The sequence below is a fragment of the Pieris napi genome, chromosome 4, assembly GCF_905475465.1.
Source record: "Pieris napi chromosome 4, ilPieNapi1.2, whole genome shotgun sequence".
Taxonomy (NCBI): domain Eukaryota; kingdom Metazoa; phylum Arthropoda; class Insecta; order Lepidoptera; family Pieridae; genus Pieris; species Pieris napi.
This window is the reverse complement of record NC_062237.1, coordinates 12,088,430-12,210,325: the sequence shown is the minus strand read 5'-3', so window position 1 is coordinate 12,210,325 and position 121,896 is coordinate 12,088,430. Positions and strand designations below refer to the sequence as shown.

The window sequence follows — 121,896 nt, the reverse complement described above, 5'->3', positions numbered from 1 at the left end:
AATCCTTGTTAAATACTATAAAATAGCAGCTGAAAAGAATACCTCGAGTTTTGCTATAAATTTATGTTAGAAGTTTAATTTAGATAAAAGACATAAGTTTTCAAACCCAAAACATTGTAAACACATTTTAAAAGACGATTTGATTAAAATTAAAATAACATAACGTAACGCCATTTTCGAATAAAAAATAGTAAATATTTTGGTTTAACGGGTTCGGTATTGCTTTTCGTTTATATGAATTTGTTAATGATTTTATGATACGTTATGATAAAATGTCAGCTGGTACAGGAATTGACTGAAAAATCAAATATATGTATGTATATTTAAAGCAAAAAAGAATTGTACAAAATAATAAGCATAAAGGTTTTTATTTTTTTATAAAGATTTGAAATCAGATGAATTTTGTTATAAGCGATCCTCTAGGATTTCCGAGATAAAAAATGTAGGTACTGAGTTAAATCACAAAAACTGAAATTAATATGAATCAAGACTTACGCTATATAAGAATGAGGAATCTAAACTCATATATATTAAAAAGAGAAAATTGTGTGTTTTTATATGTTTACTGTCAAATCGAAATTCACTGGTATGATTTAAAAAAAAATCCATTAGAATGCTATTATTCCGAATAAACAATGGTTACGGTTTAAGATATTTATTTGTACGTAATAACATTTCCTTACATAAGAAATTATAATAATAGATAGTAAAAAACAACACCAAGAAACAGAACACTAGTAGATAAAAATACAGCCATTACATTTTTTTAACAGTTACTCAACAAAAAAGAATACAAGTAAACAACAACAATGAATAATAAATAGAAGTAATATATTATTCATTAAAATATGCAACCGAGCGAAAACAGGCTAATAACAAAGAAAATTCGTATAGACCTTAAATTAAAACACTTATGTTACCGGTTAACAATTTTTATATCAATATAGTAGTATATCAGTGTAGTAGTGGGCGTAGCTGTGTAAACAACCCCATACAATCATACATTCTCGCATCCCGGGACTCCGAGCAATTCGGCACCATTCATTCTTACGTTAGTTTTGCTGAGAATTGCAAGCCAGGCGCTCGTTCCGCGCGAGCAGTATTCATATAATTCTATTAATATATAAACACGTGAATTATGCTATTAATAATATTAATTTTAGACTTAATGTTAATATTATAGTATATTCTGTTTGAAGTGTTGTTCTTTGTCTTCACACGCCTATTGGATTGTAAGGTAAGTTTTATTATTAAGACTAATCTTAACTTTACGACTTAATGACAGTAATTTTATCAGTTCTCAGAGTCACTAATACTATAGTAATGTATTAAAGATGTTGACAAGTCTGATTAGGAGCTAAAAAGCTTTTTTCCTTACCAGTAACTAAATCTCGTAGGTCATTGCACCGATTTCATTATTATTACTATAATAGAGATCGTAGGTATGTTTTCATAAAAATCCAGGTACGTTACCTGTACTGAGTACTGTTTTAACTCATTATTTCCGTCAGTAATATTATACGTATAGCTGAAGTGTCACATCTCACGAATTTGGCGGGGATTAATCTCTTTGTCAATTTCCGTGAAAGAAATTCAATTTAATGTAATATGTGTGCCGTATAACAAATTAAAAACGATTCTTCTTTTACAAATTCGTTTAAATTGAATAAGACTGATCTTGCTTTTGAGAATTCGTAAAAAATAGCTTTGGCCCGGGCTACTTACAGCCTCGCATATGCGCGCATGGTATTTGAAAATTGTTTCGTTGTAGTTATATTGTATATATGGTTATCTTATAACTTTGTTACACAGAAATATTAAGGTACCTATAATTATTCTCTTTGCATAGACTATTATCAGTTTTACAACACAAAAAAGTAAACAACATAAATGAATACAAAGAAACAACAACAATGAATAAATAGAAGTATTTAACAAATAACACACAAGCCTATAATTAATTGTCAGTCACAAAGCACCCCACACTATGATATTTAATAAGTTATTTATTGCAATTACATGATAAATTTTCATAAGAAACCATAAGAAGTTCTGTCCATAATTAAATACTTGTTGAATTACATAAATATGCTTATTAAAATTTGGAAATATTGAATTAATTTAGAATCAATTGGTTTATAATACAAAATGTTATATTTAACTTGAAAAGATTGACGTATGTTATCGTGGTCTTTTTACGAATTTTGTAACTTAAATCATTTACACAGCGCAAACGTAGCTCTTAAAAAAGTTTTTTCGTTTATGCATTATCTTTCATTCGTCCTGTTATACAGCCTTCGTCGATATACTATCTATATAATTATATAGTAGACTAGGGCGTTGAAAAAAACCCATAAATTCTTAATTGTGTCATAGTAGCAGTCTGTAATTTCTCTCTTCAGTTGGTATCTCATGTCTGAGGGTCGTGGTCAGCAATGAATTATTTGGAGTGGGCTATCTGTTTCCACCGGTTTCTAACCACGACAAGACAGAGGTCCAGCACCTTTTATTACAGCATACAGTATCCAGGACGATAAGTCTTTCACTTGATTGGTCAATCTGGTTGGTGAACGGCATCTTGACTTCCGATATACAAACCACGATCAGTTTCTCCAAGTTCTCAGCTATTTATTTCCCGTTCTTCTCTTCCGTTCTACGCCCTTGGCTTGAGAACTGGCAGTAAATGTAAAATTAGAAGTATTTCATGTATATTTCTTTTTTGACGTTCATAAGTGTACCTATATGAATAAATGATTTTTGACTTTTTGACTCATCTCTGCGCATTGGATGGCGGAATGATAAGATAATTAATAAGCAGTCTGTTATAAAACTATTTAAATAATTTGCGTTGTAACTCCGAAGAAATTAACAGTAATTATTAAAACGTACAGTCAAAGAACGCACTAATTTAGTTATTCTTTTGTGGGATAATGTTCAGCGTACGTTTAGTGAAATTATTATTATCCTTTATTTTGATTATATACCGTTTGTAAAAACTCAACACCGGTCCTATTTTACTCTTGGGTCTGTTCGAGTACGTGATCAATAATATATTATTCAAGTCTTGAAATTGGGTATAAATACTTTAACAAAAGATTCTTTTTTCGTTTACAAAGAAAAACACTGAAAATTATCAAGGTGTTTGTACTGTCACATTGTTGTTTTTCGTAAAGGGTTACAAGCTTTCAAAACTCCGAAAGAACACATACAAATTTTATGAAACTTTTGGCAATTTCTCAATGTACTCTTGTGAAATGTTTCAGAAAGTAAAAAGCTATTAATATTTTTTTAAGTCTTCTTTTATACAAAGGAGTTTGTTTACTGAATATTTTATGTCAATATTTCTTAGATCCTAATAGTACATACAAACATACTGGGCTTTAATCCGTCTCTCTTGCCTAAGCCGTGTTCGTCAGGCTTTTACTTATTTTTTGCTGCTAAAGTTACTAAACTAAAGTTCTTAACTATATAAATGTATATACCTATATACCCATAGCAAAGATTTATTGTTCTGTAACAATTAGCAAGAAAGATAAATCAATAATTAATAGAATAAAAAAATAAACTTTCTTTATTTATTTTCTATTAATTTTTAATTATTATTATTATGTAGGTTAAGAAAATTATAAATACTTTATTCATAGAATATTTGAGCAGTGTTGGCCTAGTGGATTAAGCGTGCGACTCTCAACCCTGAGTTCGTAGGTTCGATCCTCGGCTGTGCACCAATGTACTTTCTGTCTATGTGCGCATTTAGTATTCACTCGATTCGGTGAAGGAAACATCGCTAGGAAAACGACTTGCCCTAGACCCAATAATCCACGGCGTGTCAGACACAGGAGGCTGATCATCTACTTGCCTATTAGATTGACAATTGATCACGAAACAGATAAAGAAATCTGAGGCCACTGATTTATATATTTTTTATAGAATAATAACAATAATTGTGTTGAAAGAAAAAGTGTTATTTGGACCTTGACGAAGTTCGTGCTGGCTTTTCAGATCAAATCGACTATCATTTTTTACGTACATACGAAAACAAGTACAATTAAGATGCTTTATAGTTTATACTATTAAGTATTTATTCTTAATATAATCTCGTATACTTACATGATATGTGATATATGATATAAGGAGGAATGATTTGTATGTCTTTCAAGAAATTCATACGCTAACCGTTATCAAAAAAATTTCACCATCATCCCTGAATTTTTTTAAAATTTATTCAGAAGATTCACAGCACAATACAGAAATAGATGTATATGTATATATATATCTAATATATAAAATTCTCGTGTCACTGTTTTCGTTGCTATACTCCTCCGAAACGGCTCGACCGATTCTCATGAAATTTTGTGTGCTTATTGGGTATGTCTGAGAATCGGACAACATCTATTTTTCATCCCCCTAAATGTTAAGGATAGTCCACCCCTAAATATTTTGTTTTTATTTTTTTATGATACAACATTAAAAAATACATACAACCCCTAATTTTCACCCCTCTACGATCAACCCCTTTTTTTATTATAAAATATGATATACATGGCAAAACGACGTTTGCCCGGTCAGCTAGTATATATATATAAAATTATGGGCCAATTACAAATCTTCACATATAGTTTTTTTAATATAAAACAAGAAGGTAAACATGCCAAATATTTTTAGTGTAAAAGAAAAAACAGAATTTAATTAGTTGACAATGAAAGGTTATCAATGCATATCAATGTCAATCTATGAGGCCTTATATTTTTGATCCAGCCGGGAGTTATGTAGTAGTAGTTAAGTTGCATATATCTTTCTATATATATATATAATGAAAATGGTCTTCGTTTGAGGCTCAATCACGCCTAAACCACTGATCGTATCGACATGAAACTACCACCATTCGATGCGAAATTTTTCCTAGATGGTTTATGGCTATTTAGTTATTAAATTCCAACGTTCCTTCCTTTTTTTTATTGCTGTTTTACTTTTATGAAAATTTATCCATACGGACTTCACCGCGGAAACATTCGGGGAGGCTTCCTAGAACCTCTAAACGTCAACATCTGTTAAAAACTCGATTTTCGAAATATTTCAATTTTCTTAGCGGGAAGTTAAAAAGAAGAATAATAAAAATATGAAAAAAAATAAAATAATGAAACATAAAATTTATTTTAATTCGTCCAGCAAAGCGCGCGAAACGGCTAGTAATATATATATTAGTTAATAATTAGAAGCGCAAATCAAATGTTCGCAATCAACTTACACTTGGAGCCAATAGATAGTAATACGTCAGTTTAGTAAGAAATGTGCCCTTTAGTTTTTCCCACACTCATAAATTCTCGTTTCCGATACTGTCCAATGGGTCGACTACGCTTATATTGAAATGTCACTGAGATTTAAGAACCCTTAAATAAGTCAAGTTAGTTTTTTGTTAGCGTCGCAACCCTAATTTTATGTTAGTTAGTGGTAGTAAGCTCATATTTTAAACAAAACCAGCTGACACCTAGCTTCGAACAATGTGTTCCATTTATTTAAGTTATACTTCTTTAGGCGCGTTATGAAAAATTGATGAGAGTGAAATTTTACGATGCGCGCGCACCGTGACATAAAATTAACAGAATGAAGTTGCCCACTAACGAATTCTTTTTAAACCAGCCGGGCGCCGAGCGTGCGCGAGCGAGATGGGAATAAGACAATCTACAAGTAAAAAGAAATAGAATATGCGTGAAGTTTTTGAATGACCATAATGACCTTTGTTGTGTACCTTTTAAACAAATAAAGGAGATTTAATTATTTTTTCAAAGAAATTTAGCAATGCTTTTTCACAAAAACCTATTGTTACTTAGTTAAAAGGTTATGAAACATACCTAGTTATTAATTTGAATGAATAATATAATAAAATAATTAGTAATAATAATTATTATTAATTAATAATTGAATAATATACTAAATATTAAATATTATTAAATTATTACCGTTAAATATTTATTATTAATTATTTAATATTTAAAAAAAATAAAGAAAGCCAAAGAAGTAGAACTTCTTACGCGCGTACATAAGTACACGCACCCTTTTTTTGAACATTCCTCCAACCCCCACCGAACTTAGCTAGGGTCATAGCTAATAATAATAATCAAACTTATAAAAACAAATCCCTTGTTGATTAATGTAGATAATAACTCTTTGTCATTTCGCTTAAGGCACATAGCCTGTCATAGCTATCGAACACATGATAACCGCGACTATGATCAAGGTGAAAATCCACATTTTTTCACTGAACATCAATTCTTCAGACAATCTATCTCCAAGTGTAATCCTTTGAGCCATTGTAGCGTCGCTCTCGCATTTAATATATAAAATTAATTTCCCAAATAGCCCTAGGCAACTCGTAACATTAATAACAAAACATTTTTTCTGTTTCAAGTCATATTGAAATTTTAATCAATGTTTAAGCGTTTTTGTTGCTGATTGAAAACAGGTATTGTTTTCATTGATGTTCTATTTTCCTGGCGTTTGATAAACATCGGACTCATTTCCGTTCGAATTAGTATCGGACGAAAAATTATTTCGTCCATTTTGAAAGTGCATTGATTGAATTTGATTTTTTTTTCTAGTTTCATTTGTAATATATTTGCTTTATGGTTGCATATCACGGTCTAAAGGAACATACTTTTTTGTAAAATATGATGACCGACATACTATGTTACTCTTAATAAGAAGAATATAAAATAAAAAACAGTGGTACAGCGATATATGTAATTAGCAACAACAAGTGTAGGTAGTGTGAAATCAATATTTACCGTTGGTGCGCTAACACATGTGTGTGTTAGAATGGCATTATCAATTCAAGATAAAAACCTACAAATATTTTACGCAAACCACTCTAAGGGCACGCAGGGGTCGGCTTTTATTTTATGTTTTTTTGGCCTCTGACATATGTTTTTGACCCGACAAAGTACCTTCTAGAACAATTCGCTATGGAAGCGGATTAACCATGCAGTCCGGGTATTCGAAACGCATTGGAGGATTATTATGCAATACGAGGCAACGGTCAGTAGGCTCATCTGATGTTAAGTGATATCGCCGCCCATGGACACAGTGCCAGTATGCTCGCAAGTGCGTTGCCGGCCTTTTAAGAATTGAAGGACCCTAAGTCGAATTGGTTCGAAAATGCTTCAGTGGGCAGCTGGTTCCACATAGTGGTGGTGCGCGGCAATAACTTCCTTTAGAAACGCTCAGTTATGGAACGACCGACGGCGAGGTGATACGGATGATTGTCTTGACGATCGATCATGAAACTCAGCTGCAGGTATTAGCGCGAACAACTCCCTTGAATACTTTCCGTGGTAAATGCGGTAGAAGATGCACTACGACCGGGAATTGATTTTTACAAAACCGCTTGGCTACTTGTCCCTCTGGTAGTCTATGAAATTAATAGATAACGTCTTTATACAAGTTGTCAGTTAAAATAATTCTATAGGACTTCACGGATAATTATACAAAAATATACGCTCAGTCGGCGAAAGCTCGCCATAAAATTCCGAGTCTAGTGTTTTTATAATATCTTCAAGCATCTAAAGTTACTTTTAAGTTCACATAAAATTTAATGTTACGTAAATATTACAGAATTGTTCTCAACTATACGAAATCAAGTATTACGATTCGACGTTCATTAATTTAACAGTAAAAATAAAATAAAAGTAAAACATAAAATAAACACATTGGACATATCCACAAAAAGTTTCACTGATAAAAATACAATACAAAGTAAAACAATACAAAACATGACATCACAAAACTTATAAATTAGAAGAACGACAAACAAACTTGCAGCTATAAAAAAAAACAAGGAAGATACAAGGCTTAAAACATTAAGAGGTTTAACTTATTCTTAAATGAAGCAGTAGAGGAGTGCGAAAAAGGGTCAATGTTACTATTTAGTGCTACGTTCATTGTTGTTCGACGTTAATAATAATAATAATAGACTGATTATTGTAGATAATAAGTGTTAAATCAAACTTTTGGCTTAATTAAACTAACAATTCTAGATTGTTTTTTTCTTTGTTCTTGCTATCTATATGGTAACATTGATAGGCTGCACAAATTTTGTTATTAACGTTGAAATTTCTCTCAAAATCAGGATCATTTTCTTCAAAAACTTTCATGGGTTTCTCCAAATATGCACGAGACAAGTGAATTCTCCTATGACGGAAATCGAAACAAATGACGTATGCTTGAGGAATAGTGTCAAAACATTGTTCGACGTAACTTAAAACGACGTAAGTCGAGGACTGCCTGTACATCAAATGTAAACGACCCATTTAGACAACCATTGCGGGCAAAACGGTTGTATAGATTTCAAAGTGATAATTTTATGAACCGTCAATCAATTGTAACTGTGTGAAGTCGAAGGTGGCGGCACGCACGTTCGGATCGATTATATTTGGTCCATAGCGTCGTTGCAATAATATATACGCGTCACGCTCCATCCTTCCGGTTGACCAATTACATTCGAGCGAGAGGCGCGGTCGTTTCGTTTTACATTATTCAGAATTCAAAATTTCTAAATTGTTTATTTTATACCATACTAGCTAACCCGGCAAACGTTTGTTTTGCCATGTATATTATTTCTATTTAAAAATAACTATATACAAGAATAAAAAATAGGGGTTGATCGTAGAGAGGTATTTTTGTATGCTGTATCAAAAAAAATAAAAACAAAAATTCTAAAAAAAATTTTTTTTTTGTTATGGAGACTATTTATCACTTAGGGGTTTGAAAAATAGTAGCCGTTTCTCAAACTTACAGAATATGCTTACAAAATTTAATAAGAATCAGTCGAGCCATTTTGGAGGAGTATAGGAACGAACATTGTGACACGCGAATTTTATATATTAGATAGTAACAAAAAGTTATTAATACGGGTATTTTGTAGATGTGTGCGTTGAGCGTGTGTGTGTGTTTGTGTGTGATAACTCTATAACACGCCGGATTTGATTCTTATTTGATATGCGCATTTACAAAGAAGGATCATTGAAAATGCATTGCATTATTAAGAAAGACTGATTAAATTTTACAAGTCCCACGAGGAGGTTGTAAGGATTTCATTTTTTTTATAAAACATTTATTCTTATTAAAATACAGATGAAGTATTACACGATAATGTTATGCAATCACCTAAAAAATACAATGATAAAGATAAAGAAAGATAATTGAAAATGTAACACAAATACATTGGGTATTTCTGATATTGCGTTACCAAAATAATTTCAATAAACGGAACTTATGAAAATTAATGTGGCATAGTGTCGAATCAATGAAGCCTATATTTCGTTGCTCTGAAATTTCCTGTTACAAACGATATTTGTAGGTTGTTAAATTGGGCGTACTGTCCAATTGCCAACGAATTCCAAATTGTTCCGAAATGTTATGTAAATACAATTTGAATTTATAATTAAACCAAATTTCAATATTATACAGTGTTTTGAGAGCTTAAAGTAAGTACGCTAAATATAACTTTTAATTAGCAACAAAACTGTTATTAGTTTTGATAATGCGTAAACGTCTGAAATTATTGCTTAATATACGTAAACTAAATGTACAGAAAACCACCAAATAGCAGCTATGGTGTATAAGTTTTAGTGTCTGAAGGACTACACAGTATAAATTTCATTAAATTCCTTTAAACTAAAGAGTTAAAAATACAATTGATACAAATATATATAATCAGTTGTTTAATTTTAAAATGAAAGAGTATACTATGGCGCGTTTCGCTTGATTGTGATTCGTCGAGCGACACGGCGGTGACACCGACACGGGTGGTATCGTGTGGATTAAACTATAGACGTCATAAACAAACGAAACCATCGTTCGTTTTATTTGTTTAACAGTTTATCGGTACAAGAGCAGTTTCTTAAGATATATATACAAAATTTTAAATTAAAAACATAGCCAAACGCATTACACCATATACGAACTTAACTAACCAAGACAACTTACTAATAATTTATTGATTGAGATGTGTGTGCGATGTGTAATGTGTAAGTGTGTGTGTTTTAAATCTTAAAAAGCAACTCGATTTGCTTATCTCCTTCGAAAAGTGAGTGGCGGAAAGTTTCTTGCCAGTTCTTTATACCCGCTCTACGCCCTGGTAGTAAATGTAAATTTACAATTAATTTAACTTCTTTCTGACAATTCATAAGTGTACTTGTTTACCTACATGAATAAAGATATTTTGAGTTTGAGTTTGAAAAGAATATTTGGAGATAATATGGATATAAATATTTATATTAATTTACCTTTAGCGGTGAGAATGTAGAAGCACCACCCGTTCCCTTTTTTGTGATTGGTCAACAACAAGCCCAGGGGCTAGAGACAAAATTAGTTTGCGACACACTAACGACTGTTATCCTCAAACCTTAGCGGTAGTGTGGGCCAGTCGTAAAGAGATTTTGAAATCCCAGTACTCATTGATACGCGAAGATGCCTGTTCGTCCAGTCACAATCAATAGCTCGGATTCGTCTTTCGTCTGTCGTTTTCCCACCCTTATGCCTTTTTGGAGTCAATAGAATCTTCTGTAAAACGTATTTGATAGTGAAATTTCGATTAAAAAATCATTGAATATTTAATTTTTATTTAAAAGTTTTTTTTTGTTAGATTTTCTATCAGACTGTTGATAGAAAATCTGGTAAGTATACAAAGTTTAAGCGTCGACATAAATGCTTCATTTGAAAATATAAATGCGAATTATATCGGCAGTTAGGTTCGTATCTTTGTTTACTATTGAATAGGTATAGTACGGTTCAGGCTTAGTTTTAATTTAATAAAACTGAGGTTATAATGTTGTTGTGTGAAGGTAGTAATACCTGTATAGACACATTTCTGGGTCTGTTTTCGAGAATGTAAGTGCGTGCTCCTATTTCATTATGCCTCCTACTGATAGACGACAAATCTTTGTTTTTAATTTATTTCATTATTATTTATTACTTAAGATGTCATATGGAACATGGTGTAATGGTTGCAGCTCCTTACAAACGTTGTGTAAAACAAAAAACTTGGCGATTAAAAAGAGTAGCGGAGAGATTATTGCCAGTTCTTCTCTTCCATTCTACGCCCTTGATTTGAGAACTGGCAGTAAATGTGAAATTAGAAGCATTTCATATTTGCTTTTTTTTGACGTTCATAAGTGTACATTGTGTTACCTATATAAATAAAATGATTTTGACTTTGACGAAATGTTAAACTATTAAATTATAGGACGAAAATCGAAACCATTAAAATTGGCCTGTACCTTCTTCATCCGAAAGTTGTTGTTAATTCTAAGCAAGCAAATATTTTAGCTAGTCCAAGAATATATTGATAGGTATTACGCATTCTCGAAATTGATCAAATAGTCACTATTTCCGGTATCTGCCTTCCCTTGACTCCTGGAAACGTTAGATCATAAATGTTTAATGCGCCATAAATTTTCCTCTGAGTTCTTATTAATATTTTAGTTAGAAATGGTCTACTGCAGCTGCGCTGTCAGTTTCATGCTATTAACGTAATTACTCTTGAAAATATGGTATTTAATTAATGCTTAATTATCATTGAATAAATTTTATCGGACGTCGAAGGGGGTTTTTCGTAAATAGGATCTTGGAGAGATTGAGAAATTTGATATTCCCTTAAACTGATTACAGTTCACGCGCATTTGTTTCAGAAAAGTACAATTTCTAATTTATTTAGCAATTCGTTCTATAATTATAATATTTTAACGATACAATCTTAGCGAGTTTTTCAGGATCTTTTTATTTCACATATAAATAATATAAAACATATTGTAAAATGCAGGGCGAAACTAGATATAGACATACAAATGATTACTGACGCAACAAAAGTAAAGAAAAAAAATAAAAAAATGTTTTTTTAAGGAATAAGATACATTTTAAGTGTGTAATGTGTGTTTTGTGGTTGTATCTGGCCCTGGCTCAGCATTATGCTGAGGAGCAGACGTACCACAGTGCTGGTCTTCTGCCAGAGACTACAATAGCTAGTGTAAGCCTCGGACGCAAAAACAGAAAAATAATGTAATAATAATAGTAGAAAACATAATAATAATAAAAGTTAACAGAGTAAGTAAAGATGTCTGTGAAGATTTGTGTGTAAAAGTATATGGTAAAAAAATTGAAAATAATAAGAAAATAAAATAAGTTAAGAAATAGATAAATAAATATTTTTGGACGGATTAAAAACTAGTTACTACGGATTATATTAGATATTTTGAAGTCGCTTACGGAATTTCATAAAGGTGTTCTATTTAACTGCTAATATCTAAAAATTGTTTTAGAACCCTCACGTTTTTATGGGCCATTAGGGTTCTCAGCATTCTACATTTGATATATTACTTGTTGTTCTATAAGTCTGACTCAATAGTATTTCACGGCAATTCAATTGCTAAACTCCGTCCGTGAATGTCTAGTCCTACTGGCGCAGATCAAAATATTTTTCCGATCAGGAATCGAACCCGATCCAGGCATTGCGGTCCCTTGGCATTGCCGCTTAAATATATTTTATACATTGTAAATAAAAGGGGATTAATGCTTGTTGCATTTGCAACCAAGCTCGGGTCGGAAAGCCAATTACTCGACGCTAATTAGTGTAAAAATGTAACTTGGTACTGTTATTATTTTAACTATGAGTTGGTTTATTATTATTGTCTTATACAAATGCGTGCGTACAAAGTACAAATATCAGAAGTGAAACTTCTTTGGCAAACTAATTTTTAACTCTTGTTCATATTTATACATATCTAAAACTTTAGATTTCCGAGACGAGGGAGGGATGCTAGGAACACACATATGCTAGGAATTTAATAGTAGAAAATTTATACAAATTAAAAATTTAATTTTTTAAATCTATTTCTTCGATAGTAAAAACACGTAGCATTTTAATTTACGATTCGTCATTTGAGATTTCTTAAAATTATTTTGCATAAAAAATAAAATATAAAATACTAATATTTCATAAATTCTCTTGACGAAATTTTAATTTTAAAAATAGAATTTCTATAAGGTAATTCTCCCTTCTCACTCTCTCTCAATCGGTCTCAATCGCTCTCTCCCTTTTCTTCGAAAAAACGCGGCATATTTTTGTGCAATTGGGTGACCCTGTACCTGACACACGCCGCCTCGTATTTAAGTCGAGGCGGTTTCCTCACGATCCTTTCCTTCACCGTTCGAGCGAATGTTAAATACGCACATAGAACGACAATCCACAGCTCAGGATCGGACCTACGATCTCAGGGATGAGCCACTAGGCCAACACTGCTCATCGTGTCACTAAAATTAAATAAATATAAAATTAAAACAAATTTTAAGGCCCTGTGGCAGTGTACCTTTAATGCTGGAAGCCGTAATTTCCTCAAAAAGTATTTATAGAAGAAAGAAATTATTTCTTATTAGATAATATATCAAATACTCATATGCTTAAAAGTTTCCTTTGAGTAAAATCTTGATCCAATACGTAAAAATAATAGAAACAAACCCTTAGAATAAAATTAAAAAAATAACGGCCCACTGCCCGGGTATAAACCTCGCCCGGGGGTAGGCTATTAGGTAAAAACATCTCCATTATTTTGAAATAACTCCCGGTTGTTTTCTTTCTATCTATCTAACTGGCCTTAGGCCTAATTAGCACAGAGGGCTGATCACCTGCTTTAAAAAAACAATTATCAAGCAACCGATACACAAATCTAAGAGACGAAGAGTTATAGCGCTACAGGTTTTTTTCAAGTAAGTGTACAGATTTAGATGAAACTAGTCAAGATTAAACCATAAGGATACGTTGACCAGTCGATTCTATGCGATTTCCTTCACCTGTAAGTAATCCGCCCGCTTTATATAACACAACTTGCGCCATGATGAAGCTACGTAATTTTTTTTAATTAAACCATCTCTGACTTCGAGGAACAGATGTATGTTTTTAACGTGATTTAAACTAAAACAGAATAAAATATTGTTTTCGCTTTATTATATTTATAAGTAATTTTACAGCTACACATATGCAAAAAACACTTAGACAATATACAAAGCCAAAACAGATTTTATTGATAAATAAAATATATGAACAGAAAACACAAGTTGATACATTAATAGATAAAGAAAACTGAAATTACAACAAACATTATTAAAACAAATGACAACTTAATGTTTTAAAGAAAAATCTAAAATATGGCTACTTTTGTTTTAATTTTATTTTTATTATTACTATGTAGGTTAAGGAAATGGTAAATACTATATAGTCTAGTCGACAAGTTGAAAATGGAACAAAATAGAGATACTTCTCTTAAAATTATGTGCGATAGCTCATTCATATTGTTTATTAACTTACCAAGTTGTTATAAATTACAACCATATATAACAAAGTATAGAAAAAATTTTTTTGTAAATTTTTTGATTATCATGAATATTACTTTTATTTAAAATTAAAAATTTTTTTTGGAGTTCCGGGAGTAAGGAGTTTTTTATAGGAAATTTCCTTCTCTTTCAGAATCTTTATTTGAAATTTCTTAAATATTAATAGTTTATTAAATATTGGCAAAAAACTAAATGCCATTTTTTTTCATCTTTAATTGTCTATAACTTTTGCAATTTTTTATGTGCTAATACACGCTTTTAGCACATTTTTCTAGACGTCATTCCGGATCCAATGAGCTATCGTACATAATTTTAGGAGCAGTATCTCTATTTTGTTCCATTTTCAACTTGTCGACTAGACTAATATATTTACATACATGAATAAAATTTTATTAATGGAATATAAAAAAACATAAATAATCAGAAATACTGCTAAATAAAGTCATAGTCTTCCCGCCTCCCAAAATATTTCCTCACACCCTCTTTGGTAAGGTGGAAATGTAAACATCTTCATAATTTGTGTTGTAGTTAGCTAAAGCTTTAATTGCTTTTTAACCAATTTGTTAGAAAACATATTTTTATTTTCATAAATTTTGATGAATGATCTATAATTTTTTAACTCGGCCGATCTTTTTTGGATGGACTTGCTAGTTTCGTTCGGGCGCTATACGCATTTCAAGTTTATTAGAAATAAGTCGCATATGATAATACTGATTATGTAGGAGTCTCGGGGGACCTTGATTGGAACCCCTCCAAATAATTTTGCCGGGATTGCACCTAATTATAAAAAAAAGAAATATAATTTTCCGACCCTTCCAAAAGGTAGTTTCATATGGAGAATAATGGACACGAAACTCCGTGCTTACTCTTTTAAAATAGTTTTTACAATATTTTGTATACATTTGATAATTATATATAAAAACCATGACCAAGATTAAAAAAACTACTATACTAAAATAAAATAGGCGCATGGTGTTATAAAAAACAATGCAGCAGATAACTAAATTATTGTTTAAATACATTGTCACTCACAAATTAATAACACATATAACAAATATTGCATCTATAGATTTTACATTATTCTTTATAAAACAAGAAATAATTAAAATACAGTCAAACAAAAAAAATAAAGATAAAAGTAAATATAAACCTATATGACTAGGCAACCAGTTGATTTTGTCTAGTTTGATTGTCCTTTTTTTATGTTTTGATTTTTTTTTGGAGCAGTACCAGCATCTTTCCAAGCATCTTGAATATAATCCTCTACTTGAGATGCTTGTCTACAAAGTGTATTTTTAATTTTTATTTTGTTTACCTTTTTGCCTATAATATTTATTTAGTTCCCAATTGTATATTTTTTAGTGAGTGTTTATCCGTATTGTAAACTATTGTACGGGCAAAATATTAGTAGTAAAATATTATTATCTAACCTTACCTCTGCTATTGTTCCCAAACTAATTTTCTCCACATCCCTTCGACTGACAATACCTTTCATGTAAGTATATATGGATTGAATACTCAGGGCTTATCATTTTAATTTATTATTCTGTATCAATGGACACGGAACCGTTCTTTGTGGTACACTATTCAAAAGGCTGATAATTCGTCATGGAGTTTTTCCTTTATCCTTCATATTCGTTCTTATAAATAGTTTTGTAAGCCGATGAATTCAGAAATATTTCATATAAGTACGCTCTGAAATTTGATCCGCATTTTTTATATTCGAAGCTGCTCTTAGAAATTAATATTATTTCTGGTTATGTAAAAAATAAATAAGTGATATAACACCTCATTTACAAACAAATAATCAGTGTAATTGCACAATTTTAGAATTCATCTCTTTTCTTCACAGCGTGAATATAATTTGAAACTAAGAGACGGAGTTATAATAGTATAATTAGATAAAAGAATTATTTATTTTGTTTAAAGATTTAAGGATTCGTTGTCACATATTATGATACGTATGGGATACGTACCTATTGCAGGGACAAGTTATCCGAATCAATTCGACTAAGGAAGAAAAGAGCGTACCAAATCATAAGAGGCCGTCAACGCACTTGCGAGCCTTCTGGTAATGTAAGTGTCCATGTGCGGCAGTATCACTTAATACCAGATGACCATCCTGCCCGTTTGCCTCCTGTTATATAATAACAATATAAATGATTGACCAAATTACGTTTTAGACATCATATCCTGTATAAATTCATCACATTTTCATGAATGGCCTCATAGTTTTCCAGACTTACCGAATATTATTGTGCAAGAATCGTTTAGGGTAAGTCTCTAGAATGACTTTATGAACTGGGCAGATCTTTTCGACGGCGTCTGATTTGGCATTAGAATTAACTCAGAGTCGTGATTTAGCGTTAAGTGTACTCCTGTATATAATAGGTCATACACATACTATCCCTAGACTGAATATATCAAGTCTATGTACAATAAGGGGCTAAGAAAAATAATGAATGAATTTAATTGATTTACTATATACAATAGAAAGAAAGATAGCAATACTTTAAGCAAGTACTGAATAAAAGATTTAAGTATTTGTAGCTTCAATATATATTTTTTATAAATAATCGTTTTTAAATTAATTTTTCTACTGCTAAATACCGGTACTAGATAATCGGTTGGAATAGATTTGGAATGTGTTCGAAACGAGCGCAATTAGTAAAAGATGTCAAATGGTTGTAACTTCTGGCTGCGAACTTGAAGAATTTCCAATTAGAAGAGAACTTGCTTGGCTTATTTTTAATACTTACAACTTCGGCGAAAATTGAGTGTGTTAAAAAAGTATTCATTCTTTATATAGCTTTAAGTAGGCGTCAAAATTTAATTTCACTTTTCAGATGTTTGTTGAAAAGATGGGAGCTTGTAGTTTATTGTTTATCAGAATGCAAAATCTTAAAATGACTGCTTCACGACAGATTTGAGAGCGACCGCCGATGCGAAAACCGCTGTGTGAGTTCGAAAAGTGAGTTACAGAATCGCAAGGCTGTACAAAATGTCCTAGTACTGGTTGGAGGCTGCGAACTGGATGGTTTGTGTATAAACAAAAATCAAACCCAATAACATTATTTTACATGCAATTTCAACGAAATTGTTGGATTGTAAAAACAATCTTGGATATGATAAATATAGAGGCAAGGGCAGCAGAAACTTCTCAGCCTGTGTTGAAAATTTGTAAAACCGCCACTGTATTTTACGGTAATGTATGTCAATTAGTTAAAAAATAAGTCAACCGTTAAACACATTTCTGGCTACTTCGACCGAATGCCCACACTTCGATATGTTTTTCTGCATATAAATTATGCTGCAAATAATAAATAAAGGGAAACGCTTTTGCGTAACGTAGTAATCATACATTTAATATGAATAATATAGTTTTACACAAATAAGACACACATTTTAACACATAAAATAAATAAATAAATCAGTGGCGCTACAAACTTTTTAGGTCTGTGCCTCAGATTTCTGTATCTGTTTCATGATCATTTGTCTTATAGGCAAGTAGGTAATCAGCCTCCTGTGCGTGACACACGTCGACGTTTTGAGTCTAAGACATGTCGGTTTCCTCACGATATTTTCCTTTATCATTCAAGCGTATGTTAAATGCGCGCATAGAAAGAAAGTCCATTGGTGCACAGCCGGTGATCGAACCTACGACCTCAGGGATGAGAGTCGCACTCCGAAGCCTAGGCCAATACTCCTCTCACATTTAAACACATACAGTTAAAATCAAAATGAATTTGTTTACCTAAAAGGCATTTTAAAGCGCGCATTATGTAAAATTGTTTTACTTTGATTCTTGACAAACTCATAGTAAAACTACTTTGTAACAAATATAACTCTTCGTATTGTCTCAATAAGTCACGGTGTGTTTACTTTCTCTAACAAACCTTATATGTTTCTAAAGTGCATCAGAAGTCGTATTTGAAAATGAGATTACTTTGCGCTGCATCCGACCTAACATAAGCTGTATGTACAAATACATCAAACACTTGTTTTTGTTAAATATTAAAATTTCTATGAGGATAATATAGGTGAGGTTTATGTAGTGATAGACTAGGTAAATCTACTACTTTTTGAAGTTATACTTCTTTAGGCGCGTTATGAAAAATTGATGAGAGTGAAATTTTACGATGCGCGATACCGTGACACAAAATTGTCAGAATGAAGTTGCCCACTAACGAATTCTTTTTAAACCAGCCGGGCGCCGAGCGTGCGCGAGCGAGATGGGAATAAGACAATCTACAAGTAAAAAGAAATAGAATATTCGTGAAGTTAGCAGCTACGCCAAGAAGTTTTAATTATTTTTTCAAAGAAATTTAGCAATGCTTTTTCACAAAGACCTATTGTTACTTAGTTAAAAGGTTATGAAACATACCTAGTTATTAAATTGAATGATTAATATAATAAAATGATAAATAATAATAATTATTAATATTAATTAATAATTGAATAATATACTAAATATTAAATATTATTATATTATTAACGTTAAATATTTATTATTAATTATTTAATGTTAAAAAAAAATAAAGAAAGCCAAAGAAGTATAACTTCTTACGCGCGTACATAAGTACACGCACCCTTTTTTAATTGATTTAAACGAGAGCCTAGAAGAGAAAGAGTTAGCCTAGATCATAGATGTGATATCCGAAAGTCGACCCTGAATTAGGTTGGATTACTTTTTCAAATTTTACATTGGTACACCGCTGAGAATATCAGTGTTTAAAGTTGAGCGTGTTAATACTAACTTTGATAACAGCTAGACAAATAAACCATTAATTGGTAAGAAGCCGGTTGGGGATCGAATTTTCCTTCTTCAATTAAAATCACGTTGAATTAAATTTTTCGTATTTTTACTCGATATTATGTAACTGCTTTTATGGTTTTTTAAATGTATTATTTTAACAAATACATATTTAATTTATACATTTTTACATTTAATAATAAAACCTAAATATAACAATCAAATATACAGTATTTACTATTTTCTTAACCTACATAGTAATAAATATAAAAAAAAAAATTAAAACAAATTTAATAAGTTTGGTCCCTTTGGCAGTGTACCTTTAACGCTGGCAGCATTTCCTCGCTGTATTGCGATGCTTATTCGTAGAGCGAGGAAAGCACCAGCTCTGGGGTCACCGGTACTATCTACCTATAAATCTTTAATTAGGGCTTGTGCACTTCAAAGCCACGGCCCAAGAATCGCTCTACTCCAAAGTCTTTGCTTTTAATTTATACTACATTATAAATAAAGCATTTCTTCACGGTTTTACTGACGCAACGTATTTCGTCAACACTAAGCAGTGTGCTACCTTTGACTTAAAATGTAATGTAATTTTTTTTTTACATATTAGATTGTAAATTATTATTTTTTAATCCAGGAATTAAATATTACTTTCTCCGTACACATTGTCGGCTCGGGGTGTGTACTAAATCGAGTAAAGAATATAAAACAAAATGTTACATAAAATATATCTATTCCGTTAGTCTTTGCATTTTTGCGTACAGAGTTTCCGGTTCCAATGGTTATTCAATCCTTATTTACCAAGGGTTGGAATAAAGCTAGTGCAATTTGCGCTACGGTCTTTGTTTCTTGTTTGATAACATATACTATGCGGTGATCATAAAAAATTATGTATTAAAATCATATGGGCAAATTTCAACAAAAAACCTTAATATTTTCTAAGTACATTTTAAAATCCCCCCCAAATAATACCCCCAAACCCCTGCGAGAGTGAGAGGATTGGAAGCTTGTTGACGCTGGACTGTACGAGTCCAATAGCAGAGAAATTATATTTCCGGCAGCGCTGATAATTTTCCGGAACGTACAGTCTCATAATCACTCCCAGCAAGTATGCGCTTTCAGTTAGGTTATTCATTATGCTTAAACCAACTTTGATCAAAGCTAAATCCATACAAAGTTCTAGTGATTCCCATGAAGAACTTCGTAGGGTAAAGGTAAGGAAAGAAGGAACTTCTTTTGTGCCCTTTAAATTTGTAATATAAGACGCACTCATACTTAGAGTGTTACATTTTATTTATAATCAAGTGCCTTCATGTATATGGCCAATAACTTGTGATCAAATCGTTATATAGTCACATTATTCACCGTTACAGGCGCTGGTATATCTTTGTTTTGGTGACGCATAATGGAGGCACACACTAGGTACAAAACAGAAATTTATGACAGATGGGTCGGTCAGATGGCATTCGTAGCAATGATGCCAACTTGACCAAATTTTGGAGGAAGCAAGATGTCCTGGGGGATGTTTTTAGAAGGATTAAATAAATGTACCGCCTAAATATAAGTATGAGTATAAAATATATATAAAAAACGCACGATTTTATACACTGTTAACAAACTAAACCAAATATAAACTCCAAGTATAGCTATAACTGAATATCAAAAAGATATAATACTCAGAGATCTATCTAGATCTATTTTATACTATTAGCATACGAATTGAATGTTTTTGTTGCTTATAAAGCTATCAAACCGAATGAACAACATAAATTTTAGTTAGGTTTTAAATCGATATTTAGGGGTATTTGAAGTTGGTTCTAGAGGGAATGTCTGCAGGAGTTGGCATCACTGATTCATAGTGCGTAATGCTTTTTAGTCTAGTCGACAAGTTGAAAATGGAACAAAATAGAGATACTACTCTTAAAATTATGTGCGATAGCTCATTGGATCCGGAATGACGTCTAGAAAAATGTGCTAAAAGCATGTATTAGCACATAAAAAATTGCAAAAGTTATAGACCATTAAAGATGAAAAAATAATGGCATTTAGTTTTTTGCCAATATTTAATAAACTATTAATATTTAAGAAATTTCAAATAAAGATTCTGAAAGAGGAGGAAATTTCTAATAAAAAACTCCAGACTCCCAGAACTCTATCACCATTATTTATAATGTTAATTTAACGCTGAAAATAGGTCTGCGGTTGACATTTTTAGGATTCGCGCGTGGCGTCAAAAGCGACTACGGCACATTAATTAATTTATTTAAGGTATTGAATATTATTTTTTAAATTTGAAAAAATTATGGTGTGTTCTGAACACTATAATTAATTTATTCCCGTTGAAAATTTTACTTAAAGTTAATTTTTCAACAAGTTAAATAATTGTTAACTAACGAAATTTTCTCGAACGACCGTCTTAATTGTAAGTGAAAAAAAATGTTTAAATAATGGTCGTAAAAATATTTCGCTTCGTAGAGCCTTTCTTACATACATACTTAACAAGATCGTGCCATAAAAGTTAAAAAAATATTTATACTTTGTTTATAACAATTTTTTTACTTAAACAAAAACTTAAAAATCCATGTAATGATGTTAAAAAAAATTTTTTTTTCTAAATCATCATATAATCGTTTTTTTATTAATACAAGATATTTATTGATTTGCAAAAAAAAAAATTCCCGCCATTTGTTGATAAATTTTTTTTAAACAAAATGATTAAATCAATATTTTTTTAAAAAAAATTAACACAACTTTATTACATTAAAAATTTTATGATTTTTAAAAAAAAATTTTTTCCTTAATAACAATTTTTAATTGTTTATAATCGTTTTTTTTAATTTTCTGTTGTTTAAATAATTAGTTAAGAATTTTGTTTTTTCCTAAAAATCATAATTGACAGTCTTCTATAAAGTAACCGAAAAAAAATTTTTTTTAATCAACAATTCTATTGTTTATTAACTTATCAATTTGTTATAAACAAATATTCAACTTTTGTTTATTTTTTTTCTAAAACTGCTAAAATTAACAAAAACAACCATATATAACAAAGTATTTTAGACGGTTAAGACGGTCGTTCGAGAAAATTTCGTTAGTTAACAATTATTTAACTTGTTGAAAAATTAACTTTAAGTAAAATTTTCAACGGGAATAAATTAATTATAGTGTTCAGAACACACCATAATTTTTTCAAATTTAAAAAATAATATTCAATACCTTAAATAAATTAATTAATGTGCCGTAGTCGCTTTTGACGCCACGCGCGAATCCTAAAAATGTCAACCGCAGACCTATTTTCAGCGTTAAATTAACATTATAAATAATGGTGATAGAGTTCTGGGAGTCCGGAGTTTTTTATTAGAAATTTCCTCCTCTTTCAGAATCTTTATTTGAAATTTCTTAAATATTAATAGTTTATTAAATATTGGCAAAAAACTAAATGCCATTATTTTTTCATCTTTAATGGTCTATAACTTTTGCAATTTTTTATGTGCTAATACATGCTTTTAGCACATTTTTCTAGACGTCATTCCGGATCCAATGAGCTATCGCACATAATTTTAAGAGTAGTATCTCTATTTTGTTCCATTTTCAACTTGTCGACTAGACTATTTTACAATTTACAAAAAGTATTAAATAGACAATTTACGTCAAACTCAAATTGGATTCTTTATTTTTATTTAATTATTTATTTACACGTCGTTGCAAATAAAAAAAACGCAATACATAAAAGTTATAAGGGATGCAACGGGCGGCCTTATCGCTAATAGGCGATCTCTTCCAGGCAACCCTAGTTAAAGGGAAAACCTAAAAAAAAAGAAACATGATGCGTGCGACAAGTGCAGAAACAAATGTTAAATAAAAAAATATATATATAGAACCTTAATCTAAAGTAATACAAAAAAAATTAATAACAACCTCAAAACTTAAAAGCTAATCTTACATATTCATGAACAGCTAATAGTGATGCAATGCAAAAGAAAAGGAAACATAAGAATTACACAAGTCACGATTGATCAGGATAGGATAAGGTTAAGAAATGTTTATACAGAAGAGTTTTAAAAGATGACAAAGAGTTAGCCAATCGTATGGAGTCGGGCAGCGTATTCCACAACTTAATGGCGGAGATCGTAAATGAATTGCCTAAGAAGGATGAAGTGTGGGATGGAATTTCCAATAAACATCTATTAGAAGAGCGTAACATATAGTTAGAAGGACCTAAGAATTTGAAGTGGTTTTTGAGATAATAAAATAAGAAGGGGTTTTCGGATTGAAAAGAATTGAGTATAGAAGTTGAAGAAGATGAGCGTGACGTCTGAATCGAATAGGTAGCCACCCCAGCTGCCTTTATTCTTTATTCGCATATATATCTTTATTTCATGAAATATATCTTTCGTATTACATATTATATCTCCTTACATGTCCTTATTCATCACTCGTCCTGCTAGGTTTTGGGAGTTCAAACATATGTCGAGAACGTGAGAGAACTACGAATTTATTACAGGTATTTTAAACGACATTTTTGGAATTCTATAATTAACGATCGAAGTCTTCAATTTGAATTTGGAATGTCTCGACACTTTGTCGTTTTAAGTGTCATTAGCGTAGTAACATTTGTTAGAAATACTTTGAATCGTTTATAACTTTTCTTATGAATACTAAAATATATTTTTACGGAAAAGTCCAAACTAATATAACGAGTAAGTGACTTTATTTGTTACGCCTTCACTTTATTTCGTATTGAGATAGATGTCTTGGATAATAATGTCTTAGCGAATACAAATATTAAGGTGATTTTGCAACGAACTTATATTTTTTTTTTACAGCTTATGTATGGCCGCATTTTAAATAAGAATATTATAAAACTATTAAACGATTAAGGGAGCGTTCAAGTATTACGTAACGAATTTTGGAGGGGGGTTATGTAAAACGTTACGATGCGGGGCGGGGATTGAATTACGCGTTATTGTTAATATTATTTTCGACTTTCCAGTACTTTACACCACATAATGGTAACTTTTAGGCATAAAGAGTCACTAGGTCGTCACAAAACGTTTTACTATACTTGGTTTACAGTACTGTACTTGGGTACAGGAAAACGTTACGGCACGTTACACGGGGGGGGGGGGTCCAATAATCTCCAAAAATTGCGTGACGTAATACTTGAACGCTCCCTAAGTGATGAAAATGGGCAGACGTTCGTAAAAGATAAAACACGGTTTGATGAGATTTTTGAAGAGATATAAGGATATCTTATTCAATATTCATACAAACAAATTTAGTAATCCCTACTATTATTATATCCTTACTATATTTAAATACGCAATCGTCTCTTTCTGTCAAACTGTGTTGACGCTGTGATAAAAAGAGACGTAGTTGTGTAGTCAACATGTCTATCTCATAACCCCTTGAGGATAACGGAATATGATAATATAATATAGATTTCAAGAAATGCCGTAAATAGAAACCAGTTATTATTTATTCACATATTCATTTGTACCGAACGGTGTTGCCATGGTAACCATTCTTATACGTAAACTGTCTTGCACATAAATGCTTACATTGCCATTTTCGGATGAAGCGCGCAACTATGCATTTTTCTTTATATTGCACAGGTAACTCTTGCTGGTACGGTCAAAATTCAATACCATTTATTCATTTAGGTAACATATTGTACACTTATGAACGTCGATAAAGAAATACATATTAAATGCTTCCAATTTTACATTTATTACCAGTTCTCAAATCATGGGCGTAGAACGGACGACAATAACCGGCAATAAACTCTCCGCCACTCTTTTTCGGTTAAGGTCATCGTGAAGATAGATAAATTTTATACCATCCTTACATATTAAATTTCTCTGTCTTTCTTTACGCCATCAACAAAAACTACTAAACGCATTTAGATACGGTTTTTTCATATATAAATAAGCGGCGGTTAAATAGGCATCTCCTGGACAGGCGTGCACTCCAATAGGCCGCATCTCATTTAACATTAGGAGGGATTGTGGAAACGTGGACCAGTACTTAAAAAAAAGATTTCTGAGGAAGATTAAGCTGCAATATGGTTTCATGTAAATTGACTGAAAAATAAACTCTGTGTGTTTTCGTAAATAATTGTTACTACGTATTGACTGTATAATAAAATTGCGATTGTGTCAACTGCACAACTAACCGTGTGATTTATTGATGTGTGAATGAAACCTAGATACCGGAATATTTTGTGCAATCGCCGGACAAGTATTTTTTTTAAATAAATTCCTCTGCACAACGACACAATTTAACCTTACGATGTAGCCTAACTTAAGACTTATCTAATATTAGGTCCTTACATATGAAATTGGCGTTTTGTATGGGAGGAACAAAAAGTCGAATATTTTTAAATATAATATATTTAATTAATCAAAGTATGAACCATTGATTTCTATGCACTTTTGCCATCTCATAGGTAGTTCATTGATCCCTTTACTAAAAAAAAACAGTCGGACGGGAATCAATAAAATCTGTGAAGGCGATTTGGACTGCTCCATCAGAGTTAAATTTTTTCCCTTGGAAGAAGTTGTCCAAATTTCGAAAAAAATGGTAATCTGTAATGTTTATACTGCCAAGAAAGCATGAATGAGATGTATTTCTGCACTGTTTCATTGGGCATTTATCTAGTTAATCAGATAGTGTTCAAAATAACTCATAGAATTCTTGTTTCGCCGAGATTGGAACCCAGATATTCTTACGATCCAGATATATATTATATATTTACGCATATATATATATTACAAACACATGATAGAAATACTGGGGTAATACCCGAAAATTGACAATATAAAAATTAATGCATTGTATATTGTTATTGTATGTATCTTGAAATAATAAGTAAAAAATCTTTCTAATAAATATATAACGCTCAAAATAGTTAAACTACATGTTACAATTTAGGTCGATTTAATTAGAACAATATGTCTTCAGGCTGTTTCCGTAATTTCGTGTTGGTGCCGAGTTATGGTCTCCATTATGTTGGCTAAACACCCGCCCATTTCATATTAACTAGTATATGGAATTCAAACTGGAACGTGTCGAAAAATGTCTATGGTTTATTAAAAAATGTTGCTGATGTGGCAAATTTTGTTGCACCTTTGAAAGATTCAAACACATTTTTAGTTCTAAAAGAACACGCGATTGTTATTAAACTTATGACTATGCTTTAAAACCGGTAGATTATGCTATAAAACCGGTATATTATGCTATAAAACCTGTAAATTATGCTATAAAACCGGTATATTATGCTATAAAACATCAAAATTATGCTATAAAACCGGTATATCATTCTTTAAAACCTATAAATTATGCTATAAAACCTATAAATTATGCTATAAAACTGGTAGATTATGCTATAAAACCTGTAAATTATGCTATAAAACCTATAAATTATGCTATAAAACCTGTAGATTATGCTATAAAACCTGTAAGTTATGCTATAAAACCTGTAAATTATGCTATAAAACCTGTAAATTATGCTATAAAACCTGTAAATTATGCTATAAAACCTATAAATTATGCTATAAAACCTGTAAATTATGCTACAAAACCTGTAAATTATGCTATAAAACCTATAAATTATGCTATAAAACCTGTAAATTATGCTATAAAACCTATAAATTATGCTATAAAACCTGTAAATTATGCTATAAAACCTATAAATTATGCTATAAAACCTGTAAATTATGATATAAAACCTGTTAGCTATGATATAAAACCGGTAGATTATGCTATAAAACCTGTAAATTATGCTATAAAACCTGTAAATTATGCTATAAAACCTGTAAATTATGCTATAAAACCTGTATATTATGCTATAAAACCTATAAATTATGCTATAAAACCTGTAAGTTATGCTATAAAACCTGTAAATTATGCTATAAAACCCGTAAATTAAGCATAATTAATATATAGCAATATAACATATAAATTATACTATAAAACCTGTAAATTATGCTATAAAACCTGTAATTATGCTATAAAACCTGTAAATTATGCTATAAAACCTGTAAATTATGCTATAAAACCTGTAAATTATGCTATAAAACCCGTAAATTAAGCATAATTAATATATAGCAATATAACATATAAATTATTCTATAAAACCTGTAAATTATGCTATAAAACCTGTAAATTATGCTATAAAGCGCCGATTATTCTATAAAACCGGTAGATTATCTTTAAATTAATGTTTAATAATTTGACTAAGTCTAAACAAATGTTCTAAATAAATGTTCGTGTAAATCTGCTAAAACAGTTCTGTGTATCTGAAAAGGCCAACACAGTGCGAGTTGATTCCCGTTGTCGAGTCGAGTCGTTTGATTCTGAAGAGCTTTATACAGACATCCGACACGTTTCATATTTCGTTTGACCAGTCACAATCGAGCGAGGCGCGTCATTTCGATTTTTAATTTAATTTTTCCTCCTCTTGGTCTGTGTTTTCAAATAAAGCCACGTCAAGTGAAATTTTGATTGCTGCGTAGACAAACAAATTTATTCTATTACACTTTTCTTATAGTCCATACTTAATATTACAAATGATCATATAATACACTTGGTTACACACGTTACATTTAGGCTATGTTCAGATGGCAAAAATTTTACGCGCGTTTTCAAATCGCGCGACTAGACATCGTGGTATTTTCATACAACTGTTCTACACAAAGTCTCTAGACGCAGGTGATCGCGCGTTGACGCGCGCTTTGATATTTAATGTAATGTCCGTATGCTATTCAGTTGAGCGCGCGCTTTCATCGCGATCGCATGTAATTTTGTTAATTTTCGTAATTATATTTATAACAAACTGGGTCTATTTTTCAAAATTGGATGAACCCAATGTGTACGTTTTCTTTTTCTATATTTTTCTTTATAATATAACCACAAAATAATAGCCTCTTCCACGTCCATTTTCTACGTCCTACCGAACTAGACTGACGAGTACTCTCGCAACGCGCATTAGCGCTCATCATCTGAACTCTCTTCAAATTTGATCGCGCGTTGACGCGCGTTACCGCGCGTTACATGTGAACATAGCATTATAGAAAAACAAATAACATAAGGGATGCAACGGGCGGCCCTATTGCTAACAAGCGATCTCTTCCAGGCAGCCCTAGAAAGGGAACCTTAATCTAAAGAAATACAAAAAAACTTATAAAATAAACTAAAAAGCCAATCTCACGGATTCATGAATTGCGATGCAATACAAAAGAATACGAAATACATTTGGTAGTAGTAGAAGAGTTTAAAAAATATAATTTGTTATGTTAATTGATACGGCAAAAATATTAAATCAATGTATGTCACACCATATTTTTTTGTATTTAAATCAATAAATAAAAACTATTACATATGACGGAGTGAGTAGGTAAATTAATTAAAGAGTAAAGAGTCATAGGAACGAGGGCAGCACTTAAATAATGGTGCAGGAAGATAAAGCATTACGTGGAGAAAGGAAGTTAGAAAGTCAGAGATAATAATGGACGATGAACGATAGGAGTATTGTCGTCTAGCGACAAGAAGGCAGAGACAGGGATCGAATTGACAAAGCAATAAACGAGAACCTGAACAATTACTACGAAATAGAAATACAATTTTAACAAAAACAGGAACGTTTGTTGGCCATTTAATTTCGATATTAGAGTCTACGTTTCACTTATTCGAACCGAGGGCCGCACCAACCAGTACCTGTATATATAGCAACCCGAATTTGTGATAAACGACGTGACATTTCGTGTGTTCAGCAGTCGTAGGAACGAGTGCCAAAGATTACTTTAATAGTTATTGATGGTATATATGTTAACGTAAAATTGTAAACACCGTTAGATTGTAATCTATCTCGCGAGATTATAAACTGTCGAAAGATTGTGAAACTCAGCTTACTGCTTACAATTTACACATCTGCCATGTGTACTTTGTACGCACGCACTTTTTTTCTATAAACATAATATGTTTTATATTGAAATTGTTATTAAAAGAATGTGTTCACTTCTCAACGCAAATTTTGTTGGTAATATCCTGTTTTAGCACTACAGTTATTCAAAAGGCCCATGGCGTCAGGGAACTAAATAGCACGAATTTTACATGGTTATAGATCCATTGTTCAGCGATATTATTACTGGCGACGACCTCTATATTAAGATTTAGAAGGTCGCCATAACGAGCATACCAGGACTTTTATTTGCAAACCGCCTGCAAATGGCGGTTTCAATTCTTTATATAAATATATATTGTGCAAAAGGGACAGGATATCTTTGTCTTAAATTTCCAAGGAAATTGTTAAGTACAAAAGCCTTTGAAAATTGGCCTGCGTCAAATTAGGATAATGAAGTATATAAACCTCTCCAACTCATGTAACAACTAAAAAAGGTGATATTGTTGAAGTATACAAAGTTTGTATAGTATTAACTAAGTCAATATTAAATTAACATTGCTAGAATATAATATTGAACAAAATTCAAAGCTTATACAAATTTCATTTCGTTTAACTAGTTTACATAACCATTCGATTATGGACGGCTACAACCCTTAGTACTTTTTAAAGAGAGCTCATTTTACCTTCAAAGGCCAACAACCCACTAAAATAGGTGTCGATGGGCTGTGGTGGGCCTATGGCTGTCCTGTGCATGACGCATGGCCAGCCACCGGTCCCGGCCATATTTTAGGGAGAGAGACACGTGAGTTCGTTTGACCTATATTATAAAAAAACGTGCGCCAAAAGAGCGTTAAAATTGTTTGGGTTTCGACAAAATGAATGGGCCGTACACAGCGGTCGGCGCTTGTTACTGAGAATTGGTTGGCGGGTGTGCAGGGAGCGAGCGGCGGGTTACAAAAAATATTCAGATACACAACATATTAAAAGGAAATTTAAGTTTGAATTTTATTTTAAAACATTGAGAGCAGTGTTGGCCTCGTGGCTTCAGCGTACTACTCTCATACCTGAGGTCGTACGTTCGATACCCGGCTGTGCACCAATGGTCATTCTTTCTATGTGCGCATTCACCATTTCCTCGAACGGTGAAGGAAAACATCGAGAGGAAACCGTCATGTCTTAGACCCAAAAAATCGACGGCGTGTGTCAGGCATTGGAGGCTGATAACCTACTTGCCTATTAGATTTAAAAATTATATGAAACAGATTCGCCACAGATTTTTTATTTTAATTTCAAAACAATACTGTAGACAACCGTATTTTTAGTTTTAAAAGCTACTATTTTTTCTTCCATATTTAATGATAATACCTCCCTAATTTGTCGAATAACGGTTACACCTTAAAACCGCTCCAATTTTTTTTCTATCGTTCTTTACAACTTGTATGTAGTAAAGTAATATCAAGTAGGGGCTTGGCTTTGAACCCCATAAAAAAATTCAAAAACTGATAGTACATGATGTAATGATATGGAGCATAATTCAGAAATTTGGGCTCCATATGAAATTAAGTATAAGGTGATGTTGAGGCGGGTACAAAACAATTTTTTGAAGCACATCTATCTTAAGGGGTGTACCCTTTTTACCCACTCATGTATCCGACCTTATTTATTCTTGGTTCTGTGGGCTACAACGAGCTAAGAGTACGCCGAGAATTCGCGCTTGTGATGTACTTAATAAAATTATTACATGGCAAGGGCAATTCGGCAGTAGGGAGCGTGGGGCTTGTTGTAACAGGGGTAAATAGTAACAGACCTTTTTCAATAGGAATTTGAATTTTATTCACGTTTTTTTTGACCTAATCTTAAACTTATAACGTGCCACGCCACTTTACCACAGCCAGGATCCCGCCAGGCGGCTCAGTGAGTGGGTGTGTGCAAACGCTTTATTGTTGACAGGTAACCTATAATTTTACTAACGTAAATTTTTATTTAGTTTCACTATTTTCGTAGCTTTGAAGTTTTATGTATTTTATTTTATGCTAAAATATAACTATTTATGATGTTGTATAACAGTTTTCAAGATTACTAAGTTGATTTAATAGTTATCGTGATAAATATTAAGAACTATATCAAGGGGCTAGTTGTAACAAAAACTCGGGGTTTGTTGTAACATGTTACAATTTTCTCCCAGATTGCTGTAAGTTACTGACGGTCGATGTTCATTTTTCCCCGGCTTAAATACTAATGTTCATTCGCGGTGGACCTCAAGATTGCATTGGAGCTGGTAATTCTTCAGGGTGGATGACTGATAAAGAATGTTTGATTTTTGTAGATCATTTTAACAAAGACGCGAAACCTACCAAGAAAGAGACAGTTCTGTTACTGCTTGATAACCATGGCTCACATGTGAATATTGCAGTTGTCGAAAAAGCCAAAGAAAACAATGTTGTCGTGTTATAGTTTCCCTCCAATTGCTCCCACAATTTGCAACCTGTAGGAGATGTAGGAGTCTACGGCCTTTTAAAAACTACGTGAACAGAGCACAGACTGCATGGATGTATAATAAGTGCCATGTTGACATGATATAAGTACCTTATATACTTAATGACGTGATATAAGTACCTTATAAACTTCATGACATGATTAAGTACCTTATATATATATTATACTTCAGTACAGAATAAGAAAGATAGTTAAAATCTTAAATCTTTAATTTGTTGATTAAATTTTTTTTCCAGTTAAATATTTCATAAAAAACACATTATAGAAATACCTAGTTAGTATTTGTTATATGCAAAGCAAAATGATCCAAGATGTGAAAAAATTAAACAATTGAAGGTGTCATTTTTGTTGTTACTACTTGCTCCAGCAGATGTTACAACTAACCCCAACCACGGGGTAAGTTGTAACACTTCCCTTTTTTCAAAAAAATAATAATTGTGAGAAAGTTGCCTGTAGATTTGATAATATTTCGATTAGACTTCATAGATAAATAGTTAGAGTATCGATCAAAATTTATTTAGTAGTAATTTAGCCAATACACTTCATGATATTCAATTATTTGTTAAAATTGTTACAACTAGCCCCACGCTCCCCAACTTCAGTACATTAGCTTCATGTAACGGCTGACGATGTCACTTTCTCACGTACCCAGAGAAAGCGACATCGTCAGCCGTTACATCATGTGCCCACAGCTAGGACTAACCTTCTGAAAAAGGCTTAGATGATTCGGTGTATTAATTTAGTTAACGAATTACATAGGTTAACGGACCTTTTTCATTGTCCGTTGAGTGAACTGGCAAAAGTTCTATTATTTATTAGTGCCTATAGTATTTAGTTAATTTCTTGTATTTTTATTACGTAATTTTGTTTTTCCTAATTACTTTTGTATGTTTTCTTTTTTTGTTTCGTGTGTAACTGTTATTCACTTATTGTTCACTCTTGTCAATTAAGGGTCGCCTATTAGGGCAGGAGTGTTTTTATAAATAAATAAATAAAATAGTGTCTCAGTTGCCAGTGAATTAATTAGGTTAGAGTTAAAAATGTGTACCTTCTTTCATTTATTTCTATCATGATGTTTTAATTAATTTTTATGGGGTCCACCACATTATTGCATGGTACACCATTGCCGAGTGACGAAAATATGTTGATTCGACAAATTTAACTTTCGTACTTTTACTGTTATTATACTTATATCTACATACTTCTCCATTACCGTACCAAACCTTTTTATTTTCTTTACTTTGGACCCCAGTGTAAAAAAAATTACTCCACCGAAAAGTGTCCCTGTACTACAAGTTTTGGCGCATTTAATAGGGATTCTGAAAAGGTATTAAACGTGGCCATGAGTCGACTATATGACTATGACTTTTTGGCCACCCTGTATATTTTTGTATCATAAAAAAATCAAAAAAAATTGGGGTGGGCACCCCTTATTACTTAGGGGTTTGAAATATAGATAGTAGCCGATTCTCCGACTTACTGAATATGCATAAAAAATCATAAGAATCGGTCGACCCGTTTCAGAGGAGTATGGTAATGATCATTGTCGCACGAGAATTATATATATATAGATTGTTAGCTGTAGGATTACGAAATATAAAAATTTACAGAGTACTCTCTTTATAACGAATTTCAAGGGACCGAGCATTTTTATTTGTTATACAGAGGTTTCGTTATAGCGAGAGAATAATAAATGTATGGGTATTGGGTTAAACCAAATAAATTTAACTCATTGTTACGTTATAGAGAGATTACACTGCATTTAGAAATTATGATGAAAAGTTGTTGTTAAGTTTGTTAATCGTAACATATAAACGTATTTGCTCATAAATTAATTTATTAAACTTCCTAAGATGTTGGAGTATGAGCAAATGAATCTAACAAGCCTTCCCGTAATCGGTATAATGAGGGTACACTTCTGGATTTCTTTGGCCTACACCCGTATTTGCCATCGCAATTACGTTCAAACTTTCGGCGAAATACAGAAATTTACTCCTATTACCTTCAGGAATTTATCTAATTAAAAAGGTTTGGTACGGTAATGGAGAAGTATGTAGATATAAGTATAATAACAGTAAAAGTACGAAAGTTAAATTTGTCGAATCAACATATTTTCGTCACTCGGCAATGGTGTACCATGCAATAATGTGGTGGACCCCATAAAAATTAATTAAAACATCATGATAGAAATAAATGAAAGAAGGTACACATTTTTAACTCTAACCTAATTAATTCACTGGCAACTGAGACACTATTTTATTTATTTATTTATGGAGTAATTTTTTTTACACTGGGGTCCAAAGTAAAGAAAATATTATGATTTGAAAAAATTTTATATCGTATCACTTAATATTATCTTGAATACACTCAATAAACAACTATAAATAGTATGTCTATTGTTTAACGCAAGAACTCATCAGTACCAATCTAGTGGATATTATGAGAAAGATACAGGATGTAGATGTTTTCGAATTTTAAGAAGAATTAGTAAAAAAAAGTCAATTTTCATATAAAAACCAAAATAAATCATAACTCTGCAGGGTTGACCTTAGAGACCTCCCGTAGAACAATATTTTGCCACTTATGACCTCATCTATCCCCTATTTGCGTTTGATCCACGACTTTTTGGCCACCCTGTATACAACCCCTAATTTTACATACATATTTTAAGTCGACGTAAGAAGTAGATTATTATTGGCTGTGCCGTAATCAATCTGCAACTTTTTAGGAAAAACACCTTTTGTATGGCCATTAAAGTTTACAATAATTTACCAAAATAATTAAAAGATCTTCCGATCAGATTCTTTAAAAATCGACTTGGTGTATCACTTTTTTAAAGTAATGTATTATTCAATAAATGATTATTTGCGTGAGACACTATAGTTGATATAAATTTAATAACGTATGATATGATATTCCCTTTGTTTTAACACAAAAACGAAGCTGTCTAGTTAGTGTTGATGTGATGAACATGAAACAAATTTAATCGAAATAAAAAAAATGTTTCTTGTATTAACTTGTATTATAAAGGCTTATAAATCAATTTTATTGAGAAATAATATTAAAGATACTATTTCTCAATAAAATTGGCAGTATTTACTATATTCTTAACGTACATACTAATAATAATAATAAAAAATAGATAAATAGAAAATGAAAACATATTTAAAAAGGTGTACCTTTAATGCTGGCGTAACCTCGCTGTATTGCGATACTTTGATGCGAGGAAAGTACCAGCTCTGAGGTCACCGGCTTATAAATGAATTTTGTGACTAATAGAATGAGTGAATTCATTAACAGTAATTTTTAATTCAAAATAATATTACAAATCTAAATATATATAATTTACGCGTCACGTTGTTTGTCCGATATGGACTCCTAAACTACTTAATCGATTTCAATCAAATTTGCACACCGTGTGCAGTTTGATCTAACTTAAAAGATAGGATAGCTTACATCCAATTTATACCCGCAATATTATTTTATTGCAAATTCTTTGACAGTCACAATTCTAACAGAGCGCCATCTGTAAAGTACCAACGTTTCACATAAGCTACCATTTAATGGCATAACCACCAAAAAAACATGGTGGTCTCCATGAGTTGTTCTCCTACCGTTTCCCTTGAATAGTTTACTACTATATAAAACAAAAACCTTAGCCACAGCAACGGTTAGCCGGGTCTGCTAGTAATATATAACATTTTAGAACACATAAGTGGGCGACAACAAAAAAAGCGAGATATTTTTCTACATTTTCACTTCTTTTTGTTGTCTCCGAATATAAGGTAAATCTTGGAGGTATTCAAAGAAATTGAATATTTGTACTTGCTACCGAGTTTCAGCGGTAAATTGTTTACGTTGGGTTTTGGCTATTTATTAATTTTCAAACATAAAATTGTTTATCGTTCATAAATAAGATAAGGATAAGATAAGGTAATAAGCAGAATTTGTTATTTGTATTTCGGCTCAATTATCATGTTATAGTATCGCCATTTAATAGTCTAATATTGTGATTATTTTGTTACAGCTTGTCTGTATTATTTGATTAATTCGGACAGTTCCATTCAAAATCCATCTCAAACTGTCCATTGTTTTCTTTTTCTCATTGAGAAGAACTCTGTAAGATCTTTTGTATTTTAAGATTAACGGGTCATTCGAGAACCTGACAAGAACAGCCCAAAAACGGAATGCTTATTCAGTAGGGTCTTTTATTTTCTGATAATGGTTATTCTTAAGGGCCGACAGTGAATCATTATTTATAGAACAAAGGGTAATCGGGCAAGATGCTCATTTGTTTTGAGTGATACCGCCGCCTATAGACACACAAATCCATAGAGTGCAATCTGCATTTTAAGAACTGGCACCTATTTTCTTGATGTAGTTTAGTTTAGCTAATCTGTGAATATTTTTTTTGTAGAACAATGCTATCAAATACACTTAGAATTGAGAGTTCCTCTCATTGCACTACGCCGTCTGACCGCAATGGCCCACAGCTGGTTCCGGTCAAAGTTGGCTGTTTACATATCAATTTGGCAACTGAGTAAGTACAATCTTATTTTATATACTATATATGTATTACCTAAGTCGAGGACGGCCAAATATGGAAAGTTATTACTTACGAGGGAGCACAATATTTCAATAGCCTAATACTGTTAAAAGTGTGCATTCACCGAACATATTTGTTTATTTAGTTACACTTCGTTGCAAATAAAAAAAAAACACAATACATAAAAATTATAAGGGATGCAACGGGCGGCCTTATCGCTAATAAGCGATCTCTTCCAGGCAACCCTAGTTAAAGAGGAAAAACTTTAAAAAAAACATATTCAAAAAGGGTCTACGACGTAAAAAAGTTTGGGGAACTCTGATCTAAACGGATTAACTTAAAAGTACTTGAGCAATTGTAGATTGATCGTAGCCGATACACGCTACATAGCGTCTACGAAAATCAACGGCGTAGAAGTGCTACGTAGAAGTTGAAACTGCAATGGATCTAAAGTTAGATTGTAAAGAAATATGTAACAATAAAAACATAGAGAATTCGTCCTACACAAAGAATCTTATGCATGTCATCAACTCCCGAAACTCCGTAATGGGGCATGGGGTAGACAATTATTACGACAATTATTTTGTATTAAATTCCGTAACCTCTTGGGGCGTCTTTTTTATTATTTTTCTTTAGGAAAGCAGGTGTTTTGCCTTCTGCATGACTAAAACATGATGGTTTAATATAGATATTTTTACTCATCGTATTTCGTTAATTCCGTATGTACTTATTAATTTCCCAGGCATCGAACGCAACCCTTCACGATTGAGAATCTCACGCTCAACCCGTGGGGTTATTGCTTATGATACTGTACTATATGAGTTAATATTTAAAAAAAAACTCATGTGTGCAATTCACACGTGGTAGAAGTGAAACCATCAAAAACAAAGTTTTTATAATGAATAATATGTAAATTATACTTTTTTCATTAACTAAATGACTATGTTAAATTTTCATTTATAAGTTTAATATCAACATCAATATTTAATTTGATAAAAACTAAAATAATGGAAGTTTGAAATTCGATGATTATTACTTATTTAATTTTTTGCACATCTATGTTTTTTTAATTCAGAAAATGATCAAATACACGCCAATTTAAAGTTTATACACTGCACAATCCTTCCCATCTCATTCTCTACCACGCTAAATCCTACGAATTTATGCGTCTGTCTCTTTTTACTGTCGCTTTTTCCGTTGCATCCGGTTTGAAATCACAACGAAGTTTAGAATCTAAAGAAGTTTCACTTCAAAAATATATATGTTAAATAATATTTTTGTAGGCGAGGACGGAAAATATTTCTACTACAGATGTTGGTGCTATGTTTCGTACCTCATGCGGCTCTTGTCTTTCAAAACTGTACAGCCATGGCCCAACTGTCACACACTATGGACGCTTCCTTATTCCTTGACCACAAGGTATGTTTTAAAATAATTTTGATAAATTTAATATTATAATTTACTAGCTGACCCGGCAAACGTTGTTTTGCCATGCATATTATTTGTAGGTAACATTTTTTTAGTTCGATAAAAATAACTATATATATCTTCTATAATAAAAATAGGGGTTAATCGTAGCGGGGTGAAAATTAAGGGTTGTATGTATTTTTTAATGCAAAAAAAAATCCAAAACATAAAAATTGTTTTTGGAGAGGATACCCCTTATCACTTTGGGGTTTGAAAGATAGGAGCCGATTCTTAGACTTACTGAATATGCATAAAACAATTTCATAAGAATCGGTCGAGCCGTTTCGAAGGAGTATGCGAACGAACATTGTGACACGAGAATTTTATATATTAGATAATGATAGTATCAACGTCGGTTTTCGCTGTGTAAACGCTTGGATGTTTTAAACTACGTAACGTATTTATCAATAAATCGAGTCATATAAAAGGAAGGTTTATTTGTATGAAAATACCTAGTGTTGTGAAATAAAGTCACTTCCCGCCATATGTTCTAGATCTGGTAAAATAACGCTGTTTCCAAGCGAACAAAGACGTGCAACATCTCAGTGACATGAAACTCTTTATGTACTTTACTATTAGATTGAGTTATTGATAAAATCGTTGAAGAACATTTAGGGTCTGTTTCACAATGTACGGATAAGTTCTACATAAGTTCCAAATTAGCTATTTATTACTTATTGGTAGGATAAACACTATTGTTGCGTTTCACCACTGTCAGATAGCGCTATTCGTCACATAAAGTCCATCACACGTTATGAGTCTGATGAATGTCAAATAGCACAATTTATCTTCCAAATAATTTATGTGTTGCATAGCTATTTGGTACTTTATTGTGAAATTGACCCTTAATCTACTTTACCCGTAGGTGCCAATAAATGTAAAATAAGATGGTCAGTTCATCAACAATTTTTACTCTTATGCGCGATATTGTTATAATACTGTTGAATAATATACAGCGTTTATTACAGATGATTAGAAATACTATACTTTTCCTAAAGTTTTGTTACAGGTGGCGGCTATTTTCTTACATTGTGAGTCTGTGTTGGCGATCCAGGATGAACGCGTCGCAGTAACTAAGTACTTGGTACAGGGGGTGAATGAACAAAGGTCGAATCGGTGAGATTTCCTTTCTATTTTTAGACTATATAAAAAGAACAGTGTTAGCCAAATGCGTTTGCCTTTGATAATTATGCATATGACTCGTTTGACGACTAATTGGTGTAGTTAGTACCTCTGACTGCGAATCCATGGGTCCCGGGTTCGATCCCCGGCTGAGACGAATATCGATGTGATAAGCATTAGGTCTTGGGTGTTTAAATATGTATTTATGTGTCTATCTATCTATAATATGTATGTATATCCGTTACCTAGTACCCATAACACAAGCTTCACCAGCTTAGCATGGGACTAGGTCATTTGGTGTGAATTGTCTTTATAAAAAAATAAAATACGTATACATTTTGGTAAGCAAATAAATTTTCTCTTACTCGTTTGGTATTGGAAAAGATTGCAAGGAACCGACAAAATTTTGGGTAAAAATCGATACTTTGTAGACAGGTGCTAGGGAGATGAAAAATGCTTGCCAAAAATGAAATATTGGTTGAATTTTGCTCCAATCAATATTTTCATAATCTTAATAACTTTCGCTTTGCATAAGCTTGTTTTTTGATGTAATAGGAGGCAAAAGGAGGCTTACTGATGTAAGTTATACCGCCGCCCATGGGCACTCACATTGCCAGAAGGCTCGCAACTGCGTTGCCGGCAATTGAAAGATTGGCACGCTCTTTCTTTGAAGGATCCTAAGCTGAAATGTATTTAAAGACAATTCTCTCTAGAGTGTTTGCGAATATAATTAGCATAATAATAGCTGATTCCCTACGTCTTTTAAAAGCGTCTTATGCATCGGTTTTTGTTTGTTCTTGTAAAAACGGGTTTAGTGTAAACTTTTATTACATTAGCTGGAATGTAATAAAATTTTACACTAATGTATATTAGTTAAATAAGTTTTAATTAAATTGCGATGTTTGTTTTAAAATAAGTGTTGTTTGATGATTTGCTATTTTATAAGAGTACCGACAGTTTATTACTTCTTTTTCTCTCGGCCTACACCCTCTGTCTTCTTTGCCGATGAGTAGGGATGTCTACCTATTCAAATTTAATGACGTGGAATAAGTGATACCTGTATCTTATATTCCATAATAATCATATTTTACTTATTTATTTAAGGCTTAAGTAGCCACTGAATGTATATCCTTAATATAGTATATGAATAACATTTATAGTATGCTTATGCAAATGTACAAAAAAGAGATAAAAAAGTATGGCCAAAATAAGTAAATAATATAATATTTAGCCCCTATCCTTATCTATCGGCAAACGGTTATTTATTTACTTTTCCTTTGACAAAGGCCACCAAGGCGGTTCGAATCCACATTGGATCCGTAACCTTTTTTATATCGTCTTCTTATCTTCTTATCTACCTGCCTCTCTTTCGTTTTCCATTAAACTCTTTATTTCTTTATAAGGGCTTGCCGACGCTCAGCTTATTGGTACAAGAAAAATAAAAAACAATATTTACTGTGACAAGCACTTAGACAAACATAACAAACATGAAGAGATAAATAAATAAATAAAGGATTATTTTGTTAATATTGTGTTATAAATGATTTCGTACGTGTGTATAATAAGTATGCCCAAAATTTAATTGAATATGTTTTTAATTTTCTTTATCTACTTATTTCTTCTTACATAGCTGCATTTTGTATTGTTTCAAGAAATGAGAATTCAATTACGTTTTAAAACAACAGAACTGAAAACAATATATTTCTATTTTTAGTGCGAGCGATCAAAAATGTATCAAACATTTAATGCTTGCTTTGCCAATGTCTGGCGTAGACAACTCATGTTAAGCAATTGAAGCAAAAATAAATAGCTTTTGATAATGTCATAAAGCAAATGTTTCTCGGACAGCCAAATGAAAAGCGCTTTATGCTTGAGCTTTCACAGTTATTATGGTTATTATTCGTGTTTGATATGATTTATAAAGGCAGATATATGTGTCTATTGCAGTGATTAATTACTATATTATACGTTGCTGACAAATGTAAACGAAACAACATTTAGAGATTGTTATTTTACTTGAAAACAAATATTTTATCCGATTTCTTTTATAATCCAAAATTTTCTAACAAAAAATCTTCGAAATAAAATTTAAAAGATAATCCACTAGAGTCTTTTCCACAGACTAACAAACAAATTAAATAAAACATCAGTTAACACATTTCTTTACATATATTTAAGTAGTTCTTCGTTCTAACAATAGACGTATATGTATTACGCACATATATCTATATCTATTCCACAGCCAGAATTCAAACAGTCAGTCAGGAAATCGCAGATATATATTAGATACATTAAATATGGTATATCAAACTTAGAATATACTTTTCACTATTGTAAATTTCTGATTATAAATGACATTTTCAATCTTGCTAGTTATTTAGTATTGACGTTCACGAAATCACATTGTTTTATTAAAAAATAATAATAATAACCAAAAAGTAAGAGTAAAATTAAATATAATTAGAAGCAACTAAACTAGTTTGAATGAGATCGCTAAATTGCGATAAAGCGGCCTTTATGAAGGGATTTGGCCATAAAACCAAATGGCTAATTGGATTAAACAAGATTATAATCATATTACTTCGTAGATATAAAGTTTGGCGCTACGACCCTACGGGTGCAGTGAGATCTAGAGCAGTGTGTTTGATTTTTAAGGGGGGCTATTCGAAAATTTATTAAATTATTTTATATAATCTAATTCGGTAATATTCTCATTATGAAATGAAATACAGACCTTTATTGGCATATTTTATTTACATACTTCACTTCACTTCACTTAAAAAAATGCTTTAAAATATTTTTTTAATTATTAAAGTACAATGTGTCCCGACCAAGGAGGTTTCAATTCAATTAAAGTACACAATATAATCTGTGGTGAGCGCGCAACGCGCTGGTTCCGAGCCAATATAACAATAACAGACTTTTTCCATTTTGGCGCTATTTCGTACATACGAATTTCAGTAATATTTTGCTGGATAAAACTTAAGTAGCAAAAATGTCAAGCAACACCGACGGTACCGATGAAAATTGACATTCTAGAAACAGCTATGAAACTGACGAATAGGTAGTCTTTTGCCAGAAAAATCAAGAAAAGCGTACGACAAATGTTACCAAGACTTTATGACTTGGAAACTTATAGCCATGAGATTAAATAAAGGAGTGTATGCAACTGCATATAATTAGGTATTAAAACACTCGTGTAATCTTATTTTGAAAACTACACTCATGTTTTAATACCCTCTATTATATGACAGTTGCATAAACTACTATGAAATTTGAATTTAAGTTTTTCATTACATGTTTTAAAATATACGTACTGTGTTTCGTTAACAATTTACTAGTCATTTTTTCTAACACCTCTCATTTAAATTTTGAATAATTAAATTGTTTAATATTAAAATTTATGTATGTTAGGCATAATAATTAGAAAGGCTAAGGTGGAGCGTGGCACAAAAAATTGTTTTATAACACTTGCTGGTAATCGCGCATATAGATAGAATAATCCCAAGGTTCACAGCCAAGGTTCAAACTCGGGACCATCAGTCGAAACTTAACTGTCACACACTTAACCATACTCTAGAGAGAAAGTTGGCTAAATTATTATTAAACACTATCTACATATTATTTATAAAAATCTTGATTTGAAGTGGTAAGAGCTGATGTAACGTGTCTCAGTAAGGCACTTAATAAATTAATTATGTTCCAAACTTTTAACTTAATCACGAACAAAATATAACTTGACTTCAAAGTTTAATTTATTCATGTATGTATTATACTTATTTCTCTTGATTAATGAATTGTCTCTTGACTGAGACACCATTGGACAACAACCCTAATTTAAAAACAATAAGTAATTTAAGTCAAATTTACTAATAAGAGTAGGTAAAATGACAGCGGTACACATATGAACATACAAATCTTCCAGCTTTGAAAACAAGGGCGTAGTACGGACAAATAAAACTGGCAAGAAACTCTACGCCACTATTTTTAATCGCCTCTGTTTAATGTTAATTATAGAATACATTTGGAGCGAGTGTTTTCGACGACGGACCAGAAGTTGCTACACATACAAGACACACTACCGGAAAAGCTGAAGATTATTCTATAGTAAGTGAAATTCTTATTACTTGTTATAACGTGACAAAATCTAACGAATATCTAAACATTTGTATTAATAATAATAATAATAATTTATTGCAAGAATATGGTACAAAAAATGTGTAAGGTACAATCGTAAGTTCGCATATTCTGCTACACACAAGGGCGCGCAAATTTGTCTTTAAAGGAATTTTACATTATTAGTATTATTTATTTACAAATTAACGGAGACATATTAACTTTAAATAAATAGTTACATGTATAATATATTTATTTATTAAAGTTTACCACATCATACATAGTACTAAATCTATAATATATCCAGCCTGTTTAATCTGTTAAAAAAGGCGAAGAATTCGAAAGAGCCTAAAATTTTAGGTTGGTTTTTGCAGAAGGAATTTGGAAAATTTGACAGATTTTAGACCTTGGGAATGAGTAAGGGACGACATTTTTAATATCCTGTAAGAGGTCACTGCCTTGTATTTGATATAGTATATATAAAATAACTTTTTTTTTTAAACTACGCGTCCTATCAAAATATTTATGAATATTCTGAAAATCATACAATACATTCGATCATTCAATGGAAAACGTAATAATAATAATCCAGTGCCGTTGCAACCCTATATGTTGATCATGCAATCTTTTTTTTTTTTTTTCTTAATCCATCTGCAATCAGCCTCTTGGCTTTTATCAGATTTTATGGGAAATGATGGCAATTAGGGAACGCAAAACCAATAATTTTTATTCCCTCCGTAATTTGTAAACTGTCAGACTGCGGCAAGTTTCGCCCTTTTTAGCCGATACACACTGTCCGTCGTTTCCAAGAGGCCCGAAGCTAGGGGGTCGACTGGTCATGCAATCTGAGGTGACTTTCCTTTACCGGTAAACAAGTAAATTTTTTTAAAATTATTTTGTTGACAGTATGTGATAAGCACACGTCATTCATTTATGAGTGTGTAGAAAAAGGTAAATTAAAAAAAAATTGTTGACAGTACGTGATAAGCCTTCTGACAGCACATGCCATCCATTTGTGATTGTGAATTATGCAACAACCTTATCCACATAGAAAGAACATTTCTTTATTGCACAGCCGTGATTCGAACACACGATATGAGGGTTGCGAACGAGGAAAACTGTTCTTTCGTTTCGTTCGCAAAAGAAATAAAAACAAAACAGTGTAAGTATACGAATCGTTTTAGTGCGAATAGAAACAATCCAATTGAATAAATAAGAAATTATTTTCATGGTGTGATAAATATTAATACCAATAAGATAATAGGTCGGTTTCATATAAATGGAAGTATGAAAATTCAATACGCGTTTGATTCATTTTGATAGCCTTTAAATGTATGCTAATTACTTCGGATTTTATTGTTATGGTGACATTATGGTTTTCATATGACACTATATACGTTGCGTTTAATTAAAGTGTTTACGTAAAATAACGGTACATAAAATATTTTTTGTTTATATAACAGAGTGCAAACGGGGGACTCACCTGATATTAAGTGATACCGCCGTCCATAGACAATCACAACATGGCTCGCCAGTGCATTGCCAGTCCTTTAAGGATTGGTACACTCTTGTAAGTTGAATCAGTTCAGAAATACTTCAGTGGGTAGCTGGTTTCAAGTAGTGGTGGTGTGCAGCTAAATCCGCCTTTTTTTTATGGCTCTGGCACGGTTTGTGCATTAGCCAGCGTCAAGTATAAGATTTTTATAATTCGTGCTTTTTGCCTTAGAAATTCGACCATGTCCTCCATGTACGGTTTAGGCACTCGCCCGGTACCGCACAACCCTCCCAAAGGCCAAGAACAAATTTAAATAAAATTAAAACTTGCCCTCGAACCGGGAATCGAACCCGGTACCCCTCACCTAGCTGCCACTTAATAAGACCGCTAGGCTATGAGGCCCCATAATCCGCCTTTAATGACGATGAAGATACACTCATGAATGTCAGAAAAAATAAATAACTTAACTCATATTGAAAGCCAGTTCTAAATTCAAGGTTGTTTACAACTCGCGATAAAACTTCCCGTCTTTTAATCATCTGCTTGACATATATTCTATTTATAAACATCTCTATTCTCTGAGTATGATATATTCTTTCGTTTAGATTATCTAGATTTGTGGAGCAAAAGTGTCCATTAAAACACGAGAAAGCTATCTAGAAAGAAGATGCGAAAACTAAAAAGTGCACTTAAAATGGTTTCTTTAAAACCTTTCTCATCTCAAGAATGAAAGTCTATTGCAACATAAATTATTTTACAACTAACATTATTTATGTGTTATTCGAAGTACACATTGTATGTTTCAATGTTTTTTTCTTAATAGCTCTTGTACCTTTATTGTTTTGCCAGGTTGCCTAATATCTGTAAACTTGCTCGTATCTTACGCCTGCATATGTATTGTAATAAAATTCGAGCAGTGTTGGCCTAGTGGCTTCAGCGTGCGACTCTGATTAAAAAACCCACTTTCTTTCTATATTAATGAATATATAACGGTAAAGGAAAACATCGTGAGGAAACTTCCCTTAGACCCAAAAAGTCGAAGGCGTGTGTCAGGCACAGGAGGCTGTTCACCTACTTGCATATTAGATAGACAAATGATCATGAAACAGATACAGAAATCTGAAGCCCAGAGGTAAAAAGGATGTAGCGTCACTGATTTTTAATTTTTTACTGTAATAAAATTACGTATTAAACAACATTTCTTTATTCCTTGTTAGATAACTCGGTGTTTCGTACCTTTAGTGAGAGACTACCAAAGTCGATAATAATTGATATTTTAATTACAGAATATTTAAATGTTAATTATTGCTATCTATTGTGAAATTGATGTTTGCAAAATGACGCTGATTTTTATAAAATTTAATTTTTACAAAAATGTATAATTGTGTCCCTTTGTTTTTTCAATATATATTATGGGAATAGTAAAATATAATAAATGTTATCTTTATAAAATATATAATTCTACGTATGCGTTTGGGTGGCGCTCTGGATGGTTTAGATTAACAAATCAGCCCGGCAAATAGCGCTGAAGTCTGTAATTAGTTTATTTATCTGTACAGCAAATAAACAGCTGGTATATATAAATCTCCTGTGCATGTGTTTGTAATTAAACTCTGTCTAGCCGAGATTTTGATGAAATTTTTGTGTGTTCAAGTGGAGTCGAGAATGATTTAAACTATTAGATATTTTTTTTGTATGTAAGACGTGTGTACAGAACAACGTCTGTCGGATCCGCTAGATACTAGTAAACTCTCGACTATCCTAGTGAGTTTCTACCGATTCAAATTTAATGACGTGGAATAAGTGATACCTGTATCTCCATAATAAACATATTTTATTTCTTATTTTATAAGGCCTGAAAATTTTTGACGTGATAACGTCTTTAAAATCGTTTTAGTCGGGTGACATGTTCAGAAACTTGTGTCACACCAAAACCTCACGAGCGCGATCGCAGGTATAACGAGAGAGAGACGGACCGATCTCCCGTCTCATCTCGAGCGCTGCCAGTCATTCCGTGAAACTTGTCACGCGGAATCCTCACGAGCGGAGGCTGGCATAGCGTTCGAGTGAGTGGACCGATCTTCCGTGAATAAAACGATAGATGTAATTTAAAATTTGAAAAAATTGTTATCTTCATTAATTCCTTACTTCCCAAAAACTTATATCACCAATAAGACGTTATCACGTAAACATCTCGATCGTAAACCTACTTTACAAACAACCAATATTTTTTGTGTTAAAAATTGAAGAAATTGTACTGGGAACTGTCTTATCTATCAGATCTGTTCATAAAATGCAATTTTAAGAGATACAATCCGTAGATCATAAATTTTAAATCCGTTACAGCCGTTCCACTGTAATTGTATTATGAGCTGAGCTGATTTCATTTGCATAAAATTTATGAAACGTTGTTGGTATCAATTCATTACAAAATTATCACAATATCACTAATTAATTAAATAATGTGGCAGAGGTTTTTATTCATAATAATAATTTATCTAGCTTAATAATTTTTCAACTAAAATACAGTTTCTCATTCGCCCATAAACGTTTTGTCTTAGCTTTGATAGATCTTCTTAAGTGAAGATAAGACAGGCCCTTTGAGGTAGCCACAATGCTGCAAGATTTATGCCATTTACGAAGCTTATCATGCGTCTTGTTTCTGTTTGTCTCGTAAATGGGGCATGTGACATTTGTTTTGATTATCATTTTTATCGGCAAGTGTGTGATCTATCTGTTAACAGTAAAACCCCTATAAATAAATTTATATCTTAAGTAATAGTAGTGTGCTGTGTGGGCTTAGTGGCTTTAGCGTGCGACTCTCTTCCCTGAGGTCGTGGGTTCGATCCCCCGCTGTGCACCAATGGACTGTCTTTCTATGTGCGCACTTAACATTTGCCGAACGGTGAAGGAAAACATCGTGAGGAAACCGACATGTCTTAGACCCAAAAAGTCGACGGCGTATGTCAGGCACTGGGGGCTGACTTGCCTATTAGATTTAAAAATGATCTCAAACTCAAACTCAAAATATCTTTATTCAAGTGGGTAACCAAGTACACTTTTGAATCGTCAAGTTAAATTAATCATAAATTTACATTTACTACCAGTTCGCAAGTCAAGGGCGTAGAGCGGGTAAGAAGAACTGGCAAGAAACTTTCCGCCACTCTTTTTAATCGCCAAGTATTGTCATACAAATTGTTTGAACTGGAGCAATTCAATCCCAAGGATTAGGATCATTTAAGTAGTCCTCAAATTTATAAAAAGCTTTGTTGATTAATTTTTGTTTAACAAGGGCTTTGAATTTATTTAGTGATCATGCAACAGATTCGCAAAGATGAGACCAAGACCTAAAGAGGTTGTAGCGCCACTGTTTTATCCTAAGTAATACTAACTGGCCATAATGAAATGTTCCGGAATAGTTTTACTTGGAAATGAGTTCCGTCAGTTCTCAGGGGGAATCGAACTCAGGATTTGGCTTGATTTGTTGTTGTACTATCTTGACATTAATAAGGTTGAATGGAAGATGTTTAATTTATTTTACAATTAACACGCAGCACATATCGGGAAGATGTGATGTCAATAGGGTAAGTTGAAATTCCATTTCGTCGCTGTAGAATGATAACCTCGTCCAGAGAACCAAACATTTCAAGAAAAAAAAATGTTTCATTTCGTCAATTTTTGTTAAAATATTATTATGTGTTTTTGTCCATAGTTTTAGATGGTAAAAAGGACTTATTAATAACATGATTATACCAGTTAAATGACATAAGAGTCTCAGAATATAAAAAAAAAATGGTTTTTGGACATACGAGGCTATCATTCTACAGCGATGATTTGACGTTTCTGGAGAAATCAAAGTAAAACATGTTTTAAATGAATTATAACTTAGTCATAAAGATAAGATTACTTGAATTGTTACGTACGTATTTAAGTTCGCAAAGTTTAATTGGCAAATGATGTAGCTAAAATTGGGATTCAAATGAGTTAGAGTAAACTGAGAGTTATCGAGATTTGTGACTTATAAAATGAATGTTTTATTTATTATTTTATTTATTTATAAAAGCTTGCCAACGCTTGGCACATTAATACATTGACAGAAGAAAAATAAAATACAGTTTTCAATGTGTCAAGCAGTTACAGGCAAACATAGCATACAAGAAGTAATAAAATTAATTAATCAAAACAATAATAAAATTTAAACAAACACTAAACGAAAATCGCTCTCAAAGTCTGAGGTGAGCAACTATGGATGTCCAGATCCAGCTCGTTTAACAGACTGCTCAATCTGGATATCGGTGAATTGTTGTTATAACATGTACTCTATTTAAAAATTATTAAGTATTTCTGCAGAAATTCAAAACGCACAGACGGTTCGAGCAGAGCATCTATTTACGATCAAATCAACTCCGTTCTTCTCTTGTACATAATGAAGAGTGTCAAGGCCACGTCATCGAATCTGTGGAGGTAAGTGAATTGGAATCTTATTGCATTGGTATAAGGTTCTAATTATAATAGTTGGTTTTAAAGTTGAAAAGTTACGTTTTAAGTTTTGTATGAATTGTAAATCATAGGCTATTTATTTTAAGAAATGTTTAACCGTGTTTATATACGCGACAAAGACATAAGTTTTAAATGGCGTTTTAATTCGGAAAAGAGTTTTTCTTTAAAATCTTATGTTGTATATTAAAAAACGTATGTTGTTTTTATAATTTTATATTGTCGCTTGCTCTGGTTCGATGTAATACTAGCATGCATACATACAAATACTGTACTAAAATTGAAAGAAACATATGGAAATTATTTCTTCTATATTAATAATAATAACAATAGACCGTATAAAGCAGTAGCTGATGTAAAGCTTATAAACATTGTAAAAATAGATTAATAATCTGATTTATATGTTTGACACAAGTCGTCCTGTAAGTTTAACGATAACATCGTGAAGATTGGCATTTTAAGATCAAACAATCGACAAAGTGTCATCCACAGAAGGCTGTTAACTAAGTATTTGATTTTAAAATAACACAGCAACTAAATGGAATTTATTTCCGAGATCCAAAAATTTTGAAGCATATTTTTCGTTGAAGATTTTTCTATATGATAAACGAAGCGAATGAGACTTCATACAACGTACATTACATATTCTACAGAACTAAATCCAACTATGTTTTAGCATTTCCATTATGGTATATCTGTAGTCTGTCATCCCGTCTGTCCTATTACCTGAAGGCTTAGTTGTTATGCAGGGGATCAAGTTAATAAGCACATAGCAAACTATGCGTACAAATACCAACAGCCACAAAGCTTCGGAATTATGATATTTAATAAAGCTCTTTATTACATTAGCTTACATTTAAGTGAAAGAGGCTTTAAGGGGCTTAAACCAGAAAATGTTTTTTCATTTGATTATTAACATGTGTGCTTATTATTTCCATTAAGTTAATTATTATAACTGTTACCTCATTTGGCTTTATTAGTTGTTTATGATGTTTTTTTTTAATTTGAATTAAGAATACAAGTGAAATATATAACATACTAGCTGCCCCCGCGAACTTCATTTCTCCTTAATGCCTAGCTTACTAGTACATACCAACATGAACATTTTGCTATGCTACCACAGAGACTGTTCGGTTTTCCGGAATGTTTTGTTTTTAGGTTTTTATGTGTTTATCTCTATATAAACCTCAGACATCAAATTATAAGTTCTTATCTAACAAATAAAAATAGGGGTTGATCGTAGAGGGTAGATGAAAACTAAGGATTTTATGTATTTTTGTATGCTGTGTCATAAAAAAAAAATTGTCTATAAATTTTTTTTTTAAAACCCCTTCTCACTTGAAAAATATAAACATATAGTTTGAAAAATAGGTAGTAGGCGATTCTCACACTAATATGTATAAAAATTCATAAGAATCGGTCAAGCTGTTTCGGAGGAGTATGGGAACGAAAATTGTGACTCGAGAATTTTATATGTTAGATTATTATCATTTATTAGGAATTTTATTCATATTAGTCAGAGGCGATGATTTATCTATTTTTTTAAACAAACAAAAGTTACTTCACTTCAAACACTATATCTAACATACTATTAGTACGATTGTTGTCAAATTTATACACGTATCTTTTAAAGGTTAGGGCTAACTAAAAATTATATATTAATTGAATATAAGTAGCCGCTTTCAATGTAAACCTACGAAATTTTCAGCCCAATACGTTAGCCGTCATGCAAAGCACGAATTTAATTTAACACCAGTCTAGATTTAACGGGTTATTCCCTAGGAACTAGTTGCTGAGCTACTGAAAAGCGTGTGCTATGAAAGCGAAAGGGACAACATAAGTTGAAAAACGGGACAAGGGCAATTGAAAGCCTACAAAAATAGACTAAGAACTGTCTCGTTATTTCGCACAAACTTACCTTTGTTTTTCAGCTACTTTTACATGAAGTTTTAGTGTGTCATAAATTGAGTGACCTCATTTTGTTTGTTGTTTTCATCTCATTCTTCCTATTACCTCAGCTGGTTTAGTCTTTATAACGGAGGTGCTGGGTTCCAAGTATAGCAAAAAAATTTTTTTTTAAAGGACTCCTATATAGAAGACTATCAGCCACGCAATCAGGCAGATCTGTGGCCGAGAAGCTAGGCAGCAAATTCAAATTATGGGGCACTCGGAGCCCGCTGGCCCGCGGGACCCGCTTTGGCTTTTGTGCTATTTATCTTACTGACATTTGACAATTCTATTTAATAGTATTGTCTTTGATTAACATAACCTTTACACATTTAAAGAAAAAACTTTTTACCGGATTAAAGTTATGTATTATTATATAAATTTACAATTATTTGACATAATTTTAAATTTATCCGACATTTCGCGTGCTTTACAGCGTGCGTGGTCACGGTGACTGAAGACAAAAGGTGTTGGATACTTTTTTGATATCCAACTTTGGATGTAAAGCACGCGAAACGTCGGATAAATTTAAAATTATGTCAAATAATTGTAAATTTATAATAATACATAACTTTAATCCGGTAAAAAGTTTTTTCTTTAAATTCTATTTAAATATTTTATTATAATCTTTTATTGCTTGATAAACCGTTAGATTTTGTCTCCTTCTTCTCCCAATTAGGGTAATGTGATAACAAATACAAGGTGTCTCAAAAGAAAGTTCATATTTAGTTGTTCGATTTAAAAAAGAGTAAATTGTGCATTAAAAAAGTGTTTATTCATTATTAAAGTACACATTTTGGGAAGTTATTTCTTAAAAATAATACCGTCCAAATATAGACCCTCACGCGGCACTCATAACACCAATAAAATATAATATCGCTTTTATTAATTGATTATTTACAAATGTAAAGGCATGTATCACGAAAAATATCCAAACCACTTCAAAAACCAAAACTTGAATTTCTAAATTCATAAAATAGGTATTATGTCAATTTTACTAACACAATTGGCCATTGGAATTATGTTCACAATTTTTATTTGATATAAATGAATGATTTACATGTTGATAATGCTTTCAGACAGCTAACAGCATGCTATGAAATCTTAAAGTCAATGGAGGAACTATCGCTTGCGTTTCTGTACCCATTGGTTCTAGAAAGCTTGGAGACGAAGAACTTCTTCCTCCAGCTTCATTTGAAGCTGACCCTGGAGTACTTGGAATCTACTAAGCAATATCTTGATTTAGAGGGCTTAGACGCACGTGTGATTGACAAGCTATTGATAAGGTGAGCTGCTTAATATCTAGTGCTATTCATAAACTATAAAATAAAAACCAAAGAATTTTGTATTATCATATTGTTTTCTGTATAATAGCATTTCTACGTGTCGAGTCATCTACGGGAGTCGTAATAGTGAAATTAAATTTAGGATCCGAAACAAAAGGATTGTAAAACTTTGATAATTAACACTTAAATTATATTTTTTTATGATAATTAACACTTAAATTATATTTTTTTAAAGGTTTTTTCACATTTACATATTCTACAAGAGATAACGGAATGATAAGAACAAAACATTAAGTATTATAGCTGTTTTAAACCTTGACGTAATTGTAATACTAACATACGAACGTGATTTTGTAGTTTTAACAATTACAAAATACAAAAATTATACATTACATACACTAAAATAATAGCCTTTTTATGATATTTTTTTATATATAGACATATCATGTATTACAAACAAAAACACACACACATAAACACACAAAATAACAATAATCAAAGAAAAAATATTAAATAAAAAATATAATAAGATATATATAAAAAAAACAACAAAAACCGTTTTCCCATTCGGTTCGTTTCAAGTGTGCAATGCGTGTGTGCTGTGGATGTAATTGGCCCTGGCTCAGCATTATGCTGAGGAGCAGAATGTTCCACAGCGCTGGTCATTCTGCCAGAGACCACAGCAGGTAGTTTGCGCCTCAGTTTTTCATGTTAAATCAAATGCTATTTGAATGAAAACACTACTTAAATATACTTTAAAATCCTACGTTTGTTGTATACTAAGTTGGAAAAATCCACACTTTTATAATCCCCGATAAAAAGATTAAATACTTTGAACTCGCAACAACAGGCTTATGAAATAAGATCGATTGTTTTATCGTTTGTCTCATTGAGTCATGTGAGTTTTCTCCCACTATTTCATAGTAACATTACCTTAGTAGTTACGTGTCAATAAGCCTTTAGGACATTTGACTTCCGAATGTATTAGGATTTTTAGTTCTCTGCTAAAACGCAAGCAAATAAACCAAGGGAAGAAACCGGCTTCAACCTTTTAAGCTTAGACCTTAGAATAATAAAGGTTGCTCAGATCCTAGCTGAAGGTTAAATTTAAAACATCCAATGTCGTGTTCCGCTATATGTATGCAACTTATGTTGTTAATGCGTGTATCAACTTTGATTATTGATTAGTGCAGGTGATTAGTGATTAGGAGAAAGCAAGTGTGGACAGCGACTGATTAGTGCAGATGATTAGTTGGCTGCGTAGTAACGTGATTAGAAGTTCTATTTTTTTGCGAGCGAACTGCGAGTAGCCACATCGCGTGCGCCCTTCCTTCCCCCTCACTCGCAGCGTGCCGTCCATAACACGTCTGGATAGCAGGACTGTTCGGTCAACCTGAGAGCAAAGTAATATTCCGTCGTATCTTCAGCAGCCAATTCCTTATAGAGTTGGTAGCTTGCGCCATGAATGGGTTTTCTATTAATCCATTTTCGAACTCATACTTTTCTTGGTATTGCAAGTTCAGCTTCCAAAATTTCTTCGGTTTCAGATAGCACCGCGTTTAATGCTTTTTTCAGTACTTCTTCCAATTGCAAGCGCGCTTCTCGTTCGTCCAAATTTGCTGATCGACAGCTATCGACAACTGAATTTACTTAACAGAGCCACTAAATAATAATTGGACACTACTTGCACTACACACCTGCACTAATCATCCTCAATTACTAATCACTTGCACTCGCAATAATCAAAGTGAATACAGGCCTTTAGTAATATTTTCAGTATTTCAAGAGAATAATATTTCTATAATACTGTACAGTGCACAAAAAATTCACCCGGCGCCTATATTTTGAATCAACAGAATATATGAATGAATTCAAAAACTTGCAAATCAAACTTTACAAACCTCGTTCGAAATTCAATTTAATCAGATTTTTCCAGCTACAAATCAAGAGACGGCTTAAAGTTCGAGGAAGGCTCGGATCGCTACTTTGTTGAGGAAACGATTAGCCACTTGGCTCAGCTGAGGGCCGTACAGGAGGATTTGTGGACTTATGTCAGGCAAGACATTTATACCTTAATTGCTTTCGTTAGTTAACGGGATTTATTACCATGGTAACGGTATATGGAAATCATTTAATTTTAAGGTTTATGAATCTCACCTTTTCTTTCGTGGGAAATTGCGATAGACAATCCCCTTCCGCGAAAAGAGTGTTGGCATAGTGGCTTCAGCGTGCGACTCTCATGCCTGAGGTCGTAGGTTCGCTCCCTGGCTGTGCACCAATGCACTTTCTTTCTATGTGCGCATATAACATTCGCTCGAACGGTGAAGGAAAACATCGTGAATCCGGTTTGCCTTGGACCAAAAAAGTCAACGGCGTGCGTCAGGCACTGAAGGCTGATCACCTACTTGCCTATTAGATTGCCAAATGATCATGAAACAGATACAGAAATCTGAGGCCCAGACCTAAAAAGGTTGTAGCGCCATTGATTCATTGATATCCTCCCGCGGCACGGTTGCCTGGTGGTGAAGGGTTATGTGGGACTCGCTCCTATGCACCACTAAAACCCCATGGTGCTACCAGCAATCGCCCGTGGCAGGACACGGTAACATCGTAGCCTTGTCCGCATCCCTTCTTCCTTTGGTTTATCAAAGGAATGACAGTATCAGTTACCATCAGGCCTCTGGCCTCTTTGCACCCTGTTCTAACAAAGCCATGGGCTTTCAAAATAATTCATAATTATGTAGCCACTTTTGAAAAATCGCAAATTTAACTATAACTGTGTCTCTGAGAGTTAAATAACTGCAAAAAATAATATCTGTAATAAACCCATCCATCCTCTAAAAATAAATAGAAGTCCATATTTGGGGTTTTATTACCCCATAACAGTCTTTTCATTTATAGTTTCCACAACAAAGGAATGCTGTCAAACCCTATAGAGGAATATCGCCCAAACCATAGACTAATGAATTTCGATTCTTAAATAAAACTTATTATATTTTTAGGGGTTCGGTGAATAGTGAAATGTGGTCAGCGAGATGGACACTGTGTTTTGGGATCGTAGTTTTGATACTTGTATTGCTGGTTTCACCACTATTGATACTTTTACTACGGTATACAATTAATACTATTCAGGTAGGTCTAATTGTTTTTATATTTATGACTTAGTTTAGATCGAAGGTAATAGAAAGGAATTGTATTTTTGTAACGAATAAACACAAAATCTACTGGATCGTTTTCAAAAATTATTTTATCATTAATTTAAATGCTACATAATTCCTGAATATTAAATAAATATTCTCCAGCCGTGTGAGACCGGGATGGGCATTTAGTATAACATATATTTATTTATTCACAAAAATAAATAGACTATCCCAACAGTGTACAGTGGTATCCATACTAAGCCAATACGATAATGTCGAAAACATTAAAGATAATAAAATATTCAATGTTATAAACATAAGATACACAATATGGCTACTGTGAATTCACTCTGCGAACATATAAATATACATATTTGATATGTGTGTGTGTACGCCGTTATTTAACGGCCGTAATGTAGCGTTGGGTGACGTAACCCATACGTTGTCTATAAATATCGGTGTAGGTTTCCTAGATAACGTTGAGTGTCACCGTAACGTCAAATAGCGGTGCTGTCATTTGCATGACGGCCGTCATAGCGGTGATAAACATTAGTTCAACGTTTTTCGCGTGTAGTGGTGTTGATATTTAATTGATACAATGAGTGGAAACGTGACTTGGACGAGCGAAAATGATGTTTTTTTGCTTTATGTTAAAAAGTAAAGACGGCCGTTATTAACAACCGTAAAATGACGGCCGTTAGTTAACGGCACCGCTTTTCTTGGAAACCTAAGCTTAAGGGCCATAAGATATTAAGTCAACTCAGTCATTTTAATGTAGTTTATATTTGATAATCGCTAGTATACTTAATTATACAATTTCATTATTAACTAGATTTCGACTATGTATTTACGTGTTGTTCCACCATGCCTCCTGCTGATAGAGGACAAATCTTTGTTTTTGATTTTTATTATTATTATTACATTACTTAAGATGTCATGTGGAACATGGTGTAATGGTTGCAGCTCCTTACAAACGCTGTGTAAACCAAAAAACTCGGCGATTAAAAATAGTGGCGGAGAGCTTATTGCCAGTTCTTCTCTTCCGTTCTACGCCCTTGATTTGAGAACTGGCAGTAAATTTAAAATTAAAAGCATTTAATATCTATTTCTTTTTTTGACGTTCATAAGTGTACATTGTGTTACCTACATGAATAAATGATTTTCATTTGATTTGTTTAAAAATTATTGTATTTTTTGTTCGCGCTCTTTATTTTATACTCTGCCTTGTAATGCGGTGTAATATATTAACCACTGCATAATACATGATTCAGTGGCGTAAAGTTATTATATATTACACTGCGCAATCTTTTATGGGACTTGGTTTTAAACACTTTTAAATTTTTTGCCAAAGAGTGTGCTACTTTTCTCACGTTTCATTCCTTTATTATAAAGGCTCGAACACCCGACTCGGGGGTCGAGAATCGAACGCTTAATAACCAAGCTATGAATTGTTACATTTAAATAACCAAATATCGCTTTACCGTTTCAGAAATTCACAGAATCAATAGAAATAAGTACACAAAAATTAATGGCAGAAAAGCAGAAGAGTGACTTGCTCTTATCAAGGATGCTGCCTCTCCCAGTATTAAGAAGGCTTCGTGCACAAAGGACCGTGCCCGCGGAATCTTTTGACGCAGTCACTATATACTTCAGTGATATCGTTGGATTCACGAATATATCTGCGAATAGTACGCCTATGGAAGTGATTAATATGCTCAATATGCTTTATAAGTAAGTAGAATAACTCATACCAAGTTATATAGTAGTGTCGAAGAGAAGTTCTCCTACAAAGATGACCAGTTTTTTAAGTTCCCTTCCCAAAACCTTCGGTAAAGCCTTTGCCTTTATATAATTTAATGATTTTATAAAACACTAGCTGATCCGGCAAACGACGTTATGGATGATAATTAGGGATTATTTGTATTTTTTAATGCTGTATCATAAAAAAATAAAACAATAAAAAATTATCTAAAAATTAAAAAAAAATTAGGGGTGGACCCTTAACATTTAGGGGGATGAAAAATAGATGTTGTCCGATTCTCAGACATACCCAATATGGACACAAAATTTCATGAGAATCAGTCGAGCGGTTTCGGAGGAGTTTAACCACAAACACCGCGACACGACAATTTTATATATTAGATATATCCTTCGCTCCCTAGTGTAATCTACAGAGATTATAATATTTGTATTGTAACTGGGAAGTCACATTAATAAAAAAATAAATCAGTGGCGCTACAACCTTTTTAGGTCTGAGCCTCAGATTTCTGAATCTGTTTTATGATCATTTATCAATCTAATAGGCAAGTAGGTGATCAGCGTCCAGTGCCTGACACACGCCGTCGACTTTTTGGGTCTGACATGTCGGTTTCCTCACGATATTTTCCTTCACCGTTCGATTGGTGCACAGCCGGGGATCGAACCTACGACCTCAGGGATGAGAGTCGCACGCTGAAGCCACTAGGCCAACTGCTCCATAGGGAAGGCACATAATATAAAATTAAATTAAAAATATTAATCACGATGTCGATTATAAATATATAAGAATTTTTCCTCGAATTTGATTATGTTCTCTTTGGAGTAGGGAATTTTGGCTAGTTAAAATTTTATGTTGGCGCGGTAGATAGTACCGGTGACCACACTGCTTTCCTCGCTGTTTGTCGCAGTTTTAAAAGTTTTAAAATTTATTTTATTTATTCATTTTTAATGATTACTATTATAACTATGAAGGCCATTCGATTGAGGCGTAAGATGCACATTTTACAACTTCTATTTAATGTTCTTTTTAATCCTAAAACTCCTAGTTACTTAAAGCAAAATTTTATGTTTCTCTCTGGCGGTAGTTTTGACTTGCGTTCTCTAGACAACCTAATTCTTGAAACTCCTATTCATAAAACTGAATTCTATCACTCCTCCTTTACTGTGCAAAGTATTCTGCTATGGAATTCTCTTCCAATTGACATTAGACGAGCTCAGCTTAAATTTATTCAAAAAGCTTCTTTTTGATCATTTTCTTTCTGCCTCGTAATTAGCTGCCTCTGCTTATATATATTAATTATTGTGATTCTGTTAACCTTTTGATTGTATTTAAAATTTTTGTCTATACATACTTTTATTTATTATTATAATTTTTCCTTTAGACTTTATTTTAGTTACAGTAACGGGTTATTTTGAGGTTTTTTTTTGTTAATAATTTTTGTAATTCTTATACTCTACCCTCTGTAGGTGTTTCTTTTTCATTGTTCACATTAGGGTTGCCTGGAAGAAATCGCTTGTTAGCGATAAGGCCGCCCGTTGCCTTATAACTTTTGTAACATGTTTTTTAGTATTTTTGTTATGTGTATGTTTGTGAATAAGGTAATAAAGCATAAATAAATAATAAATAAGTAGGTTAAGAATATTGTAATATTTTTTTTATATTGTATATGTATATGTTATTATTTGGTAAGGTAATATAATATAGTTGAAAATCACATCAACGAAAGTACTTTATTGTTCTTCTTGACATAATATTGATTACATTACAGTAGGTACATACAATATGAGTAACCTAAAATTTTACCGTAAGGGACGACGCGGGGCATCGCTAACTTGTGTTCACCTAGCTAAGACTTAACGACGCTGGGCATCGGTCAAGAAATGCTACTGAAGATCCACGAGTAGACGACCCGGTGGGCTATCGTACTCGCAGACCTCTATCTAGCGATTGCTACAAGCTTTTTTCTGAAACGGAATCTCGCTGTAGGCCTTAAGGGCCTTGACAGCTCATCTTAGGCTGTTATGGCGAGCGTAGCTCGGCCGGTATGGGCTGTCTTACGCGACTAATGCAAGGGCGTCTCCTGCGAGACTTGGACCTCGGCTGCGTAGGTTCAATCGCCTGAAGGGCAGGACCGAAGCTCACTGGAGTGAACGCAGTACTTTTTGTTCTGCGGTGTGGGTGGCTTAATCTGTGATTGGTTACCTCCGACAGACCGTAACGTGCCACGAGCGTGTGCACGTGGCCGTAGTGTGCTATTGTTTACGTCAATGCGTGTTTGTAGCATTCCAATTATAATTATAACACTATTCGTGTGTATTTACTATACAGGAAATCGTGTAATTTATTTAGAAATACATTGCGATATGCATTCCTAAAACAATATATATATTTGTTTTGTATATTAAACTAAAACTAACATTTCTCACCTTCAAATTGCTCAATATAAAGTAATTAAATTGCTTTTTCATTAACCATACTTAACTTCTAGACAAAAAGTCTACAGTGAAACAAAACTCATGCATATAAAACAATTATTTCAATACAATACCAGCAATGAACAAAATTCTAAATAACTATATACACACTAAGATTACCTACTTTCACTAAAATAAATCAAATTCAGAAGCGCAATTCACGACGCCCTCATCTAATTCTACCTAAGTTTAGAACCAATAACGGTAACAAACATTGAGCGTTGGGGGAGAGCTGCGGTATAATAGACTTCCACAAAATATAAAAAGTGCAGACAGCCTGGCAATATTTAAATTTAGACTAAAAGACCATTTCTTGAGTGATCCCAGTTACCTGCGTAAATGAAAGTCCATCCAAGTTCTACTTCGCTAATTGATCCTTTAAGCTCTTCAATGACCCACGACGTGACAAATTGTATCTTTAGTATATAAGTTCTCATGTAAGTGACTATTGTCTGTTATGAGAATAAATGAATGAATGAATTCCTTAACCCTTGACCGTTCGTTTCTTTACTTGAAAAGTTACAGAACCATTTCTAAAGACCATATGTCCCTATACAACATAGTAACGAAGATAATTTTGGTAAAATAATTGTCTATATAATTTCAGGATGTTCGATGATAAAATAATGCAGTATAATGTTTACAAAGTGGAGACAATAGGAGACGCTTATATGGTAGTATCGGGACTTCCACAGCGGAATGGTAAGTTTTTCCAGCATCATTTTAAGAACGAATTAAGAAAGGATAGATAGACAATTTATTCGTTCGATGAACACACATCGCTAGTGTCTCTTGGCATAATATTATATGATATCCGCCATTTTAACTTACTAGGTCACTTTTAGAGGTTTTGCTCTTTCAGCCGTCCATTTAATATATCAAATGCTATATTACCTAATTATATAATATATAAAGCAATAAACTGTTTTTAAATATAATTTGAGATATATTGGTTATATTTTAATTGCTATTCTATTGAATTAGTATATTATGCAAATGTAGAAGATAGGGAAATTAAAAACGATTTAAGATAGTATATGCATTACAAGACTTTATTTGCTTCTGACCATGTCTATAGTAAAATCGTTTAACTGGGCAAACCAACTTTTATTTAAATTAACTAACACGCTTGCACTAATTTTATTAATTAGTAATTATATTGTACCTACTATTTATTTATTTATTATTAAACACTATTCTTTATTTAATAATAAATAAATAAATATTGTACCTACAGAGTAGAATTTTATCCTTCGACTGTTTTATCAGGGCGTGGTTGAAGGTTGCCGAAACTGTACGGTTCGTGGGCCATAGGAGTGCTTTAAATAAGATTTTTCTTTACTCTATATTGACCACACGCGTATAACAATAAAATAAGAGCAATAATAAAATGTTAATTGCTATGTAACGAATGAATTCAATTTAACAGTCAAAGAGAGTGCCTATGTCTGGCTATGGGTGTATCTCCGACGATTTAGCAAATCGTAACCCTTATAAGTGATCAAAATGTACAGCCATGGCACGTACATAGGAAATCATCGCTTGTAAATGAGCAAAATGTATAGCCTTGACTCGTACAGTCACAGGAAAGGCAACCACAAAAACAAATGCCGCCGCTGACGCTGAGCGCGGTGGTAATTTTTTCCTGGTAAACCAAATTGGTCTAATGACAGTAATCTAACGAATTATTATGAGCGGAATACGATCTAATTCGGTATTTATTAGTAAATTTGAAAGGCACCTTCACATGCGAGGCGAAAATTATGCCTTTATTCGTTACATTTTTACTTCTTTTGAGGAAGATGTGTTCATTTTATTTACACAACGGTCTAGAACAGTGTTTCCCTTTATTTTCCCATGCCCCAATTTAACCTTTCTGAAATCCTTATGTCACACATATAATTTTTTAAATTAAAAAAAATGACTTGATCACTTATTAACTTAAATTTGAAGTAATTACTGGGAAACTGTTAACGAAACACAGTAAATTAATTTAACATAATTTTAATAAATTTTCGAATAGCCCCCCTTAACAATCAAATTTACGGCCCCACCGTTCAAGATCCGTTGAATATAATTTGGTTTAACAATTGAGCCATGAATTTAATAGACAAGCTATCTGTTGTAAAATTTTAGCTTAAAAATATACATTCATAAACTTTATTCCTTACGTTCATAACATAACTTTAATACAAAATTTGCGATATTAAGGATATTTTTGTATGTAAGATTTTAACTCACACTATGTACGAATAGCGAGTACATACAAAGAAAAGTCCATTGATTCAGGGGCTTGAGTCAATATTGCTTTTTAAAAATGTATTTTGTAATGCACTAAAATGTACGTTATTCGTTAACGTTACGGTAATTGATCATCGGTAAAGCGCATTATTATTATTATTCGGCATTATATCGCTGAATCAACAATACGAACATCTGAAAGGAGAAAAATGGATGCTCTGGAATTGTGGTGTTAGAGGCATTCGCCTAGGATGGACAACAAAAGAAACAAACGTGTCCATACTAAACGATACAGGTAAAAAAAACTTATTGTGACTGGCAAAATAGAGGGCACCAGACTTCGAAACCGATCCCCAAATTAATGGACCGATCGAGTAAAGGCCCTTACTGGTCTCCATCACCGAGGCGCAGAGAAGACGACCTTCAAGAATCGGAAAAGAAAAATACGTGATATCGAGCAACTTGAACAACAATACTTGGCGCGACCAAAACTTTGAAGATATAGATTAAGCACGGACCTATTTCGAGACTTTATGATATTTAGGTATTCTAATTAGCATTCGCCTCAAGCCGTTTTCGATAAAGATATGGACCCTCTGAAACCTAATTTGGATCAGTCTTAACTGAACTTTTTAATTAATAAGTATGATCTCGTGACACTTCTACATTGAGGGGTAACCAAGATGCCGCAAGCGTCTTTTAAATCTATTTCTAACGGCGCGTGTTTTATTACATATAATATTATGTAATTTTTTTGGCATTAATTAATATCGATTTGGTCAGGATTATACAGCTCTACCCCTGCAGAGTTATAATTTATTTGCGGCTGATGACCCCATCTAACCCCTATTGCGTTTGATCCACGACTTTTTGGCCACCCTGTACAGTGATCGCCGTCGCGGAAATAATTTGTAACCTAATTTTAGAAAAAAAGACGTCATTGTTTGACGTCATTTGGTTAATCATTTAAAATGGGTAATTTTATAAATTCTAAACATAATATTAGTGGTTTTACCATAATTGTATTGTGAAATGGTTTCCTTGATTGAATTTACATTACAAAATTAAATTATATGTTTCTGGACTGTAAAAAACGTGAAAAAAATTCTATGACACTTTTTTACTTTTGATGTAACAATTCTCTTTACTCAACTTCAGGAATTCTCTTTTAGGAAACCTGCATGCGTCAGAAATTGCAGATATGTCTCTATCTCTAATGAGAAGTCTGGAAGGCGCCAGAGTTCCCCACAGACCCGAGGAGTTCCTTCGTATTCGAGCTGGCGTGAACACGGGACCGTGCGTGGCTGGTGTCGTAGGCACAACTATGCCACGATACTGCTTATTCGGCGATGCTATTAATACAGCTAGCCGTATGGAAAGTACCGGAGAAGGTATCTAACAACGATTAAGAAATTCAAAATCATTTATTCATATAGGTAACACTTCTAATTTTACATTTACTGCCAGTTCTCAAATCAAGGGCGTAGAACAGAAGAGAAGAACTGTCATTAGACTCACCGCCACTCTTTTTAATCGCCAAGTTTTTTGTTTTACACAACGTTTGTAAGGAGCTGCAACCATGACACCATGTTCCACATGACATCTTAAGTAAATAATAATAATAAAACAAATTAAAAACAAAGATTTGTTCTCTGCAGCAGGAGGCGTGGTGCAATAGGCACGCACTTACATTCTCGTGAGAACAACACGCAAAGAGAAACTTCAATTAAAATAATTTTTTGTCAGAGAATTTACGACGATTCATTTAATACATGAAATGACAATCAAACAGAGACAAGTAGAACATTTAAAAGTAGATTACGAAACTGTTTTTATTCCTAAGTTATAAAACACTGAATAACGTAGACTAGATGCTAGAATTCAGTGTATTATTTATTATGATATAAGCTCATTTGGTTAATTGTAACAATAGTTGAAACGCAAGTTGATGGATTATTAGTATGTTAAAAAATACTTTTTATTCTTAATTTAGGTATTTCTTTAGGATAATAATATGTAGTTAATAAATTAAAGTTTCTACAAACAATACGTCTGCCACATAAGCTAGAAATCGTCGCTCGAAAATATTTCTCTGCGATGTAGAATGAGGATAAAATGAAATATACATAAATCCAATTATGTGACGAATTATTACACTTTCCTTTACATATTTACTATGAATATGACTATTATATCGTTAAAACCTAAACATAACAATCAAATATACAGTATTTAAAATTTTCTCAACCTTCACAGTAATAATAAACATTAATAAAAATAAAATTAAAACTAATTTAAAAAGTTTGGGCCCTGTGGCAGTATACCTTTAACATTGGCAGCATTTCCTCGTTATATTTCGATACTTATTCGTTGAGCGAGGAAAGCACCAGCTCTGGGGTCACCGGTACTATCTACCAGGTCCCAACTTAAACTTTTAATTAGCGCCTATGCACTTGAACCCCACGTCCCAAGAGTCTGTATGTATATGTAAGTTTTTGCCAATGACTTTATCCACTATCTACAAAAGATAACAATAAGTGGAACAATTATTTTTTTTATATTTTTTTCTAGAACGGGGGCAAACGGGCAGGAGGCTCACCTGATGTTAAGTGATACCGCCGCCCATGGACACTCTCAATGCCAGAGGGCTCGCGAGTGCGTTGCCGGCCTTTAAAATGAATTATGTTTTTAGTTATTATCATACATGGTTATACAGCCCCTAGTAGGCCTTAGCCTCCACAAGTATATTTCGCTGTCGCATTCTATTTAGTGTTTCTTGCGTCCAACTTCGAACCCCTATTGTTTTGAGGACCTTGACTCTATCATACCAACGCAGCTTCGGTCTACCCGATTTTCTCTTGCCATCAGGTTGTGAGTTCGAAAGGACCTTGGGGTTCTGTCGTCCGCCAATCGGTGCACATGTGCCAACCACTTAAGTCATTTCATTTTATGAATACCGTCTATCGTGGTTATCTAGTTTTTAATTAAAAATATGTGATACATTTCCAGCAATGAAAATTCACATTTCCCCGACAACCAAAGATGCACTTGACGAGATTGGAAATTACGTTGTGCAATCACGAGGGCTGGTTGATGTTCAGGTAAAATAATTCTATATATCTATATATATAAAATTCTAGTGTCACAATGTTCGTCCCATACTCCTCCGAAACGGCTCGACCGATTCTTCTTATTTTTTATGCATATTCAGTAAGTCTTAGAATCGGCTACTATTTATCTTTCTAATCCTTAAGTGATAAGGGGTGTTCACCCCAAACTTTTATTTATATTTTGAAACAATTTTTTTTTGTTTTTGTTTTAATTTTTTTATGATATAGCATGCAAAAATATAAATAAGGGTTGTACCTTAATTTTCATCTATCCTCTACGATCAACCCATATTTTTCATTAAATAGTTATTTTAATTTTACAAAAAAATGTTTCCTAGATAATATACATGGCAAAACAACGTTTGCCGGGTCAGCTATATAGCTGTATACACATATAATATTAGATATATATATATAATTAAACTTTACTCATGACAGAAATGTGAGCTCCGGAAGCCCCTGTGTTGTGGGTAGATTACAATTATTCTAGAGTTTTTAAAAATTGACTTGATGTATTACTTTTGGAAAAAATGTATTATTCAATAAATGATTATTTGCGTGAGACACTGTAGGGGATATAAATTTAATAACGTATGATATGTACGATACAAATAATTTAAGAATTGACCAATTCATATATTGTGCCATTGTGTGCGCCATTGTGTGTGGCAGAATATGCGAACTTACGATTGTACCACCTTACACATTTTTGTACCATATTCTTGCAATAAAGTATTATTATTATTAAAACAAAAGTCCTGTTAGACGCGTGGGGTTTTTCCTTTTGTTTTGTTTTTGGCAATTGTTGCTTGGCAAAAACATGCGTGTAAATGTGTGGTTTTTCATGATAGCTATATTTCAAGCTTACCATTACTGGCTAGGAACACAACCATAATAATAAATACGGTACTATTATTATTATTATTATCCTTGTTTAAAAATATCTTCCTCGACAATTGAATAATTAATTTAATTTAAAATCAATGGTTTTGATACTCGTATAGTTACTTCCATGCGTAAGATGTGCCCGCATAATTTGTACATATTTAGTTAAGTATCCAAGAATAAGGATAAATACATAATTATTTCCCAAGGTTGTTATATCTTCACATTTCGAACCGGTTCAACAGTTTAAGCGTAAACGATAACAAAAAACACATCACAAATACATTCCTAACAATTACGTAGATTACTAACTAGTGGAAAAAAGAGTCAAAAGTTTTACATTTAATGCTACTAGAGTCTTTCATTTATAATTTAAGGGTTACTTACAGATTAAGGATCACCTATTCATAAGTTAAAACAGATTTTGAATCTTAATGGTTAAATTTTGTATCACAGTTGCTTTAAAGAAATGTATGGAAAACTCTTTTTTTAATCCTAATTAATTTGTAACTTTACTAGCTGACCCGGCAAACGTCGTTTTGCCATGTATATTATTTCTAGGACACATTTTTTTAGTTCAATAACTAAACTATCTACTATAAAAAATTGGGGTTGATGGTAGAGGGGTGACAATTAAGGGTCGTATGTTTTTTTTGAATACTGTATCATAAAAAATAAAAACAAATAGTTTTGTCAAAAAAATCAAAATTTAGGGGTGGGACCACCCTTAACATTTAGGGGCATGAATAGATGTTGTCCGATTCTCAGACTTACTGAATATGCATAAAAAATTTCATAAGAATCGGTCGAGCAGTTTCGGGGGAGTATGGGAACGAACATTGTGACACGAGAATTTTATATATTAGATAGTGAAAACACTTCAAATTAACTAGAGATTAAATAGTGTTGTTTTAAAACAGTTTTTTTTATGTTTTCAGGGCAAGGGCGTAATGGAGACGTTTTGGCTCTTAGGAAAAAAAGATGAGAAGATAGAAAGCCCCAAGTGTGTTCGATTGCAGGATTACGACCAAAATGTTCTAGAACTATTAATCAGGTCTTAAAGACTAGTTAAGCGACCCTAGATTTTCTTTTCTATGTGCTCAATAAACACTTCCTCTCAATCTAGAGGAAAAGATCGCGAGGATACCGACATGTCTGTGACTCAAAAATTGACACTTGTCAGGCACAGATGGCAAGAACTTTGGCCAAGCCCCATACAGGGTTATAGCGCCACTCAAGTATTATTATTAATAAGGTCTTAAAAAGGTCTGGCACAAAAGACACTAAAGTTTAATAAAACTGAGTAATTTTGAATTTTAGTTTCATCATTATTGTTTTCTAGTCAAAGCTGTATCAAGTAAGTCAATTTTTTAGTTGACCGAGGCAACGTTGGAGTTGCTAAGTACTTGGAATATGTAGGGGTCCAAAACTGGATACTAGCGAAAGCTATGGCCTATAATTGATGACAATGACAGATAATTGTCGCTAAATTAGAATTATTAATTAAAATTATTTATTTTACTTTAAATAATTGTACAGACTAGACTTGGTGTTTTAATTAGTACATTGTAAACATAAATTAAATTAAGTATTTGGTGTCTTTTGAGCGAGGGCCAGTATTTTAAATTGTCTGAAAGTATCTCAATTCTACCCTTGTTCACAATAAATCCAATTGAACGTTTCATTTGTTTTATTAATCAGAATTATTAATATTAAAACTCTTATATACATATTTTTTAGCCATTTTCATTTGACCTGAGTCCTGAGCGACGGATTGGCACGGCGGTCTTGATACTTTTTAGTGGGGCAAAGACTTTGCTGAGGTGTCATGGGTTTTTAAGAAAGATTCATCTTCGATTTCATCACAGGACCTCCGAAGAAGTGGCATACCGGGACTCTGCTAACCACTACTGTAGAAAGAGCATTGCAATTCGCGACCTTTACGAGATTTTTGTCAAGTATCCGTCACGTGTCAAATGTTAATCTCATTTTGATAGCTAGGATGTAAGGACAATTTGTAATAAAATCCACTACACAAATTCTATTCTAACGATTTTTTAATTTTCATAAAAAGATCCGTCTAATCCACTATTAAGTTAATTATTTGAATTATTAGGTCCTTACATATGAAATTGGCGTTTTGTATGGGAGGAACAAAAAGTCGAATATTTTTAAATATAATATATTTAATTAATCAAAGTATGAACCATTGTTTTCTATGCCCTTTTGCCATCTCATAGGTAGTTCATTGATCCCTTTACTAAAAAAAACAGTCGGACGGGAATCAATAAAATCTGTGAAGGCGATTTGGACTGCCCCATCAGAGTTAAATTTTTTCCCTTGCAAGAAGTTGTCCAAATTTCGAAAAAAAATGGTAATCTGTTGGAGCAAGGTCCGGGGAGTACGGAGGATGTCTTAGACATTCCAATTGAAGCTCTTCTAATTTGGTAGCCATCTGTTGTGCAGTGTGTGGTCTAGCGTTGTCGTGAAGTAGCAGTGGCGTAGAGCGATTGACCAGCCTAGGTTGTTTAGCCGCTAGCTTTTCCATCATGGTTTGCAATTGCTGACAATAGACATCAGCCGATATAGTCTGGTCAGATTTGAGAAAACTGCAATGAACAATACCGGCACTAGTCCACCAAACGCTTACAAGTAACTTTTGGGGTTAATTTTCGCTTGGGGCAGGATTACGCTGGCTGGCCAGGATCCAACCATTGTGCTGAGCGCTTCCGATTATTGTAAAGAATCCATTTTTCATCACAGGTAATGATTCGGTTTAAAATACCTTCATTATTGTGCCGGTTCAGTAATGTAACGCAGCAGTCGACGCACTTTTGCCGGTTTGCTTCAGTCAATTCGTGAGGTACTCATCTTTCAAGCTTTTTAATCTTCCCAATTTGCTTCAAGTGAATTAAAACAGTTTTATGACTAACACCGCAGTCTGCAGCTAACTCGGACGTGGTTTGCGATGGATCCGCTTCCACAATAGCCTTCAATACTTCATTATCAACTTGGGTCTCAGGCCGTCCACGGGGCTTGTTCTGCAGGTCGAAATTTCCAGAACGAAAACGTTGGAACCAAAAACGAACTGTGTTTTATTTTGCAACATGACCGCCATACACATCATTCACCCTTCGAGTCGTTTCCGCAGCACTAGTGCCACGGCGGAACTCGTACTCGTAAATAATGCGATACTTTAAGTTTTCCATTTTGTAAAATGAGTGACGCAAACAGAAAAAAAAAGAAGAAAAAAACAAATGAATGACGGTCATCGAATCACAAATACATGAGTAAATAGCTGTACAAATTTTGATTTGGAATTCTTAACCAAAGAGGAGATATTTGAGTTCAAAGTGGACAAAACGTAAAACGCCAATTTCATATGTAAGGACCTAATATATGGCGCTGTGGTTTCCATTTCTAAATATATATATTGCTATACACAGATTGGTCCAACTAGTGACGTCAATAACTTTTTTTTGGATTCCTCACATTCCGCGATTATTTGTAGTTTTCGAGTTATATTTTTTTTGTGTGTTTTTGAATGTTTTCTGTCAGCGAGGTTTCAAAAATTTATATCTTTTTTTGTTGTAGGTATTTCGCAGTTTTTTTTGTGTGAAATAATTGTCTTAAATATTGTTCAAATAAATATGTTGGGTAATGTTATAGAAGTATATATCACTTTCTTTAAGAAGATGTACTATATATACTTTTCTTTTCTTCGCAAGCCTCCTAGTGTTGCAGATGACCAACTTCGTAGGCCCCTTGGTCATAGAAAAGTATATCACCTTAAAGTAAACCAATGTTACAGTTCAGCCTCCTAGTGTGATAGTATTAAAATAATAAATACTATTTAGTAATTAAAATTATAGATTTTCATCACCACCTTTTAAATACAACGTTAATAACACAGTTATCAATCGGTCAATGTACACTTTATAGAACAGGTACTACATAAGAAGAGCAAGAAAAAAGAAAGAAGAGACAAAAACTAAAAAGCCTTTTCAACTTGTAATTTAACCGCTAATTTCTTTTAACTAAATGAGGAATTGAAATTTAAATAATTATTCATGAAATGACCTTTAAAAATAAATATAATTAAATAATAATAATAACTACATGTTATAAACACATTCCCAGTCATGACTACACAATAAATATAAAATAAATTAACATAGTTCTAGCTGAGGCGTGATAGAATGACTAGAAGAAGGTTGCAGAGGCATCCATCATTATCTGGAAAGAAATAATAAATAATTGGTTAGAGATTTGTAGAAGAGGAAAGGAGTTGAATGTAATTAAGATTATATATTTTATAATTTATGGATCATGATAGGATATTTTAAAAACATATATTTTTTTTATTTTTGAATTTTAGTAAATGAATATGTGGGTGCATACAGTATGTTTTAAAAAACCATTTCATCAGATAATAAATAACTATACCCAAGATGGCCGAAAAATTAAATAATAAATGTTGCTTTCCTAAAACTATCGCTAGATTCGTAAAACATACAAATTGCCTGAACGATAAATTAGAGAAAATTTAATAATAAAAGTATTTATAAGTATGAACTAGAGTTCTGGATTGTCCAAAATATTACAATAGCTATTAACTACTTACGTTATCTAAGAAAAATTATAAACGATAAAATACTTACATTAAAGTATATTATAGTTTTTGATAAAAACTCAGTTTTTTCTGTTTTTCTTACAGAATTTGATACACTTTTTAAAATATCTTTTTTGACCCTTTGCACATTTCCCATCAACTATACCGGATCTCTTCCTTCTTAATAGCTTCTTTGTATCCGAAGACTCAACAACCACATTTAAATCTCTATACTTTCTCATCTTCTCCAATAAATCCGATTTCACAAACGCATCATCAAATTTATGTAAAGGTTCCGATTTCATTTCTTGTAGACTTAAGTCTACACTATCTATCTTTCTATGGATCACTTTCACACTACTCGATTCAATCGAACCGATGTTCCGCGATTGAACGATTGCAAAGCAGGTGAATAACAGAACACACGTCTTCATTGTAAGCGTTTAAAACTCGTCTGAACAAACCTCACTAGGCGAAACCTATATTTAAGCGATTTATGAGCTAATATTTGTCATAATACTGACGTAATGAAAATCCGCAGCTCTAACGCATCGTAAAATTACCTTATTTGGATAAAGGACAACAACAGTCATAGTGGCCAAACGCCAAACATAATCTAAATCGAAGGTGAAAATGGGGTTTAAAACAAAAGGATACATTATATATTTAGCACTACACATTTAACTTTGTTTAATTTAGTACGCATATTTTTATCTGCCCTTGATTTAATCCTAAACATGATAGTACGAAGATTTGATGGGTGCGGGAAGCAGATATATGGGATATTTTTCAGTTAATAATATAATAATATAGAACAAAGGGCAAACCATGCCATGTACCCATGGGCACTCTCCATGCCTAGGCACTCTCAATGCCAGAGGGCTCGCGAGTGCGTTGCCGGCCTTTAAAGTATTGTAACATTAATATGAAATCATGATTATTATAAACGATAGTTAAATTAAAACATGTATTGCTAAAGAAATATCAAAGTAATTATACGTTTATCTATGTATATTTGTATTTTATCCTCCATATTTAAATAGGAAAACTGTGTAGTCGTGTTGTGTTGAAATCATAATTAATTGTAATTGTCCCACAATATGTGTAGATATTAGAATTATAAGTTAAGCCCCTAAATCTTAACCTAGCTCATTAAAGAACTTGGAACTGTAATTTTCAAAGGTGATATTTTCTAATAATTTGGAGTACTTTTTGTAAGGACTTTTCTTAACTGAATTACATGTGAGGAGTTCGCTAATTGATATACAACGGGATTCCTTATTAGTAATAATGACTTTAATAACATAATGAGAGTACATACAAATATTTTAATTATTTAATTTGTAGACATTGATAGGATATTTTAAAAACATAGTGGAATAGAATATGTGGTGCCATATAGTATGTTAAAAAAGACCATTTCATGAGATAACATATAACTATAAACAAGATGGCCGAAAAATTAAATAATAAATGTTACGTAAAACATACAAATTGCCTAAACAATAAATTAGAGAAAATTTAATAATATTTAATCATTAACTAGAGTTGTGATGATTTTTGATTGATTGATTGATTTTTTACTTTACTTTACTTTAGTTTTCGCAGCGGATGCGATGAAATATATTTCATAGGCGTTTTTTTTACACCTTGGGTAACATTGTTGTAGTTTTAGTTGGGGTTCTTATTTTTTTGCAATTAAAATTACCTATATTAATCAGTAATAATGTAGCATTCAAAAGGTGTAAAAATTTTTAAAATCGGCCTAGTACTTTTTGAGCCAATTCGTTACAAACATACTTTACTTACAAATCTTTTCTCTTTATAATATTAGTAAAGATAACACTCACTCTTTTGATATAACAGGTAAAGTCTACCATTTAATTACCGTAGATAAATATCAGTTTATTGTGAGTCATACAGAGAGCACACTTATATATTATTTCTTCCAAAAAATATCACAAACTAAGGATAGAACATAGTGTCAGCTAGTGTTGCCCAAAATCGGTCTTGGTCTTGCAGTCTTGGTCTTGTTCTTGCGTTTTTGCAAGACCAAGACCAATACCAAGACCGCCTTATTATAGCAAGACCAATACCAAGACTGAACCCTGCAAGACTTGAGCAAGACAATACTTAAGCCTGCAAGACTCTTGCGTCTTGCAGTTAAGACAAACTGAGATTTGGGCGTTATTAAGTAGGTATTTGGTTTCAATCCCGATTTTGAGAAACGTTCCCCAGTATCAAAACCGTAGGTATCACAAATCATAACACTAAACTAAGGGCTGCAGTTGTATTTGTAAGTGGCAACGTGCCGCTCGTCTGAAAGCACCCTGAAACGTATTGTATATTGATTAGGTAGGTAAGTACTTATTATATTTCAACAATTTATTAAGTAGGTAGCGTGTTAATACTCACAAATCTGTTCCCTAATAACATTCTAGCAAAGTTCATACCTTGTAGGTATCTACCTATAATAATATGTTATGCTTGTTTATGTCTAATGTGCAGATCTAAAGTTAGTACTCGTAGGTTGGTATGTGCTTAAAATTATAGTTAACAAAATTATATAAACATCATGTAGGTGTGAAACTTATGTTTCAAAGTTTATATTATTCTTCTATTTAGCAAAATTTAAAACTAACAGCGAGTCGAGTAGGTCTAGTAACAGTTTCTACGGCAGCCAATACTATGGTACAGACGCCAGCACATCAAGCTACTACAATCTATCAAATTTCTTCAACAGATTTTCAAGTTTATCGCTAAAGAATTAAGGTTCAAAGTTGATTGGGGAAATGTGACGTTCTGCGAATAAACTGTTGGTCGGTCGGTGTATTAAATACCTACTTATTTGATAATTTACCGACAAAGACACCGCGGTTTGCAACAAGTGTAACACAGCATTTGACACTGAGCGCCGCATTCGCCGACAAAGAGTACGGACAGAGGCACACAAATTTTTACCTATTTTGGTAGGGTTGGTATAGGAGTATAAAATTAAATGACCTTGAAGATGTCCCAGCAGTATGTAGGTATAAATTGAATGCTCTGAGTTTTTTTTATTTAAATACATTCTCACACTGGCTTGAATTCGAACACTACAGCGTTAAAAGCTGTCGGGCGAGATGATAATTAATAACTAAGTAGGTATTGCATCTATTGAATTGCGAATATTTTGATTTCGAAATAATCATTGTTAATATCGGTAAATGATAGATAGTGAGTGATACCTAGGTACTAAAATGTGAGCAGCAAGATTGAAAAGTGTATATGCCATGTCAGTGCTTTCAATAAGTTTATTTTAAAAAAGCTCTCTAGTAAGATTTAGAGTTTACCATTCAATTACACACAACATATTATTGAAAAACAAAAATTATGAAAAAGATATTTAGACTGAGTACTTAGGGTCGATTCGACCAAACAAGAGTAAATCTTAATCTTAGAATAAATCGTCAGTTAATCGAGAGTAAATAAATTTTACGTTTTACCAACTACAAATTCTAAGAATAGTGGGCTTATTCGGGAATTGCAACTATACCGCCGTTTCGCACGGAATAACAGCTATTCCTAGAATAATTTAATGGCGTCAGTCAGTCCAATCAGCTGATTTCTGTCATTTCACAAATATGTATTCTGTGTTTTAATTTCAAGTCAACGCAACGCACTAAATTAATAGTCTGGCATTGTATAATGAAACGTTTAAACAATTTAGTATTTATTTATTTATTTTTAGATTTTTTATTTTCTATAATATTAGAATGAAATTCAACTGGGCTCAACAGAAGTTCCTTTTTAGACGAAAGCCTCAAACAAACAAGAAATAAAAACTTTTTGTTGTCGTTTGACACCTGTTAAAAGCTACTTTTTCACACTATAATACGGCAAAATCGAGTTGACATGATGTATGCTCTTACACTGTCCCGTTGTAGAACAACATTTATTTGCCGAGTATTTTCGTTCACCATTTTATTGCTATTCGCGTATTGTTATTCCTAGCGCAATTATACTATCGATTACGTGGACAAACGACTATGGATTTACTCGAGATTAAAATCATGGAATAGATTATTCTTGGTATAGTTACTCGTGTATAAATTGAAGTTTGGTCGAATCGACCCTTAGGAAATTAGTAGAAAAAATATTCTATCGTGGATACCTAGTTATTAAAAAGTGGATAAACGTTGTGTTTACTTAATTTTATTTTTCTGTGCTAATGCCAACATTGACAACCCCACCAAAATAGGTAAAAATTTAGTCCGCTTCTAGACTTTGTGTTGCCGCCGTCGCTTTCATGTCAAAGGTCGCCGCCACTGCCCATGTTCTAAAAAATAAAATAAGTTTCCGGGTGCTCAGAACGGACGCAAATAGATTATGTTGTCCTCGCAAGGAAGAATGTAGTCGTAAGGATAGGTAGATTTTATAAAAATTGTTGTAAGTAATAAAAATATACCTAGTTTATATTATTACTAGCTGGCCTGGCGAACATCGTACCGCCTAACAGTCGATTCTTTATTTGTTTAAAATACTTATTCTGCTATTCGGGACACCGGTCTAGCTAGTAAGATAAAAAAAGAAAATTGATAAGACAACAAATACATTATGTCAAAAAATAAAAATTTACCTTCCCGGAACCCCTCCATTAACACTTGAACTTTATGCTATGGTATTAAAGTTCAAATTCACTTTTAAGTATTATTACGAATATTTTGTATGGGAATATAGAAAAGTGTTGTTTTTAGACTGATTCACTCAATTTTATTTTAATTTTTCTCCGTAAGAACCATCTTCGTACTTCATGGTATATTATTAAAAAAAATCAGACAAATCGGTCAAACCGTTTTCATGTTATGTCGTGACAACGGAAAACGGGTTTCATTTTTATATATATAGATTACCTTTTAAAAGGACATTGCACTGCAAAATTGGAAGTGGGTGATTTTAACAAACTTGAAACGTGGAAAAGCTCCAAATATGAGCGACGTCATATTGCTTTACGTATTTTGTTTTAAAATCATCGAGAATTGCAGTGTCGGTTTATCAACTTCTATCGTACCTACTCTAGTAGCGACTATTGTCTTCAGCGATGATTTACTAAATAAATAAAAATAATCGTCGTGTAGGTACGACGATTATTTTTCTAAGGAATACAATTTTGTTGTAGTAGGTACCTACATCGTTTCTTACTTACACATACTTTAACGACAGTACCTACGTAGCAAAGCGCGACAGTCACGAGTACGACAAATTGCCTAAAAAATGTACCTACGCACACTGTAATGAAATCTGCTAATCTCAACACAATGCCTGTAGCCTGCCTGCTATTATTGGTTGATGTACAATACATTGGTGAATGCTCCAGGATAGCCCGCAAACCCCACAAATAGCAATAGGCAAATAGGTATTTGCAAGTCTTGCGAGACTTGCGAGACTCTTGCTGCAAGATCAAGACCAAGACCAAGACTGAGAGCGCAATACCAAGACCAAGACCAAGACCAGGTGTATTGACGCAAGACAATACCAAGACTGGCCTAAGTCTCGTCTTGGTCTTGCATTTGGGCAACACTAGTGTCAGCTATTACAAGTGTATCCAAACGAATTAGGAGTTGGGTGAATGAATATAAACGAACGAACATAAACATTTGTCAATGTTACCATTCATCCAGTTTAGAAATTAAAGTAATAAAAGGCTTGCATTCGCTAAAAGTTGGTAAATATGTGGTGGATTTGCTTAACTTATGTTTTATAAAACAAAGCGTAAATACCAGTGCAGGATAATAAATTAAAAAAAAAATGTATTTATTCATTTCAAGTAGATGCACTACAATGTGTGAAGATTTGGGAACCCTTTTAAGTAAGAAATACCTGTGTCAGGGTTCCCAGCTCTTCCTTAACAAACTTAAATATAATTCCTTAAGATATATTTATATAAAATCTAATTACATGTTTTATTTAATTTACTTTACAACAATTATCAACACACCTGAGTGTATAAGTGAGTGTGTAGGTGCAAATGTGTAAGCGAGTGAGTGAGTCAGTGAGGGAATGAAAAGGTGTGTAACTACATACTAGGTTTCAGAAGCATCTCTAACAATGCGCAAGGTATGCTCAGAAGCCAATCCTTTACTCGTATCTTAGCATTGTAGACGGTGAGCGGGTAGATGTTAAGCAGCCTGTTTAATTTATTATATATAAAGTCTGCTTGCAAATTGCGTCTGGCGACCTACGACCACATCCCTATTTCTTTTTAGGTACAGCCTATTATCAAACGGGAGCGCTCTGTGTATTAAATAAAACCATTATTAAGTGCCTAAATCCGTTGTTTACTAGGAAAACATTATTTGCTTATTGTTGGTAAAAAAATCTAAATCTCTAAGCAGTAAAATTTCAAATTGGAAGTGTAAAATTTAAAAATTTTCTAACTTTTATGTTTACCGTAATTGTCATATATTTTAAGATAGCTTGTAACATATACTGTAGGACTTGACAATTGACGTATTTCGTGCAAGGTTTATCAATTATTTGCCTATGGACACATACTAATCAATGAAACAGATTTGTGATTAATGTAGTTTAATATCTGGTGAATGCCAACTCTCCCATTTTGAAAAAATAATAAAAGGTCACATTTTATTTATTTATTGTATTTTAATTATTAATTATAACAAAAACACGTAAGTAATACACAAAATAATGCCTATCACACAATTTTCAACATAGCGAGGTTTAGTAATATTTAAGTTTTTAGCTTTGTGTTTAGCTTTAGCAGCTTATTGGTAAATCACAATAGATTCTAACGAGAATTTTGACTTTTCTGGTTTTACCAGATCCGTCTTAAGATAATAATCTCCACTTAAGTCTAAGGCCCATATTTAACATTGAAATGGTATTTAAATGTCAATTTAAACTAGTAAATAATAAGAATTTACTATATAATCACAGTTTTTGTACGCTGGTATTACAAACATTAATTTTATTTTTAAATTATACCTGTTAACATATTAGCTATTTTGGATATTTTAATCAATAGCAATGTACTAAAACAAATCTTCAAGATAAGTATTGTCGTAATACTAAACAATAAAAATTCAATAAATTAAATTAGTTGTAGGTGAAGCGTAATAATTTGACTAGAAAGAGACTGATGAGAAGTTCCACATCTGTAAGAAAATAATAATTTGTTAGTTTTTTTAAATATTATGTTGAAGGACTGTTTGTGTTTAGTCCAATAAGGTGTGTTGCAAGGAAATATTTTTGAAGTTTTACTTCTTAAATATTTCCTAATGGCGCCTTAGGGAAAAATGATGAGAGTAAATTTTTACGATGCACCGCACACCGTCACAAAAAACCGACACCCTGTGAACATTTTAAATGAAAAATGTCAATTTCTTTAATTATGTAGATATAATTGTTTTGTTATAAGTATTTAAATAAACTTTATTTAACTAGATAATGCTGTATAATAAAAATTTAAATGTATTAAATACCTTTTTTCTATTGTTAGTGTGGTTTTTTCTAAAAACGTAGAAAAATGCGAAAGATAAAAAATTTAAAAAGATTTTTATCTTGTCACGTCAAAGAAGTATAACTTCTAACGCGTGTACATAAGTAGGTACCACACACATGTTTTTTTTCTATCTGCTTTACAACCCGAAACAATATTGTTTCGACCATATTCAGAAGTTATTCTGATAAAATATAATTTTAATTGACTCGTAATTTGATGTACTCAGGTTCTTACTTCTCAGAAAAATACGAAATAAAACAAAAAATACTCACTTAAAGTTTCCTGCAACTAATCCCTAATCTCCTATAACCTCTGGCACATCTTCCTAGTAGAATACCCGATCTCTTCTTTCTTGAAAGCTTATTTGATTTCTCAAAAATCACTTTTAAATCTCTATACTTTTTCAACTTCTCCAATATATCCGAATTCACAAACGCATCATCAAATTTATGTAAAGGTTTCGATTTCATTACATGGAGACTTAAGTCTACACTATCTATCTTTCTATGGATCACTTTCACACTACTCGATTCAATTGAATCGATGTGCCGCGATTGAACGATCGCAAAGCAGGTGAACAACAGAACACACGTCTTCATCGTTAGCTAAGAACTCGTTTGGAGCAACTTCTATGCGGCTTGAATATTTAAGTCATTTGTGAGTCAGTATTTGTCGTAATACTGACGTAACGAAAACCCGTAACTCAAACGCACCGTTATTTTACCTTATTTATATGAATACATCATACGTATGGGAAAATATTACAAGTGGACTTTGATCTTTGGGATACGTAGATCTTACAGTAAGTGTAAAATTATTGTTCATAAACGAAAGCCAATTCTCACTGTCTTTTTCTCCGGTACCAGCGCCCTTACACTGTAACATTCTATGGCGATAGCGATTTACCGACTTGAATATTGAGCTTTTGGTGCCAATTAAGATATTTTATATGATCTTACTTTCAAAATCTGTAGCGCTTATGTCGAAAACTTGTGGTCACGTGATACAAAAATAATAAAGTAGGGATCGGTGTCGCTTGTCAACTACGGACGACTCATTGGTCTAGTGTTAGTACCCCTGACTGCGAATCCATGGGTCCCGGGTTCGATCCCCGGCTGAGACGAACATCGATGTGATGAGCATTTGGTGTTGTGCTTAGGTCTTGGGCGTTTAAGTATGTATATAAGACAATAGTCTGTATTTCAATAGCAAGCAAGAGGCTAAATAAAACTTCTATTTGTTTCTCTGTAAGTAAAGAATGCAATTTTATTTATCGAGTAGGTTACACACTGATACAATCCTTACAAGACTAACACAATCCTACCTGTAAGTAAAGAAACGACAATAAAAGTTCATTGTTATCACCTCTCGATGCATATAGCTTAACTAAGTATTAAATTAATTAACAAATAAGATTAAAATACAATTCAACAATCTCAGCATATTTGTCCTTTACATCTTTGACAATGTCAGCTAGCTTGACGTGACACGACGCGGCTCACTCACGAACTAGCAGTGCGCGCGAATATTCAAATTAAAGTGATCATTCTCTTTATATCTCCCTCCTCCAGGATGAGAATTGCTCCAGTAATTCTCATGGTAGCCGTACATATTATTCAGCGTTATCCATCATTTATTCCACCGTCCATTCGAATAAGTTTTGTTATATGGTATAAGCTTGTATTAGTTTTTGTTCTGCCTGTGTTTATTTTGTATATTGTATTCGATATTTTGTCTGTTATTTCAAATGGGCCGATTCTTAAATTGTCCATTTTCTTCCTATTTAATTTGTTTCCGTTTTCAACATATACCAGTTCTCCTATGTTGAATTCCCATTGTGTTCTGCCTTTATCAAATAATTTCTTATTATATGCATGTGATCTAATTGATCTTTCAAGTGCTTGTTGTCTATTTTGAACCCATGTTTCTGTATCTAATGGTTGTCGTAGTTCTTGTGGCAAAATACTGGTGACTTTTCCTTCTAATAGATATACTGGTGCAAAGCCTGTCACTGTGTGCTCGGTTTCATTATACTTATCTATACATTCTCTTGCAATTGACGTCCAGGATTTCTTTTCATTCTTCTGATTTATTTTGCACCTCATTTTGTTAACCAGTGTTTGGTTCAATCTTTCGTTGAGTCCGTTTGAAAATGGTGTATCTACCGCAGTAAATATTAGTTTTACATCATTATCTGTCAAAAATTCTTTTGAATTTAATCCTGGATACTGATCTGCTAGTAATATCTCAATGTTTTCCGTCTCCAGAACTTTTTTTACTAACTTGATGAAATATGCAGCATTTTGCGTTTTTGATGTCAGAATGAACGCAAATCTTGTAAAATGATCAACTAACAAATGTAGGTATTTCACTGATGTTGCTGCAAATGTGCATTTTTTAAATTTTAATCTGAATCCTTCTTTTATTATTGCTTTGAGTACTTTTTCTATGTGATCTATATGTTCTTCAAACGATTGTGAAAATATTAAGATATCATCAATGTAGTTTTCTGTGAAGTCTTTCAAGTTATTATTTCTTAATATATTTGATAAAATTCTCTGGAAAATGGCAGGTGATGTTTTCAATCCAAATGGTAGGCAAGTCCATTGATAATGTCCATCCTGTGTGACAAATCCTGTCTTTTGTCTGTCCTCAATACGTAGTGGTATAGACCAAAACGCGGAATTTATGTCCAGTGTGGTAAAATATTTACAATTTCTTGCTTTAACAATCAAGTCGCTTATCAATGGAAATGGTTGTGCTTGTGGTATGACTATCTTGTTTAGTTCACGAAAATCAATACAGAGTCTCGATTTTGTATTTTCGTCTCTTTTAAATGCCAAGGTAACTGGTGCTGCGAATGGGCTGTATGATTCCTCAATTAAGTTATTTTTTAGTAAATTACCCACCTGTTTTTCTATTTCTATTTTGTCTTCTAATGTGCAACGATATGGTCTTTTGCTACAGTACTTGTCCACCATTAAGTCTATCCGGGCTTCATAATCTGTTACTGTACCTACATCATATTTGTCTTTGGCAAATATAGTATTATAATTCTCTATTAAATTGTGTATTCGGGACTTTTTGATATTGTCCAAGTGATGTAGATTTGTAATGAAGTCATTTTTATTCACATGCTCATTAAAATTGACTTTAATTTCCTCTATCTCTTCAAATGCATTCATAGTATTTATCTCCTTCTTTGTCTTTTGTAAAAATTTAAAATCTTCATTTTGAGCTAATTTAAATTTTTTTATCATATCTAGTCCTATATTAACTATTGAAATCTCCTGTGTGGAACTGGAGCAATTCATTGTTGTATGTCTATATTGTCCTCCATCAGCTGTCTATAATAATGTTGAAAATGTATTAGAGGAGATATTGTGTAAATTAGTAAAGTGTAATAAAGGGCTAATTGTGTGTGGGGACTTTAATGTCAATTTACTTTGTCATTCTAATTCAAGTGTACGCATACTTAGTCTTTTTCGTTCATACAATTTAATAAATCAATTTCATTCACCCACAAGAATAACAGCTAGCACCGCAACTTGTATAGATAACATATATAGTGACATAGCCCCTTTGAATGTTTGTATTTTCAATAGATTTAAATCTGATCACACTGGTCAATGGTTTGAATTCCAATTAAGGAAACAAAAAACATGTAAAAAGAAGAAAATTGTGATAACTCCTATTACAAATGACCGTTTGGACAGATTTAGAGAAGCATTGGTCTATAGAATGCCATTTCTGTGTGGCAACTCATCCCCTAATAATTTATACAATACTTTTTTTGGATCATTTATTGATAAATTCAAGAAAGTATTTACTCAAAAGACTTTATTGGTCTCTGAGAAAACAAGTTTCTGTGACTGGGCAAATGAGGAGTTACACAGGAAAAGGTTAAAATTATATGAAATTCTATGGCGAAATGCAATATAACACTAGTGTGGAATTTAGGGAATATGTTAGGTTGTATTCAAATAATTTCAAAAAAGATTGCAAAACTGCAAAGTCTCAATATTTAAGTTCAAAAATAAAAAATAGCATGGATAAAGTAAAAGCTACCTGGAAAATAATAAATGAAGAATCAGGTAAAACGTCTGACAAACGAACTGATTATATGTTAAAAGTTAAAGGGAAGTTAATAAAATCTGACCCAGAGGTAGCTTCTTCTTTTGAAGAGTTCTTTACAAATGTACCACTAAATACGACCAAGTCCCTAGATTCTTCACCTGCTGCTGCGATCTCATTGCTAGAAAAATGTGTACCTGAATGTAATATTAAATTTCAGTTTAAACATATAACTTGTAATGATATCGTTAAAACTTTTAAGCTTATTAATTTAAAAAAAAGTAAAGATATATGGGGTATGTCAACAGTCATTTTAAATTCCGTTATTAATGTAATAAGCTCTGAATTGTCTATAATTTTTAACAGCTGTATCGATTGTGGAGTCTTTCCGGACGAAATGAAATTAAGTAAGATTACACCGTTGTTCAAGGCAGGTAGTGAGTCTGATCCGTCAAACTTCAGACCTGTTTCCGTGCTCCCTGCGTTGAGCAAAGTTTTTGAAAAGATAATGCTAGACCAGCTTTCTTTACATTTTAATAAAAATAAACTCTTACATAATAAACAGTATGGTTTCACTAAGGGTCGCTCCACAATCGATGCCGGTGTGAAGTTGATTTCGGACATATTTAACGCCTGGGAAGAATCATATGACGGAGTCGGCGTCTTTTGTGACCTGTCAAAGGCCTTTGACTGTGTTCATCCTGATATACTCGTTGGAAAGCTTCAACACTATGGCGTTGATGGCAAAGCTTCCAGCCTGATGAATTCATATTTAAAGGGAAGGATCCAAAGAGTTCATGTCAATGGAGTCACCTCTCCGGGTTCGCAGGTATCAATGGGCGTCCCCCAAGGATCGATTCTCGGGCCTTTCTTATTTCTGATTTACATAAATGACCTCCCATTCTTTGTCAACGAAGTTCATGAGATGGTATTGTTTGCTGATGACACTTCACTTCTATTTAAAGTGAATAGGAATAACGTATTATTGGACGATGTAAACAATTCTATCTCTCGTATAGTTAACTGGTTTAATGTAAATAACTTATTGCTTAATGAGAATAAAACAAAATGTATTAGATTTACAACTACTAGCGTAAAGCGAGATATTGGTAACCTGAAAATTAAGGACAGTGAACTAAACTTTGTTGACAAAACTGTTTTTCTAGGCATAACAATAGATAGTAAACTCCAATGGGGCCCACACATAGAGACTCTTTCAAATAGGCTGAGCTCTGCAGCATATGCAGTAAAGAAAATCCGACAGTTTACTGATGAGGACACGGCTAAAATTGTGTATCATAGCTACTTTCATAGCGTTATGTCGTACGGCATTTTATTGTGGGGTGCTGCTGCAGAGGTTCAATCCATATTTGTGCTGCAGAAGCGGGCTGTTCGGGGTATTTGTTGTGTTTCTCCGAGAGAGTCGGTACGGAATAAGTTTAAGGAATTAAATATTATGACACTATCTGGTCAATATATTCTTGAAGCCTTGTTGTATGTCCAAAAAAATATAAACGATTTTAAAACAAATGGTGACTTTCACCAGTATAATACGCGAAATAGAACTAATTTGAGTGTACGACCAACCAGGCTCCAAAAGATAAATCACTCCTTATATGGAAATTGTATTCGTTTTTACAACAAACTCCCAAGCGCAATTAGAGAATTATCACTAAATAAATTCAAAGTCCTCGTTAAACGAAAATTAATCAACAAAGCTTTTTATAAATTTGAGGACTACTTAAATGATCCTAATCCTTGGGATTGAATTGCTCCAGTTCAAACAATTTGTATGACAATACTTGGCGATTAAAAAGAGTGGCGGAAAGTTTCTTGCCAGTTCTTCTTACCCGCTCTACGCCCTTGACTTGCGAACTGGTAGTAAATGTAAATTTACGATTAATTTAACTTGACTATTCAAAAGTGTACTTGGTTACCTACTTGAATAAAGATATTTTGAGTTTGAGTTTGAGTTATAATGAAATCTTCAAAATCCAGTTTGTCTACAATAAAAACATCAACATATTCTTCTATATCAAAAATCTTTACTTTTATTCTTATTAAACCTTTTGTGTATGTCACACCATTGACAGTTCTTAATAATATTCTATTTGTATCCACAGAATCATTCTGTGTTCTAACTAACCTTTTGTTTATCAGAGACACTTGTGAGCCTGAATCATATATTCCATTTATTTGTATTGTGTCTTCTAATAACATATTTATTTTTATCAATGGTGTGATTACTCGTTTTTTGTCTCTTCGCTTAGATTTACTTCTATAACCGAATTACTTCCAATCCTTTTGTTATCTGCCCCTTCTTTTTTAAACCAACAAGACTGTTCTGGGTGGTATCGATTACCCTTATTTAAATACTGACAGATTTTGCATGGTTTTTTCCTAAACTGTATTTCTTATTGTCATCTTTTTCTTCCTTTTTTATTTTGAAGTTTTTATTATTTACCAAACTTTCACATTTACTTATTTCATGAAGCAATCTTGTTGAGGTTTCACACTTTTCAGGATCAATTCTGTTTCTAATAAATTCAGGTAAGCCGGCTGCTATAAGTGTGACCAGACTTTTCCCGCCAATATTTTCATCCATATCTAATAATAACTTTTCTTTTCTAATGGCGTATTCCATCAGTGATCCTTCTTTATATTTGTAAAATATGGCATACATTCCCGAACTCCATCCTTTATCGGCAAATGTGTCCAAAAATTTATTTTTCCACTCGTTTCCACAATATTTCTATCCATTGTTTCGCATTTGAGAATTTACATACAAATTTCTCAATCATGAATCTTTCTGATATATTTTTCAAATTTAGTAGACCCTTTTTCTTCTGTGTGGATTCTACAATATCTGTTTGTTTTTTTTCTTCTTTTAAATATAGGTCGTTAAACATTAAATTATTATCTTCATCAAAATAGGCTTGAATCATTTCTTCTGTACATGTCATCCATATTGTTCTTTCTTGACCTCTTTGATTTAAACTTTTTCTCACTCTTTTGTAGGTTTCTGTTTTTGTTAATGCTATGTGACGACTCGCGTATTTATCAGTCTCAGACAGTGTATACTTTTTGTCATCTTCTGTTGTAATTGAGGTTATGGCAATTACACTCGTCTTATTGTCAGTTTGTGATGCTTCCAGCTTAAATGCAAACTGCAATTTTTGTGCCATATAAACAAGTATTGTCGTTTTATAAGACAATAGTCTGTATTTCAATAGCAAGCAAGAGGCTAAATAAAACTTCTATTTGTTTCTCTGTAAGAAAAGAATGCAATTTTATTTATCGAGTAGGTTACACACTGATACAATCCTTACAAGACTAACACAATCTTACCTGTAAGTAAAGAAACGACAATAAAAGCTCATTGTTATCACCTCTCGATGCATATAGCTTAACTAAGTATTAAATTAATTAACAAATAAGATTAAAATACAATTCAACAATCTCAGCATATTTGTCCTTTACATCTTTGACAATGTCAGCTAGCTTGACGTGACACGACGCGGCTCACTCACGAACTAGCAGTGCGCGCGAATATTCAAATTAAAGAGATCATTCTCTTTACATGTATTTATAAGTCTATCTATCTGTCATCTGTCTATCTATTGTTATATATTTATAGATAAAATTTGGCCATACATATGCTGATAATAAATGCCAATAAGTAAGTTCGAACCTCAAATTTGCACCGAATCATCATCAATCAATCGAATGGCCTTTTTTTGTGCGTATGTAATCCTCGTACTGCGAAGGAAAGCATAGACCAACCAACATCCAACGTGTCAGGCACAGAATCATAATAATTTTATTATGACGAAACATATATAAAAAATGTGCCCAGACTTAAAAGGTTGCATCGCCATTCATTTTTAAAGTCAATTCCTTTGAAATGAAACTTCTTTAGGCGTATGAGGGTAATTTCTTTACGGATGAAACGTCACGAACATGTGCAGCGTTTTTGTCAAAGACAAGGGAGAGAGCGATTAAGATCGATTGAGAGAGAGTTAGAAGGGCGAAGTACCTTATAGAAATTATATTTTTAAAATTAAAATTTCGTAAAGAGAATTAATGAAATATAAGTATTTCATATTTTATGCAAAATTTATTGAAATCTCAAATGACGAATTGTAAATTGAAAGACCACTTGATTTTATTATCTAAGAAATAAATTTTAAAAAATTAAATTTATATTTTGTAGAAATTTTCAAGGCTTTTAATATTTTAATGACAATTAAACTCATGCAATTTCTAACATATCTTCCTTTTTCCCTCCCTCTAAGTCTCGGAAATTTAAAGTTTTAGATTTGTACAAAAATGAACAAGACCTTAAAAATTAGTATACCAAAGAAGTTTCACTTCTAACAAGTGTAATTTGTACGCACGCACTTTTTTTAATTTCGCGATTATGTTTGTGTACAAATACAGTGTAAACTTTTTATAAAGAATTTCAAGAGGCAGAGCTTTTTTTATCGTCATAGAGAGTCTTCGTTATGTCTATCTTGTCCGATTCACACAGCACTGGTCACAGGTAGGTAATTAATCTATCATAAGTCAAATCGTTGTTTTGTTTTTTCCTCCTAGAAAGAAATTAGAGCCACTCATGGCAATGTGTAATACTTTTTCAGAATCCCTATTAAATGCGCTAAAACATGTTATACAGGGTCACTTTTCGGTAGAGTATGTTTTTTCATGGGGTCCGAAGTAAACAAAAAGTTATGATTTGAGAAAATTTTATTTCTTATAACTTAATATTATCTTCAATACATCCATTAAACAACAATAAAAAGAAAGTCTAAGACAAGGCCTCATCAGTGACGCGACCTACAAAAAATAGTAATAAATTACTAGCTGAGGCGTGATAGTATAACTTGAAGAAGGTTGCTGAAGCATCTATCTGAAAAGAAATAATAAAAAATTGGTTAGAGATTTGTAGAAGAGGGAAGGACTTGAATGTAATTAAGATTATATATTTTATAATTTATAGATATTGATAGGATATTTTAAAATCATTACTTTTTTATTTTAATTTTTTTAAATTAATATGTGGTGCATAAAGTATGTTTAAAACACCATTTCATCACATAATAAATAACTATAAACAAGATGGCCGAAAAATTAAATAATAAATGTTGCGTTTCTAAAACTATCGCTATATTCATAAAACACAAATTGCCTAAACGATAAATTAGAGAAAATGTAATAATAAAAGTATTTTAAATCATTAACTAGTGTTCTGGTTTGTCCAAAATATGACGATAGCTATTAACTACTTACGATATCAAAGAAAAATTATAAACGATAAAATACTTACATTAAAGTATATTATAGTTTTTGATAAAAACTCAGTTTTTTCTGTTTTTCTTACAGGCAGTAATTCGGATACACTTATGAAAATATACTATTTCACCCTTTCCACATTTCCTATCAACTATACCGGTTCTCTTCCTTCTTAATAGCTTCTTTGTATCCGAAGTCTCAACAACCATATTTAAATCTCTATACTTTCTCATCTTCTCCAATAAATCCGATTTCACAAACGCATCATCAAATTTATGTAAAGGTTCCGATTTCATTTCTTGTAGACTTAAGTCTACACTATCTATCTTTCTATGGATCACTTTCACAGTACTCGATTCAATTGAACCGATGTTCCGCGATTGAACGATCGCAAGGCAGGAAAATAACAGAACACACGTCTTCATTGTGAGCGTTTAAAACTCGTCTGAACTAACCTCACCAGGCGAAACCTATATTTAAGCGATTTATGAGCTAATATTTGTCATAATACTGACGTAATGAAAATCCGCAGCTCTAACGCATCGTAAAATTACATTTGGATAAAGGACAACAACAGTCATAGTGGCCAAACGCCAAACATAATACAAATCTAAAATCAGGTGAAAATGGGGTTTTAGCACTACACACTTAACTTTGTTTAATTTAGTAAGCATATTTTTATCTGCCCTTGATTTAATCCTAAACATGATAGTACGAAGATTTGATGGGTGCGGGAAGCAGATATAATGGGATATTTTTCAGTTAAAAAAAAAATAATATAGAACAAAGGGCAAACCATGCCATGTACCCATGGGCACTCTCCATGCCTAGGCACTCTCAATGCCAGAGGGCTCGCGAGTGCGTTGCCGGCCTTTAAAGTATTGTAACATTAATATGAAATCATGATTATTATAAACGATAGTTAAATTAAAACATGTATTGCTAAAGAAATATCAAAGTAATTATACGTTTATCTATGTATATTTGTATTTTATCCTCCATATTTAAATAGGAAAACTGTGTAGTCGTGATGTGATGAAATCATAATTAATTGTAATTGTCCCACAATATGTGTAGATATTAGAATTATAAGCTAAGCCCCTAAATCTTAACCTAGCTCATTAAAGAACTTGGAACTGTAATTTTCAAAGGTGGTATTTTCTAATAATTTGGAGTACTTTTTGTAAGGACTTTTCTTAACTGAATTACATGTGAGGAGTTCGCTAATTGATATACAACGGGATTCCTTATTAGTAATAATGACTTTAATAACATAATGAGAGTACATACAAATTTTTATAATTTGTAGACATTGATAGGATATTTTAAAAACATAGTGGAATAGAATATGTGGTGCCATAAAGTATGTTAAAAAAGACCATTTCATGAGATAACATATAATTATAAACAAGATGGCCGAAAAATTAAATAATAAATGTTACGTAAAATATACAAATTGCCTAAACAATAAATTAGAGAAAATTTAATAATATTTAATCATTAACTAGAGTTGTGATGATTTTTGATTGATTGATTGATTTTTTACTTTACTTTACTTTAGTTTTCGCAGCGGATGCGATGAAATATATTTCATAGGCGTTTTTTTTACACCTTGGGTAACATTGTTGTAGTTTTAGTTGGGGTTCTTATTTTTTTTTGCAATTAAAATTACCTATATTAATCAGTAATAATGTAGCATTCAAAAGGTGTAAATTTTTTTAAAATCGGCCTAGTACTTTTTGAGCCAATTCGTTACAAACATACTTTACTTACAAATCTTTTCTCTTTATAATATTAGTATAGATAACACTCACTCTTTTGATATAACAGGTAAAGTCTACCATTTAATTACCGTAGATAAATATCAGTTTATTATGTCATACAGAGAGCACACTTATATATTATTTCTTCCAAAAAATATCACAAACTAAGGATAGAACATAGTGTCAGCTATTACAAGTGTATCCAAACGAATTAGGAGTTGTGTGAATGAATATAAACGAACGAACATAAACATTTGTCAATGTTACCATTCATCCAGTTTAGAAATTAAAGTAATAAAAGGCTTGGATTCGCTAAAAGTTGGTAAATATGTGGTGGATTTGCTTAACTTATGTTTTATAAAACAAAGCGTAAATACCAGTGCAGGATAATAAATTAAAAAAAAAATGTATTTATTCATTTCAAGTAGATGCACTACAATGTGTGAAGATTTGGGAACCCTTTTAAGTAAGAAATATCTGTGTCAGGGTTCCCTGCTCTTTCTTAACAAACTTAAATATAATTCCTTAAGATGTATTTATATATAATCTAATTACATGTTTTATTTAATTTACTTTACAACAATTATCAACACACCTGAGTGTATAAGTGAGTGTGTAGGTGCAAATGTGTAAGCGAGTGAGTGAGTCAGTGAGGGAATGAAAAGGTGTGTAACTACATACTAGGTTTCAGAAGCATCTCTAACAATGCGCAAGGTATGCTCAGAAGCCAATCCTTTACTCGTATCTTAGCATTGTAGACGGTGAGCGGGTAGATGTTAAGCAGCCTGTTTAATTTATTATATATAAAGTCTGCTTGCAAATTGCGTCTGGCGACCTACGGCCACATCCCTATTTCTTTTTAGGTACAGCCTATTATCAAACGGGAGCGCTCTGTGTATTAAATAAAACCATTATTAAGTGCCTAAATCCGTTGTTTACTAGGAAAACATTATTTGCTTATTGTTGGTAAAAAAATCTAAATCTCTAAGCAGTAAAATTTCAAATTGGAAGTGTAAAATTTAAAATTTTTCTAACTTTTATGTTTACCGTAATTGTCATATATTTTAAGATAGCTTGTAACATATATTGTAGGACTTGACAATTGACGTATTTCGTGCAAGGTTTATCAATTATTTGCCTATGGACACATAATAATCAATGAAACAAATTTGTGATTAATCTAGTTTAATATTTGGTGAATGCCAACTCTCCCATAATAAAATTCTAATTTTGAAAAAATAATAAAAGGTCACATTTTATTTATTTATTGTATTTTAATTATTAATTAAAACAATAACACGTAATTAATACACAAAATAATGCCTATCACACAATTTTCAACATAGCGAGGTTTAGTAATATTTAAGTTTTTCGCTTTGTGTTTAGCTTTAGCAGCTTATTGGTAAATCACAATAGATTCTAACGAGAATTTTGACTTTTCTGGTTTTACCAGATCCGTCTTAAGATAATATTCTCCACTTAAGTCTAAGGCCCATATTTAACATTGAAATGGTATTTAAATGTCAATTTAAACTAGTAAATAATAAGAATTTACTATATAATCACAGTTTTTGTACGCTGGTATTACAAACATTAATTTTATTTTTAAATTATACCTGTTAACATATTAGCTATTTTGGATATTTTAATCAATAGCAATGTACTAAAACAAATCTTCAAGATAAGTATTGTCGTAATACTAAACAATAAAAATTCAATAAATTAAAATAGTTGTAGGTGAAGCGTAATAATTTGACTAGAAAGAGACTGATGAGAAGTTCCACATCTGTAAGAAAATAATAATTTGTTAGTTTTTTTAAATATTATTTTGAAGGACTGTTTAGTCCAATAAGGTGTGTTGCAAGGAAATATTTTTGAAGTTTTACTTCTTTTGGCGCCTTAGGGAAATATGATGAGAGTAAATTTTTACGATGCACCGCACACCGTCACAAAAAACCGACACCCTGTGAACATTTTAAATGAAAAATGTCAATTTCTTTAATTATGTAGATATAATTGTTTTGTTATAAGTATTTAAATAAACTTTATTTAACTAGATAATGCTGTATAATAAAAATTTAAATGTATTAAATACCTTTTTTCTATTGTTAGTGTGTTTTTTTCTAAAAACGTAGAAAAATGCGAAAGATAAAAAATTTAAAAAGATTTTTATCTTGTCACGTCAAAGAAGTATAACTTCTAACGCGTGTACATAAGTAGGTACCACACACATGTTTTTTTTCTATCTGCTTTACAACCCGAAACAATATTGTTTCGACCATATTCAGAAGTTATTCTGATAAAATATAATTTTAATTGACTCGTAATTTGATGTACTCAGGAAAATACGAAATAAAACAAAAAATACTCACTTAAAGTTTCCTGCAACTAATCCCTAATCTCCTATAACCTCTGGCACATCTTCCTAGTATAATACCCGATCTCTTCTTTCTTGAAAGCTTATTTGATTTCTCAAAAATCACTTTTAAATCTCTATACTTTTTCAACTTCTCCAATATATCCGAATTCACAAACGCATCATCAATTTTATGTAAAGGTTTCGATTTCATTACATGGAGACTTAAGTCTACACTATCTATCTTTCTATGGATCACTTTCACACTACTCGATTCAATTGAATCGATGTGCCGCGATTGAACGATCGCAAAGCAGGTGAACAACAGAACACACGTCTTCATCGTTAGCTAAGAACTCGTTTGGAACAACTTCTATGCGGCTTGAATATTTAAGTCATTTATGAGTCAGTATTTGTCGTAATACTGACGTAACGAAAACCCGTAACTCAAACGCACCGTTATTTTACCTTATTTATATGAATACATCATACGTATGGGAAAATATTACAATTGGACTTTGATCTTTGGGATACGTAGATCTTACAGTAAGTGTAAAATTATTGTTCATAAACGAAAGCCAATTCTCACTGTCTTTTTCTCCGGTACCAGCGCCCTTACACTGTAACATTCTATGGCGATAGCGATTTACCGACTTGAATATTGAGCTTTTGGTCCCAATTCAGATATTTTATATGATCTTACTTTCAAAATCTGTAGCGCTTATGTCGAAAACTTGTGGTCACGTGATACAAAAATAATAAAGTAGGGATCGGTGTCGCTTGTCAACTACGGACGACTCATTGGTCTAGTGTTAGTACCCCTGACTGCGAATCCATGGGTCCCGGGTTCGATCCCCGGCTGAGACGAACATCGATGTGATGAGCATTTGGTGTTGTGCTTAGGTCTTGGGCGTTTAAGTATGTATATAAGACAATAGTCTGTATTTCAATAGCAAGCAAGAGGCTAAATAAAACTTCTATTTGTTTCTCTGTAAGTAAAGAATGCAATTTTATTTATCGAGTAGGTTACACACTGATACAATCCTTACAAGACTAACACAATCTTACCTGTAAGTAAAGAAACGACAATAAAAGTTCATTGTTATCACCTCTCGATGCATATAGCTTAACTAAGTATTAAATTAATTAACAAATAAGATTAAAATACAATTCAACAATCTCAGCATATTTGTCCTTTACATCTTTGACAATGTCAGCTAGCTTGACGTGACACGACGCGGCTCACTCACGAACTAGCAGTGCGCGCGAATATTCAAATTAAAGTGATCATTCTCTTTATATCTCCCTCCTCCAGGATGAGAATTGCTCCAGTAATTCTCATGGTAGCCGTACATATTATTCAGCGTTATCCATCATTTATTCCACCGTCCATTCGAATAAGTTTTGTTATATGGTATAAGCTTGTATTAGTTTTTGTTCTGCCTGTGTTTATTTTGTATATTGTATTCGATATTTTGTCTGTTATTTCAAATGGGCCGATTCTTAAATTGTCCATTTTCTTCCTATTTAATTTGTTTACGTTTTCAACATATACCAGTTCTCCTATGTTGAATTCCCATTGTGTTCTGCCTTTATCAAATAATTTCTTATTATATGCATGTGATCTAATTGATCTTTCAAGTGCTTGTTGTCTATTTTGAACCCATGTTTCTGTATCTAATGGTTGTCGTAGTTCTTGTGGCAAAATACTGGTGACTTTTCCTTCTAATAGATATACTGGTGCAAAGCCTGTCACTGTGTGCTCGGTTTCATTATACTTATCTATACATTCTCTTGCAATTGACGTCCAGGATTTCTTTTCATTCTTCTGATTTATTTTGCACCTCATTTTGTTAACCAGTGTTTGGTTCAATCTTTCGTTGAGTCCGTTTGAAAATGGTGTATCTACCGCAGTAAATATTAGTTTTACATCATTATCTGTCAAAAATTCTTTTGAATTTAATCCTGGATACTGATCTGCTAGTAATATCTCAATGTTTTCCGTCTCCAGAACTTTTTTTACTAACTTGATGAAATATGCAGCATTTTGCGTTTTTGTCAGAATGAACGCAAATCTTGTAAAATGATCAACTAACAAATGTAGGTATTTCACTGATGTTGCTGCAAATGTGCATTTTTTAAATTTTAATCTGAATCCTTCTTTTATTATTGCTTTGAGTACTTTTTCTATGTGATCTATATGTTCTTCAAACGATTGTGAAAATATTAAGATATCATCAATGTAGTTTTCTGTGAAGTCTTTCAAGTTATTATTTCTTAATATATTTGATAAAATTCTCTGGAAAATGGCAGGTGATGTTTTCAATCCAAATGGTAGGCAAGTCCATTGATAATGTCCATCCTGTGTGACAAATCCTGTCTTTTGTCTGTCCTCAATACGTAGTGGTATAGACCAAAACGCGGAATTTATGTCCAGTGTGGTAAAATATTTACAATTTCTTGCTTTAACAATCAAGTCGCTTATCAATGGAAATGGTTGTGCTTGTGGTATGACTATCTTGTTTAGTTCACGAAAATCAATACAGAGTCTCGATTTTGTATTTTCGTCTCTTTTAAATGCCAAGGTAACTGGTGCTGCGAATGGGCTGTATGATTCCTCAATTAAGTTATTTTTTAGTAAATTACCCACCTGTTTTTCTATTTCTATTTTGTCTTCTAATGTGCAACGATATGGTCTTTTGCTACAGTACTTGTCCACCATTAAGTCTATCCGGGCTTCATAATCTGTTACTGTACCTACATCATATTTGTCTTTGGCAAATATAGTATTATAATTCTCTATTAAATTGTGTATTCGGGACTTTTTGATATTGTCCAAGTGATGTAGATTTGTAATGAAGTCATTTTTATTCACATGCTCATTAAAATTGACTTTAATTTCCTCTATCTCTTCAAATGCATTCATAGTATTTATCTCCTTCTTTGTCTTTTGTAAAAATTTAAAATCTTCATTTTGAGCTAATTTAAATTTTTTTATCATATCTAGTCCTATATTAACTATTGAAATCTCCTGTGTGGAACTGGAGCAATTCATTGTTGTATGTCTATATTGTCCTCCATCAGCTGTCTATAATAATGTTGAAAATGAATTAGAGGAGATATTGTGTAAATTAGTAAAGTGTAATAAAGGGCTAATTGTGTGTGGGGACTTTAATGTCAATTTACTTTGTCATTCTAATTCAAGTGTACGCATACTTAGTCTTTTTCGTTCATACAATTTAATAAATCAATTTCATTCACCCACAAGAATAACAGCTAGCACCGCAACTTGTATAGATAACATATATAGTGACATAGCCCCTTTGAATGTTTGTATTTTCAATAGATTTAAATCTGATCACACTGGTCAATGGTTTGAATTCCAATTAAGGAAACAAAAAACATGTAAAAAGAAGAAAATTGTGATAACTCCTATTACAAATGACCGTTTGGACAGATTTAGAGAAGCATTGGTCTATAGAATGCCATTTCTGTGTGGCAACTCATCCCCTAATAATTTATACAATACTTTTTTTGGATCATTTATTGATAAATTCAAGAAAGTATTTACTCAAAAGACTTTATTGGTCTCTGAGAAAACAAGTTTCTGTGACTGGGCAAATGAGGAGTTACACAGGAAAAGGTTAAAATTATATGAAATCTATGACGAAATGCAATATAACACTAGTGTGGAATTTAGGGAATATGTTAGGTTGTATTCAAATAATTTCAAAAAAGATTGCAAAACTGCAAAGTCTCAATATTTAAGTTCAAAAATAAAAAATAGCATGGATAAAGTAAAAGCTACCTGGAAAATAATAAATGAAGAATCAGGTAAAACGTCTGACAAACGAACTGATTATATGTTAAAAGTTAAAGGGAAGTTAATAAAATCTGACCCAGAGGTAGCTTCTTCTTTTGAAGAGTTCTTTACAAATGTACCACTAAATACGACCAAGTCCCTAGATTCTTCACCTGCTGCTGCGATCTCATTGCTAGAAAAATGTGTACCTGAATGTAATATTAAATTTCAGTTTAAACATATAACTTGTAATGATATCGTTAAAACTTTTAAGCTTATTAATTTAAAAAAAAGTAAAGATATATGGGGTATGTCAACAGTCATTTTAAATTCCGTTATTAATGTAATAAGCTCTGAATTGTCTATAATTTTTAACAGCTGTATCGATTGTGGAGTCTTTCCGGACGAAATGAAATTAAGTAAGATTACACCGTTGTTCAAGGCAGGTAGTGAGTCTGATCCGTCAATCTTCAGACCTGTTTCCGTGCTCCCTGCGTTGAGCAAAGTTTTTGAAAAGATAATGCTAGACCAGCTTTCTTTACATTTTAATAAAAATAAACTCTTACATAATAAACAGTATGGTTTCACTAAGGGTCGCTCCACAATCGATGCCGGTGTGAAGTTGATTTCGGACATATTTAACGCCTGGGAAGAATCATATGACGGAGTCGGCGTCTTTTGTGACCTGTCAAAGGCCTTTGACTGTGTTCATCCTGATATACTCGTTGGAAAGCTTCAACACTATGGCGTTGATGGCAAAGCTTCCAGCCTGATGAATTCATATTTAAAGGGAAGGATCCAAAGAGTTCATGTCAATGGAGTCACCTCTCCGGGTTCGCAGGTATCAATGGGCGTCCCCCAAGGATCGATTCTCGGGCCTTTCTTATTTCTGATTTACATAAATGACCTCCCATTCTTTGTCAACGAAGTTCATGAGATGGTATTGTTTGCTGATGACACTTCACTTCTATTTAAAGTGAATAGGAATAACGTATTATTGGACGATGTAAACAATTCTATCTCTCGTATAGTTAACTGGTTTAATGTAAATAACTTATTGCTTAATGAGAATAAAACAAAATGTATTAGATTTACAACTACTAGCGTAAAGCGAGATATTGGTAACCTGAAAATTAAGGACAGTGAACTAAACTTTGTTGACAAAACTGTTTTTCTAGGCATAACAATAGATAGTAAACTCCAATGGGGCCCACACATAGAGACTCTTTCGAATAGGCTGAGCTCTGCAGCATATGCAGTAAAGAAAATCCGACAGTTTACTGATGAGGACACGGCTAAAATTGTGTATCATAGCTACTTTCATAGCGTTATGTCGTACGGCATTTTATTGTGGGGTGCTGCTGCAGAGGTTCAATCCATATTTGTGCTGCAGAAGCGGGCTGTTCGGGGTATTTGTTGTGTTTCTCCGAGAGAGTCGGTACGGAATAAGTTTAAGGAATTAAATATTATGACACTATCTGGTCAATATATTCTTGAAGCCTTGTTGTATGTCCAAAAAAATATAAACGATTTTAAAACAAATGGTGACTTTCACCAGTATAATACGCGAAATAGAACTAATTTGAGTGTACGACCAACCAGGCTCCAAAAGATAAATCACTCCTTGTATTCGTTTTTACAACAAACTCCCAAGCGCAATTAGAGAATTATCACTAAATAAATTCAAAGTCCTCGTTAAACGAAAATTAATCAACAAAGCTTTTTATAAATTTGAGGACTACTTAAATGATCCTAATCCTTGGGATTGAATTGCTCCAGTTCAAACAATTTGTATGACAATACTTGGCGATTAAAAAGAGTGGCGGAAAGTTTCTTGCCAGTTCTTCTTACCCGCTCTACGCCCTTGACTTGCGAACTGGTAGTAAATGTAAATTTACGATTAATTTAACTTGACTATTCAAAAGTGTACTTGGTTACCTACTTGAATAAAGATATTTTGAGTTTGAGTTTGAGTTATAATGAAATCTTCAAAATCCAGTTTGTCTACAATAAAAACATCAACATATTCTTCTATATCAAAAATCTTTACTTTTATTCTTATTAAACCTTTTGTGTATGTCACACCATTGACAGTTCTTAATAATATTCTATTTGTATCCACAGAATCATTCTGTGTTCTAACTAACCTTTTGTTTATCAGAGACACTTGTGAGCCTGAATCATATATTCCATTTATTTGTATTGTGTCTTCTAATAACATATTTATTTTTATCAATGGTGTGATTACTCGTTTTTTGTCTCTTCGCTTAGATTTACTTCTATAACCGAATTACTTCCAATCCTTTTGTTATCTGCCCCTTCTTTTTTAAACCAACAAGACTGTTCTGGGTGGTATCGATTACCCTTATTTAAATACTGACAGATTTTGCATGGTTTTTTCCTAAACTGTATTTCTTATTGTCATCTTTTTCTTCCTTTTTTATTTTGAAGTTTTTATTATTTACCAAACTTTCACATTTACTTATTTCATGAAGCAATCTTGTTGAGGTTTCACACTTTTCAGGATCAATTCTGTTTCTAATAAATTCAGGTAAGCCGGCTGCTATAAGTGTGACCAGACTTTTCCCGCCAATATTTTCATCCATATCTAATAATAACTTTTCTTTTCTAATGGCGTATTCCATCAGTGATCCTTCTTTATATTTGTAAAATATGGCATACATTCCCGAACTCCATCCTTTATCGGCAAATGTGTCCAAAAATTTATTTTTCCACTCGTTTCCACAATATTTCTATCCATTGTTTCGCATTTGAGAATTTACATACAAATTTCTCAATCATGAATCTTTCTGATATATTTTTCAAATTTAGTAGACCCTTTTTCTTCTGTGTGGATTCTACAATATCTGTTTGTTTTTTTTCTTCTTTTAAATATAGGTCGTTAAACATTAAATTATTATCTTCATCAAAATAGGCTTGAATCATTTCTTCTGTACATGTCATCCATATTGTTCTTTCTTGACCTCTTTGATTTAAACTTTTTCTCACTCTTTTGTAGGTTTCTGTTTTTGTTAATGCTATGTGACGACTCGCGTATTTATCAGTCTCAGACAGTGTATACTTTTTGTCATCTTCTGTTGTAATTGAGGTTATGGCAATTACACTCGTCTTATTGTCAGTTTGTGATGCTTCCAGCTTAAATGCAAACTGCAATTTTTGTGCCATATAAACAAGTATTGTCGTTTTATAAGACAATAGTCTGTATTTCAATAGCAAGCAAGAGGCTAAATAAAACTTCTATTTGTTTCTCTGTAAGAAAAGAATGCAATTTTATTTATCGAGTAGGTTACACACTGATACAATCCTTACAAGACTAACACAATCTTACCTGTAAGTAAAGAAACGACAATAAAAGCTCATTGTTATCACCTCTCGATGCATATAGCTTAACTAAGTATTAAATTAATTAACAAATAAGATTAAAATACAATTCAACAATCTCAGCATATTTGTCCTTTACATCTTTGACAATGTCAGCTAGCTTGACGTGACACGACGCGGCTCACTCACGAACTAGCAGTGCGCGCGAATATTCAAATTAAAGAGATCATTCTCTTTACATGTATTTATAAGTCTATCTATCTGTCATCTGTCTATCTATTGTTATATATTTATAGATAAAATTTGGCCATACATATGCTGATAATAAATGAAAATAAGTAAGTTCGAACCTCAAATTTGCACCGAATCATCATCAATCAATCGAATGGCCTTTTTTTGTGCGTATGTAATCCTCGTACTGCGAAGGAAAGCATAGACCAACCAACATCCAACGTGTCAGGCACAGAATCATAATAATTTTATTATGACGAAACATATATAAAAAATGTGCCCAGACTTAAAAGGTTGCATCGCCATTCATTTTTAAAGTCAATTCCTTTGAAATGAAACTTCTTTAGGCGTATGAGGGTAATTTCTTTACGGATGAAACGTCACGAACATGTGCAGCGTTTTTGTCAAAGACAAGGGAGAGAGCGATTAAGATCGATTGAGAGAGAGTTAGAAGGGCGAAGTACCTTATAGAAATTATATTTTTAAAATTAAAATTTCGTAAAGAGAATTAATGAAATATAAGTATTTCATATTTTATGCAAAATTTATTGAAATCTCAAATGACGAATTGTAAATTGAAAGACCACTTGATTTTATTATCTAAGAAATAAATTTTAAAAAATTAAATTTATATTTTGTAGAAATTTTCAAGGCTTTTAATATTTTAATGACAATTAAACTCATGCAATTTCTAACATATCTTCCTTTTTCCCTCCCTCTAAGTCTCGGAAATTTAAAGTTTTAGATTTGTACAAAAATGAACAAGACCTTAAAAATTAGTATACCAAAGAAGTTTCACTTCTAACAAGTGTAATTTGTACGCACGCACTTTTTTTAATTTCGCGATTATGTTTGTGTACAAATACAGTGTAAACTTTTTATAACGAATTTCAAGAGGCAGAGCTTTTTTTATCGTCATAGAGAGTCTTCGTTATGTCTATCTTGTCCGATTCACACAGCACTGGTCACAGGTAGGTAATTAATCTATCATAAGTCAAATCGTTGTTTTGTTTTTTCCTCCTAGAAAGAAATTAGAGCCACTCATGGCAATGTGTAATACTTTTTCAGAATCCCTATTAAATGCGCTAAAACATGTTATACAGGGTCACTTTTCGGTAGAGTATGTTTTTTCATGGGGTCCGAAGTAAACAAAAAGTTATGATTTGAGAAAATTTTATTTCTTATAACTTAATATTATCTTCAATACATCCATTAAACAACAATAAAAAGAAAGTCTAAGACAAGGCCTCATCAGTGACGCGACCTACAAAAAATAGTAATAAATTACTAGCTGAGGCGTGATAGTATAACTTGAAGAAGGTTGCTGAAGCATCTATCTGAAAAGAAATAATAAAAAATTGGTTAGAGATTTGTAGAAGAGGGAAGGACTTGAATGTAATTAAGATTATATATTTTATAATTTATAGATATTGATAGGATATTTTAAAATCATTACTTTTTTATTTTAATTTTTTTAAATTAATATGTGGTGCATAAAGTATGTTTAAAACACCATTTCATCACATAATAAATAACTATAAACAAGATGGCCGAAAAATTAAATAATAAATGTTGCGTTTCTAAAACTATCGCTATATTCATAAAACACAAATTGCCTAAACGATAAATTAGAGAAAATGTAATAATAAAAGTATTTTAAATCATTAACTAGTGTTCTGGTTTGTCCAAAATATGACGATAGCTATTAACTACTTACGATATCAAAGAAAAATTATAAACGATAAAATACTTACATTAAAGTATATTATAGTTTTTGATAAAAACTCAGTTTTTTCTGTTTTTCTTACAGGCAGTAATTCGGATACACTTATGAAAATATACTATTTCACCCTTTCCACATTTCCTATCAACTATACCGGTTCTCTTCCTTCTTAATAGCTTCTTTGTATCCGAAGTCTCAACAACCATATTTAAATCTCTATACTTTCTCATCTTCTCCAATAAATCCGATTTCACAAACGCATCATCAAATTTATGTAAAGGTTCCGATTTCATTTCTTGTAGACTTAAGTCTACACTATCTATCTTTCTATGGATCACTTTCACAGTACTCGATTCAATTGAACCGATGTTCCGCGATTGAACGATCGCAAGGCAGGAAAATAACAGAACACACGTCTTCATTGTGAGCGTTTAAAACTCGTCTGAACTAACCTCACCAGGCGAAACCTATATTTAAGCGATTTATGAGCTAATATTTGTCATAATACTGACGTAATGAAAATCCGCAGCTCTAACGCATCGTAAAATTACCTTATTTGGATAAAGGACAACAACAGTCATAGTGGCCAAACGCCAAACATAATACAAATCTAAAATCAGGTGAAAATGGGGTTTAAAACAAAAGGATACATTATATATTCTATAGTGCGGATAGCTAACGCACTGCGCTTGATTTAATCCTTGGGATTAAATCCTGAACGATTTGAAGGGTGTAGGAAGGAGATATATGGGATTTTTTTTATTTTATAGAACAGTAGGCAAACGGGCAGGAGGCTTATCTAATGTTAAGTGATACCACCGCCCATGAACACTCTCAATGCTTGGACATTCTTAATGCCAGAGTGCTCGCGACTGCGTTGCCGGCCTTTTAAATATTGTAACATACAATTAGAAATTAGGATTATAATAAACGATAGTTACAATGAAAACATGTGTTGCAAAATAAATAGCAAACTAATTATACATTTATCTATGTATATTTGTATTTTATCCTCCATATTTAAATAGGAAAACTGTGTAGTCGTGATGTGATGAAATCATAATTAAATGTAAGTGTCCCACAAAATGTGTAGATATTAGAATTAAAGTTAAGCCTCAAATCTTCATCTAGCTTATTATAGAATATGGGATAGTAATTTTCAAAGGTCATATTTTCTAACAATTTGGTAAGGACTTTCCTTAACTAAAGTACATATTTTAGTAGTTCGCCAATTGAAATACAACGGGATTCCTTATTAGTAATGTCAAGGTAAATGTCAATTTTAATAAAATAATGAAACTACAATTAAAATATTATGAGTCATAAAATTTCTTTGCTTTTTCAGGGCTTGGCCGCTTGTGTCTGAAGTAAGTTGAATGTGATAAATTTGAAAATTAGTGAAAATTTTCTTTTGTAGTAATAGCGCAAGTTTACGACATGTTGTCAGTCACGTCCGCCCGGTTTACAATTTTGTTTTCATTTTACCCTCACCACATTTCGTTTTTATTGTTAAACTAGCGGCTCGTCCTTGGACTACGCAAGGGTGGGCATTTTTATAAAATTTGTAGTTAATGATATGTTCTTTAATATTGTGGAATATTTTTTGTTCTAACAGTGAGTAGTGACACATGCGATGAAAGAGATTATACCTTGGGTAACATTATTGTAGTTTTAGTAGGGATCCTTATTTTAACTGCAAGATATATTTAAGATATTAATAGTAAAAACAAAAGATTAGAACGTGTAGGTACTTTAGACTTTTAAAATCTACCGAGGTTAGGTTAGAAACAAGTCCGTTCCGCACGACGTCTCGAAATAAAAGTGAGTCAAAGCCGGTGTTGCCATGCTTTATATAGGTTTCTGCTACAAGATGGCGTTAGTCCGCTAACAATATATTAATCAGTGATAATGTAGCAATCAAATGGTGAAAGAATTTTTAAAATCGGTCCAGTACTTTTTGAGCCAATTCTTTCCAAAAATTAACACAAATCTTTCCTCTTTATAATATTAGTATAGATAACACTTATTCCTTTGTTCTTAATATCTTATCATGTTGTTAGTTCGGCTTTTTGAATTTAGTTCATTACGGATTCACTTTCGATTGAACTTGAAAAGTATACCGTTTAATTACCGTAGGATAATATCAGTAATATCAGTTTATTGTGAGTCATACAGAGAGCACACTTATATATTATTTCTTCCAAAAAAAATCACAAACTGAGGATAGAACATAGTGTCAGCTATTACAAGTGTATCCAAACGAATTAGGAGTTGTGTGAATGAATATAAACGAACGAACATAAACATTTTTCAATGTAACCATTCATCCAGTTTAGAAATTAAAGTAATAAAAGGCTTGCATTCGCTAAAAGTTGGTAAATATGTGGTGAGATTTGTTATAAACCTTGTGTTTTATAAAACATAGCGTAAATATCAGCGCAGGATATTAAATTAAAAGTTAACGAGGGCCGTGAATGATTACGAGCAGATTTGAGTAAATAGCCGCACACCACCAAACCGGTAACTTCAGGTGTTTTTGGCTAGCGGAAGATAAAGATCTGGCTAAATTATATAGTGTCGTAAAGTGCAGACAACATATTTCATACAAATTAAATAACACACTACACATTTGCACATACGTTTTTATACTTTAACGTACGTACAAACGTAAATTGAGTGCTCACCGGTCACCGACTCACACCGGAGATAGAATGTTATCACGCGAAAGCGTAATAATCCGCCCAAAATTATTTATTTATCTGTTTCTTAACAATTATTCAAATTTTTTAATTAATTTAATTTACTATATACTTTTACACTTCTTTACTTAGTGTTAATTTTTACAATTATTATTTTATAGATATTAAATTTCGCAATACTAACTTTTTTAACACAAGGATTCATCTAATGCGTTTGGCGTTCCGGGAGTAACTTCTTCTTATAGATCACGTAAGTGCAGACAAAGTACGAAAGACTACAAAAGTGGAAGATGTTTAACAGCAAACAAGATGTGGCTAAAATGGCGATGTTCGGGCACATGACATTTCATGAGAAATGGACAAGATTCACTGCTGAATGGCATCGAGATGAGAGAAAAAAAATGGGTTGTTAGGAATCGAAAAATGCAGTAAATTTGTCACAAATCTCTTAAAGTAACTCAGCCTGCACGTGTATTTATATAAACGATGTTGCTCACTTCTCTGTTTCTCAAATACTATCTATTCTCCTCCCTTTCCAATGGGTTTCATCCTACTATTATCACTAATTATTATTTTTACGGCTTCTACCCTGGTCTAATGGCATGTCGTGAGAAATGGACAAGATTCACTACTGAATGGCATCGAGATGAGAGAAAAAAAGAGGTTGTTAGGTCATTATTGTATGGAAATGGAAAAACCAAGGCGGGCCTATGTGGACTAGAGTTACCTGGGATAGAAATAAGTGGAGAGAGCTAGAAGAGTGTCCTACGTGTCCTACAGGACACACTCTAGTCCACATATTTTGTATTGTTATATTTTAAAATTGTATGGTTACAGAAATAAAATAATTGTTGTTTAAAATAATATATTATCAACTATTAAGGCGGTTCCGTAATATTAACAAGGTGTAGAGTCTTCAATCAACAATACTTATTAAGCTTTAAGCTTATTAGTTATTAACTGAGAATTAAATATAATCACAAAAATCTGGAATTATAATACTTAACTTATAAACTACTTAACTGGAAAATACTTTCACAAATTAACAATGTATTGGCAGGATTTACAACTATACGTGAGTATTTTCTTTCGTATATAATATAAAATAAATCAGTGGCACTACAACCTTTTTAGGTCTGGGCCTCAGATTTCTGTATCTATTTCATAATCATTTGTGTCTAAGCTAAGGCAAGCCGGTTTCCTCACGATGTTTTCCTTTACCGTTCGAGCGAATATGAAACACGCACATTGACAGAAAGTCCATTGGTGCGCAGCCAGGGATCGAACCTACGACCTCAGGGAGGAGGATCGCACGCTGATGCCACTAAGCCAACACTGCTCTTATATAAATAAATACTAAAAAATATACTATAAAGTAAATAAAATCACAGATTTTTATCACGACTTTCTCAACACAACGTAAATCATTGATCAATTGAACACTATACAATTAAACATTTGATCTAGTTTTATTTATAATTGAGAACAGTTAAATAAAAAGCCTAAAAATTGAAATTTACTATGAATATGACTATTATATCGTTAAAACCTAAACATAACAATCAAATATACAATATTTAAAATTTTCTCAACCTTCACAGTAATAATAAACATTAATAAAAATAAAATTAAAACTAATTTAAAAAGTTTGGGCCCTGTGGTAGTATACCTTTAACATTGGCAGCATTTCCTCGGTATATTGCGATACTTATTCGTTGAGCGAGGAAAGCACCAGCTCTGGGGACACTTTACTATCTACCAGGTCCCAACTTAAACTTTTAATTAGCGCCTATGCACTTGAACCCCACGTCCCAAGAGTCTGTATGTATATGTAAGTTTTTGCCAATGACTTTATAGATACAAAAGATAAGAGATAACAGAAGATAAGTGGAACAATGATGTCTTTAGTTATTATCATACATGGTTATGCAGCCCCTAGTGGGCCTTAGCCTCCACAAGTATATTTTGCTATCGCATTCTATTTTTTTTTTTAAGACAATTCACACCAATTGACCTAGTCCCATGCTAAGCCGGTGAAGCTTGTGTTTTGGGTAACTAGGCAACGGATATACATACATATTATAGATAGATAGACATATAAATACATTTTTAAACACCCTAGACCTAAGCACAACACCAAATGCCCATCACATCGATGTTCGTCTCAGCCGGGGATCGAACCCGGGACCCATGGATTCGCAGTCAGGGGTACTAACCACTAGACCAAAGTTTAAGTATTTAGTGCTTCTTGCGTCCAACTTCGAACCCCTATTGTTTTGAGGACCTTGACTCTATCATACCAACGCAGCTGCGGTCTACCCGATTTTCTCTTGCCATCAGGTTGTGAGTTCGAAAGGACCTTGGGGTTCTGTCGTCCGCCAATCGGTGCACATGTGCCAACCACTTAAGTCATTTCATTTTATGAATACTGTCTATCGTGGTTATCTAGTTTTTAATTAAAAATATAATAAAAATAATAAATGTTTTTATAATTTAATTTAATTTAAATTATAATAATTTAATAAAAATATGTGATACATTTCCAGCAATGAAAATTCACATTTCCCCGACAACCAAAGATGCACTTGACGAGATTGGAAATTACGTTGTGCAATCACGAGGGCTGGTTGATGTTCAGGTAAAATAATTCTATAGGTAAAATAATCTTCGTGTCACAATGTTCGTTCCCATACTCCTCCGAAACGGCTCGACCGATTCTTATTATTTTTTATGCATATTCAGTAAGTCTTAGAATCAGCTACTATTTATCTTTCAAATCCTTAAGTGATAAGGGGTGTTCACCCCAAAATTTTATTTATATTTTGAAACAATTTTTTTTTGTTTTTGTTTTTATTTTTTTATGATATAGCAGAACTTTTGTTTTAATAATAATAAATTATTATATTATGTAAAATTTATTATAATATTATATATTATTATAATAAATTATTATTATTAAAACAAAAGTCCTGTTAGACGCATGGGGTTTTTCCTTTTGTTTTGTTTTTGGAAATTGTTGCTTGGCAAAAACATGCGTGTAAATGTGTGGTTTTTCATGATAGCTATATTTCAAGCTTACCATAACTGGCTAGGAACACAACCATAATAATAAATACGGTACTATTATTATTATTATTATCCTTGTTTAAAAATATCTTCCTCGACAATTGAATAATTAATTTAATTTAAAATCAATGGTTTTGATACTCGTATAGTTACTTCCATGCGTAAGATGTGCCCGCATATTTTGTACATATTTAGTTAAGTATCCAAGAATAAGGATAAATACATAATTATTTCCCAAGGTTGTTATATCTTCACATTTCGAACCGGTTCAACAGTTTAAGCGTAAACGATAACAAAAAACACATCACAAATACATTCCTAACAATTACGTAGATTACTAACTAGTGGAAAAAAGAGTCAAAAGTTTTACATTTAATGCTACTAGAGTCTTTCATTTATAATTTAAGGGTTACTTACAGATTAAGGATCACCTATTCATAAGCTAAAACAGATTTTGAATCTTAATGGTTAAATTTTGTATCACAGTTGCTTTAAAGAAATGTATGGAAAACTCTATTTTTAATCCTAATTAATTTGTAACTTTACTAGCTGACCCGGCAAACGTCGTTTTGCCATGTATATTATTTCTAGGACACATTTTTTTAGTTCAATAACTAAACTATCTACTATAAAAAATTGGGGTTGATGGTAGAGGGTGACAATTAAGGGTCGTATGTTTGTTTTGAATACTGTATCATAAAAAATAAAAACAAATAGTTTTGTCTAAAAAATCAAAATTTAGGGGTGGGACCACCCTTAACATTTAGGGGAATGAATAGATGTTGTCCGATTCTCAGACTTACTGAATATGCATAAAAAGTTTCATAAGAATCGGTCGAGCAGTTTCGGGGGAGTATGGGAACGAACATTGTGACACGAGAATTTTATATATTAGATAGTGAAAACACTTCAAATTAACTAGAGATTAAATAGTGTTGTTTTAAAACAGTTTTTTTTTATGTTTTCAGGGCAAGGGCGTAATGGAGACGTTTTGGCTCTTAGGAAAAAAAGATGAGAAGATAGAAAGCCCCAAGTGTGTTCGATTGCAGGATTACGACCAAAATATTCTAGAACTATTAATCAGGTCTTAAAGACTAGTTAAGCGACCCTAGATTTTCTTTTCTATGTGCTCAATAAACACTTCCTCTCAATCTAGAGGAAAAGATCGCGAGGATACCGACATGTCTGTGACTCAAAAATTGACACTTGTCAGGCACAGATGGCAAGAACTTTGGCCAAGCCCCATACAGGGTTATAGCGCCACTGAAGTATTATTATTAATAAGGTCTTAAAAAGGTCTGGCACAAAAGACACTAAAGTTTAATAAAACCGAGTAATTTTGAATTTTAGTTTCATCATTATTGTTTTCTAGTCAAAGCTGTATCAAGTAAGTCAATTTTTTAGTTGACCGAGGCAACGTTGGAGTTGCTAAGTACTTGGAATATGTAGGGGTCCAAAACTGGATACTAGCGAAAGCTATGGCCTATAATTGATGACAATGACAGATAATTGTCGCTAAATTAGAATTATTAATTAAAATTATTTATTTTACTTTAAATAATTGTACAGACTAGACTTGGTGTTTTAATTAGTACATTGTAAACAGAAATTAAATTAAGTAGTGGATGTTTTAAGAGGCTGTATTTGGTGTCTTTTGAGCGAGGGCCAGTATTTTAAATTGTCTGAAAGTATCTCAATTCTACTCTTGTTCACAATAAATCTAATTGAACGTTTCATTTGTTTTATTAATCAGAATTATTAATATTAAAACTCTTATATAAATATTTTTTAGCCATTTTCATTTGACCTGAGTCCTGAGCGACGGATTGGCACGGCGGTCTTGATACTTTTGAGTGGGGCAAAGACTTTGCTGAAGTGTCATGGGTTTTTAAGAAAGATTCATCTTCGATTTCATCACAGGACGTCGAAGTGGCATACCGGGACTCTGCTAACCACTACTGTAGAAAGAGCATTGCAATTCGCGACCTTTACGAGATTTTTGTCAAGTATCCGTCACGTGTCAAATGTTAATCTCATTTTGATAGCTAGGATGTAAGGACAATTTGTAATAAAATCCACTACACAAATTCTATTCTAACGATTTTTTAATTTTCATAAAAAGATCCGTCTAATCTACTTGTATTAAGTTAATTATTTGAATTATATGGCGCTGTGGTTTCCATTTCTAAATATATAAATTGCTATACACAGATTGGTCCAACTAGTGACGTCAATAACTTTTTTTTGGATTCCTCACATTCCGCGATTATTTTTAGTTTTCGAGTTATATTTTTTTTGTGTTTTTTGAATGTTTTCTGTCAGCGAGGTTTCAAAAATTTATATCTTTTTTTGTTGTAGGTATTTCGCAGTTTTTTTTGTGTGAAATAATTGTCTTAAATATTGTTCAAATAAATATGTTGGGTAATGTTATAGAAGTATATATCACTTTCTTTAAGAAGATGTACTATATATACTTTTCTTTTCTTCGCAAGCCTCCTAGTGTTGCAGATGACCAACTTCGTAGGCCCCTGGGTCATAGAAAAGTATATCACCTTAAAGTAAACCAATGTTACAGTTCAACCTCCTAGTGTGATAGTATTAAAATAATACTATTTAGTAATTAAAATTATAGATTTTTATCACCACCTTTTAAATACAACGTTAATAACACAGTTATCAATCGGTCAATGTACACTTTATAGAACAGATACTACATAAGAAGAGCAAGAAAAAAGAAAGAAGAGACAAAAACTAAAAAGCCTTGTCAACTTGTAATTTAACCGCTAATTTCTTTTAACTAAATGAGGAATTGAAATTTAAATAATTATTAATGAAATGACCTTTAAAAATAAATATAATTAAATAATAATAATAACTACATGTTATAAACACATTCCCAGTCATGACTACACAATAAATATAAAATAAATTAACATAGTTCTAGCTGAGGCGTGATAGAATGACTAGAAGAAGGTTGCAGAGGCATCCATCATTATCTGGAAAGAAATAATAAATAATTGGTTAGAGATTTGTAGAAGAGGAAAGGAGTTGAATGTAATTAAGATTATATATTTTATAATTTATGGATCTTGATAGGATATTTTAAAAACATATATTTTTTTATTTTTGAATTTTTGTAAATGAATATGTGGTGCATACAGTATGTTTAAAAAAACCATTTCATCAGATAATAAATAACTATGTATACCCAAGATGGCCGAAAAATTAAATAATAAATGTTGCGTTCCTAAAACTATCGCTAGATTCGTAAAACATACAAATTGCCTGAACGATAAATTAGAGAAAATTTAATAATAAAAGTATTTATAAGTATGAACTAGAGTTCTGGATTGTCCAAAATATTACAATAGCTATTAACTACTTACGTTATCTAAGAAAAATTATAAACGATAAAATACTTACATTAAAGTATATTATAGTTTTTGATAAAAACTCAGTTTTTTCTGTTTTTCTTACAGACTTCGATACACTTACTAAAATATTTTCTTTTACCCTTTGGACATTTCTCATCATATATACCGTTTCTCTTCCTTCTTAATAGCTTCTTTGTATCCGAAGTCTCAACAACCACATTTAAATCTCTATACTTTCTCATCTTCTCCAATAAATCCGATTTCACAAACGCATCATCAAATTTATGTAAAGGTTCCGATTTCATTTCTTGTAGACTTAAGTCTACACTATCTATCTTTCTATGGATCACTTTCACACTACTCGATTCAATCGAACCGATGTTCCGCGATTGAACGATTGCAAAGCAGGTGAATAACAGAACACACGTCTTCATTGTGAGCGTTTAAAACTCGTCTGAACAGACCTCTTCAATATTTAAGCTATTTATGAGCTAATATTTGTCGTAATACTGACGTAATGAAAATCGCAGCTCTAACGCATCGTAAAATTACCTTATTTGGATAAAGGACAACAACAGTCATAGTGGCCAAACGCCAAACATAATCTAAATCGAAGGTGAAAATGGGGTTTAAAACAATAGGATACATTATATATTTAGCACTACACACTTAACTTTGTTTAATTTAGTACGCATATTTTTATCTGCCCTTGATTTAATCCTAAACATGATAGTACGAAGATTTGATGGGTGCGGGAAGCAGATATATGGGATATTTTTCAGTTAAAAAAATGTACCCATGGGCACTCTCTATGCCTAGGCACTCTCAATGCCAGAGGGCTCGCGAGTGCGTTGCCGGCCTTTAAAGTATTGTAACATTAATATGAAATCATGATTATTATAAACGATAGTTAAATTAAAACATGTATTGCTAAAGAAATATCAAAGTAATTATACGTTTATCTATGTATATTTGTATTTTATCCTCCATATTTAAATAGGAAAACTGTGTAGTCGTGATGTGATGAAATCATAATTAATTGTAATTGTCCCACAATATGTGTAGATATTAGAATTATAAGTTAAGCCCCTAAATCTTAACCTAGCTCATTAAAGAACTTGGAACTGTAATTTTCAAAGGTGGTATTTTCTAATAATTTGGAGTACTTTTTGTAAGGACTTTTCTTAACTGAATTACATGTGAGGAGTTCGCTAATTGATATACAACAGGATTCCTTATTAGTAATAATGATTTTAATAACATAATGAGAGTACATACAAATATTTTATAATTTGTAGACATTGATAGGATATTTTAAAAACATAGTGGAATAGAATATGTGGTACCATTAAGTATGTTAAAAAAGACCATTTCATGAGATAACATATAATTATAAACAAGATGGCCGAAAAATTAAATAATAAATGTTACGTAAAATATACGAATTGCCTAAACAATAAATTAGAGAAAATTTAATAATATTTAATCATTAACTAGAGTTGTGATGATTTTTGATTGATTGATTGATTTTTTACTTTACTTTACTTTAGTTTTCGCAGCGGATGCGATGAAATATATTTCATAGGCGTTTTTTTTACACCTTGGGTAACATTGTTGTAGTTTTAGTTGGGGTTCTTATTTTTTTTTTTTCAATTAAAATTACCTATATTAATCAGTAATAATGTAGCATTCAAAAGGTGTAATTTTTTTTAAAATCAGCCTAGTACTTTTTGAGCCAATTCGTTACAAACATACTTTACTTACAAATCTTTTCTCTTTATAATATTAGTATAGATAACACTCACTCTTTTGATATAACTTGTAAAGTCTACCATTTAATTACCGTAGAAACATATCAGTTTATTGTGTCATACAGAGAGCACACTTATATATTATTTCTTCCAAAAAATATCACAAACTAAGGATAGAACATAGTGTCAGCTATTACAAGTGTATCCAAACGAATTAGGAGTTGGGTGAATGAATATAAACGAACGAACATAAACATTTGTCAATGTTACCATTCATCCAGTTTAGAAATTAAATAATAAAAGGCTTGGATTCGCTAAAAGTTGGTAAATATGTGGTGAGATTTGCTATAAAACTTATGTTTTATAAAACATAGCGTAAATACCAGTGCAGGATAATAAATAAAAAATGTATTTATTCATTTCAAGTAGATGCACTACAATGTGTGAAGATTTGGGAACACTTTTAAGTAAGAAATACCTGTGTCAGGGTTCCCAGCTCTTTCTTAACAAACTTAAATATAATTCCTTAAGATATATTTATATAAAATCTAATTACATGTTTTATTTAATTTACTTTACAACAATTATCAACACACCTGAGTGTATAAGTGAGTGTGTAGGTGCAAATGTGTAAGCGAGTGAGTGAGTCAGTGAGGGAATGAAAAGGTGTGTAACTACATACTAGGTTTCAGAAGCATCTCTAACAATGCGCAAGGTATGCTCAGAAGCCAATCCTTTACTCGTATCTTAGCATTGTAGACGGTGAGCGGGTAGATGTTAAGCAGCCTGTTTAATTTATTATATATAAAGTCTGCTTGCAAATTGCGTCTGGCGACCTACGGCCACATCCCTATTTCTTTTTAGGTACAGCCTATTATCAAACGGGAGCGCTCTGTGTATTAAATAAAACCATTATTAAGTGCCTAAATCCGTTGTTTACTAGGAAAACATTATTTGCCTATTGTTGGTAAAAAAATCTAAATCTCTAAGCAGTTAAATTTTAAATTTTTCTATCTTTTATGTTTACCGTAATTGTCATATATTTTAAGATAGCTTGTAACATATACTGTAGATATACGATTATATATGACCTGTTGAACTTAAATAAATAAATAAATTCATACGATGAAAAATAATTGCGAGTCGGACTTGACAATTGACGTATTTCGTGCAAGGTTTATCAATTATTTGCCTATGGACACATAATAATCAATGAAACAGATTTGTGATTAATCTAGTTTAATACCTGGTGAATGCCAACTCTCCCATAATACAATTCTAATTTTGAAAAAATAATAAAAGGTCACATTTTATTTATTTATTGTATTTTAATTATTAATTAAAACAATAACAAGTAATTAATACACAAAATAATGCCTATCACACAATTTTCAACATAGCGAGGTTTAGTAATATTTAAGTTTTTAGCTTTGTGTTTAGCTTTAGCAGCTTATTGGCAAATCACAATAGATTCTAACGAGAATTTTGACTTTTCTGGTTTTACCAGATCCGTCTTAAGATAATAATCTCCACTTAAGTCTAAGGCCCATATTGAACATTGAAATGGTATTTAAATGTCAATTTAAACTAGTAAATAATAAGAATTTACTATATAATCACATATTTTGTACGCTGGTATTACAAACATTAATTTTATTTTTAAATTATACCTGTTAACATATTAGCTATTTTGGATATTTTAATCAATAGCAATGTACTAAAACAAATCTTCAAGATAAGTATTGTCGTAATACTAAACAATAAAAATTCAATAAATTAAAATAGTTGTAGGTGAAGCGTAATAATTTGACTAGAAAGAGACTGATGAGAAGTTCCACATCTGTAAGAAAATAATAATTTGTTAGTTTTTTTAAATATTATTTTGAAGGACTGTTTAGTCCAATAAGGTGCGTTGCAAGGAAATATTTTTGAAGTTTTACTTCTTTTGGCGCCTTAGGGAAATATGATGAGAGTAAATTTTTACGATGCACCGCACACCGTCACAAAAAACCGACACCCTGTGAACATTTTAAATGAAAAATGTCAATTTCTTTAATTATGTAGATATAATTGTTTTGTGATAAGTATTTAAATAAACTTTATTTAACTAGATAATGCTGTATAATAAAAATTTAAATGTATTAAATACCTTTTTTCTATTGTTAGTGTGGTTTTTTCTAAAAACGTAGAAAAATGCGAAAGATAAAAAATTTAAAAAGATTTTTATCTTGTCACGTCAAAGAAGTATAACTTCTAACGCGTGTACATAAGTAGGTACCACACACATGTTTTTTTTCTATCTGCTTTACAACCCGAAACAATATTGTTTCGACCATATTCAGAAGTTATTCTGATAAAATATAATTTTAATTGACTCGTAATTTGATGTACTCAGGTTCTTACTTCTCAGAAAAATACGAAATAAAACAAAAAATACTCACTTAAAGTTTTCTGCAACTAATCCCTAATCTCCTATAACCTCTGGCACATCTTCCTAGTAGAATACCCGATCTCTTCTTTCTTGAAAGCTTATTTGATTTCTCAAAAATCACATTTAAATCTCTATACTTTTTCAACTTCTCCAATATATCCGAATTCACAAACGCATCATCAAATTTATGTAAAGGTTTCGATTTCATTACATGGAGACTTAAGTCTACACTATCTATCTTTCTATGGATCACTTTCACACTACTCGATTCAATTGAATCGATGTGCCGCGATTGAACGATCGCAAAGCAGGTGAACAACAGAACACACGTCTTCATCGTTAGCTAAGAACTCGTTTGGAGCAACTTCTATGCGGCTTGAAAATTTAAGTCATTTGTGAGTCAGTATTTGTCGTAATACTGACGTAACGAAAACCCGTAACTCAAACGCACCGTTATTTTACCTTATTTATATGAATACATCATACGTATGGGAAAATATTACAATTGGACTTTGATCTTTGGGATACGTAGATCTTACAGTAAGTGTAAAATTATTGTTCATAAACGAAAGCCAATTCTCACTGTCTTTTTCTCCGGTACCAGCGCCCTTACACTGTAACATTCTATGGCGATAGCGATTTACCGACTTGAATATTGAGCTTTTGGTGCCAATTAAGATATTTTATATGATCTTACTTTCAAAATCTGTAGCGCTTATGTCGAAAACTTGTGGTCACGTGATACAAAAATAATAAAGTAGGGATCGGTGTCGCTTGTCAACTACGGACGACTCATTGGTCTAGTGTTAGTACCCCTGACTGCGAATCCATGGGTCCCGGGTTCGATCCCCGGCTGAGACGAACATCGATGTGATGAGCATTTGGTGTTGTGCTTAGGTCTTGGGCGTTTAAGTATGTATATAAGACAATAGTCTGTATTTCAATAGCAAGCAAGAGGCTAAATAAAACTTCTATTTGTTTCTCTGTAAGTAAAGAATGCAATTTTATTTATCGAGTAGGTTACACACTGATACAATCCTTACAAGACTAACACAATCTTACCTGTAAGTAAAGAAACGACAATAAAAGTTCATTGTTATCACCTCTCGATGCATATAGCTTAACTAAGTATTAAATTAATTAACAAATAAGATTAAAATACAATTCAACAATCTCAGCATATTTGTCCTTTACATCTTTGACAATGTCAGCTAGCTTGACGTGACACGACGCGGCTCACTCACGAACTAGCAGTGCGCGCGAATATTCAAATTAAAGAGATCATTCTCTTTATATCTCCCTCCTCCAGGATGAGAATTGCTCCAGTAATTCTCATGGTAGCCGTACATATTATTCAGCGTTATCCATCATTTATTCCACCGTCCATTCGAATAAGTTTTGTTATATGGTATAAGCTTGTATTAGTTTTTGTTCTGCCTGTGTTTATTTTGTATATTGTATTCGATATTTTGACTGTTATTTCAAATGGGCCGATTCTTAAATTGTCCATTTTCTTCCTATTTAATTTGTTTCCGTTTTCAACATATACCAGTTCTCCTATGTTGAATTCCCATTGTGTTCTGCCTTTATCAAATAATTTCTTATTATATGCATGTGATCTAATTGATCTTTCAAGTGCTTGTTGTCTATTTTGAACCCATGTTTCTGTATCTAATGGTTGTCGTAGTTCTTGTGGCAAAATACTGGTGACTTTTCCTTCTAATAGATATACTGGTGCAAAGCCTGTCACTGTGTGCTCGGTTTCATTATACTTATCTATACATTCTCTTGCAATTGACGTCCAGGATTTCTTTTCATTCTTCTGATTTATTTTGCACCTCATTTTGTTAACCAGTGTTTGGTTCAATCTTTCGTTGAGTCCGTTTGAAAATGGTGTATCTACCGCAGTAAATATTAGTTTTACATCATTATCTGTCAAAAATTCTTTTGAATTTAATCCTGGATACTGATCTGCTAGTAATATCTCAATGTTTTCCGTCTCCAGAACTTTTTTTACTAACTTGATGAAATATGCAGCATTTTGCGTTTTTGATGTCAGAATGAACGCAAATCTTGTAAAATGATCAACTAACAAATGTAGGTATTTCACTGATGTTGCTGCAAATGTGCATTTTTTAAATTTTAATCTGAATCCTTCTTTTATTATTGCTTTGAGTACTTTTTCTATGTGATCTATATTATGTTCTTCAAACGATTGTGAAAATATTAAGATATCATCAATGTAGTTTTCTGTGAAGTCTTTCAAGTTATTATTTCTTAATATATTTGATAAAATTCTCTGGAAAATGGCAGGTGATGTTTTCAATCCAAATGGTAGGCAAGTCCATTGATAATGTCCATCCTGTGTGACAAATCCTGTCTTTTGTCTGTCCTCAATACGTAGTGGTATAGACCAAAACGCGGAATGTGTGTGTGGTAAAATATTTACAATTTCTTGCTTTAACAATCAAGTCGCTTATCAATGGAAATGGTTGTGCTTGTGGTATGACTATCTTGTTTAGTTCACGAAAATCAATACAGAGTCTCGATTTTGTATTTTCGTCTCTTTTAAATGCCAAGGTAACTGGTGCTGCGAATGGGCTGTATGATTCCTCAATTAAGTTATTTTTTAGTAAATTACCCACCTGTTTTTCTATTTCTATTTTGTCTTCTAATGTGCAACGATATGGTCTTTTGCTACAGTACTTGTCCACCATTAAGTCTATCCGGGCTTCATAATCTGTTACTGTACCTACATCATATTTGTCTTTGGCAAATATAGTATTATAATTCTCTATTAAATTGTGTATTCGGGACTTTTTGATATTGTCCAAGTGATGTAGATTTGTAATGAAGTCATTTTTATTCACATGCTCATTAAAATTGACTTTAATTTCCTCTATCTCTTCAAATGCATTCATAGTATTTATCTCCTTCTTTGTCTTTTGTAAAAATTTAAAATCTTCATTTTGAGCTAATTTAAATTTTTTTATCATATCTAGTCCTATATTAACTATTGAAATCTCCTGTGTGGAACTGGAGCAATTCATTGTTGTATGTCTATATTGTCCTCCATCAGCTGTCTATAATAATGTTGAAAATGTATTAGAGGAGATATTGTGTAAATTAGTAAAGTGTAATAAAGGGCTAATTGTGTGTGGGGACTTTAATGTCAATTCACTTTGTCATTCTAATTCAAGTGTACGCATACTTAGTCTTTTTCGTTCATACAATTTAATAAATCAATTTCATTCACCCACAAGAATAACAGCTAGCACCGCAACTTGTATAGATAACATATATAGTGACATAGCCCCTTTGAATGTTTGTATTTTCAATAGATTTAAATCTGATCACACTGGTCAATGGTTTGAATTCCAATTAAGGAAACAAAAAACATGTAAAAAGAAGAAAATTGTGATAACTCCTATTACAAATGACCGTTTGGACAGATTTAGAGAAGCATTGGTCTATAGAATGCCATTTCTGTGTGGCAACTCATCCCCTAATAATTTATACAATACTTTTTTTGGATCATTTATTGATAAATTCAAGAAAGTATTTACTCAAAAGACTTTATTGGTCTCTGAGAAAACAAGTTTCTGTGACTGGGCAAATGAGGAGTTACACAGGAAAAGGTTAAAATTATATGAAATCTATGACGAAATGCAATATAACACTAGTGTGGAATTTAGGGAATATGTTAGGTTGTATTCAAATAATTTCAAAAAAGATTGCAAAACTGCAAAGTCTCAATATTTAAGTTCAAAAATAAAAAATAGCATGGATAAAGTAAAAGCTACCTGGAAAATAATAAATGAAGAATCAGGTAAAACGTCTGACAAACGAACTGATTATATGTTAAAAGTTAAAGGGAAGTTAATAAAATCTGATCCAGAGGTAGCTTCTTCTTTTGAAGAGTTCTTTACAAATGTACCACTAAATACGACCAAGTCCCTAGATTCTTCACCTGCTGCTGCGATCTCATTGCTAGAAAAATGTGTACCTGAATGTAATATTAAATTTCAGTTTAAACATATAACTTGTAATGATATCGTTAAAACTTTTAAGCTTATTAATTTAAAAAAAAGTAAAGATATATGGGGTATGTCAACAGTCATTTTAAATTCCGTTATTAATGTAATAAGCTCTGAATTGTCTATAATTTTTAACAGCTGTATCGATTGTGGAGTCTTTCCGGACGAAATGAAATTAAGTAAGATTACACCGTTGTTCAAGGCAGGTAGTGAGTCTGATCCGTCAAACTTCAGACCTGTTTCCGTGCTCCCTGCGTTGAGCAAAGTTTTTGAAAAGATAATGCTAGACCAGCTTTCTTTACATTTTAATAAAAATAAACTCTTACATAATAAACAGTATGGTTTCACTAAGGGTCGCTCCACAATCGATGCCGGTGTGAAGTTGATTTCGGACATATTTAACGCCTGGGAAGAATCATATGACGGAGTCGGCGTCTTTTGTGACCTGTCAAAGGCCTTTGACTGTGTTCATCCTGATATACTCGTTGGAAAGCTTCAACACTATGGCGTTGATGGCAAAGCTTCCAGCCTGATGAATTCATATTTAAAGGGAAGGATCCAAAGAGTTCATGTCAATGGAGTCACCTCTCCGGGTTCGCAGGTATCAATGGGCGTCCCCCAAGGATCGATTCTCGGGCCTTTCTTATTTCTGATTTACATAAATGACCTCCCATTCTTTGTCAACGAAGTTCATGAGATGGTATTGTTTGCTGATGACACTTCACTTCTATTTAAAGTGAATAGGAATAACGTATTATTGGACGATGTAAACAATTCTATCTCTCGTATAGTTAACTGGTTTAATGTAAATAACTTATTGCTTAATGAGAATAAAACAAAATGTATTAGATTTACAACTACTAGCGTAAAGCGAGATATTGGTAACCTGAAAATTAAGGACAGTGAACTAAACTTTGTTGACAAAACTGTTTTTCTAGGCATAACAATATATAGTAAACTCCAATGGGGCCCACACATAGAGACTCTTTCGAATAGGCTGAGCTCTGCAGCATATGCAGTAAAGAAAATCCGACAGTTTACTGATGAGGACACGGCTAAAATTGTGTATCATAGCTACTTTCATAGCGTTATGTCGTACGGCATTTTATTGTGGGGTGCTGCTGCAAAGGTTCAATCCATATTTGTGCTGCAGAAGCGGGCTGTTCGGGGTATTTGTTGTGTTTCTCCGAGAGAGTCGGTACGGAATAAGTTTAAGGAATTAAATATTATGACACTATCTGGTCAATATATTCTTGAAGCCTTGTTGTATGTCCAAAAAAATAAAAACGATTTTAAAACAAATGGTGACTTTCACCAGTATAATACGCGAAATAGAACTAATTTGAGTGTACGACCAACCAGGCTCCAAAAGATAAATCACTCCTTATATGGAAATTGTATTCGTTTTTACAACAAACTCCCAAGCGCAATTAGAGAATTATCACTAAATAAATTCAAAGTCCTCGTTAAACGAAAATTAATCAACAAAGCTTTTTATAAATTTGAGGACTACTTAAATGATCCTAATCCTTGGGATTGAATTGCTCCAGTTCAAACAATTTGTATGACAATACTTGGCGATTAAAAAGAGTGGCGGAAAGTTTCTTGCCAGTTCTTCTTACCCGCTCTACGCCCTTGACTTGCGAACTGGTAGTAAATGTAAATTTACGATTAATTTAACTTGACTATTCAAAAGTGTACTTGGTTACCTACTTGAATAAAGATATTTTGAGTTTGAGTTTGAGTTATAATGAAATCTTCAAAATCCAGTTTGTCTACAATAAAAACATCAACATATTCTTCTATATCAAAAATCTTTACTTTTATTCTTATTAAACCTTTTGTGTATGTCACACCATTGACAGTTCTTAATAATATTCTATTTGTATCCACAGAATCATTCTGTGTTCTAACTAACCTTTTGTTTATCAGAGACACTTGTGAGCCTGAATCATATATTCCATTTATTTGTATTGTGTCTTCTAATAACATATTTATTTTTATCAATGGTGTGATTACTCGTTTTTTGTCTCTTCGCTTAGATTTACTTCTATAACCGAATTACTTCCAATCCTTTTGTTATCTGCCCCTTCTTTTTTAAACCAACAAGACTGTTCTGGGTGGTATCGATTACCCTTATTTAAATACTGACAGATTTTGCATGGTTTTTTCCTAAACTGTATTTCTTATTGTCATCTTTTTCTTCCTTTTTTATTTTGAAGTTTTTATTATTTACCAAACTTTCACATTTACTTATTTCATGAAGCAATCTTGTTGAGGTTTCACACTTTTCAGGATCAATTCTGTTTCTAATAAATTCAGGTAAGCCGGCTGCTATAAGTGTGACCAGACTTTTCCCGCCAATATTTTCATCCATATCTAATAATAACTTTTCTTTTCTAATGGCGTATTCCATCAGTGATCCTTCTTTATATTTGTAAAATATGGCATACATTCCCGAACTCCATCCTTTATCGGCAAATGTGTCCAAAAATTTATTTTTCCACTCGTTTCCACAATATTTCTATCCATTGTTTCGCATTTGAGAATTTACATACAAATTTCTCAATCATGAATCTTTCTGATATATTTTTCAAATTTAGTAGACCCTTTTTCTTCTGTGTGGATTCTACAATATCTGTTTGTTTTTTTTCTTCTTTTAAATATAGGTCGTTAAACATTAAATTATTATCTTCATCAAAATAGGCTTGAATCATTTCTTCTGTACATGTCATCCATATTGTTCTTTCTTGACCTCTTTGATTTAAACTTTTTCTCACTCTTTTGTAGGTTTCTGTTTTTGTTAATGCTATGTGACGACTCGCGTATTTATCAGTCTCAGACAGTGTATACTTTTTGTCATCTTCTGTTGTAATTGAGGTTATGGCAATTACACTCGTCTTATTGTCAGTTTGTGATGCTTCCAGCTTAAATGCAAACTGCAATTTTTGTGCCATATAAACAAGTATTGTCGTTTTATAAGACAATAGTCTGTATTTCAATAGCAAGCAAGAGGCTAAATAAAACTTCTATTTGTTTCTCTGTAAGAAAAGAATGCAATTTTATTTATCGAGTAGGTTACACACTGATACAATCCTTACAAGACTAACACAATCTTACCTGTAAGTAAAGAAACGACAATAAAAGCTCATTGTTATCACCTCTCGATGCATATAGCTTAACTAAGTATTAAATTAATTAACAAATAAGATTAAAATACAATTCAACAATCTCAGCATATTTGTCCTTTACATCTTTGACAATGTCAGCTAGCTTGACGTGACACGACGCGGCTCACTCACGAACTAGCAGTGCGCGCGAATATTCAAATTAAAGAGATCATTCTCTTTACATGTATTTATAAGTCTATCTATCTGTCATCTGTCTATCTATTGTTATATATTTATAGATAAAATTTGGCCATACATATGCTGATAATAAATGCCAATAAGTAAGTTCGAACCTCAAATTTGCACCGAATCATCATCAATCAATCGAATGGCCTTTTTTTGTGCGTATGTAATCCTCGTACTGCGAAGGAAAGCATAGACCAACCAACATCCAACGTGTCAGGCACAGAATCATAATAATTTTATTATGACGAAACATATATAAAAAATGTGCCCAGACTTAAAAGGTTGCATCGCCATTCATTTTTAAAGTCAATTCCTTTGAAATGAAACTTCTTTAGGCGTATGAGGGTAATTTCTTTACGGATGAAACGTCACGAACATGTGCAGCGTTTTTGTCAAAGACAAGGGAGAGAGCGATTAAGATCGATTGAGAGAGAGTTAGAAGGGCGAAGTACCTTATAGAAATTATATTTTTAAAATTAAAATTTCGTAAAGAGAATTAATGAAATATAAGTATTTCATATTTTATGCAAAATTTATTGAAATCTCAAATGACGAATTGTAAATTGAAAGACCACTTGATTTTATTATCTAAGAAATAAATTTTAAAAAATTAAATTTATATTTTGTATAAATTTTCAAGGCTTTTAATATTTTAATGACAATTAAACTCATGCAATTTCTAACATATCTTCCTTTTTCCCTCCCTCTAAGTCTCGGAAATTTAAAGTTTTAGATTTGTACAAAAATGAACAAGACCTTAAAAATTAGTATACCAAAGAAGTTTCACTTCTAACAAGTGTAATTTGTACGCACGCACTTTTTTTAATTTCGCGATTATGTTTGTGTACAAATACAGTGTAAACTTT

At 32.4% G+C, this 121,896-nt stretch overlaps 1 protein-coding gene across 1 annotated transcript; it reads left to right on the top strand.

The window, feature by feature from the left end:
* The first annotated feature begins 1,071 nt into the window (after positions 1-1,071).
* LOC125049173 lies at positions 1,072-67,171 on the top strand. Its single transcript, XM_047648317.1, has 15 exons — positions 1,072-1,237; positions 35,953-36,075; positions 37,365-37,500; positions 38,558-38,664; positions 42,688-42,777; positions 47,836-47,865; positions 48,632-48,745; positions 51,805-52,011; positions 53,948-54,067; positions 55,014-55,143; positions 56,641-56,882; positions 59,992-60,086; positions 62,798-63,016; positions 64,635-64,726; positions 66,559-67,171. The coding sequence occupies exons 2-15, from the start codon at positions 35,957-35,959 to the stop codon at positions 66,679-66,681; spliced, it is 1,824 nt and encodes a 607-aa protein (XP_047504273.1). The 5' UTR covers positions 1,072-1,237; positions 35,953-35,956; the 3' UTR covers positions 66,682-67,171.
* The last annotated feature ends 54,725 nt before the right edge of the window (positions 67,172-121,896 follow it).

Excerpts from the sequence above, each read along its gene's own strand:
- LOC125049173 (XM_047648317.1), top strand. The coding sequence starts at position 35,957 with ATGCTATCAAATACACTTAGAATTGAGAGTTCCTCTCATTGCACTACG. Across the intron at positions 38,665-42,687 it reads AATGAACAAAGGTCGAATCG|AATACATTTGGAGCGAGTGT; the intron begins GTGAGATTTCCT and ends TGTTAATTATAG. Across the intron at positions 56,883-59,991 it reads ATGCTCAATATGCTTTATAA|GATGTTCGATGATAAAATAA; the intron begins GTAAGTAGAATA and ends ATATAATTTCAG.